Source organism: Coregonus clupeaformis, chromosome 8 (assembly GCF_020615455.1).
Source record: "Coregonus clupeaformis isolate EN_2021a chromosome 8, ASM2061545v1, whole genome shotgun sequence".
NCBI lineage: Eukaryota > Metazoa > Chordata > Actinopteri > Salmoniformes > Salmonidae > Coregonus > Coregonus clupeaformis.
In genome coordinates, this window is record NC_059199.1 from 12921506 (window position 1) to 13035924 (window position 114419).

At 43.9% G+C, this 114419-nt stretch overlaps 3 protein-coding genes across 6 annotated transcripts; 2 read left to right on the forward strand and 1 right to left on the reverse strand.

Annotated features, from left to right (window-relative positions):
* Positions 1-869: 869 nt before the first annotated feature.
* LOC121571161 (tetraspanin-5-like) lies at positions 870-28554 on the forward strand. The gene is made up of 10 exons (XM_041882492.1): positions 870-1228; positions 11139-11189; positions 16061-16207; positions 17049-17219; positions 22939-23064; positions 23638-23685; positions 23928-24044; positions 25167-25228; positions 27490-27535; positions 27696-28554. Exons 1-9 carry the CDS (start codon positions 1148-1150, stop codon positions 27500-27502), a joined length of 816 nt encoding a protein of 271 aa, XP_041738426.1. The 5' UTR covers positions 870-1147; the 3' UTR covers positions 27503-27535; positions 27696-28554.
* A 3156-nt stretch (positions 28555-31710) lies between these two features.
* LOC121571162 (rap1 GTPase-GDP dissociation stimulator 1) lies at positions 31711-90840 on the reverse strand. 3 transcript variants are annotated; one of them, XM_041882494.2, is made up of 16 exons: positions 90582-90840; positions 90405-90483; positions 84447-84557; positions 80710-80832; positions 77180-77305; positions 73058-73204; positions 68285-68413; positions 66160-66285; positions 42141-42284; positions 39347-39478; positions 37178-37312; positions 35181-35306; positions 33526-33665; positions 32773-32899; positions 32180-32308; positions 31711-32014 (listed from the first exon to the last, which is right to left on the reverse strand). In XM_041882494.2, the coding sequence occupies exons 2-16, from the start codon at positions 90406-90408 to the stop codon at positions 31887-31889; spliced, it is 1827 nt and encodes a 608-aa protein (XP_041738428.1). In that variant the 5' UTR covers positions 90409-90483; positions 90582-90840; the 3' UTR covers positions 31711-31886. The 3 variants fall into 3 exon arrangements, with proteins under 3 accessions (XP_041738428.1, XP_041738429.1, XP_041738430.1); XM_041882495.2 differs by having other exon boundaries at positions 84447-84554; positions 90405-90840; XM_041882496.2 differs by lacking the exon at positions 73058-73204 and having other exon boundaries at positions 90405-90840.
* Positions 46632-50352, forward strand: LOC121571163 (CD276 antigen). Of its 2 annotated transcripts, none has more exons than XM_041882497.1 (4): positions 46632-47045; positions 47716-48063; positions 48353-48634; positions 50151-50352. In XM_041882497.1, exons 1-4 carry the CDS (start codon positions 46976-46978, stop codon positions 50246-50248), a joined length of 798 nt encoding a protein of 265 aa, XP_041738431.1. In that variant the 5' UTR covers positions 46632-46975; the 3' UTR covers positions 50249-50352. The 2 variants fall into 2 exon arrangements, with proteins under 2 accessions (XP_041738431.1, XP_041738432.1); XM_041882498.1 differs by having other exon boundaries at positions 47719-48063.
* Positions 90841-114419: the final 23579 nt, after the last annotated feature.

Below are 114419 nucleotides of genomic sequence, written 5' to 3' on the forward strand. Positions count from 1 at the left end.
TGGCGGCCAAAGGAGGTGTTGGCTTTGGGGATAACCAGTGAGATATACCTGCTGGAGCGCATACTACGGGTGTGGACCAATGAGCTAAGATAAGGCGGGGATTTTCCTAGCAGTGATTTATAGATGACCTGGAGCCAGTGGGTTTGGCGACAAATATGTAGTTAGCGTACAGGTCACAATGGTGGGTAGTATATGGGGCTTTGGTGACAAAACGGATGGCACTGTGATAGACTACATCCAATTTGCTGAGTAGAGTATTGGAGGCTATTTTGTAAGTGACATCGCCGAAGTCAAGGATCGGTAGGATAGTCAGTTTTACGAGGGTATGTTTGGCAACATGAGTGAAGGAGGCTTTGTTGCGAAATAGGAAGCCGATCCTAGATTTAACTTTGGATTGGATATGCTTAACGTGAGTCTGGAAGGAGAGTTTACGGTCTAACCAGCCACCTAGGTATTTGTAGTTGTATATCAGACCGTATACCACGGGTATGACAAAACACTTATTTTTACTGCTCTAATTATGTTGGTAACCAGTTTATAATAGCAATAAGGCAGCTCGGGGGTTTGTGATATATGGCCAATATACCATGGCTAAGAGCTGTGTCCAGGCACTCCGCGTTGCGTCTCGCTTAAGAACAGCCCTTACCGGTGGTATATTGGCCATATACAACACCCCCTTGGGCGTTATTGCTTCATTATTTTCCATAGAATGCATAGCCCCTCGTTGATTATCCTGTAGCTCTGGATAAGAGCGTCTACTAAAATGTAAATGTAATATCATTTGAATTAGTTATCCACGTTGCAATGTTTCGAAATGTGGACTGTTATTTTGAAGGTTTCCTCATTACCATACGAAATTGACGTAATCCTTTGTGCTGCTGGCAGAATACTGGTCAGTTAGATCTAAATACAAAGCCTAGTGAATAGGTTGACGTTTGTTGCTCTTTCCTGTGTTAGATTGTGCATTATTCTACTTTTATCAGTGTGACAACCATATCGAGGGATAGGCTACGTTATGTTTCTTTTATTTGGATGAATCAAGCAGGCAGCAAGTTGCAAGAATTGGATCGACGAAGCGCTGAACCTGCCTATGATCGAGTTGATTTATCTGCCTATGAAGCCTACTGTATGTTGATGAAATTCAAGTATGTCAGGAAAACATTTTAAAGGTCATGAAGTCAGTTGCTGCATCAAATATTTTATTTTTGGATTTAACATAATATTTTGGGTAAGTGTGTTTTTCTTTTAGCTATATTTGTCTCGCTCATTGTCTTTAATTGGGCAATCTTGAATCCATGTTGTTAAATTAAACAGTAGGCCCATCTAGAGGAAATGGCTTCATAAATGATAATATAATAGCCTAATGATAATTTGTCAATTTTCCCATTTATGATTTTACGACGAATGCCTCACAAGCTAGCTAGGTCTATAACATTAGGCTATAATAGCCGATAATAAACATTCAAATGTGATCGTTCGATTTGTGAATAGCAGCAAACCACTTTGTTTGTGTTGATATGCATTACAAGCGCTTTTTATCTCGCTTATTCTGATTTGTTGACATTCCCAATAGCCTTCACATAGGCTGCTACTCGGAACACTTTTTAATTTAAAGGTCCCCTGTAGCTCAGTTGGTAGAGCATGGCCCTTGCAACGCCAGGGTTGTGGGTTCGTTTCCCACGGGGGGCCAGTGTGAAAAATGTATGCACTCACTAACTGTAAGTCGCTCTGGATAAGAGCGTCTGTTAAATGACTAAAATGTAAAGTCACCTACACTCTCCAATGTCCCCGGTAATGCGCTTTCTGTCCTTGTTTGTCGTGACCAACTCACGTACGTGACGCGTGAAAAGCTTATTGTCCTCACATGCAAATGTTGCATGAATATGCAATATATCATCATCAGACAACTGTCTCATTCAATTCCCACTCACTTCTTCCTTGCCTGTTAGTAAATGCGTAAGAAAGTAGGCTAGGCCTAATTGAATGTCCATTCCAAGACAGTTTATTGTTCACCTAACACTAACACACCTAATCTAATTGTGACTAGGCCAATTAGTGAATTGTCTCACATCTACTGCGAAACTATTTTTATTTTATTTTATTTTATTTTATTTTTACCTTTATTTAACCAGGGGTAAACCAGTTGAGAACAAGTTCTCATTTACAACTGCGACCTGGCCAAGATAAAGCAAAGCAGTGCGATAAAAACAACAACACAGAGTTACATATGGGGTAAAACAAAACAAAGTCAAAAATACAACAGAAATACATATATATACAGTGTGTGCAAATGTAGCAAGTTATGGAGGTAAGGCAATAAATAGGCTATAGTGCAAAATAATTACAATTAGTATTAACACTGGAGTGATAGATGTGCAAGAGATGATGTGCAAATAGAGATACTGGGGTACAAATGAGCAAAATAAATAACAATATAGGGATGAGGTAGTTGGGCGGGCTAATTTCAGATGGGCTGTGTACAGGTGCAGTGATCGGTAAGGTGCTCTGACAACTGATGCTTAAAGTTAGTGAGGGAGATAAGTGTCTCCAGCTTCAGAGATTTTTGCAATTTGTTCCAGTCATTGGCAGCAGAGAACTGGAAGGAATGGCGGCCAAAGGAGGTGTTGGCTTTGGGGATGACCAGTGAGATATACCTGCTGGAGCGCAGACTACGGGTGGGTGTTGCTATGGTGACCAATGAGCTAAGATAAGGCGGGATTTGCCTAGCAGTGATTTATAGATGGCCTGGAGCCAGTGGGTTTGGCAACGAATATGTAGTGAGGACCAGCCAACAAGAGCGTACAGGTCACAGTGGTGGGTAATATATGGGGCTTTGGAGACAAAACGGATGGCACTGTGATAGACTACATCCAATTTGCTGAGTAGAGTGTTGGAGGCTATTTTGTAAATGACATCGCCGAAGTCAAGGATCGGTAGGATAGTCAGTTTTACGAGGGCATGTTTGGCAGCATGAGTGAAGGAGGCTTTGTTGCGAAATAGGAAACCGATTCTAGATTTAACTTTGGATTGGAGATTCTTAATGTGAGTCTGGAAGGGTGGTCAGATGGAGGGGTGGAGGGAAACAAAGCCGATGGAGGGCGTTGAATAGGATTACATTAGCACTGAATTATAGCCTACCATTGAGTGTAGGACTAACAGTACACACTGAAAAAGGAGGATAGCTTCTAAAGCTCCAACCATTATTTGAGGGACTTCATCTCAGACAGGAAGAGCTCATTATAGAATACTCAGTAGCTGGAAAAATGTACTGACTAAACCTCTCAGATTCTATTGTTGGGAGAACATGTTTTGGACTCATGTCTGTGTTTCTTATTCCCCTTTAGTTTCAACTGCCCTCTTGGAGAAATGCACAAGCCTGAGCTTAATAGTAACTTCTCATATCCAGAGGGACAAATAATAACATTGTCATATAATAACCGTATGTCTCGGATAATCTAATTTCGCTCTTCAATGTCTTTCCTTGAAGGATGAAAAATGGCAAACTTTTCCTATTATGTGTTTTTCTTCTGTTGGCTCTGTCTGGTTTTGGACTGGGAATAGGAGACTAGAGCTTTTCTCCCCTTGTCCCATTCAAATGACGTCACGTCGAGGTCATGTGACTCTCTCGGGTCTCATTCTGGCTCACAGGAGTTTGGCCGAATGGATACCGACAGGCCGGTTTCCTGGTCAATTCAGTGCTAATGTAATCCTATTCAACGCCCTCCATCGGCTTTGTTTCCCTCCACCCCTCCCTCTGACCACCCTCCTAAAGTCCGTACCATTCACCATTGTCTGCTTTCAGTACCGTTGACCATGTCCATGACCGTGAGAGCCAGTGCTCTACTAATAGTTGGACCATTAGTGAGGTCTTCAGTGATGGGTCTGCAAGTGCCTGTTTAACCTTTCATGTTAGTAAACCTGCACCTGGAATGTAGCCATGTCGCTGGCATGCTTAGGCCTATAAAATATGTGCAATGTGCTTTTAATATTTTTTGTAAAGCTGATGTTGAGATTAATGCGGATGCTGGTGAAGAGTTAAGGTCTTTACGGGTAATGCATATCTGCTGCTGAGATACAGAAGGCTAGAACCATAGAGTGGGAGATCACCTCTACTGTTGCCCGTTGTCTTCCAGATGTAACGGTATAGCCTGTGTGTGTGAGAGAGCTTTGATAAACTACAGGACTACAATTTAAATGTCTTTGGAGGGTACAGTGCATTGTGTAATACATAGGTGGGTATGATGTCAGATTTATCAATGGAGCTAGTGAGCAGAGCCACTGAAGAGAGGTTGTGTCAATAATTGATTGCTACATTTTCAATGGCATTATGAGTGCAGTGTCAGCCTGAAACTTTCTGTCATCGCATATTCTATCTGATCCAACACCTTCTCAAAAACGTTCACCTTGTAGACACACATTCATATGCTGCCCAATGTAATTCATACATTCAGTATTTCCATATATTGTGTGACCACATAGTTGATCACGATTTTTGGCGGCTGGTAGCTTAGCGGTTAAGAGCGTTGGGCCAGTAACCGAAAGGTCGCTGGTACGAATCCCTGAGCCGACTAGGTGAAAAATCTGTCTGTGCCCTTGAGCAAGGCCCTTGAGCAAGACTCCTGTAAGTCGCTATGGATAAGAGCGTTTGCTAAATGACTAAAATGTAAATGTTGTAACTCACTGAATGCACTCAACCACTTTTTAACATGATAATTTATAACCCAAATAATGTTGTGTTTTCTGGCATTGGAAGTCAATATTTGCATTGTATAAAAGTTGTATCTACACTACATTCTATCAACATTACAGAAAGTTCTAATGGAACTGTAATGAACTGAAGGCCAGTGGATAAATGAAGGCTTTGGACACCGCTGTAGTAACAGAACCGCAGCCAGGAGAAACATTGTTTGGGGTGTTTTTGTAATAGTTTTCTCACTGTGGGACCAAACTCTGGAGGACCTCACAGTGTCTGGTGAAGTTCGGGGTAACATGTTACACAATTGGAGTCTTTACAAAACAAGAACCATGGAAACCAAAGGGTTAGTGTGTAATTTGTCACTTTCACATCAGTATATCTAGTTAAATGTGTTAAATATTTATGGACACAAAGAGGAGTGTGGGTGAAATGTGGCTAAAGCTTTATACAGTATGATAATCCTCCTCGTCTCTTAAATCTATCCATGTGAGTTTAGACCTAGACCCCCAAGAGTGTTGGAAAAATTCTGAAATTGATGTTTTGAATCAGTACCAGCTTTTATCCTCTGGCCCTTGGAGATATTCACATTTTCATATGTTCTGATATAGTGTCTGACTGTTTTAGTATATGGATTTGTCTCGTTGTGAATAATCTCTGAAGCAATACTCTCAGTCCAACCAAGGAGTGTGAATCTGTGTAGCCTACTGTATGTCTGCCCCCCTAATGGCACCCTATTCCCTAGATAGTGCACTACTTTTGACCAGAGCGCTATGGGCCCTGGTCAAAAGTAATGCACTATGTAGGGAATAGGGTGCCTTATACAGTGCCTTTTGGGATGTCTCTCTCTATGTATTGATTTGACACACATGCGTATTGGCGGACCTGTTTTCCCAATGTCTCTCCCCTAGCTCAACACTTAGTGCTCAGCTCTGTGCCCCCCAGCGGCCCAGTTAACTTCACCGGCACCCCCTCCACCAATCTAGACACTAGAGGCGTCGCCATAGAAACAGCATGAGCTTGCACTCCGACATATGGCGCCACTGCAATATTTATGTGAGCTGTGAAAAAGACCCTCCAGAAAATGTTGGGGACATCGTCAGGTCAAGTTACCTACATTTGAATGTTTCTAGGTTTTTGGAAAAGCTATCAGGTCTTGCCAACCATTTTAATAAGCAATGTAATCTCAGGGAATTAAAGAAGTGACCGTATGCGTTTTCCTGCGCCAATGCTGCACCCGTCTTGTTTTCAATGGCTGAAAGGAGAATTCATTACAGAGATGGTTATAATTCACACACTTTTCATAAACAAATAGCTGATATTTATGTGTACTAGTCTAAGTAACGACTAATCTATCGTTCAATCATACAGATAGAAAAGATACCCTAACCTAATGTATCTATTACATGGGTTACATTATTTAGGGTGACTTCATTTATCATGCTCTCTCTTCCCTCGACCAGGTTACATTCAAAATGGGACCCAGAGGACCAGTCCCACTTTCTCTTTTCCCTAGATCCGCAGATGGTGCTTCAAAACGCACAGGAAACCAACCATATCTAGACTACATGATCCCACAGTGTGTGTCGGCCATGAGGTGGCTCTGATACAGCATTGAACAACCTGAGATTTAACACCATTATTCTCTTCCCACAGTGAGTCAACATGTGTAGGGCGGCAGGTAGCCTCATGGTTAAGAGCATTGGGCTAGTAACCGGAAGTTCGCTGGTTCGAATCCATAAGCCAACCAGGTGGAAAATTGACCGATGTGCCCTTAAGCAAGGCACTTAACCCTAATTGCTCCTGTAAGTCGCTCTGAATAATAACATCTGTTAAATGACTCAAATGTAAATATATGAAAATACAGCTTACTTTCTATTCTCACTTTTAACCCCATTGTCTCTGTCATGAAGTCAAAACAATGACTATACAGTTGAAGTTGGAAGTTTACATACACTTAGGTTGGAGTCATTAAAACTAGTTTTTCAACCACTCCACAAATTTATTGTTAACAAACTATAGTTTTGGCAAGTCGGTTAGGACATCTACTTTGTGCATGACACAAGTAATCTTTCCAACAATTGTTTACAGACAGATTATTTCACTTATAATTCACTGTATCACAATTCCAGTGGGTCAGAAGGTTACATACACTAAGTTGACTGTGCCTTTAAACAGCTTGGAAAATTCCAGAAAATGATGCCATGGCTTTAGAAGCTTCTGATAGGCTAATTGACATAATTTGAGTCAATTGGAGGTGTACCTGGGGATGTATTTCAAGGCCTACCTTCAAACTCAGTGCCTCTTTGCTTGACATCATGGGAAAATCAAAAGAAATCAGCCAAGACCTCAGAAAAAAAATTGTAGACCTCCACAAGTCTGGTTCATCCTTGGGAGCAATTACCAAACGCCTGAAGGTACCACGTTCATCTGTACAAACAATAGTACGCAAGTATAAACACCATGGGACCACGCAGCCGTCATACCGCTCAGGAAGGAGACGCGTTCTGTCTCCTAGAGATGAACATACTTTGGTGTGAAAAGTGCAAATCAATCCCAGAACAACAGCAAATGACCTTGTGAAGATGCTGGAGGAAACAGGTACAAAAGTATCTATATCCACAGGAAAACTAGTCCTATATCGACATAACCTGAAAGGCCGCTCAGCAAGGAAGAAGCCACTGCTCCAAAACCACCATAGAAAAGCCAGATTAAGGTTTGAAACTGCACATGGGGACAAAGATTGTACATTTTGGAGAAATGTCCTCCGGTCTGATGAAACAAAAATAGAACTGTTTGGCCATAATGACCATCGTTATGTTGGAGGAAAAAGGGGGTACTTACAAGCCGAAGAACACCATACCAACCGTGAAGCACGGGGGTGGCAGCATCATGCTGTGGGGGTGCTTTGCTGCAGGAGGGACTGGTGCACTTCACAAAATAGATGGCATCATGAGGAAGGAAAATTATGTGGATATATTGAAGCAACATCTCAAGACATCATTCAGGAAGTTAAAGCTTGGTCGCAAATGGGTCTTCCAAATGGACAATGACCCGAAGCATACTTCCAAAGTTGTGGCAAAATGGCTTAAGGACAACAAAGTCAAGGTATTGGAGTGTCCATCACAAAGCCCTGACCACAATCCTATAGAAAATGTGTGGTCAGAACTGAAAAAGCGTGTGTGAGCAAGGAGGCCTACAAACCTGACTCAGTTACACCAGCTCTGTCAGGAGGAATGGGCCAAAATTCACCCAATTTATTGTGGGAAGCTTGTGGAAGGCTACCGGAAACGTTTGACCCAAGTTAAACAATTTAAAGACAATGCTACTAAATACGAATTGAGTGTATGTAAACTTCTGACCCACTGGGAATGTGATGAAAGAAATAAAAGCTGAAATAAATCATTCTCTCTACTATTATTCTGACATTTCACATTCTTAAAATAAAGAGGTGATCCTAACTGACCTAAGACAGGGAATTTTTACTAGGATTAAATGTCAGGAATTGTGAAAAACTGAGTTTAAATGTATTTGGCTAAGGTGTATGTAAACTTCTGACTTCAACTGTAATTATACAGTAATGATAATACTGATTGGGGGGGTGTGACAGCTTATTCTGCCTCCCACTCTGTTACAGTGACATTGTCAGGGTCAGCTATTACAGTGGTATGTTTGGTGTGATGTCATGCAGGGCTATATGTGACCGTGAGCCATGCTGAGATGAGTGACAGGTCAATGTCCTCTCTGACGTCACGATAACTGATGCCTTTAGGAGAAGGCTCGTAGTCGAGGAGAAGGAACTTAGTAACTAGGTTGTTCTTAGGAATCACCTAGCATTTTTTTCTGGACATTGATGTAATTGTCCCCCAAAACCTAGTCTGTTTGTGCTATCATTTTTGGCAGGACAATGACTGAAATGGAGTTGGCAAGAGTACAAACAGATCTGGGACCAGGTTACCCAAAACCACCCTTATAGTCTTTAGTTATATTTGCAAAACCCCTCAGTTTACATACACAAATATTAGGGCCTACTTGTAGTCGGTAACAGAGCTGGGAAAGGGTTGCTTTAACTGGGACGTATGTTTGAGTTACAGCTGGGGTTTCTGTGTTTGTATGAGAACATCAAGCTACCACATTTCTGTGTGTAGGCATGCATGTATATCACTCCATTTGTGACTTGCATGAATGTTTGCATGTCTGAATGTGTGTGTGTGTGTGACGTGTATGTGTTTATTGACAGTGTGAAGCCCCCAGCTGGCGAGGCATAGCTGTTTCTTGTGATAGTACAGCCTATTGATCCAAGCCCTTGGGGTGTTCAGGCCATCAGGATAAATAGGACTGCTCATTCTGCCCCAATGGATACAGACGTCAGTTCAACGTCTAGTTTTGATTTACATTTAGTTGAGTTGTCAACTTGTGTGAATTCAACATGAAATCAACAAAATAATTCAATGTCATTGGATTTAGGTTAAAAGTTGGGTGAAAAAAAGACTAAATTCCCTTACGTTGATGAATCAAATTCATTTTCCACGTTGATTCAATGTCATCACATTGAATGTTTTTGTTGAAATGACGTGGAAACAACGTTGATTCAACAAGTTTTTGCCCAGTGGGGTCCCTGCCATCATCGAACGAAGGTGTCCTGCTCCTCTTTACAGCTCAGCTCATGTAGCCACACATCTCTGTTGGTTGTGGCACCCTCTTTGTACTCTCCCCTAGCCTCTGATCTCAGACCAACTCTTAACCAACAGCTCTGTATTACAACCACATGAAGTGGCTCTTGGTGCACTGACAGGAGATCAGTACTGTTCAGGATGGAGTAAATAGCTTGCAAACGTTGCCAGACTGCAGCCAGATGGGGTGCAATGGCCACTCTCCCAGTGTCCTTTGTTGCTGGCCGGTAGATGCAGTAGTTTGTTTGTATAATTCAGTGGCATTATAGGACAAGCAGAGATAAACAGAGCTGGCTGACATTGCCTGATCAAGACAAGCTGGAAGGGTGGAGAGCTTGGGCCTGTCCCGTTCACTTCCTGTTGTTGTCGTTTGAATTGGCCCCGGCTTTCAGTCCACTTCCAGACGCCCGGCCCCCACCCCACAGCATCCTCTCAGACAGACAGACAGGCAGAAGGATGGACAGGCAGAAAAAGAGAATAGACAGACGGTCAGGCAGGCAGACAGGCATTTAGACAGGAAGGCAGGCAGATAGACAGGCAATTCTTTCTCCCCCTCAACTTACCCTGAGACAGTGGTTTTAGATGTTACCACCAAGCCTACCTTTAGTTCTGTCAAACCGAGACAAACCTACAATTTAAAGGGCTTCAAAATTAAAATCCTATTTTGTCTTTGCACCTTTGCACTATGACTGGGACTTGACAAGTCACTCGTCCCAGTCATATCCTCACATGGTCTCTCCTATAATTGCTATGCGGATGACACTCAACTACCCATCTAACACCCAGATGTCGGCCCACCACTTCATGGCCAACCTTGACAAAACAGAGCTGCTCTTCCTCCCAGGGAAGGCCTGCTCGCTCCAAGACCTCTCCATCACGGTTGATCACCGCTCCTCCACCCATCCATTGGCATCCAGTCGAACCTCACATCATCTTCAAGACCCTGGCGCTTGCCTATGGAGCATCAAGAGGAACCGCCCCTCCTTACCTTCAGGCTATGCTCAAACCCTACATCCCAACCCGAGCATTCCGTTCCGCCACTGCTGGTCTCTTGGCCGTCCCACCCCTACGGGAGGGCAGCTCCCACTCAGCCCAGTCAAAGCTCTTCTCTGTTCTGACACCCCAATGGAGGAACAAGCTTCCCCCTAAAGTCAGGACAGCGGAATCCCTGCCCATCTTTCGAAAACGCCTGAAACCCTACCTCTCTGAAGAGTTTCTTAAATAACTATCACGGCTCCCCCTACATCCCCCAATCGTATCAGATGTACTTGATATGATTGTGATGTGTTGTTGTCTCAACTAGCTATCTTAAAATGAATGCACTAATTGTAAGTCGCTCTTGAGAAGAGCGTCTGCTAAATGACTAAAATGTCAAATGTAAAAATCGGCCAACAAATTTAACCAATGATTTCTTTATTTGCAGACATTGCAGGCCACTTATTAAGGGTGAAGAAACTCCTCAGGAGGATTGTACATTCCTGCTTGTTGATCCTTGACTCCTGTTTAGATTACGCAATTGAAGATGTACATGCAATTTAGTACTCGAAAGTGAAGTAATGTGAGTTGTGTGTTTATGTAACTGAAGAACATTGAGGCCCCAGCAGGGAACCTTTGTAAGAGTCAAAGGTGAAATTGAAAGATAATACATCCTCCAGGAATTTCAACAAAGCTGAACTTGAGTGTAGGAGGGAGAGGTTTCACCCTTTGGGTATCTCCCTGAGGTTTGTTAAGTGATTATTAATGTTACTTATTGTCTGTCTGTTCTCTTTCAGTTGCTCGGTGTGGCCTTCCTGGGGATTGGACTATGGGCCTGGAATGAGAAGGTGAGTGAAACTGGGTAACATAAGAACCCTGTAAGAACATACAATGATGTCTATGTACAGTGAGGAATGTTTTTTTTTTATCCCCTGCTGATTTTATACGTTTGCCCACTGACAAAGAAATGATCAGTCTATAATTTTAATGGTAGGTTTATTTGAACAGTGAGAGACAGAATAACAACAAAAAACCCAGAAAAACGCATGTCAAAAATGTAATAAATTGATTTGCATTTTAATGAGGGAAATAAGTATTTGACCCCCTCTCAAACAGAAAGATTTCTGGCTCCCAGGTGTCTTTTATACAGGTAACGAGCTGAGATTCGGAGCACACTCTTAAAAGGATTGCTCCTAATCTCAGCTTGTTACCAGTATAAAAGACACCTGTCCACAGAAGCAATCAATCAATCAGATTCCAAACTCTCCACCATGGCCAAGACCAAAGAGCTCTCCAAGGATGTCAAGGACAAGATTGTAGACCTACACAAGGCTGGAATGGGCTACAAGACCATCGCCAAGCAGCTTGGTGAGAAGGTGACAACAGTTGGTGCGATTATTCGCAAATGGAAGAAACACAAAAGTACTGTCAATCTCCCTCGGCCTGGGGCTCCATGCAAGATCTCACCTCGTGGAGTTGCAATGATCATGAGAACTGCGAGGAATCAGCCCAGAACTACACGGGAGGATCTTTTCAATGATCTCAAGGCAGCTGGGACCATAGTCACCAAGAAAACAATTGGTAACACACTACGCCGTGAAGGACTGAAATCCTGCAGCGCCCGCAAGGTCCCCTTGCTCAAGAAAGCACATACACATGCCCGTCTGAAGTTTGCCAATGAACATCTGAATGATTCAGAGGAGAACTGGGTGGAAGTGTTCAGATGTGGTCAGATGAGACCAAAATCGAGCTCTTTGGCATCAACTCAATTCGCCGTGTTTGGAGAAGGAGGAATGCTGCCTATGACCCCAAGAACACCATCCCCACCGTCAAACATGGAGGTGGAAACATTATGCTTTGGGGGTGTTTTTCTGCTAAGGGGACAGGACAACTTCACCGCATCAAAGGGACGATGGACGGGGCCATGTACCGTCAAATCTTGGGTGAGAACCTCCTTCCCTCAGTCAGGGCATTGAAAATGGGTCGTGGATGGGTATTCCAGCATGACAATGACCCAAAACACACGGCCAAGGCAACAAAGGAGTGGCTCAAGAAGAAGCACATTAAGGTCCTGGAGTGGCCTAGCCAGTCTCCAGCCCTTAATCCCATAGAAAATCTGTGGAGGGAGCTGAAGGTTCGAGTTGCCAAACGTCAGCCTCGAAACCTTAATGACTTGGAGAAGATCTGCAAAGAGGAGTGGGACAAAATCCCTCCTGAGATGTGTGCAAACCTGGTGGCCAACTACAAGAAACGTCTGACCTCTGTGATTGCCAACAAGGGTTTTGCCACCAAGTACTAAGTCATGTTTTGCTGAGGGGTCAAATACTTATTTCCCTCATTAAAATGCTAATCAATTTATAACATTTTTGACATGCGTTTTTCTGGATTTTTTTGTTGTTATTCTGTCTCTCACTGTTCAAATAAACCTACCATTAAAATGATAGACTGATCATTTCTTTGTCAGTGGGCAAACGTACAAAATCAGCAGGGGATCAAATACTTTTTTACCTCACTGTATATTACACAAAGAAATGATTCCATAAGAAGTACAATATACAGTAAGAACAGAACATAACCAGCTAGCACATAACATTCTGAGAACCATATGTTTCTTAGAGCTCGGTGAGAGAGTGGTTGTGATATGGTTATTTTCCATACAACCTTCCCACAACATTCTGGGAATGGTGCAGGGTAGTTTCTTGGCTTTGGAACATTCTCAGCACATTTAAGGAACTTTAAAGTTATTTTCTTGGTATTTCATTACTTTAACAATTCCATTTAAACATTAAGAAACATTTCCATAAAAGCCACAAGAAAACATTAGTAACGTTCAAAGAACGTTCTAAGAATGCTATTTAAAAAACATATACAGTGCCTTCAGAAGGTATTCACAGCCCTTGACTTTTTCCACCGTGTTTCCACATTTTAGGTATGCTTGTCATTGGCAAGGACTTTTTAGGATAAAATGAAACGGAATGAAGCTAAGCACAGGCAAAATCCTAGAGGAAAACATGGTTCAGTCTGCTTTCCAAATTCACCTTTCAGCAGGACAACAACCTAAAACACAAGGCCAAATATACACAGTAGTTGCTTACCAAAACTATGTTGAATGTTCCTGAGTGGCCGAGTTACAGTTTTGACTTAAATCGGCTTGAAAACCTATGGCAAGACTTGAAAATGGCTGTCTAGCAATAATCAACAACCAACTTGACAGAGCTTGAAGAATTTTCAAAAATAATAATGTGCAAATCTTGTACAATCCAGGTGTGCAAAGCTCTTAAAGACTTACTCAGAAAGACTCACAGCTGTAATCGCTCCCAAAGGTGATTTAAACATGTATTGACTCAGGGGTGTGAACACTTATGTAAATTGTACAATTTGTAAATTTTTATTTTTTACATCAAACATTTCTATAAACATGTTTTCACTTTGTCATAATGGGGTATTGTGTGTAGATAGGTGAGACAAATATATATTTAATCAATTTTGAATTGAGGCTGTAACACAACAAAATGTGGAGGTCCAGGGGTATTAATATTTTCTGAAGGCACTGTACATTCCGTTCTCAGCGTCAATACAACTCTCTCTATCCTCCATCTTGTTAAGTGTGTTCAGTTGTGTTTGCTGCAGCCACTAATTGGCCACACCTGATCTTAATGAGTGCTTGTTTCCTTTGAAATGGGGTCGAAAAACTAAAATTAACAGCTTTGTATAAGTAAAAAAAAAACTGCCATGCTAGCTCGATCCTGGTGGCACAGTGGACTAACTCCATGGATAGAAAACAGAAGATTAGAGGTTTGAATCTCACGGTTTCCGTGCCACAATAAAAAAGAAACGTCTTAGCATGATTAATGCCTAATTTAATGAATTTCCATGTCTCCTATCTGTGCTTGGAGTTCAAAACTATTAACTTAAGCAAGAAGTCTTATTGTAACATTCAGTTTAAGTTTTAAGGAAGTTATTCAAAAACCTCCAAATAACCTTTACATTTTGTTCAAGACATTCATAACATTTAGAGAATGTTCTCAGAACATTACTTAATTACCTTCAAATAACCTAGCATTTCTGTTCTCAGAACGTTAATAAAACCTCCCACGAAAACTTGCAGTGAACCATAGTAAAACGTTTTTAGAACCTCCCTGCAACCTAAAAACATATTTTCTCAGAACAAGCGAAAGTTTTACATCTGTTCTCAGAATGTAAAAAAAAAACGTTCTGTTTTACCGCTCAGGAAACATATGGCTTCGTTCCCGGAACCAATGGGAAACCAAAAACTTAGTTCCCACAACTTCCAGAGAGCCAAATGTGCTAGTTGGGTAAGGTCTCATATACACTACATGGCCAAAAGCATGTGGACACCCCTTCAAATGAATGGATTTGGCTATTTCAGCCACACCCGTTGCTGACAGGTGTATAAAATCGAGCACACAGCCTTGCAATCTCCATAGACAAACACTGGCAGTAGAATGGCCCGTACTGAAGAGCTCAGTGACTTTCAAAGTGGCACCATCATAGGATGCCACCTTTCCAACAAGTCAGTTCGTCAATTTTCTGCCCTGCTAGAGCTGCCCCAGTCAACTGTAAGTGCTGTTATTGTGAAGTGGAAACGTCTAGGAGCAACAACGGCTCAGCCACAAAGTGGTAGGCCACACAAGCTCACAGAACGGGACCGCTGAAGTGCGTAGCGTGTAAAGATCGTCTGTCCTCGGTTGCAACACTCACTACAGAGTTCCAAACTGCCAATGGAAGCAACGTCAGCACAATAACTGTTCGTTGGGAGCTTCATGAAATTGGTTTCCATGGCCGAGCAGCCGCACACAAGCCTAAGATCACCATGAGCAATGCCAAGCATCGGCTGGAGTGGTGTAAAGCTCGCTGCCATTGGCGCAGTGGAAACGCGTTCTCTGGAGTGATGAATCACGCTTCACCATCTGGCAGTCCGACGGACAAATCTGGGTTTGGCGGATGCCAGGAGGAGGCTACCTGCCTGAATGCATAGTGCCAACTGTAAAGTTTGGTGGAGGAGGAATTAATAATGGTCTGGGGCTGTTTTTCATGGTTCGGGCTATGCCCGTTTGTTCCAGTGATGGGAAATCTTAACGCTGCAGCATACAATGATATTCTAGACGATTCTGTGCTTCCAACTTTGTGGCAACAGTTTGGGGAAGGCCCTTTCCTGTTTCAGCATGACAATGCCCCCGTGCACAAAGCGAGGTCTGTACAGAAATGGTTTGTCGAGATCGGTGTGGAAGAACTTGACTGTCCTGCACAGAGCCGTGACCTCAACCCCATCAAACACCTTTTGGATGAATTGGAACACAGACTGCGAGCCAGGCCTAATCGGCCGACATCAGTGCCCGACCTCACTAATGCTCTTGTGGCTGAATGGAAGCAAGTCCCACGCAGCAATGTTCCAACATCTAGTGGAAAGCCTTCCCAGAAGAGGGAGGCTGTTTATAGCAGCAAAGAGGGGGGAAAAACTCCATATTAATGCCCATGATTTTGGAATGAGATGTTCGACGAGCAGGTGTCTACATACTTTTGGCCATGTAGTGTATATATTACACAAAGAAATGATCCGATAAGTACAATAGACAATCAGTATTTTTCTTGGACCGCCCTCGTGTCTGGAAGAGTAGCAAAGCATACCATTCTTACCGTGCTCACTGTTAACACATTGGAGCTCTCTCTCTCTCTCGCTCTCTCTCTCTCTCTCTAGGGTGTTCTCTCCAACATCTCGTCCATCACAGACCTGGGGGGCTTTGACCCCGTCTGGCTTTTCCTGGTGACGGGAGGGGTCATGTTCATCCTGGGCTTTGCCGGCTGCATCGGAGCGCTGAGGGAAAACACCTTCCTGCTCAAGTTTGTATGTCCACAATCCCCTTACTCCCAATCGGCTCCCCCCTTAGACATTGACATAAACACATATATGAATATACACTCCCCTCCATATTTATTTAATTTGTCTCTATACTCCAGCAGTTGGGATTTGAGATCAAATCTTTCATATGAGGTGACAGTCATACATGTAGTCCCTCCTTTTGAAGGTTTAATAAGTATTTGGACTAATTCACTTATATTGTATTAAAGTAGTCAAAAGTTTAGTATTTGGTCCCATACATCAAGCTTGTGACTGCAAACTTGTTGGATGCATTTGCAGTTTGTTTTGGTTGTGTTTCGGATTATGTTGTGCCCAATAGGAACTGAATGGTGAATAATGTATTGTGTCATTTTGGAGTCACAAACTAAAGGTTTTCGCTTCACTGTCTAAATAAATACAGAGGGGAGTGTATATGTCTTTGTCCATGAAAAGCGCTATATAAAACCTATGCATTATTAGTATTATCATTATATGTCTTTATATACATCATTGACTCCACCTTGAACTCCCACTCTCTCCCCAGACCCATGGGGACAGTTTCCTGGACTCAAATTAAGCCTATTCCGGGACTGTCCCACACTATAGTCCATGATGAGTAGGCTTAATCTGAGTCTAGGAGACCCGCCCTCTATGTCCCTTCTATGACAGAATTACAGAGCATCCTCTGCTTAGCCGATTAATCAGGTGTGTTAGTGCTGGGCTAGAACAAAAATATACACCCCTTGGATCCATCTAGATCCCCCAGGAATGGAAACACTTAATCCCAGCTTTGTCGTATGTTTGTTTGCTCACATGACCCCTCTTTACTCCCCCTGTTCTGTTCCAGTTCTCTGTGTTCCTGGGGATCATCTTCTTCCTGGAGCTGACAGCTGGAGTGTTGGCCTTCACCTTCAAGGACTGGATCAAGGACCAGCTCAACTTCTTCATCAATAATAACATCCGGGCGTACCGTGACGACATCGACCTCCAGAACCTCATAGACTTCACTCAGGAATATGTACGCGTTTGAAAATCAGTGTGCATGTGTGTCAGAGGAGGCTGGTGGGAGGAGCTATAGGAGGATGGGCTCATTGTAATGGCTGCAATGGAATACATGGAACTGAGTCAAACGTGGTTTCCAAATGTTTAATGTGTTTGATACTGTTCCATTTATTCCATGGAGCTCTGGTTTGAGTGAGGTGAAGAGTTGGTCTTGTAAGGTGCGGGGGTAGGAGCAGGTGTGTGTGTGAGTGTGTGAGTGAGTGAGTGAGTGAGTGTGAGGGAGCCTGCTAGCCCCACTCACATTTCCTGATGCCTTGGCAACGTATACCATGTTTCCATAGCAAAAAGGGGATGTGGGGTGGCCTACAATAGATGACGATTCTCCTCTGATGTGTAGCCCTCTTAACAGTTTTCGTAAAAATAATATTTTTATCCATGACATGAGAATCTACCGTAGTATCTTCAATATCCCTCGCAATCAAGGAATGGATTAAATCTGCAATCTGCCACAGAGCTCAATGGGTTGAATCTACAATCTGCAATTTGCCACAGAGCTCATACCACCAAGCACAAGATTCTTAAAATATACTGAACAAAAATATAAACGCAACATGCAACAATTTCAAAAACTTTACTGAGTTACAGTTCACATGACTGGGCGGGATAGGTGGGCTTGGTAGGGCATAGGCCCACCCACTGGGGAGCCAGGTCCAGCCAATCAGAATACGTTTTTCCCCACAACAGGGCTTTATTACAGACAGAAATACTACTCAGTTTCATCAGCTGTCCGGGTGGCTGGTCTTAGACGACCCTGCAGGTGAAGAAGCCGGATGTGGAGGTCCTGGGCTGGCGTGGTTAGACGTGGCCTGCGGTTGTGAGGCCAGTTGGACGTACTGCCAAATTCTCTAAAATGACGTTGGAGGTGGTTTATGGTAGAGAAATTAACATTAAATTATCTGGCAACAGCTCTAGTGGACATTCCTGCAGTCAGCATGTCAATTGCACGCTCCTTCAAAACTTCAATCATCTGTGAAATTGTGTTGTGTGACAAAACTAAATGACTAAAATGTCAATTGGAAAACTGCACATTTTAAAGTGGCCTTTTATTGTCCCCAGCACAAGGTGCACCTGTGTAATGATCATGCTGTTGTCGTGGAAATTCTACACATGGGACACTTGAAGTCAATCTTAAATGAATAATTGTTTATTAACAGTTAACTGGAGAGGTTCCAAGATGGCGTAGCAGTGCGGTCGTGTATTCTGTTGTGTCCTCGTTTAAATAGCCAGTTTCTTTGTCTTTATCATATATATTTCTCTACCTCACTTTTCCATCCTTTAACTAAATATACTTTCCTGCAACCCATCTCACCCAATGTGGAACGGATTCTATTATTTCTTTACACCTTTTATCAAGAACCTCTGGCTGAAACTAACCAGCTAACTAGCTACTTGCTATTAGCCACCGTCAGCGGTCTTCACCACTGTCCGTGGCCTGCACACAGCGTGCTATCGACCCAGAGCATATCGGATTTTCTGCCGGAATCACTGAATCACTGGACCTTAACACCGGATCATCGCAACTAGCTAGCTGCAACCAAATGGCTGTTGTTGTTGGCTAATCACCACTGTCCGAAGCACGCACCAGTTAGCCTTGAGCTAGCCTCGAGCCAGGCCCATCTCCCAGGTATCTACCTCTCTGTCAACCGGACGGTACCTCCTAGTGTTGACACGGAGCCCCGCCGATCCATCACGACTGGTCTGCCGACGTAATTGTCTGATGTGGTTTCAACAGGCTTCCCGTTGCGACGACCACGAAGACCCATCTGCTAGCCCCGGCCCGCTAGCACACGCAATCAACAGCCGTGCCTCCTGCTCGCCTGTGCTGTAGCAGCCTACGAACTGCTCCCGGACTCACCTATTGCTGTTCACTGGACCTCATGATCACTCAGCTACACAGCTGATGCCTGCTGGACTGTTCCTTTACACGGTACCCCATCCTGTTTATCTGTTTAGCCTCAGCGCAAACTTTCATCGCCATTACCAGTTGTTGTCTTAGCTCTCTCGAATAACACCTGTGATTGTGTTATGCCTCTCTCCCATGTCAATATGCCTTGCCTATTGCTGTTTGGGTTAGTTCTTATTGTACTATTTCACTGTAGAGCCCCCAGTCCCGCTCAACCTGCCGCAGATAGCTCCTTTGTCCCACCCCCCCATATACGCGGAGACCGGCTCAATCGGTGCCTCCAGTGATGCTATGTCTTTCATTGTTACCCAATGCTTAGGTTTACCTCCACTGTACTCATATCCTTGTCTGTACATAATGCCCTGAATCTATTCTACAACACCCGGAAATCTGCCCCTTTTATTCTCTGTACCCAACGCACTAGAAGACCAGTTCTTAAAGCCTTTAGCCGTATCCTTATTCTATTCCTCCTCTGTTCCTCTGGTGATGTAGAGGTTAACCCAGGCCCTGTAGCCCCCATTATCACTCCTACTCCCCAGGCGCTATCGTTTGTTGACTTCTGTAACCGTAAAAGCCTTGGTTTCTTGCATGTTAACATCAGAAGCCTCCTCCCTACGTTTGAGTTATTCACTGCGTTAGCACACTCTGCCAACCCTGATGTTCTAGCTGTGTCTGAATCCTGGCTTAGGAAGGCCACCAAAAATTCAGAAATGTCCATCCCGAACTACAACATTTTCCGTCTAGATAGCACTGCCAAAGGGGGTGGAGTTGCAATCTACTGTAGAGAGAGCCTGCAGAGCTCTATCATACTATCCAGGTCTGTGCCCAAACAATTTGAGCTTCTACTTCTAAAAATCCACCTTTCCAGAAATAAGTATCTCACTGTTGTCGCTTGCTACAGACCCCCCAGTTGTGCCCTGGACACCATAAGTGAATTGCTTGCCCCCCATCTATCCTCAGAGTTCGTACTGCTTGGTGACCTAAACTGGGATATGCTTAACTCCCCGGCTGTCCTACAATCTAAACTAGATGCCCTCAATCTCACACAAATTATCAAGGAACCTACCAGGTACAACCCTAAATCCGTAAACATGGGCACCCTCATAGATATCATCCTGACTAACTTACCCTCTAAATACACCTCAGCTGTCTACAACCAGGATCTCAGTGATCACTGCCTTATTGCCTGCGTCCGTAACGGGTCCGCGGTCAAACAACCACCCCTCATCACTGTCAAACGCTCCCTAAAACACTTCAGTGAGCAGGCCTTTCTAACTGACCTGGCCCGGGTATCCTGGATGGATATTGACCTCATTCCGTCAGTAGAGGATTGTCACGATCGTCGGGAACAGAGGACCAATGCGCAGCGTTGAATGCAAACATATTTATTTAATCTGAAAGATAACACGAACAAAACGATAACGTGACGTCCTTAGCTCAAACACAACCTACTAGGAACACGGAACAAGATCCCACAACTACTGTGGGAAAACAGCCTGTTTAAATGTGGTTCCCAATCAGAGACAACCAGCAACAGCTGACACTCGTTGCCTCTGATTGAGAACCACACTGGCCAACATAGAAATGAAACAACTAGAACTACAACACAGAACACAAACACATAGAATCTACACACCCTGGCTCAACATAACAGTGTCCCCAGAGCCAGGGCGTGACAGCCATGGTGTTTTCTTGTTCTAAGACGAGGCTTGCCAGAGAAGACCGTAACTGTAACAATATTTGATGCAGATGGTCAGGCAAATCTTATCTCTGAAAATCTTTTGGCCGAAGGTCTCACCATAGAGTGCTGCGGGTTGCTAAATCACTGGTTATGCAACTGGTCAGATAGTCAGAGACTGTCTTCCATTTTAAGCGGGATGCAATTTCTCACTGAATTCAAACTATGCATCAGAAGCCTTAATGACGAGCCACATTCCTCCTCAAGATATTAAAGTTGTACTGCACTTGGCTGACACAGGAGGCGATCAGAGTACTTTGTGGATCCCAAGGGCGTAAAGACATCAAGTTAACAGTTTCTGGGTTGAGATGTGACAAACCAGAGAATCAGTGCTCTAACCTGAGACAGGTAAAAGAGGACTGCAACTCTCTCATCACACTTGAGATACATGGGGGAACATTCACAGAGCAGCTAAATGAGTGCAGGTGTTCAGTGGTGGTGTTCATATTTGATTGCCTTTGGCAATGAGGTAGAGGAGTATGGATTCTGTAATTGTTGCGGAAGCTAGGAAGGCTCATAGTTAAGACTGGAATGGAATAAATGGAACAGTATCAACCACATGGAAACAGGATGTGACAGAATCATGTGTTTGATACCTTTCCATTTATTCCATTCCAGCCATTACAAGGAGCCCGTCCTCCAATTTGGTGGCACCAGCCACCACTGGCACTAAAGGGAAATCTCCACCCACCCGGGACACTGGAACCAAAACAAACTGTGGCCTCCATAGGCTAAGTTACTGAAATCGAGATTGCTTGTTTTAAACACTTCAAAGACTTACAGTAGATATTGCAGGAGAGGGCAAGTCCTTGAGGGCCTCAGTGTCTACTGGTATTTGTCTCTCTTGAACCTAATCAATGAACTCATTAGATTGCTGTGAAACTGCAGTTACTACCTGCTGTACTTAGGTTGTGTGTCAAATTAATAATGTTGTACATGTGTATCATAATTGATCCCTATATTTGTTCCAGCTTGTTTCAAATGTGTTTGGAAAATGTTGTATTGCTCTGTGTGTAAAGGGTATGTACTTCTCAAGACAAATCATAGTCTTAAGCACCTATGACCTAAATGTGACCTATAAATGCCTTTATACAGACAAAATGAAAAGGAAGGGAGCTAAACAGTGGATGGCTAATGAGAATTTACCCCAGCACTAGCTAAACCCTGTTTCCTTATTGGGCTGCTAATCACATCGTCAAATTATTATTACGTGCTAAAGCTATTAAGCCTACCCTGCTTGTGAGATTACCATTTTAGAGTTATGCTGAATTACTTACAGTGCAACAGCTTGCTGTGTAATAAAACATTAAATATGATCTACTGTAATACATTATTCATAAAGTCTTCATTAAAGTTGTTTTGCTTCACTTAAGAATGTGTCTTAAAATCGTCACTCAGGTTTCTTATATTGTTACAGTAAATGATTTGATATGCTTTAGCCCACATTTTTATTGAATTCACAAGGGCTTTCTTGAGTAGAATCTCCTCTCTGGAGCTGGATTGGTCTTAGTCAGTTTCTCTATTCAGTGGCAGGCCTTTGTTAGTGTAGCCAACTGGTTGGCAGAGACGCTTGTGGCGACACTGACCATATGACTCCCAGATCGTATTCCATCTGGGCCTCTATTCACAAAGCAACTCGGAGTTGGAATGCTGATCTGGGATCAGTTCACCCCCCTTTGTTATTCATTAGGGTCTGAAAGGCAAAACTGATCCTAGATCAGCACTCCTTCTCAGAGACACTTTGTGAATACGGGCATTGTTGTCAAGCCTTCCCCAATCTCTGTCAGTCACACTCTCTCGTCTCACACTGATACTGTGTGAGACGAGAGAGGAATTCAATACAAGGTTATCCCCTCTAAACATTGGACCTCTTTGTTTTCACAATGTATGATACCGCTGCAGAAGAGCAGTGTGTGTGCATGTGTTGTGGGGTAAAATAGGTATCCTGATCTCAATGGGACCTGGATAATTAAAGGTTAAAAAAACATGGATGTGTTATTGATGTTCTCTTCTTCTCTGCTTTCTTCTCCTTAGTGGGATTGTTGCGGCGCATTCGGAGCAGACGACTGGAACCTCAACATCTATTTTAACTGCACGGACACCAACCCCAGCCGAGAGAAATGTGGGGTCCCCTTCTCCTGCTGCACCAAGGACCCTGCGGTAAGGAACTCTCACAGGGGCTAGGGAGGGTTGGTCAGAGACATGGGTCATGGGGTTCGACAAGTCAAGTCTGACATTTTAAAGTGGAAATTACAAACTTTAGAAGCCTTTTTTAACCTCAACTACACTACAAGTTTGCATTTCCTACTGTGCAGGAAAATTCTCTGCAACAAAAGAGTGGTCAAATGAAGATCCTACATCTGTATACATTGAAATGAATGAGTACTGTAGTCACTGAAAATACAGATTTACATGGTTTTCCAGTATTTGGTTAGTGCCGATGACAGTATCTATGAGACGGCAAAACCCATTTCTCAGACTGGCACCAAAGTTAAGGGCGCCAACACACTGGGATTTTGTGTCCGAGATTTTCAGATAGAGCCAATACTTTTTAATTGGGAGTCATCCGTTGCCGGCTGAATGACAACGGATGATGATTGTCCGACCAAAAAACGGTCCATCTTTTGAACAGGAAATGGTCATGTGTGTCAGTGGTATTATCAGTGGTTGTCAGGGTTATGATGACAGTTGACATCTGCTTTTTCTGATAACACTTCTATTTCTCTTCATTAGGAGGATGTGATAAACACACAGTGCGGCTATGACGTACGAGCCAAAACGGTGAGTGCTGTTCCATTTCTCTCCTCTTTCCCTCTCTACCGCCTTCCTTTTTCCTTCTACATATTTCCTTGATATAGTTAGTGGCCTTTATTATGATGGCGTCTAAGAGATATTTCTGAGAATATAGAAAGTCAAATTATATTATAAAAGGGTTATATAATGAATGATCACATATGGTTGTATATGCCATTTGCAGGCTAACGAGCTCCCTCTAATAAACATGTTACTGTCCCTTGTTGTAGGACGCAGAACAGAAGACCTACATCCATGTGAAAGGCTGCGTGCCACAGTTTGAGAAGTGGTTACAGGACAACCTGACAGTAGTGGCTGGGATCTTCATAGGAGTTGCGTTGTTACAGGTGAGAGAAACATTTATTTCACTACTTTCAGCCTATTGTAGAAAGGGCCAGCTACTCTCCGATTCAGAACATTAACTTGTCTCAGCAGGGTGACAAGGTGTTGAAAGCGTTCCACAGGGATGCTGGCCAATGTTGACTCCAATGCTTCCCACAGTTGTCAAGTTGGCTGGATGTCCTTTTGGTGGTGGACCATTCTTGATACACACAGGAAACTGTTGAGTGTGAAAAACACAGTAGCATTGCAGTTCTTGGCATAAACCGGTGCGCCTGTTCAAAGGCACTTAAATATTTTGTCTTGCCCATTCACCCTCTGAATGGCACACATACACAATCCATGTCTCAAGGCTTAAAAATATTTATTTAACCTGTCTCCTCCCCAGATTGAAGTGGATTTAACAATTTACATCAATAAGGGATCATAGCTTTCGCCTTGTCAGTCTGTCATGGAAAGAGCAGGTGTTCATAATGTTTTGTACACTGTGTATATGCTATAAGTATTGTAGAAGAGCAGAGAAGCTTGCATGTGACTCAGTCACTGGTTACTATGGCTGACCCTGTAAAACAACACATTTCACTGCAACTATCCAGTGTATGTGACAATATAAACATTTATACACTGAACAAAAATATAATTGCAAAGTAAAGTGTTGGTCCCATGTTTCATGCATGAGCTGAAATAAAAGATCCCAGAAATGTTCCATATGCACAAAAAGCATATTTCTCTCAAATGTTGTGCACAAATTTGTTTACATCCCTGTTAGTGAGAATTTATCCTTAGCCAATATAATCCATCCACCTGACAGATGTGGCATATGAGGAAGCTAATTAAACAGCATGACCATTACACAGCTGCAATAAAAGGCAGTGTGCAAAGCTGTCATCAAGGCAAAGGGTGGCTACTTTGAATAACACTTTTTTGGTTACTACATGATTCCATATGTGTTATTTCATAGTTTTGATGTCTTCACTATTATTCTACAATGTAGAAAATAGTAAAAATAAAGAAAAACTCTTGAATAAGTAGGTGTCCAAACCTTTGACTGGTACTGTATATTTCTATGCTAATGAAAACATCATTTAATTACAACAGACATCACATTCATAATTATCTTTCTTTTACAGATATTTGGAATATGCTTGGCACAAAACTTAGTCAGTGACATCGAAGCTGTGAGAGCAAGCTGGTGAGAAAAATATCAAATACTTCAAATTAACGTCTCTCAAGTTCATTCTATCACATCTTATGTATTTCCTCATTCCCTACAACTTTTTATTAACTGGATTCATTATTGATTTTGACACTCCATAGACATAGCAGCATTGAAAATCTAAGTGTGCCACCATGTAGACTAAACTTGCACTACTACGTCATGGAAATCCTTTGACGAGGGAATTTGGAATCACATTTTCAAAACCAGACAGTATTTTAGAAAAAGTGCTTCATTATATTTGGCATAGAATGAAGTAAGAAGATATTGCGCCATATGTATCAAGCTTCTGTAAATGTAACAATGGTGAAAGACATTTTAGAAAATGGTGGAATTGAACTCCTACTCTTAAAATGAAGAAAGAAGTTCAACAGTATTGATGATTGTAACCACTAAATCTGCATTTTACAAGGTTCTTACTAGTTTTTCAAATACATAATCGGCCTAGATCCAGAGTATAACTTTTATGTGTAGTTTCTTTGACTTTGCTCTGGTACCTAACTTAACCTCCTAGTTTGAATGAGTCATTTCGCAAAGGTTCTGCGCTCTGCCACTCCTAGCTGGCCACTCAGCTAGGAGACAGAAGCACAGCACCCCCCCCCCACTCACTCATGCCAACCCCCACGTCCACATCCCTGGCAGGGTAGCTGTGTCACAATGCCACTTTGTCACACCATCGCCATGCCAACTCACGCTTCATTTTTCCTCCCCCATGCTTCGTCAGAGTGCCCCCGCCCTCTCTCTCTCCATGCACCGACCCCCCGCCTCACTCTGGAAAGAAAGGGTCTGCATACTACGCGTGAGGAACGTGCTCGCGAGCGTGTATGAACTGTAGCCGATGGGTGTTGTCCTCAGTGAATCAGTAGTAGTCACTGTGTAGTGAATGATTTACCACAGCCCAGACCCTGCAAGAGCCCCTTTTCATTGATAACAGTCTGTTAACATTAATACAAAGTAGCCCCAGATCAGTATCAGGGATTACAACTCTGGCAGGGACATTAGGATTATAGATCGATTGTGTTTTATTTGGCCCCCCAAGTTTTCTGAGCAAAAAAAAAAAGAACATTTTTCATTGTTGGGCATAAGACTGTAAAAACACCAGGAAATCAGCTCTTAAGTGATTTTAATTTAGGAAATCTGTTCCCAAGTATTCCCACGCATAATAGAGGGACATATGTGATCGTATACAAATAATAATAATAAATAATAATTGATTGGATTTATTTAGCGCTTTTCTACCAACTGATGTACTCAAAGCGCTTTACATAGTAGGGGGAAACTCACCTCATCCACCATCAATGAGCTGCACCCACCACAGTGATGCATGGCGACCATTTTTGTGCCCGAACTCTCACCACACATCAGCTATCAGGTGGACAGGTGAGGAGTGATATATGCCAATCAGGAATGAGGGGAATTTAGCCATGACACCGGGGTGAACACCCCTACTCTTACAATAAGCGCCATTGGGATTTTTAATGACCACAGACGTAAAATCCCCCATTTTTAACGTCCCATCCGAAAGATGGAACCCTACGCAGGACAATGTTCCCAAATGTAGTCAAGGTTTGAAATGATTGTTTTAGTCAAATATTATATCCGTTTAGGCTTCTTGCTGTCAATTGGTAGTCTAAAAATATATTTTTGTATTATGTTCTGGCCCCCGACCATCCGCTCAAGAAAAAAATTGGCCCGCGGCTGAATCTAGTTGATGATCCCTGACGTATACCATTCATATGGGTATGTGAACCAAAATGTCAGGCTAAGATGGAGGCTTAACTAGCTCACTGTTGGTGGCAGTCTGCCAATAGATTTAAGGACATGACCCATTTCCTTCACCCATCAGTTCAACCCAGATCCTGTGATAATGAAGAATGGAAACAGTTTCAGAATAAATCCCCAACTTCCCTCAGATCCCTCCACCAATCCTTTGGCCACTGATGCCCTGAGCCAAGCCATCACTCTTTGCCTCCCTGCCCAATTCCCACCAAATGTATCCACCAGGGGTGTATTCAGGATGCATTACATGTTCACCGAAAATTCAAATGTAAATTAAATTGAATTTAACATGTGGTTCCAGAGTATTGTGAACACTATTGAATATGCAGCAGAGTGGGACTGAAAAACACTTGATAACATTTGACAACTTCAGGCATTCTGAATGCACCACCTCCCTGGCTTTGCTCTTATGTAATAAAAGGAACATGTTTTAAACCTTCCTTTTTCTTTCTGTGTAGTTTATTTACCTGATGTCGCGGCCCGTCTTCACCCAGGAACGCACAGGTAAGGATCACTACCAAGTCACCTAGCTGAGCGTAATGGTTATAGTGCACTTTTGTCGCAAATACAACCATGTTTTCTTAAGGTTGGCCCCAGTAGTACTGGGACTATGATTAGTTTGTTTTAAGAGCTGTGTCTGACCTTGATGTCTGTTTGTCCTAAGGTCTCTTCAGCATGGCTACGCCAGTCTCGGAGCATCAAAAGATGCTAGAAGCCTGCTAGAACTGGGAATGATTCCTGATACCACCTGCACCATATTCCTTCATGATGACTGGCACATTCTGATCCTTTTTAAAGATGTGTTTGGGGTTGAAAAATTCCAGTAACTTTCTCCAAATTCCCAGGTTTTCCAGAAAACCCGGTTGGAAGATTCCTCCAATCAGGATTTCTGGAAAACCTGGGAATTTTGGGAAAGTTGCATCCCTTTTGTTCCATGGGGTTCCATCCATGTGGTAAACACTGTGTAGAAATGTACAGAAAATAATGAAAACAAAAAAAAACTTTGGCGATGGGGGGTGTTTGTAAATGCACTGCATGCCTATCACAATGGCAAGGATTCTCATTTCATGATGATGTACAGAAGTTTTTATTGACAGGTATTTTTAACAGTAAAATGGTAGCTGTATTTGTGGCGACACTGAGCTTAGGGAAGAGAGGAATGGTGCTAGAATGCAAATCTACAGTAGTCGCAGCCTTCAAATCACGTTTGCTTTGAACTGCTGTAGCCTTGTCGGCTCAAGCGTTTTTGTGGCACAAATGGGCATTCGTTATATTTCATGGCATTTCTACCAGACCTGGGTGAAATACATACAGGTACTTCAAATACTTGAGGTGGGCTTGATTTAGCAAGAGTTTGCACTTTTGGGACTAGTTGATTGGTTCCATTGTAACAGACAAGCTAAATCAAGCACACTTCAAGTATCAATGTATTTGACCCAGGTCTTTATTTTTGTTGACCTGTTGACATTGTTAGTGCTAATTATTAATAATTGCTAATAAAGAAGGGACAAGACAGAAAGTGATTTGGCATCCTCTTTCTATGTCAGACTCCATTACGCATTCATGTTTTGGTCAATGGTGCTTTTGCCAGTCCCTCAGATGGAACTATTTCTAATCAGAAACGGTGACAAAGGTGTTCATCTGATCAATGGACATTATCACCACTGTCAAAACTACTTACAGTTTGTTTGCCAGGCCTATCGGAGCGCCTCAAAGCCTGATGGGGCTTCTGCTTACCCCTAACATAATTGTCTCAGATCCATGATGGGGAGTGAACAAAGATAGATGGGAGGGGACAACCATATGGAATGGAATGCGGCCTAGGTGACACCATAGCCCTTGCCAATGCACTCAGGAAACCCTGTTTGACACAATGAATGAAACATGATTAGAGCTGCTTATCAATAATATGAAAGACACCCTCTTCTTACTAAACTCAGTAAAAAAAGAAACGCCCCTTTTTCAGGACCCTGTCTTTCAAAGATAATTAGTAAAAATCCAAATAACTTCACAGATTCATTGTAAAGGGTTTAAACACTGTTTCAAATGCTTGTTCAATGAACCACAAACAATTAATGAACATGAACCTGTGGAACGGTCGTTAAGACACTAACAGCTTACAGACGGTAGGCAATTAAGGTCACAGTTATGAAAACTTAGGACACTAAAGAGGCCTTTCTACGGACTCTGAAAAACACCAAAAGAAAGATGCCCAGGGTCCCTGCTCATCTGCGTGAACGTGCCTTAGGCATGCTGCAGACCCTCCCAGCTGCAGTCAGAGCAGGAGATGTTCACCCCTCCGCATCCAGACTGCAAATGAATCGCGCATGCGGGAAGCATGCAAAAAAATCAATAAATAAGTAACTCCGCCAGTGTCTCTTTTGGGTCACTTTTGCCGGTCCCAAGCCCGGATAAAGGAGTAGGGTTGGCATTGTGACATAAAAACAAGAATCGACAGAAGAAAGTTCATTTGTATTTCTAAACATATTTAGGGTGTTTTTTACTCACTTTTTGTCTCTCCCACGACGTTATTCCTCTCTCCTACAGGGTCCATCACAATTAAATGCACATGGCCAATTATGCTAATAAGGTGATGACGTCATTTAGCGACTTTTAGGACAGCCAATAGCTACTTTCCTTACTGAGGAGTTGGCACACCAGCCAGATTAAGTTAACGATAGCTAGCTACCCCAGAAATTGCTGATAATTTATGTATCAAAGATATTTGCAAACATTTTTGATCCTGCTCGTTTCGGATCTTATTTCAAATGCTCACAAACACGTTCGCATTCGGTCGTTACCAACGCGCTATTGTAAACACATCGTTGGTGGCCGGTGTGCTTGTTTGCAGACTTTTAATTTGACACGTCAAATAATACAATTTTATTATAGATGTTGTGTGTGCTGATTTTGCATGTGCAAGCCAAGCGCCACCACTAGGATCAGTAGCACTGTCAAAGCTGTACAAAAAAAAGTCTGCAAACAAGCACACACCGGCCACCAACGATGTGTTTACAATAGCGTCAAATAGTGTTATTTGACGTGTATCTTTTTTGACACGCAAAGACAAAAACGGCGTTCCATAATATGCAGTACAAACTCTAGGAAAAACAGAGAATACATTATAGCCAGCAATCATCTTTAATGATCTGTTTGAGTTAATCTTCCAAATGTACAATTCAATGACATTTACAACAAACATGTATGTTTATAATATCGTAATGCAGTTAGTTTGTAGTTACATCTTGATTGGATTGTGTCTTTGTAAGGTTACAAATCTGAAATTACCATTCATACCCTGACAAAAAAAAAAAAATAATCGAACAAGACGATAGTAAACAAATAATTTATATTTAAAAAAACGCCTATGTCACCAGACGGTGCCTAACGCAGTATCCAACATGCTGGAATGGGCATGTTTTCGATACTTTGAGTGGGAGAGAAACAATCACACATGCAAACAAAGCGCTGGCTGGGAGAAACCATAGAGCAGTACCACACGTAGACGGGGATCTTCTCTGGCTGTCCGGACTGGCCCATTCTAACAGGATTATGGGGAGGTTCCGTGTAGCTGTCAGGGAGACCATAGTGACTATGTGAAACGACGTTCCAGGTCATCTCTTTTGCAGTCGCATTACATAGATTATCAGATCTCAACACCTAGAGAAGTGTTAAATAATTTAGGAACCAGATTAATATGATACAGAAATCTTCTGAAATGTGCAGCTCTACTGCAAAAAAAGATGACCTGGAACACCCCCCATTGGTCTTCCCTGGCACACCCAGCTCATCATAAAGGCAAAAATCCACACATACATATACTACACACCTGGTATGGCTGACTGCTTCACTGTACACTCTCAGAGACCAGGAAGGGCGTGACCATGTTCATCTGGGGGTTCTAACTTCTAACCTACGCAGGATTCCTCAATGTCAGGTGAGAACTTGTATGTGCTAGTGGAGCCCTAGCCTGGGGTATGTTCAGTTGGGGTTAAACGTTTACAACATTGCAGATAGAAATGTAACACATTTAGTTAACACGATCCCCTATTCTACTCGACAGAAGGTCACATCTGTTCTACATAATATATTTACATCTGAACATTCTGTAACATTTCACCATTCTGAACATACCCCTGATATAACACTAAGGTTGTTGGGGACAGTAAGGTAGGTTGTTTGAGACAGTGAGTTGAGTTTAGTCAGGTTTGTATGAAAGTTAAGGGAAGAGAGGGGGATTGGTTGGGATTATCAAGCAAACTCCTTTCAAATGCCAGTTTAAGTACAAACATGACTGAACTCTACTCAGCTCTGGAAGATCTGCCCAGGGCTGTGGTTTTGGGTACGTGAGAGGGTCAAAATGAACATGGATACACCAACTGGACTAAAACATGCATGTCGTCTTCAACTCGGCTGGCACTCAAGCTAACATGGGACACAGGATGGATGCATGGCTGCTTAGTTCAGACCACCCTAACGCCCGTTGTTTGTTATTTTGTATTGTTTTTGTAACTTTTATGGTGAGTTATTGAATTGAACGGGTATCACAGCGATGGTCATCATAAAAAGTGTTCTCTCTTTGTATGTTTATCTATTGCAGAAAGAAAAGGCTGTCTTGTCTTTATTATGGAGTATGCATGCGTGAGCGGCGGCAGGCTAAAGGCAGGCTGTAAGGCAGGGGGGGTACGTTTTAGCTGGAGCAGCTGGCTGTTGACAGGGGAAAGGGACAGGATACCTTGGCACGTGACGATGGGACACACATAGGGAGGTTCTGGAGAGAGAGAGAGAAGGGGGGCAGGGATTGGCTATGAGGCAGGCATTGGGGGGAGTGGGGGATTGTGGGAGTTAGAGTCCTTTAGCTTTGTGCCGTTAGCCTCTGCTCTGTGAGCGACGCCTGGTGGGACACCGTTTTGTTCTCGTGCGACCGTAGCTTGGAAACCACGTCGATGAAGGCCAGGCCCTGTACTTCTTTATGGAGTGGCTCTGGAGGAGGGAAAGAGAACAGCAGGTCTCATTCAGAAATCTTTCAACCAGAACATTCAGCTACATCCCAATGTCCATACTAGTATCCCACTCTGTGCTATGCCTTAGTTTGGATATTGGAGCAGAAGCTGTGTCTTATGTCTTCAAAGTGTCCGCCCCTTTTACCTGAGCCCATGACCGCACAGATGATGATCATGGAGTTGTATTTGATCTCCGGGGCGGTCCTCTCGTCTGAGAGCAGCTTGTGGAGCACCTGCACCAGGCCAGCCCCGACAAAGTCCTTCTCAGCCCCCACTGAAACCATGAAAAACACACTTACTGTAAGTGACAGACTCATTTGTCCAATTGTTTTAATGCATTTCAATGCCCCACCAGAGTCAATGCTTTGCTTCTGAGAAAGGGTGTATTGAGCACCCCGTTACAAATGCTTCAACAGTGAATTCCATTTATACAGTGCGTCTCACTAGGTCCAAATTGCTTTCCATTGTATGGTTCTAACTCGCCCTGTGCATGAAACTACTTTCAGTTGATTATAGCCATGCAATACGTCGGGTCATGTTCAGTAAGCATGGAAATAGAAACAGTTTTTTTTTCAATTTCTAAACATTTTACTACAGTATGCCCTACTGAACACGACCCAGGCTCTGTCAAAGGAAGTGCTACCAATCTGGCCCTTACAAAACCATGTGGCTAACACAGTAGTTAGAATTAGGCTGCACTGTGACATCATGAACCTGACGGTGACCCCTGACCCTTACCCAGGTCCAACACGGCGATGAGGCCCAGAGCCACCAGCGCCTCGTTCTGCATGATCATGTGTTCGCTCGTCGCCATGACTACTAAGTGCTTCACGCCTGCCCCCTGGATGACTGTTTTTACGACGTCCTAAAACCACAAAACAAACAAACAAATGAACAAACAAGACATTTCAATGGGGCACAATTCTAAATCGCTGCTCATCAGGACTGATTAGCTGAAATCAGGTGTGTTAGTTCGAGCAGGGTGGGAGCAAAAACCTGCACACCCAGTGACTTTCCAGGAGAGGCCACTAGGCCAGTCCACCCCTGCTCTAAATGATACATGACTATTGTACCGTGCGTAGGAAGGACATCTCTAGTGCTGCCACAGGGGTTCTATTCAATCTAGTGGTCTGCAAATAGGACGGACACTTTTAGAGCCTGGAGGTCACAAATATACAGATTAGAAGGAGAAAACCAGTCCAAGTTGCACCGGAGTCATTCTTCCCTGAGATGAGACCAGATGGGAAATGTAGCAGAACTCCCAACACTAGCTCTAGGAATGAACCAACAAGGAAGATCGTTAGACCATGATTCACATTCCGTTGTACCCCTTGATGAATAATGAAACCTAAAGACAACATATCAATTCAGTGTGTGTGTGAGAGAGAGAGAACAGTTCAGGTATGAGTCAGGATGTATTCTGTGGTCGCAGTCAGACATCCTGCCAGCCAGCCAGTCACAGTGTGTGTTTCCATTGTAGCTGGCCCTAACCTTTGATTTGCTGTGGCGGATGAGAGCTGAGAGCAGTCTGTTGGACTCTCCCACGACTCCTGCATGGTCCTTGGCCTCACACCACTCTACCAGACACGCCACCAGCTTGGCATTGGTCCCCAGCTGGACTGCCGCATCCGCTGGGGAAAAAACAACAGGTAACGCTTAATTTTACAGCCCTATTTACAATTGGTAGCTCTCTGGTATATACACTGAAATGACTGGGTTCTTGAAATGATTCCCCCCAAAATTGAATTTTTATTTAAAATGGATAAATTCTTGGTAACAATGAGTACTTTCTCGTATTTGTCATAATGTCCTATCATGTTGAGTTGCCTGCTATTTTAACACTCTGTCAACATCTCACTGTGACACTCCGGTCCATAGCGACTCAATCAAAGATGGATGCCATCGATCTCCATGTCACTTTGGATCCAACTGGACTGCACTTGGCCTTGTCCGGTCCTCCCCAACCAAACCACTATTTGATGAAGATTCAACAACGTTTGGCAGAAAACATATTGCATTCATAGCCTTTTTTGTGGACTGTACATTCCTATCTAACTTTCCTATCTATGGCCTCCCGAGTGGCGCAGCGGTCTAAGGCACAGCATCGCAGTGCTTGAGGCGTCACTACAGATCCGGGTTCGATCCCAGTCTGTGTCGTAGCCGGCCGCGACCGGGAGACTTATGAGGCGACGCACAATTAGCCCAACGTCGTCCGGGTTAGGGGAGGGTTTGGCCGGCCGGGATGTCCTTGTCCCATCACGCTCTAGCGACTGTTGTGGCGGGCTGATACGTCGCCAGTTGTACGGTGTTTCCGCCGACACATTGGTGCGGCTGGCTTCCTGGTTAAGCGAGCAGTGTTTCAAGAAGCAGTGCGGCTTGGCAGGGTTGTGTTTCGGAGGACGCATGGCTCTCGACCGTCGCCTCTCCCGAGTTCGTAGTTGCAGCGATGGAACAAGACTGTAAAAAAATATTTAAAAATCCTATCTAACTATGCTGAATAATTAAAAAAAAATATTTGCACCTGCAGTTGATACTGATCAATTTCAGGACAAAGAGTCAGGTACGGAACAATTCAAGTTTAGAGCATCATTAGGAAAGCCTTCTAGCCTCTATTTCGGAAAATGTTCCTTTATATCTTTCTGCAGAATTTATGGGTTGAAACATTCACACCTGTGACTGATTCTGGTCCATTTAAATAGAGCATGCGGCACAGACCGATGGTTAGGGCATCATTAGGAAGTTATTTTACAGTGTATTAAATGTGCTATATACAGTTGAAGTCGGAAGTTTACACTGAAAAATTCATCCAACTTATTGTGGGAAGCTTGTGGAAGGCTACCCGAAACGTTTGACCCAAGATAAACAATTTAAAGGCAATGCTATCAGATACTAATTGAGTGTATGTAAACTTCTGACCCAGTGGGAATGTGATGAAAGAAATAAAAACTGAAATAAAAAATTCTCTCTACTATTATTCTGACATTTCACATTCTTAAAATAAAGTGGTGATCCTAACTGACCTAAGACAGGGAATTTGTACTAGGATTAAAATGTCAGGAATTGTGAAAAACTGAGTTGAAATGTATTTGGCTAAGGTGTATGTAAACTTCCCGACTTCAACTGTAGGTGTTATAAAGATGTTCTACCTTGCGTGTCGATGAGCATGCGTAATGTCCCCAGCAGTTTGAACTGGACAGGAGGCATCTCTGACGGGAGGAACTTCAACACTGTATCTGACACACCAGCTGACAGCATTTTAGCCTTGTTCACCACTAAGGGAAAGATGATAAATAAAAGATTAAACATGTCAAATAAAGAAATCCATTCAAACTGTTCTCCCTCCTCAGAGATGTATAATCTGCTTTGTTTCTACACTTCAATTAAGCTCTTAGCTGACACCATAAATAAACAATATACTAACTTAGTAACTATTGTATTCAACCAATATTAACCTAAGGCTCAAAGAAGGAACTTAACTTCTAGTCAAAAGTGCTTTCCTGTACTTGTTTGTAGTTGCATTTGCCAAGACCTGCCCCCACCCACAGATTACAAAAACGTGCAGGGGATGCACTTCTGACAGGAAATGAATGTTAAAGACTTGCCTTGAACCTACGAGTCATATACAGTGAGGGAAAAAAGTATTTGATCCCCTGCTGATTTTGTACGTTTGCCCACTGACAAAGAAATGATCAGTCTATAATTTTAAAATCCAGAAAAACGCATGTCAAAAATGTTATAAATTGATTTGCATTTTAATGAGGGAAATAAGTATTTGACCCCCTCTCAATCAGAAAGATTTCTGGCTCCCAGGTGTCTTTTATACAGGTAACGAGCTGAGATTAGGAGCACACTCTTAAAGGGAGTGCTCCTAATCTCAGCTTGTTACCTGTATAAAAGACACCTGTCCACAGAAGCAATCAATCAATCAGATTCCAAACTCTCCACCATGGCCAAGACCAAAGAGCTCTCCAAGGATGTCAGGGACAAGATTGTAGACCTACACAAGGCTGGAATGGGCTACAAGACCATCGCCAAGCAGCTTGGTGAGAAGGTGACAACAGTTGGTGCGATTATTCGCAAATGGAAGAAACAAAAAAGAACTGTCAATCTCCCTCGGCCTGGGGCTCCATGCAAGATCTCACCTTGTGGAGTTGCAATTATCATGAGAACGGTGAGGAATCAGCCTAGAACTACACGGGGGGATCTTGTCAATGATCTCAAGGCAGCTGGGACCATAGTCACCAAGAAAACAATTGGTAACACACTACGCCGTGAAGGACTGAAATCCTGCAGCGCCCGCAAGGTCCCCCTGCTCAAGAAAGCACATATACATGCCCGTCTGAAGTTTGCCAATGAACATCTGAATGATTCAGAGGAGAACTGGGTGAAAGTGTTGTGGTCAGATGAGACCAAAATCGAGCTCTTTGGCATCAACTCAACTCGCCGTGTTTGGAGGAGGAGGAATGCTGCCTATGACCCCAAGAACACCATCCCCACCGTCAAACATGGAGGTGGAAACATTAGAACCTCCTTCCCTCAGCCAGGGCATTGAACAAGGGTCGTGGATGGGTATTCCAGCATGACAATGACCCAAAACACACGGACAAGGCAACAAAGGAGTGGCTCAAGAAGAAGCACATTAAGGTCCTGGAGTGGCCTAGCCAGTCTCCAGACATTAATCCCATAGAAAATCTGTGGAGGGAGCTGAAGGTTCAAGTTGCCAAACGTCAGCCTCGAAACCTTAATGACTTGGAGAAGATCTGCAAAGAGGAGTGGGACAAAATCCCTCCTGAGATGTGTGCAAACCTAGTGGCCAACTACAAGAAACGTCTGACCTCTGTGATTGCCAACAAGGGTGTTGCCACCAAGTACTAAGTCATGTTTTGCAGATGGGTCAAATACTTATTTCCCTCATTAAAATGCAAATCAATTAATAACATTTTTGACATGCGTTTTTCTGGATTTTTTTGTTGTTATTCTGTCTCCCACTGTTCAAATAAACCTACCATTAAAATTATAGACTGATCATTTCTTTGTCAGTGGGCAAACGTACAAAATCAGCAGGGGATCAAATACTTTTTCCCCTCACTGTAGAACATTGACAGTATACTCAATCATGCATGGAGTGCCTTGGGAGTCTCACCAGGGATGGCCAGGTTGCGCAGGGCGCTGAGCGCGGCGTGCTGCACGGTGACATTACCCTCCTCCACATGGCGATCCAGCAACTCCTGCAGCTTCTGAACGATGCCGGATTCCACCATCTGGATGCAGTTACCATCTGGGGGGTGAATAGCCATAACCCAGACCACAATTGACTTTCGATTTCACAATCAGTAAACAGAAATTAGGAAAACATGTTTTCTGAAACTCTGTGGTGTAGCGGAGTAATGGAATACCATGACTAAATGGCCTGTGACCAGTATTCAACACACTGAGGAAGTGGGTTTTCATTAGGGGGAAAACATCTGGAAGAAAATGGAGGGACGTGCAAAAGCCAATTCCCTGTTCTACATTATATACAGTGTTTTCGGAAAGTATTCCGAATCCTTCACTTTTCCCACATTGTTACATTACAGCCTTATTCTAAAATTGATTAAATAAATAAAAATCCTCAACCTACACACAATACCCCATAATGACAAAGCGAAAACAGGTTTAGATTTTTCTTCAAATGTATTAAAAATAAAAACATTAATACCTTATTTACATAAGTATTTCAGACCCTTTGTTATGAGACTCAAAATTGAGCTTGGGTGGATCTTGTTTTCATTGATCATCCTTGAGATGTTTCTACAACTTCATTTGAGTCCACCGGTGTTAAATTCAATTGATTGGACATTATTTGGAAAGGCACACAAATGTCTATATAAGGGCCCACAGTTGACAGTGCATGTCAGAGCAAAAACCAGGCCACGAGGTCGAAGGAATTGTCCGTAGAGCTCCGAGACAGGATTGTGTCGAGGCACAGATATGGAAGAAGTTTGGAACCACCAAGACTCTTCCTAGAGCTGGCCGTCCAGCCAAACTGATCAATCGGGGGAGAAGGGCCTTGGTCAGGGAGGTGACCAAGAACCCGATGGTCACTCTGACAGAGCTCCAGAGTTCCTCTGTAGAGATGGGAGAACCTTCCAGAAGGACAATCATCTCTGCAGCACTCCACCAATCAGGCCTTTATAGTAGAGTGGCCAGAGGGAAGCCTCAGTAAAAGGCACAACAGCCCGATTGGATTTTGCCAAAAGGCACCTAAAGGACTCTCAGACCATAAGAAACAAGATTCTCTGGTATGATGAAACCAAGATTGAACTGTTTGGCCTGAATGCCAAGCGTCACGTCTGGAGGAAACATGGCACCATCCCTACGGTGAAGCATGGTAGTGGCTGCATCATGATGCTGTGGGGATGTTTTTCAGCGGAAGGGACTGGGAGACTAGTCAGGATCGAGGGAAAGATTAACAGAACAAAGTACAGAGAGATCCTTGATGAAAACCTGCTCCAGAGCGCTCAGGACCTCAGACTGGGGCGAAGGTTCACCTTCCAACAGGACAACGACCCTAAGCACACAGCCAAGACAACGCAGGAGTGGCTTCGGGACAAGTCTCTGAATGTCCTTGAGTGGCCCAGCCAGAGCCCGGACTTGAACCCGATCGAACATCTCTGGAGAGACCTGAAAATAGCTGTGCAGCGACGCTCACCATCCAACCTGACAGAGCTTGAGAGGATCTGCAGAGAAGAATGGGAGAAACTCCCCAAATACAGGTGTGCCAAGCTTGTAGCGTTATACCCAAGAAGACTCAAGGCTGTAATCGCTGTCAAAGGTGCTTCAACAAATTACTGAGTAAAGGGTCTGAATACTTATGTAATAAGATATTTCAGTTTTTGCCTTTTCATTATGGGGTATTGTGTGTAGATTGATGAAAAAAAACAAAAAACAATGTAATACATTTTTGAATAAGGCTGTAACATACCAAAATGTGGAAAATGTCAAAGGGTCTGAATACTTTCCGAATGCACTATACTTCTAGAATCTGAGTGTTATATTTTAGTCATTTAGCAGACGCTCTTATCCAGAGCGATTTACAGTTAGTGAGTGCAGACATTTTCATACTGCCCCCCCGTGGGAATCGAACCCACAACCCTGGCGTTGCAAACGCCATGCTCAACCAACTGAGCTACATCCCTGCCGGCCATTCCCTCCCCTACCCTGGATGACACTGGGCCAATTGTGCGCCGCCCCATGGGTCTCCAGGTCGCGGCCGGCTACGACAGAGCCTGGATACTGTTACTTTGGGCAATATGTGCAGTAATCTCCTCACCGTTGCGGGCAAAGTTGGCGATGGCCAGTGCCCCTGCCAACTGCAGCTGGTGGTTGTGGGATGGTACCCAGGACAGGACCCTCTGAAACACGCTGCCCTTGCCCGCTTCAAACAGCTTCTGCATGGACTCATCTGAGGAGAGAGAGATGTGTCAACACAAACACCTGCCTACTGCATCAGAGGGGAGAGAGGCCATAAATAAAATGTCACAGCAGTTATTTACTAAACAAAAAAACACAGACCACACACACACAAATGTCACTCACACAAATAAGCATGCATGTTTCTGGCAGAAAATGTTACAGGATAAATGTCCTACTTCTTGGCTTCAGTATAACTGGAAGTGGTAAGAGAAGATTGGAAGGCTATTAGAATGCTATGTTTTGAGGAACAGAAACGGGAACGAAAATGATCTATACTGTTCTGGAACAGAAACATTATTTTAAAAGTATGAGCATTTTAAAAAATCAGTCCCAGCATGCCAGCAACCCAGGATACGGCAACCTGTCATCAGAATCTGGCTCTGAGGATCATCCCTCAGAGACGAGACCTAGCCAAGCATTGTCCTCTACCATCTCCCCCACCCACACATCTTCAGTCGCATCTCGCGCCCTACACTTGTCTGTCCATCACGCATATAACAACTAGCTTGCCCATAGCAAGCTGCTCTATCCGCACTGAGTGGTGAAGTCATTTAATGAGCCAAATTTTAAAAATAAAAAGGTTATGAAAGGAACAGAAAGGCACAAAATAAACCAGTAATTTGTTGGTCGGAACAGTGGAACGAAACCAAAAAAAAAAAGTAGTTCTGTTCAGAACAAATGAAACATTCTCAGTTACATTCGGTTGTCATAAAATATTCTCAAATGGATGAAAAATGTATTCTCCATCATTCCGCTCAAAGTGAGGCTGAATCCATCTGAAGACTTCAAGTTTCATTAATTTTTTTTTTAATGTTTTTTACACTTTTCTTAGTCACTCTCTCACTCTATTTCTCCCTCTCTGTCATTTGGCCTGATGAAGTACATGCTTGAAAAACGGAAAAATCGTTGTTAGAAACTTAGAGGGGGAATCTAAAGATGCAACAACTAGGATGGGGTTGCAAATATGACTAGAATTGTGCCTTTGGCTTCTGGACCACGAAAGAAAGTTGATATGAAAACCAATAGAACCAGGAGAGAAATGACATAGCTGTGGGTCCAATAGGGCAGTAAATAGAAATACATCTGCCAAAATTATATAATTACTCCTGTCTATACAGAAATAAATAAAATCATTCAAAATTCTTCACCAGAAAGCACGACTTAGCCACAGAGGAATCGAGGATCATTAGCTTCTTTAACAAAAATAGCTGCGGATTGTTTCAAATCACAAGTTCGTAGGTCTATTCCCAGCGCGTGTGGCAATAGGCCTAGCTGATTTTTGAGTTGCGGCTGTCAGTGAAAAGCATATAAAATATGTGAAGATAATGTGTCGAGTATAATTTCAAATGTTGAGACAAGGGGAAGGGGTGTGTGGCGAAGATATAGGAGAGTCACCCCAGAAGCTGGCAATCATGCATTAGTTGACTTAACTTTTTAGTTAACGATTTTTATCAATTTTAAATTCTGATTTTTATGATTAACCACGCAATGATTTTGAGATACCATAACGTTATTATTGAAATGAAACTGTTCCACGAAAATGTGCATATTAAAATCATAACTGGTAGAAATGGTAGGATCAATTGTAAGCTTCCCCAAACTTGAAACTCACGCGCTGCCTATGAAGTCTTTGAAGCATTTTTAAAACATACTTAACTGTTTGAAACCTTAATGTTTTATTTCAGATTATGAGGCATGTCTTACCTTGCTTCAAAGGAGCCTATAGGCAAAATCCTACCATGGAGACATGCCTCATAGTATGTTTTCAAAATGCATACTGCCTCCAGCTCACATTGTAAAGTGGTTGGTGACGCGACGATATCCTGTTGCCTGCACTTGAATGGTGTTGGATTCTATCCTGAAATATACTTAATGTTACCATACTATAACTTATAGATGACTTTACATGTATAAGGAATGTATATGTTGGGGTCAATGAAGGATGAATAGGAACTTGGTGTATGCTTACAAAAGCATGTTTTACTCCAGCAGAAACCAGCTGAGGAGCTGCAGGAGAAATCCCGCTCAAAATAGGCTCTGTATGCTGTGAGCGTTTGATAGGTGTGTTGTATAACTAAGATACACGATGACTAACGAAAACACACACAGGCCAATTTAATTCCACTAAATTATGCAAATGACCCTATTGATGGGTTCTGACTTCTACACTTGAAATATCCTTATGTTACTGAGGGAGAGAGGGGAATGCAGAACGTTTACATTGTGTCAGAACATGTTATTGTTAGACATCAGGTATCCTATGGATACCACAGTCTGGTTCCAGTCAACAGGACAGCCGTGAGGAATTTGGGACGAGGTCATGTCAGATTAAGTGAGAAAGAACAGGCATCACTAAAGTCATGTCTAGCAACATAGATGTATTATTGGCTGTCCAGATGTGTAAAGAGGAGACTCAGCATAGGAGGAAGGTTTAAATACCAGAGCTGGTGTAAATATGTCTTTGTCTTTTCAGCTGTTTGATCCAGTGGGTGAATAAACTTGGTTTGAGCTTTTCCTAGTTGTCCGTTTGTTTTAGAACCTCCCGGTTTTTCTTCTCCCGGTAATTTGTATTTACCGTCTTCTCATATAATTTTTGGGCCAAAAGACTGCAATTGCCGGCTAACGAAAACCGTGATGTGTGTGTGTAGTACCTCCCAGCAGCAGCAGCACCATCAGATCGGAAGCAGTCTTGAGCTGGGCCACATCCTCCTCCCTCTCCCCGTCCACGGTGTGAGCCACCACGTCGAACAGACACTCCACAAGGCCCGCCTCCACCAACTGCAGCTTGATCACATCTGAGTGAGTGAGTGAGTGAGAGACAGTTATACAAAATTAGAAATGACATAGTTAATCCTATGGCGAGAAAGACCACCGCCTGGTAATGCTATCAACAACTTGTGATACACACACAAATGCTATCTCTCCCACAGACACACCCCACTCATTTGTTCCTTTAGACTAGACACACCCCACTCGTATATGACGTACATCATTGTCCGTTTCTGTCCGTCAACAGTACTCAAGTCAACTATTTTCTGACCATTTGTGGGGGTTTTTGGGGTCGGACAATCATTAAGCGTTTTCATTCATCCGGCAATGAATGACTGGCATTGAAAAAGCATTGGCTGCATCTAAAATTCTCGGACACAAAATCCCAGTGTGCCGACAGCCTCATCTTTTTTAGGATGTACAGTTGAAGTCGGAAGTTTACATACACCTTAGCCAAATACATTTAAACTCAGTTTCACAATTCCTGACATTTAATCCTTGTAAAAAATTCCCTGTCTTAGGTCAGTTAGGATCACCACTTTATTTTAAGAATGTGAAATGTCAGAATAATAGTAGAGAGAATGATTTATTTAAGCTTTTATTGATTTCATCACATTCCCAGTGGGGGTCAGAAGTTTACATACACTCAATTAGTATTTGGTAGCATTGCCTTTCAATTGTTTAACTTGGGCCAAACGTTTCGGGTAGCCTTCCACAAGCTTCCCACAATAAGTTGGGTGAATTTTGGCCCATTCGTCCTGACAGAGCTGGTGTAACTGAGTCAGGTTTGTAGGCCTCCTTGCTCGCACACGCCTTTTCAGTTCTGCCCACAAATGTTCTATAGGATTGAGGTCAGGGCTTTGTGATGGCCACTCCAATACCTTGACTTTGTTGTCCTTAAGCCATTTTGCCACAACTTTGGAAGTATGCTTGGGGTCATTGTCCATTTGGAAGACCCATTTGCGACCAAGCTTTAACTTCCTGACTGATGTCTTGAGATGTTGCTTCAATATATCCACTAATTTTCCTTCCTCATGATGCCATCTATTTTGTGAAGTGCAGCAGTCCCTCCTGCAGCAAAGCACCCCCACAGCATGATGCTGCCACCCCCGTGCTTCCCGGTTGGGATGGTGTTCTTCGGCTTGCAAGCATCCCCCTTTTTCCTCCAAACATAACAATGGTCATTATGGCCAAACAGTTCTATTTTTGTTTCATCAGACCAGAGGACATTTCTCCAAAAAGTACGATCTTTGTCCCCATGTGCAGTTGCAAACCGTAGTCTGGCTTTTTTATGGCGGTTTTGGAGCAGTGGCTTCTTCCTTGCTGAGCGGCCTTTCAGGTTATGTCGATATAGGACTTGTTTTACTGTGAATATAGATACTTTTGTACCCGTTTCCTCCAGCATCTTCACAAGGTCCTTTGCTGTTGTTCTGGGATTGATTTGCACTTTTCATACCAAAGTACGTTCATCTCTAGGAGACAGAACGCGTCTCCTTCCTGAGCGGTATGACGACTGTGTGGTCTCACGGTGTTTATACTTGCGTACTATTGTTTGTACAGATGAACGTGGTACCTTCAGGCGTTTGGAAATTGCTCCCAAGGATGAACCAGACTTGTGGAGGTCTACAATTTTTTTTCTGAGGTCTTGGCTGATTTCTTTTGATTTTCCCATGATGTCAAGCAAAGAGGCACTGAGTTTGAAGGTAGGCCTTCAAATACATCCACAGGTACACCTCCAAATTTACATTTACATTTTAGTAATTTAGCAGACGCTCTTATCGAGAGCTACTTACAGTTAGTGAGTGCATACATATCCCCCCCGTGGGAAACAAACCCACAACCCTGGCGTTGCAAGCGCCATGCTCTACCAACTAAGCTACACGGAGCAATTGACTAAATTATGTCAATTAGCCTATCAGAAGCATGACATCATTTTCTGGAATATTCCAAGCTGTTTAAAGGCACAGTCAACTTAGTGTATTGTAAACTTCTGACCCACTTCTGACCCAACACCATTATCCCAGAAACCCTAGACCCACTCCAATTTGCATACCGCCCCAACAGATCAACAGATGATGCAATCTCTATTGCACTCCACACTGCCCTTTCCCAACTGGACAAGAGGAACACCTACGTGAGAATGCTATTCATTGACTACAGCTCAGCATTCAACACCATAGTGCCCTCAAAGCTCATCACTAAGCTAAGGATCCTGGGACTAAACACCTCCCTCTGCAACTGGATCCTGGACTTCCTGACGGGCCGCCCCCAGGTGGTAAGGGTAGGTAACCACACATCTGCCACACTGATCCTCAACACAGGGGCCCCTCAGGGGTGCGTGCTCAGTCCCCTCCTGTACTCTCTGTTCACCCATGACTGCATGGCCAGGCATGACTCCAACACCATCATTAAGTTTGCCGACGACACAACAGTGGTAGGCCTGATCACTGACAACAATGAGACAGCCTATAGGGAGGAGGTCAGAGACCTGGCCGTGTGGTGCCAGGATAACAACCTCTCCCTCAACGTGACCAAGACAAAGGAGATGATTGTGGACTAAAGGGGGAAAAAAAGAGGACTGAGCACGCCCCCATTCTCATCGACGGGGCTGTAGTGGAACAGGTTGAGAGCTTCAAGTTCCTTGGTGTCCACATCACCAACTAACTATCATGGTCCAAGCACACCAAGACAGTCGTGAAGAGGGCATGACAAAGCTTATTCCCCCTCAGGAGACTGAAAAGATTTGGCATGGGTCCTCAGATCCTCAAAAAATTCTACAGCTGCACCATCGAGAGCATCCTGACTGGTTGCATCACTGCCTGGTATGGCAACTGCTTGGCCTCCGACCGCAAGGCACTACAGAGGGTAGTGCATACGGCCCAGTACATCACTGGGGCCAAGCTTCCTGCCATCCAGGACCTCTATACCAGGCGGTGTCAGAGGAAGGCCCTCAAAATTGTCAAAGACTCCAGCCACCCTAGTCATAGACTGTTCTCTCTGCTACCACATGGCAAGCGGTACCAGAGTGCCAAGTCTAGGTCCAAAAGACTTCTCAACAGCTTCTACCTCCAAGCCATAAGACTCCTGAACAGCTAAATCTATTTGCACTGCACCTCCACCCCATCTTTTTACGCTGCTGCTGCTACTCTGTTAATTATTTATGCATAGTCACTTTAACTCTACCCACATGTACATATTACTTCAACTACCTCAACTAGCCGGTGCCCCCGCACATTGACTCTGCACCGGTACCCCCTGTATATATAGCCTCCCTACTGTTATTTTATTTTACTTCTGCTCTTTTTTTCTCAACACTTTTTTGTTGTTTTATTCTACTTTTTTATTAAAAATAAATGCACTGTTGGTTAAGGGCTGTAAGTAAGCATTTCACTGTAATGTCTGCACCTGTTGTATTCGGTGCAAGTGGCCAATAAAATTTGATTTGGGAATTGTGATACAGTGAATTATAAGTGAAATAATCTGTCTGTAAACAATTGTTGGAAAAATTACTTGTGTCATGCACAAAGTAGATGTCCTAACCGACTTGCCAAAACTATAGTTTGTTAACAAGACATTTGTGGAGTGGTTGAAAAACGAGTTAATGACTCCAACCTACGTTTATGTAAACTTCCGACTTCAACTATATATCTTCATGTTTTCTTTGTGTACCTTATTCCTACTTCGCCTACTTGAGTGTCAGAGTTTAACAAATGTGTCCACTGTCCATACATGGATAATAATAATATAATAATAATATGCCATTTAGCAGACGCTTTTATCCAAAGCGACTTACAAGTCATGCGTGCATACATTTTTGTGTATGGGTGGTCCCGGGGATTGAACCCACTACCCTGGCGTTACAAGCGCCGTGCTCTACCAGCTGAGCTACAGAGGACCACCTGGATAATGACGGTTCAGTATACACCCAGTTTACAAAACATTAAGAACACCTGCTCTTTCCATGACAGACTGACCAGGTGAATTCAGGTGAAAGCTATGATCCCTTATTGATGTCACTTGTTAAATCCACTTCAAATCAGTGTAGATGAAGGGGAGGAGACAGGTTAAATAAGGATTTTTAAGCCTAGAGACACGGATTGTGTGTGTGCGTAATTCATAGGGTGAATGGGCAAGACAAAATATTTAAGTGCCTTTGAACGGGGTACGATAGTAGGTGCCAGGTGCACTGTTTTGTGTCAAGAACTGCAACGCTGCTGTTTTTTAAAACTCAACAGTTTCCTGTGTGTATCAAGAATGTTCCACCACCCAGCCAACTATGGGAAGCATTGGAGTCAACATGGGCCAGCATCCCTGTGGAACGCTTTCGACACCTTGTAGAGTCCATGCCCCGACGAATTGAGGCTGTTCTGAGGACAAAAATGTAAACTGCACTGGTGGAATCTTTGCGAAACACCATGTTTGTTTTTGTTGTCTAAAGACAGACATTCAGCAATAAATTCAAACGCCTAAGTACATGTATTTGAGTCATGCGAGTGGCTGTAGAACAACTGCTATGTCCTTGTGTAATCAAAATGAGTCACTCTGGCAGGGAATTCATTACAGGAACTCAAGAAATTGAGCGGAGATAAAGAGTGGGCGGAGTCAGACTGAGAAACAAATATAAAAGGGGGAGGTGTAAATATAGTTGTAAGACATGAGATCAGTCTGCAGCTGGACTTCAATGTGATTTGCTGAATGAAACGGTCCACTCAAGAACATGGCTATGAACTGGAAATCATGTCTCACTTTTGTTGTTTCATTTCTGCTCTTTAAGGTATCCCACTTTGGTAAGTCTAACAATTCAGTTATCATCTTCAATTAATATTATCTTACTAGTATATAGACAGTGATTATAAAAAATGTTTACTAAATGTGCAGATTAGTACATCAAGTTTTATGTGGTCAATTATTTGCAAGAATAAAGTCAAAGGTTTGTTTGAACATAACAAAAGCTGTTTAGACACATTCAACACAGACATGAATTGGCCATTTTGGATAAGAATGTTTGGACATAGGACAGAGTTTGGACATAGGCCTATTTATCCATTTTCAAAGGTGCTGGATGCAAGTTTGTTTGTGCCGTTGTTTGCTAATCTAACCATCTAAAATGTCAAAGTATAGCACACAGTATGGCCAAAACTCAACCAACATTTTCTAAAACTCGACTGACTCCTGAAGTAAGAAATGGCACTGCACACTTCCTTTACCATTTCCTAAATCTGGGGCGGCAGGTAGTCAGCCTACTGGTTAAGAGCGTTGGGCCAGTAACCGAAAAGTCGCTGGTTCGAATCCCCGAGCCGACTAGCAGAAACATCTGCTGATGTGCCCTTGAGCAAGGCACTTAACCCTAATCGCTCTTGTAAGTCGCTCTGCATAAGAGCGTCTGCTAAATGACTAAAATGTAAATCTGTCACAGAACAGCTTTGGCTCAGTGGATAATGCCTTTTGTCTTTGTAGCAGAGTTTGCGACCACTGTTCCCAGTGAGACCCAGCTTGCCATCCAGGGGCAAAATACAGTCCTAGACTGCAGTTTCCCTGTGGACAAACAATGGGATCGAACGTGCTGCCAGATTGAATGGAAGTTAGACAAAGAGGTGGTCCACAGTTTCTACTATGGTCAGGACCACCTGAACGACCAGAGCAGTCGCTATGTCAACAGAACCAGCCTGTACCACTCTGATATAGAGAAGGGGAACGCTTCTCTCAGGCTGGAACATACCACCGTGGGAGATGAGGGAAACTATATCTGTACTGTGCACACAGAAATGGGCCCAAAGAGGAAATCTGTATACCTTAAATTAGCAGGTAACACCCATATCTTTTTTTCTGCTAACTTGGAACTTGCTGAGAAACAATCAAGCACCTTGCATAACAGTTATATACATGTATGCATGACTCATGATTTTGCACTCTTTACAAACATGTTATTCAGTGGGACATTTAGTTGATTTAATTTAATCTCCAATGAAGTCAATTGGGGTTGTTATACAGTCATGCTTCACTTCATATTCTTAACACCTCCACTTCTGTAGAAAGCATACAGTTTTGGTCATGATACCTTTTCAATATCCAATTCTATCATTGTTGTGTATAGCGTTCTACTCTGAGCCTCGCCTGAAGTTCTCAACATCTGCCTGTGGTGTGGAGCTACTCTTGACCACCAAGGGGTACCCTCGGCCCTCAGTGCAGTGGCTGACTGTCAGTGGAGAGGACGTCACCAACGACACAGTCACACACCTCTCCCAGGACGCACAGGGCCTATACACTGTTTCCAGCACAGTAACCCTGCAGGGAGCGGTCAATAAGACCCTGACGTTTGTCTTAAAGAACAAAGACCTGGGACAGGAGATCAGGAGAAACATCACACTTCTCTCAGGTAACTTAAAATGACAAGGAAATATAATGGATCTATGCGGCAGTGTGTTTGTTGTATAATGAAAATGAATAGAAGGTAGTTTATATACAGTACCAGTCAAAAGTTTGGACACACCTACTCATTCAAGGGTTTTTCTTTATTTTTACTATTTTCTACACTGTAGGATAATAGTGAAGACATCAAAACTATGAAATAACACATATGGGATAATGTAGTAACCAAACAAAAAAAGTGTTAAACAAATCAAAATATATTTTATATTTGAGATTCTTCAAATAGCCACCCTTTGCCTTGATGACAGCTTTGCACACTCTTGGCATTCTCTCATCCAGCTTCACCTGAATTCTTTTCCAACATTCTTGAAGGAGTTCCCACATATGCTGAGCACTTGTTGGCTGCTTTTCCTTCACTCTGCCGTCCGACTCGTCCCAAACCATCTCAACTGGGTTGAGGTCGGGGGATTGTGGATGCCAGGTCATCTGATGCAACACTCCCCTTCTTGGTAAAATAGCCCTTACACAGCCTGGAGGTGTGTTGGGTCATTGTCCTGTTGAAAAACAAATGATAGTCCCACTAAGCGCAAACCAGATGGGACAGCGTATCGCTGCAGAATGCTGTGGTAGCCATGCTGGTTAAGTGTGCCTTGAATTCTAAATAACCCACAGACAGTGTCACCAGCAAAGCACCCCCACACTATAACACTTCCTCCTCCATGCTTTACGGTGGGAAATACACATGCGGAGATCATCCGTTCACCCACACTGTGTCTCACAAAGACACAGCGGTTGGAACCAAAAATCTCAAATTTGGACTCCAGACACAAGCACAGTCCTCATGAGAGCCAGTTTCATCATAGCGCTTGATGGTTTTTGCGACTGCACTTGAAGAAACTTTCAAAGTTCTTGAAATGTTCCGTATTGACTGACCTTCATGTCTTAAAGTAATGATGGACTGTCGTTTCTCTTTGCTTATTTGAGCTGTTCTTGCCATAATATGGACTTGGTCTTTTACTAAATAGGGCTATCTTCTGTATACCCCCGTACCTTGTCACAACACAACTGATTGGCTCAAATGCATTAAGGAGGAAAGAAATTCCACAAATTAACTTTTAAGAAGGCACACCTTTTAATTGAAATGCATTCCAGGTGACTATCTCATGAAGCTGGTTGAGAGAATGCCAAGCGTGTGCAACGCTGTCATCAAGGGAAAGGGTGGCTATTTGAAGAATCTCAAATATAACATGTATTTTGATTTGTTTAACACTTTTTAGGTTACTACATGATTCCATGTGTGTTATTTCATAGTTTTGATGTCTTCACTATTATTCTACAATGTACTTTTTTTATTTTATTTTTTACAAATAAAGAAAAACCCTTGAATGAGTAGGTTTCCAAACCTTTGACTGGTAGTGTATATCAAGTGAAACAGTAAGTAAGATAGGTAGGCCTACATAGATAGTGTAGATAATGTGTTGCAATGTTAATCTGACATTGCACCTTTTTTTTTTTTATAACAGGAAACTGTGTTGAAGTGTCACCTGGGGTTTGCCAAGAGATATGGTGGCTTGTTATTACTATCCTGGCTGTGATGCTGAAATACTGTTCATGTATCTAAGGGGGTTGGGTCTTGGTAACCATTTGTTGTTTTGTTTTACAAATTAGTCCAAGAAGTAATGCCCGAAGATGCAACTAAGAAAATGTAATAAACGGTACAGAATGCATCTGTAAATGAGTAGTTTGTTATGCTGCATGTCTAATGTATATGTAGGCCTATGTACTGTATAGTGTGTATATTACAGGCATATGTCCTAACGTCGGTTAATATTTATATAAATGAATTAGTGTTGCCGCAATATAGTCTCTGGCTCCACCCTACATGACACAGAAATGAAGTGCTTACTTTACTTTACACAGATGACTTGGTTCTGTTGTCACCCACAAAACATGGGTTCAATTATAACTGAGCCCTCAACAGAGCCAGTTATCCATATTGTATAGAAAACAAAAAAACATAGAGCACCGTGTATACCAAACATTAGGAACACCTTCCTAATATTGAGTTGCACTCAGAACATCCTCAATTCATCGGGGGCAGGGACTCTACAAGGTGGCGAAAGCGTTCCACAGGGACATGTTGACTCCAATGCTTCCCACAGTTGTGTCAAGTTGGCTGGATGTCCTTTGGGTGGTGGACCATTCTTGATACACACAGGAAACGTTAAAAAAAAAACAGCAGCGTTGCAGTTCTTGACACAAACTGGTGCGCCTGGGACCTACTACCATACCCTGTTCAAAGGCACTTACATATTTTGTCTTGCCAATTCACCCTCTGAATGGCACACATACACAATCCATGTCTCAAGGCTTAACAATCCTTCTTTAACCTGTCTCCTCCCCTTCATCTACACTGATTGAAGTTGATTTAACAAGTGACATCAATAAGGGATCATAGCTTTCACCTGGATTCACCTGGTCAGTCTGTCATGGAAAGAGCAGGTGTTCTTAATGTTTTGTATACTTAGTGTGTGTACACACACACTGAACAAAAATATAAAAACGCAACATGCAACAATTTCAAAGACGTCACTGAGTTAAAGTTCATATAAGGAAATCAGTCAATTGAAATGAATTCATTAGGTCCTAATCTATGGATTTCACATGACTGGGAATCCAGATATAGGCTGTTTTTCATGTTTCCGGCTAGTCCCCTTAACGCTACAGCATACAATGACATTCTAGATCAGGGGTGTCAAACTCATTTTAGCTCAGGGGCCACATGGAGGAAAATCTATTCCCAAGTGGGCCGGACCGGTAAAATCATGGTATACAGTGGGGCAAAAAAGTATTTAGTCAGCCACCAATTGTGCAAGTTCTCCCACTTAAAAAGATGAGAGAGGCCTGTAATTTTCATCATAGGTACACGTCAACTATGACAGACAAATTGAGAAAAGAAAATCCAGAAAATCACATTGTAGGATTTTTAATGAATTTATTTGCAAATTATGGTGGAAAATAAGTATTTGGTCACCTACAAACAAGCAAGATTTCTGGCTCTCACAGACCTGTAACTTCTTCTTTAAGAGGCTCCTCTGTCCTCCACTCGTTACCTGTATTAGTGGCACCTGTTTGAACTTGTTATCAGTATAAAAGACACCTGTCCACAACCTCAAACAGTCACACTCCAAACTCCACTATGGCCAATACCAAAGAGCTGTCAAAGGACACCAGAAACAAAAGTGTAGACCTGCACCAGGCTGGGAAGACTGAATCTGCAATAGGTAAGCAGCTTGGTTTGAAGAAATCAACTGTGGGAGCAATTATTAGGAAATGGAAGACATACAAGACCACTGATAATCTCCCTCGATCTGGGGCTCCACGCAAGATCTCACCCCGTGGGGTCAAAATGATCACAAGAACGGTGAGCAAAAAATCCCAGAACCACACGGGGGACCTAGTGAATGACCTGCAGAGAGCTGGGACCAAAGTACAAAGCCTACCATCAGTAACACACTACGCCGCCAGGGACTCAAATCCTGCAGTGCTAGACGTGTCCCCCTGCTTAAGCCAGTACATGTCCAGGCCCGTCTGAAGTTTGCTAGAGTGCATCCAGAAGAGGATTGGGAGAATGTCATATGGTCAGATGAAACCAAAATATAACTTTTTTGGTAAAAACTCAACTCGTTGTGTTTGGAGGACAAAGAATGCTGAGTTGCATCCAAAGAACACCATACCTACTGTGAAGCATGGGAGTGAAAACATCATACTTTGGGGCTGTTTTTTCTGCAAAGGGACCAGGACGACTGATCCGTGTAAAGGAAAGAATGAATGGGGCCATGTATCGTGAGATTTTGAGTGAAAACCTCCTTCCATCAGCAAGGGCATTGAAGATGAAATGTGGCTGGGTCTTTCAGCATGACAATGATCCCAAACACACCGCCCGGGCAACGAAGGAGTGGCTTCGTAAGAAGCATTTCAAGGTCCTGGAGTCTCCAGATCTCAACCCCATAGAAAATCTTTGGAGGGAGTTGAAAGTCCGTGTTGCCCAGCGACAGCCCCAAAACATCACTGCTCTAGAGGAGATCTGCATGGAGGAATGGGCCAAAATACCAGCAACAGTGTGTGAAAACCTTGTGAAGACTTACAGAAAACGTTTGACCTGTGTCATTGCCAACAAAGGGTATATAACAAAGTATTGAGAAACTTTTGTTATTGACCAAATACTTATTTTCCACCATAATTTGCAAATAAATTCATAAAAAATCCTACAATGTGATTTTCTGGATTTTTTTCCCTCATTTTGTCTGTCATAGTTGACGTGTACCTATGATGAAAATTACAGGCCTCTCTCATCTTTTTAAGTGGGAGAACTTGCACAATTGGTGGCTGACTAAATACTTTTTCCCCCCACTGTATATAACTTAAAAACAACAACTTCAGATTGTTTTCTTTGTTTTAATACTATCAACATAAAACATAAAGCTGGAGCCTGAGGACAGTGTGTCCAAAATAGTACAAGCACAACATCACTATTAATCATAAAACACGTCAAGTTTATTTGAAAATTCTAAAGAAAAAGAACACACAAACACACAATGCCTCAGTGATTCACAGAACTGTTTCACAGATCACAGAACTATATCAGGGTGTCATTTCTCAGGCAGAAATGTAGATACAAATAATGAAATCCTGTTCCCCAAACAAGTGCAAGAACCACAGAGTCAAGAATAGGTTAAATATACAAATAAAATAAAATCAATAGCACATCAACATAAAAACATAAACATAAAGCTGGAGCCTGAGGACAGTGTGTCCAAAAGCACAACATCACTATTAATCATAAAACACCTCAAGCCATTTGAAATTCTGAGGACAAACAACACACAAACACACAATGCCTCAGTGATTCACAGAAGTATATCACAGATCACAGAACTATATCAGGGTGTCTCATGCAGCACTTTAAGTGGGGTTGCATAGTTTATTTGACTCCTGATACCTGGCATCTTTTAGCTTTCACCAGCGCATCAATATCAGGCGTCACATCCTGAGTGGCAGCCAACTTCAGGATGTGATTCAAGTGCTTGTGCGTGAGCCTTGAGCGCAGCTTTGTTTTATTATGCTCATTACAGAGAACTTGCTCACAAAGATATGTGGTTCCAAACATGCACAACAGTTTTGCAGCGAGGGCTGTCAAGTTGGGGTAACCTGGCAAGAGATTCTGATAAAATGTGTCCAAGCCAGCTGCGGCAAATTTGCCCTTCAAATCCGAGTCACACTGCAAGTATATTATTTCAAGTTGGATGCTGACGGGCAGATCAGAGGGATTCACGGTTAATGGCGAACAAAAAACGTTGAAGTCTTTCTCCAGTTCACCAAAAATCTGAAAGCGTTGCTCAAACTCCCGTAACAGTCCCGTTATTTTATCTTTTAACCGCTTCATGTCTGCCACATGTTGGGTCGCGCACACATTTTTCAGACAGGGGAAGTGAGCTGCATCACCACCGACGAGTTGCGTCTCCCACAATGACAGCTTCAACTTGAAAGAACGTATGCTGTCATAATACTGCGTGGCAACTTTGTTGCACCCTTGCAGCTGTTTGTTCAAGTTATTCAGGTGCTCTGTAACATCCACCATAAATGCAAGGTCCTGCATCCATTCTGCGGAATGAAATTCTAACACTGGTTTGCCCTTTTCTTCCATGAACTGTTCAATTTCTTCTCGTAAATCAAAGAAACGCCTCAGCACAGCACCTCGGCTTAACCATCTTACCTCAGTGTGGTATGGCAGGCCATAGATGTGGTCTTTCTCTCTGAGAAGGCTGTCAAACTGACGTTGATTCAGGCTTCTGGATCGGATGAAATTAACAGTTTGGATAATATTATAATAATAATAATATTATAATAATATAATATAATAATATAATAAAAATAATAACCACCTTCATGACGTTATCCATCTTTAATGACTTGCAACACAAAGCCTCCTGGTGCAAAATACAGTGAAAAGTCCAAAAATCACGTCCTCCATTTGCAGATTGCACTTTCTCTCTGAACTTTGTCACAACGCCTGCTTTTTTCCCGATCATTGAGGGCGCACCATCTGTAGCCAGGCTGACAGCGCGGGACCAGTCCACTCCGACCCTGTCCAGCGCGCTGACGAGTGCAGTGAAAATATCAGCTGCTGTCGTTGTATCTGTCATCGGCACCAACTCCACGGTGACGGTCAATGTGTCATCAACTCTGCGGATGAAAATGGCCAGTTGTGCAACATCTGTAATGTCCGTGCTTTCATCAATTGCAACCGAAAACGCAATAAGTTACTTTACTTTTTGCTTCAACTGGCTGTCCAAATCCACTGAAAGATCGGAAATCCTGTCTGCAACGGTGTTTCTTGTCAGGCTGATATTTGCAAAAGCCTGGTGCTTTTCAGGGCACACAATCTCCGCTGCCTTCATCATGCATGTTTTTACAAATTCACCCTCACTAAATGGTTTTGAAGCCACTGCGATTTCATTAGCAATGAGGTAGCTAGCTTTCACTGCAGCGTCACTGATGTCTCGGCTGTGAGTAAACACAGACTGCTGTTTCTTCAGACCCGCCAACAGTTCATTCACCTTCTCTCTTCTCCGCTGTCCTTGAAAGTTGTCATATTTGTCGGCATGAAGACTCACATAGTGGCGACGAAGGTTATATTCTTTCAGCACTGCAACATGCTGTGAACACACCAAACATACAGCTTTCCCATTCAATTCCGTGAATAAATAGAAGGCTGACAATTTTTCTTGGAACACTCTGCGTCCACTTTTCTCTTTTTTGACAGAGACATATTGGGGCAATGAGGGTGCCAAAGCACATAATGTTAAAAGTATCGCGGGCAAAACAAAGTAGCTCATCCGGACTGGCTGCACTTGCTTGACCTATTTGCTCTGCCCCAGTATAAACAGTTTGCTTGCTTAACACAATTGCTATTGCGCCATCCAGTGGACACAATTGGAACAGCAGTTTCTTTTATTGAAAAATTGCAGCTCATTTTTATACTTTACAAAATCATCTCGCGGGCCGGATTAAACCTGTTTGCGGGCCTGATCCGGCCCGCGGGCCGGACGTTTGACACCCCTGTTCTAGATGATTCTGTGTTTCCAACTTTGTGGCAACAGTTTGGGGAAGGCCCTTTCCTGTTTCAGCATGAGATTGACCACATGCACAAACGAGGTCCATACAGAAATGGTTTGTCGAGATCGGTGTTTTCAGAACTTGACTGGCCTGCACAGAGCGCTGACCTCAAACCCATTGAACACCTTTGGGATGAATTGGAACGCCGACTGCGATATACGAGATGTAATATGGTGTACTTATGAGTTATACATACCTAGCCTAGCGGTTAAGATCACTGGGACACTAACCGAAAGGTCGCTGGTTCGAATCCCCGAGCCGGCAAGGTGGAAAAATCTGTCGTTCTGCCCTTGAGCAAGGCAGTTAACCCCCAACAACAACTGCTCCCCGGGCGCCGATGACGTGGACATTGATTAAGAAAGCCCCCCCGCATCTCTGATTCAGAGGGGTTGGGTTAAATGCAGAAGCCACATTTCGTTTGAATGCATTCAGTTGTACAATTGTCTAGGTATCCCCCTTACCAGATCGATATATTCATTTTGTTATTAGTTTACCTTAGTATATGGCTCCCCCTCTTGCCCATTCATTGTACTGTAGCAAGTGTGTAGTCTTGAATAAATGGAGGAAGTTGGGCCTTCGGTAGGAGGAGTCTTAACTAGACTCGTCTTGACCATATGTTGCAGACCATACCATAGTATGTCTTTACAGTTCCAGTAATCGCAGCGGTCTAAGGCACTGCATCTCAGTGCATCTCAGTGCTAGATGCGTCACTACAGACCCTGGTTCGATTCCAGGCTGTATCACAATCTGGCCGTGATTGGGTGTCCCATTGGGCGGTGCACAATTGGCCCAGCGTCGTCCTGGTTTGGCCGGGGTAGGCCGTCATTGTAAATAAGAATTTGTTCTTAACTGACTAGTTAAATAAAGGTGAATTGTTGTTTTTTTATTCGTTTTGGTTAGATATAAAGGAAAACAAATAATTTATTGCACCATATCCCAAAATCTCCGTGAGTGCTTTTTGCCGTTTGGCTTTTGGGAATCTTGAATGTGGACTGTATGTGTTGGAAACAACCCTGCTTCAGGCTTGGGCAGTGGTTTTGGTCAAATGGTAAAGAAGTAACTAGAGTAGTACTGTCAAAGACGGGAGGGAGGGATACAGGGTTCGTGTGAGAGCGAGATTAGATGTTTGAGTCTGGGATTGGATTGTGTCTGTGTGTGCATGCATGCGCGCGTGTGTGTGTGTGTGTGTGTGTCAGAGAGGAAAGAGAGCCTGTTCTCTGGAGTAGAGTTAAGTAGGACGTTGTCTAGGAGACTGGTAGAAGGGGAGAACCCAGTGTGCTGCCAAGAATGATAACAGTCAGTGAGTCTCTCCCTCGCTCACACATGCGCACACACGCCATCTTTTTCACAAATGCTCGCACACACACGTCTCTAACAAACAGAGTGCACAAAACATTAGGAAAACCTTCCAAAGAGTTGCACCCCCTTTTGCCCTCAGAACAGCCTCAATTCGTCGGGGCATGGACTCCACAAGGTGTTGAAAGCTTTCCACAGGGATGCTGGCCCATGTTGACTCCAATGCTTCCCACAGTTGTGTCAAGTTGGCAGGATGTCCTTTGGGTGGAAGACCATTCTTGATACACACAACCGTTGCGTGTGAAAAACCCAGCAGCGCTGCAGTTCTTAACACACTCAAACCGGTGCGCCTGGCACCTAATACCATACACCGTTCAAAGGCATTTAAATATTTTGTCTTGCCCATTCACCCTCTGAATGAACACATACACAATCCATGTCTCAATTGTCTCAAGGCTTAAAAATCCTTCTTTAACCTGTCTCCTCTCCTTTATCTACACTGATTGAAATGGATTTAACAAGTGACATCGATAAGGGACCATAGCTCTCACCTGGATTCACCTGGTCAGTCTATGTCGTGGAAAGAGCAGGTGTTCTTAATGTTTTGTATACTCAGTGTATATGCTAATATGCATCTACTGGTATAGTGTGGCCATCTTTGAATGGATCAATGTTATTTCATCAATCTCTTAAGGGACAATTGTGATGAGTCCAAAGACCAAATTGAGTGAAACTGACTTTTAGTCCATGATAATATATAAAACACACACACACAGTACACACACACACACACACACACACACACACACAGTACCAGTCAAAAGTTTGGACATTGTAGAATAATAGTGAAGACATGAAAACTATGAAATAACATATGGAATCATGTAGTAACAAGAAAAGTGTTTAACAAATACAAAATTTTATATTTGAGATTCTTCAAATAGCCACCCTATGCCTTGATGACATATTTGCACACTTGGCATTCTCTCAACCAGCTTCATGAGGTAGTCACCTGGAATGCATTACAATTAACAGGTGTGCCTTCTTAAAAGTTAATTTGTGGAATTTATTTCCTTCTTAATGCATTTGAGCCAATCAGTTGTGTTGTGACAAGGTACGAGGGGTATACAGAAGATAGCCCTATTTGGTAAAAGACCAAGTCCATATTATGGCAAGAACAGCTCAAATTAGCAAGGTCAGTCAATACAGAACATTTCTTCAAGTGCAGTTGCAAAAACCATCAAGTGCTATGATGAAACTGGCTCTCATGAGGACCACCACAGGAATGGAAGACCCAGAGTTACCTCTGCTGCAGAGGATACGTTCATTAGAGTTACCAGCCTTAGAAATTGCAGCCCAAATAAATGCTTCACAGAGTTCAAGTAAAAGACACATCAACTGTTCAGAGGGGACTGTGTGAATCAGGCCTTCATGGTCGAATTGCTGCAAAGAAACCACTACTAAAGGCCACCAATAAGAAGAAGAGACCTGCTTGGGCCAAGAAACATGAGCAATGGACATTAGACCGGTGGAAATTTGTCCTTTGGTCTGGAGTCCAAATTTGAGATTTTTGGTTCCAACCGCCGTGTCTTTGTGAGACGCGGTGTGGGTAAACAGATGATCTCCGCATGTGTATTTCCCACCGCAAAGCATGGAGGAGGTGGTGTTATGGTGTGGGGGTGCTTTGCTGGTGACACGGTCTGTGATTTATTTAGAATTCAAGGCACACTTAACCAGCATGGCTACCACAGCATTCTGCAGAGATACGCCATCCCATCTGGTTTGGGCTTAGTGGGACTATCATTTGTTTTTCAACAGGACAATGACCCAACACACCTCCGGGCTGTGTAAGGGCTATTTTACCAAGAAGGAAAGTGATGGAGTGCTGCATCAGATGACCTGGCCTCCACAATCCCCTGACCTCAACCCAATTGAGATGGTTTGGGATGAGTCGGACCGCAGAGTGAAGGAAAAACAGCCAACAAGTGCTCCTTCAAGACTGTTGCAAAAGCATTCCAGGTGAAGCTGGTTGAGAGAATGCCAAGAGTGTTCAAAGCTGTCATCAAGGCAAAGGATGGCTTTTTGAAGAATCTCAAATATATTTTTTGGTTACTACATGATTCCATATGTGTTATTTCATAGTTTTGATGTCTTCACTATTATTCTATAATGTAATTTTTTTTTTTATGAATTAAAACAATTGAATTTTTTTTTATTTAAATTTTTGTCATTTAGCAGACGCTCATATCCAGAGCGACTTACAGTTAGTGAGTGCATACATTTTCATACTGGCCCCCCGTGGGAAACGAACCCACAACCCTGGCGTTGCAAGCGCCATGCTCTACCAACTGAGCTACAGGGGACGGTGTGAGTAGGTGTGTCCAAACTTCTGATTGGTACTGTGTGTGTGTATATATATATATATATATATATATATATATATATATATAATATATATTATATATATACACACACACACACACACAGTGGGGGGAAAAAAAGTATTTAGTCAGCCACCAATTGTGCAAGTTCTCCCACTTAAAAAGATGAGAGAGGCCTGTAATTTTCATCATAGGTACACGTCAACTATGACAGACAAATTGTAGGATTTTTTATTAATTAATTTGCTAATTATGGTGGAAAATAAGTATTTGGTCACCTACAAACAAGCAAGATTTCTGGCTCTCACAGACCTGTAACAACTTCTTTAAGAGGCTCCTCTGTCCTCCACTCGTTACCAGTATTAATGGCACCTGTTTGAACTTGTTATCAGTATAAAAGACACCTGTCCACAACCTCAAAACAGTCACACTCCAAACTCCACTATGGCCAAGACCAAAGAGCTGTCAAAGGACACCAGAAACAAAATTGTAGACCTGCACCAGGCTGGGAAGACTGAATATGCAATAGGTAAGCAGCTTGGTTTGAAGAAATCAACTGTGGGAGCAATTATTAGGAAATGGCAGACATACAAGACCACTGATAATCTCCCTCGATCTGGGGCTCCACGCAAGATCTCACCCCGTGGGGTCAAAATGATCACAAGAACGGTGAGCAAAAATCCCAGAACCACACGGGGGGACCTAGTGAATGACCTGCAAAGTAACAAAGCCTACCATCAGTAACACACTACGCCGCCAGGGACTCAAATCCTGCAGTGCCAGACGTGTCCCCCTGCTTAAGCCAGTACATGTCCAGGCCCGTCTGAAGTTTGCTAGAGTGCATTTGGATGATCCAGAAGAGGATTGGGAGAATGTCATATGGTCAGATGAAACCAAAATATAACTTTTTGGTAAAAACTCAACTTGTCGTGTTTGGAGGACAAAGAATGCTGAGTTACATCCAAATAACACCATACCTACTGTGAAGCATGGGGGTAGAAACATCATGCTTTGGGGCTGTTTTTCTGCAAAGGGACCAGGACGACTGATCCGTGTAAAGGAAAGAATGAATGGGGCCACGTATCATGAGATTTTGAGTGAAAACCTCCTTCCATCAGCAAGGGCATTGAAGATGAAATGTGGCTGGGTCTTTCAGCATGACAATGATCCCAAACACACCGCCCGGGCAATGAAGGAGTGGCTTCGTAAGAAGCATTTCAAGGTCCTGGAGTGGCCTAGCCAGTCTCCAGATCTCAACCCCATAGAAAATCTTTGGAGGGAGTTGAAAGTCCGTGTTGCCCAGCGACAGCCCCAAAACATCACTGCTCTAGAGGAGATCTGCATGGAGGAATGGGCCAAAATACCAGCAACAGTGTGTGAAAACCTTGTGAAGACTTACAGAAAACGTTTGACCTGTGTCATTGCCAACAAAGGGTATATAACAAAGTATTGAGAAACTTTTGTTATTGACCAAATACTTATTTTCCACCATAATTTGCAAATAAATTCATTAAAAATCCTACAATGTGATTTTCTGGATTGTTTCCCCTCATTTTGTCTGTCATAGTTGACGTGTACCTATGATGAAAATTACAGGCCTCTCATCTTTTTAAGTGAGAGAACTTGCACAATTGGTGGCTGACTAAATACTTTTTTTCCCCACTGTATGTATTGCGATTCGATGTTCCAAACAGATTGCTCACCATATGTCTGCTGCAGACTGACAAGGGAGAGCCATGAGAAAACAAGTTTTGATCAGTCATGGAAATAAAAGTGCTGAAAACAAATTGGCTCCCTATTTAAAAAGATGATGGAGAATAAGCTATGAAGGAAAAATACTGGAGTTTTGGTGCAGGTACAGACAACTAGCGCAATAATAATTTTGCAATATTGTCATAACGATACAAAATATCGTCAGAAATAATATCCCGATATGTAACTGTATCGATCCCCCCCATCACTAATAACCATCTGCATGATCTGGCTCGGCCTAGCCAGTATCTTGTTGGGGCATTTTAATGCTTTTAAGTTAATTGAGTTGCTGGCTTTCTGCATCCTCTGCTGCCTTTTAGCTTTGTGTGCTCTGGTGTAGCTAGGTTTAATGTTCTACTGTACTTGGCAGCACAACCCCCCCCACCCTGTCTCTCTTTTGGCACTGACAAGTGATGAACCTGCAGTGGTCTGTTTGGTTGAGGAGATGACCAAGAAAACCGAAGGGCCCACACTTTTGCCGATGCCACCTTTAGCCTAACAGTAAAAATCATAGTGATGGTAATAATTATTTAATTGGTTATCCCTGTAGGTCTAAGCGCTTAGATCGCAATATCTACAAAGCTAAGATATGGAATTGTTTTAAGATGGTCATAAAATGTATTATTTAAGCTAGCTATTTGATTTAGAATTTTAGGATTATGTATATATATTTTTTGGACCAGGACGACTGATCCGTGTAAAGGAAAGAATGAATGGGGCCATGTATCGTGAGATTTTGAGTGAAAACCTCCTTCCATCAGCAAGGGCATTGAAGATGAAACGTGGCTGGGTCTTTCAGCATGACAATGATCCGGGCAACGAAGGAGTGGCTTCGTAAGAAGCATTTCAAGGTCCTGGAGTGGCCTAGCCAGTCTCCAGATCTCAACCCCATAGAAAATCTTTGGAGGGAGTTGAAAGTCCGTGTTGCCCAGCGACAGCCCCAAAACATCATTGCTCTAGAGGAGATCTGCATGGAGGAATGGGCCAAAATACCAGCAACAGTGTGTGAAAACCTTGTGAAGACTTACAGAAAACATTTGACCTGTGTCATTGCCAACAAAGGGTATATAACAAAGTATTGAGAAACTTTTGTTATTGACCAAATACTTATTTTCCACCATAATTTGCAAATAAATTCATTAAAAATCCTACAATGTGATTTTGGATTTTTTTTTCTCATTTTGTCTGTCATAGTTGACGTGTACCTATGATGAAAATTACAGGCCTCTCATCTTTTTAAGTGGGAGAACTTGCACAATTGGTGGCTGACTAAATACTTTTTTCCCCCACTGTATGTATGTATGTATGTATGTATCACACACAGAGTGATGGGATGTATGGACAATATGGACAGTATATGGATAGAATATATAGTATATCTGAAGAATAGTATATGTACAGCAATAGTTAAATAGGATAGTCTTTGACTAGAATACAGCATATACATATGAAGTGGGTAAAACCGTATGTAAACATTATTAAAATGACCAGTGTTCCATGACTATGTTCATAGGGCAGCAGCCTCTAAGGTGCATGGTAGAGTAACTGGGTGGTAGCCGTCTAGTGACAGTGACTAAAGTTCAGGGCAGGGTACTGGGCGGGGGCTAGCTAGTGGTGGCTATTAAACAGTCTGATGGCCTTGAAATAGAAGCTGTTTTTCAGTCTCTCGATCCCAGCTTTGATGCACCTGTACTGACCTTACCTTCTGGATGGTGAACAGGCCCTGGCTCGGGTGGCTGAGGTCCTTGATGATCTTCTTGGCCTTCCTGTGACACCAGGTGCTGTAGATGTCCTGGAGGGCAGGCAGTATGCCTACGGTGATGAGTTGGGCAGAGCGCACCACCCTCTGGAGATCCCTGCGGTTGCGGACGGTGCAGTTGCCGTACCATTAGGTGATACAGCCCGACAGGATGCTCTCAATGGTGCATCTGTAAAAGTTTGTGAGGGTCTTATGGGCCAAGCCGAATTTCTTCAGCCTCCTGAGGTTGAAGAGGCGCTGTTGAGCCTTCTTCAACACACCGTCTGTGTGAATGGACCATTTCAGATTCTCAGTGATGTGTACACCGAGGAACTTGACATTTTCACCTTCTCCCCTGCGGCCCTGTCGATGTGGATAGGGGCGTGCTCCCTCTGCTGTTTGCTGAAGTCCACGATCAGCTCCTATGTTTTGTTGAGGGAGACGTTATTTTCCTGGCACCACTCCGCCAGGGCCCTCACCTCCTCCCTGTAGGCTGTCTCATCGTTGTTTATAATCAGGCCTACTACTGTTGTGTCGTCTGCTAACTTGATGATTGAGTTGGAGACGTGCGTGGCCATCTCATGAACCATAGGATCAGATGACATCAAATTGGAATGGTGCATGTCTTAACTTAGTTTGAGAGAATTTAAGGGATTGGTCAAAAGTTCTTTAAGAAAAATCTGATTTTATGTGTCCATTTAAACCACTGTAAATCCACTCCACAGTGGCCTATCAACTAGAAACTTGTCATCGGTATAATGGACGTCCCTAAGATGAACCACACTGAATTTGGTATTGATATTAACTCATTCTTTACATATGTAACGCTAATGCTCAAAATCATCATGAACCATATGTCACTCCAGAGTTTGTAATTAGACTTTTAAATCAGTCTAATGTTATAGAGATTTTTTTTTTACCTAAAGATGCACATTAACACATATGCTAATGTCAAAAAATACATAATTTTCTTCTCATGAACCATCAGTCAGAGGACTCCAGATTTGGCATATAGACTCAATGAATTAGCCTCTAATGAATTTGAGAATGATTCGCTGCTGTATTTAAAGTTGACCATGCTACACCACTAGATGGCAACATATCACACCAGGACTATAAGAACTGAACGATGGACATGGGGCCATGGAATTTGGTATGTAAACTTCATCTAAATTCTATGTCCTTAGACAGTCACTGCAACATTAGATGGCTGCACCAGACCAGTTGGTGGAACTATAGATGTCATTATAGATGTCACCAGTAGCACAAATTGGCTTGAGAAATTCTGGAGAATTGCCTTTTACTAATGGTGTACACACTCACCTGTAGTGTAATCACATTTGCATATTACAATCAACACAATTCCTAAACCTTACCAAATGTACCCCTAAAACACAAGTAACTACACGATGGACACGCTCAAAAGGAATGCAAAACGAGTCAAGAACAAAACAGTTACGAGAACAATTCTAAAACCACAAATCAAATTCAAACCATATTTGTTACGTAGACTTAACAATTTAATCTCTAATGAGTTTAACAAAATAAAGTCCCAGCATTCAAAGATGACTGCAATATACCAATACACTAAAGCTGAAAATAATTCACAAATCTTAACAAAACCATTAGTAAAATTGAACCCAGAATTGGTATATAAACTGAAGACATTAAGTAATGACTAAGAATGATTACCTGCTGCAGTCAAAGATAACCAACCTACAGCACTAGACTAAAATTCACTTGTGTCATCGTTGTGGTATTGAGAGATAAACATGTTAATGCTTTCTCTGATTGCACATAAAGGAAGATAGTTCCTACATGATAGAGTACTTGCTTTGTTATCCAACTGATCTTGTTTCCTTTCGGTCATCCTGTGAACCACATTCATTGCTGCTCGCAGCTACACTACATGACCAAAAGTATGTGGACACCTGCTTGTTGAACATCTCATTCCAAAATCATGAGCATTAATATGGAGTTGGTCCCCCCTTTGCTGCTATAACAACCTCCACTCTTCTGGGAAGGCTTTCTACTAGATGTTGGAACATTGCTGCGGGGACTTGCTTCCATTCAGCCACAAGAGCATTAGTGAGGTTGGGCACTGATGTTGGGCGCACCAATTCATCCCACAGGTGTTCGATGGGATTGAGGTCAGGGTTCTGTGCAGGCCAGTCAAGTTATTCCACACCAATCTCGACAAACCATTTCTGTATGAACCTCGCTTTGTGCACGGGGGCATTGTCATGCTGAAACAGGAAAGGGCCTTCCCCAAACTGTTGACACCAAGTTCGAAGCACAGAATCGTCTAGAATGTCATTGTATGCTGTAGCGTTAAGATTTCCCTTCACTGGAACTAAGGGGCCTGAACCATGAAAAACAGCTCCAGACCATTATTCCTCCTCCACCAAACTTTACAGTTGGCACTATGCATTGGAGCAGGTAGCGTTCTCCTGGCATCCACTCCAGCCGAAGCTTGGCATTGTGCATGGTGATCTTAGGTTTGTGTGCGGCTGCTCGGCCATGGAAACCCATTTCATGAAGCTCCTGACAAACAGTTATTGTGTTGACGTTGCTTCCAGAGGTAGTTTGGAACTCGGTAGTGAGTGTTGCAACCGAGGACAGAAGATTTTTACTCGCTACGCACTTCAGCACTCGGCGGTCCCGTTCTGTGAGCTTGTGTGGCCTACCACTTCGCGGCTGAGCCGTTGTTGCTCCTAGACGTTTCCACTTCACAATAACAGCACTTATAGTTGACTGGGGCAGCTCTAGCAGGGCAGACATTTTACGAACTGACATGTTGGAAAGGTGGCATTACATTTACATTTACGTCATTTAGCAGACGCTCTTATCCAGAGTTACAAATTGGTTCATTCACCTTATAGCCAGTGGGAAAACCACTTTACAATGTTTTTTTTTTTTTTTTTCATCCTATGACGGTGCCACGTTGAAAGTCACTGAGCTCTTCAGTAAGGCCATTCTACTGCCAATGTTTGTTTATGGAGATTGCATGGCTGTGTGCTCGATTTTATACACCTGTCAGCAACGGGTGTGGCTGAAATAGCAGAATACACTAATTTGAAGGGGTGTCCACATACCTTTGTATATTTAGTGTATATTTGATATTTGTAACCTGACTTGCCGGTCTTAATTGCCCCTGTGGGGATAAATAAAGTTGTATTGAATTACCGTTCTCAGCGAGTGGAGCCAGGACCTCAAAGATCAGTTCCTTCTTCTCGTGCTCCGCCTGCCTCTGGAACAGACGCACCAGCTCCTCAGCGATGTTCGTGGAGGCAAACTGTTCCTTACTGGACTCTGCAGAGAGGGAAGTTACATCAAGATGAAATGACTGGTCCAGTCTGTTTGTGCGCCAGCCAACTCTTCTCTGTGTTCATTCATTTTCATGCCGAGCATATGGCATGACAACGATCGAAGATTTGGCACCATGCTAAAGACATACACACCGGAATCAGTTTTCTGTCCCCGGTTTTACAAAACATTTGAATGACAGGAGAGCCCACGGTTCAACATTTATCTGGGGTTGACCTTTTCTTTATGCTCAAAGCCCAGGCCCCAGACAGCATGGTATAAAAGCTGAACCAGGTCCAGAATGGCGGGGTGGCAGCAGTATTCTGCTCAACCGTATAATTAATTTATAATACTTTTCCTTTGGTACAGTGAGGGAAAAAAGTATTTGATCCCCTGCTGATTTTGTACGTTTGCCCACTGACAAAGAAATGATCAGTCTATAATTTTAATGGTAGGTTTATTTGAACAGTGAGAGACAGAATAACAACAAAAAAGTCCAGAAAAACGCATGTCAAAAAATGTTATAAATTGATTTGCAATTTAATGAGGGAAATAAGTATTTGACCCCTCTCAATCAGAAAGATTTCTGGCTCCCAGGTGTCTTTTATACAGGTAACGAGCTGAGATTAGGAGCACACTCTTAAAGGGAGTGCTCCTAATCTCAGTATAAAAGACACCTGTCCACAGAAGCAATCAATCAGATTCCAAACTCTCCACCATGGCCAAGACCAAAGAGCTCTCCAAGGATGTCAGGGACAAGATTGTAGACCTACACAAGGCTGGAATGGGCTACAAGACCATCGCCAAGCAGCTTGGTGAGAAGGTGACAACAGTTGGTGTGATTATTCACAAATGGAAGAAACACAAAATAACTGTCAATCTCCCTTGGCCTGGGGCTCCATGCAAAATCTCACCTTGTGGAGTTGCAATGATCATGAGAACGGTGAGGAATCAGCCCAGAACTACACGGGAGGATCTTGTCAATGATCTCAAGGCAGCTGGGAACATAGTCACCAAGAAAACAATTGGTAACACACTACGCCGTGAAGGACTAAAATCCTGCAGCCCCCCTTCTCAAGAAAGCACATACAGGGCCGTCTGAAATTTGCCAATGAACATCTGAATGATTCAGAGGAGAACTGGGTGAAAGTGTTGTGGTCAGATGAAACCAAAATCGAGCTCTTTGGCATCAACTCAACTCGCCGTGTTTGGAGGAGGAGGAATGCTGCCTATGACCCCAAGAACACCATCCCCACCGTCAAACATGGAGGTGGAAACATTATGCTTTGGGGGTGTTTTTCTGCTAAGGGGACAGGACAACTTCACCGCATCAAAGGGACGATGGACGGGGCCATGTACCGTCAAATCTTGGGTGAGAACCTCCTTCCCTCAGCTAGGGCATTGAAAATGGGTCGTGGATGGGTATTCCAGCATGACAATGACCCAAAACACACGGCCAAGGCAACAAAGGAGTGGCTCAAGAAGAAGCACATTAAGGTCCTGGAGTGGCCTAGCCAGTCTCCAGACCTTAATCCCATAGAAAATCTGTGGAGGGAGCGGAAGGTTCGAGTTGCCAAACATCAGCCTCGAAACCTTAATGACTTGGAGAAGATCTGCAAAGAAGAGTGGAACAAAATCCCTCCTGAGATGTGTGCAATCCTGGTGGCCAACTACAAGAAACGTCTGACCTCTGTGATTGCCAACAAGGGTTTTGCCACCAAGTACTAAGTCATGTTTTGCAGATGGGTCAAATACTTATTTCCCTCATTAAAAATGCAAATCAATTTATAACATTTTTGACATGCGTTTTTCTGGATTATTTTGTTGTTATTCTGTCTCTCACTGTTCAAATAAACCTACCATTAAAATTATAGACTGATCATTTCTTTGTCAGTGGGCAAACTTACAAAATCAGCAGGGGATCAAATACTTTTTTCCCCTCACTGTATATACCCACAATACATAGTGACCTCTCTGCTCAGCTCTAAGACGTCCCACTACCCACCGAGCTCAGCCAGGTTTCCGAACGCGATGAGGCACATCTCTGTGAGGGCCGTGTTGTCTGAGTGGAGCCCAAGCAGCTTCACCAGGTTGGGGATCACCCCCATGTTGATCAGCTGGGCCTGCAAGGAGTCTGGAGAGGACACAGAGATATCAGAGGATAGGTAAGAGCACTGCCATCTAGCGTTTGGGAGGTTGAATTACAATAAGGACAGGAAGATCGGGGTGGGCAGTGTTTCTGCGAATTAGGCAAATTAACTAAACAAGCAGAAACACCCTGATTGTGTGTGTGTGTGTGTGTGTGTGTGTGTGTGTGTGTGTGTGTGTGTGTGTGTAATTTATGAAGGCACTATTGTCTCAGACCTAAAACTAAAAGTAGAGAGAGACATTATTGGGCTATGAAAATGTATGTCTGCCAGCTTTGCTCTGCCACAACACACACACACACACTAGTCAATAATATAATTAAAAGTGTAAAAAGCTAATGAAGGTATAAAGCCATATGTCTTAGAATTAAGTCTCAAGAGGATTTTAAAAAAGGGAAATTAGTTCATGCAAACAAGGAAACAAATTTGCACAGTTGAACCATTTGCTAAATGTAGACTAGCTATACAGTATATTTTTTAGCATGATCTATGTCATATACAGTATATCAGAGTGCAGATGTATTTCCCTGGTTGTAGTGAGCTCTGGAAAACCAGCTAGAAGAGCCTAGAGAGGAAAGATAGGAGAAAGAGTTGATTAAGTTGGCTTTAAGAGACTATCAATACTGACAAAATGGGTGGAGAGGGGAAGGCGAGGTGGAGAGAGAGGAAGGAGGGGTGGAGAGAGAGGAAGGAGGGTACAGGAAGAAAAAGGAAAGGAAAAATGACTAAAATGAACAAGCACGTTTAAAACAAAAGAAGAGTGGGAAGGAAGGAAGGAAGGATAAAAGGCTAGAAGGAAGGAAGGAAGGAAGGAAGGAAGGAAAGTGAGTGAGAAAAGGAAGTAACCAATTGAGAAATAGTTATATTAGTGAATTAATAAGGGTTCTCTCTGAAATACAAGCGGACATTTTTTGCTGGTAATTATTAAAACAACCACCATCAATTGTCATCCGCCAGAATTGTTATTCGTTCAAAATATTAGATCCTAACCATAATCCACATTAGGCCTCGACACAAGCAAAGGCCTACCGGAGGCGAGTGAATTCCAGAAACATAAACCAACTTGGGTCACAAAGTTATCATATCCCAAATGTACATTTACACAAAAATCTTGATTTCCATTTGTTAGGGAATCTTTTAGAACTAATTACTTCAATTTGCACAGACGCTGTAAAAACCAGTGGACGTGCAGAGCTTCAATCAATGTTAATGAAGGTTATATTAGCTGCGTTGACAGTTTACAAACAGCCAGCTGAAGGGAGTGGGCCGATGGCGGCCACACAAACTAATTTGCATTGTGTAATTGCAAAATGCTCCGGCCCTCACTGTAGTGCACAGAGTACACCAACTCCATTACTCTGACGCGTTAGATTCCGTATCCTAGTGTATAGAGGACAAGACTGTCTCTCTCCTCTCTTTACAGTTCCAAGGACGTGTAGAGCATGCTGTAATTGTATGCATTATTTTCAACCATCTCTTCAACTTTTTCAGCCTTTTGAGTGGAGACATTTGTGACAGCCTTTGTTTTATTGTAGCCGATGACAGGGCCTGGAAACATCAACTCTAGGCTACATTTCACACCTAACATCGTGCTAAATAATTCAATCGTAAATTGGGTAGGAGTGTTACATTTATAAACAGTGTTGAGCTGTATGTAATTGCACTAGGCAGTTATGTTACACGCTACTTGTTATTAAGTTACCGGTAACTTTATAGAGGCTACATGAAGTGAAGTTTGTCCTGTTTTCTCAAACATCCTTTTCATGGACTGGCAATAAAATGGCCTTATTCAAAGCTAAACAGATTGGAGGCCACAACCAAACGTAATTGATTAAAATGAGTCAAACCATGTCTGTGTGAGATATTTGAATGTGATTTGACTTGAGTCGATGCAGGCTTTGCTGAGCTCTGTGAAATGGTTTGATTTAGTGCCGTGATAGCGGTGCTTGGCAACGGAGGCTAAATGTTGGTGTCACCGGAAGTAGCACCGCTTCAAGCAGAGGACAGCGTAATTAGCATGGAAACAGAATTCCACACATCGTGGAACATTGACTCGAATGGGGATGTCCGTTCTAGTAATTATATTTCTGTGTAATCACAGCACTGTTTAATGTCTGATGATCTGATCGCAGATCATTGGGTTACAGAGAAAATCCACTTAGCTCCATGTTTGATTGGGGGAAAATAACAAGGCAAAGGAGGGAGGGAGGGAGGGAGGGAGAAAAAAGTGACATTGAGAGCCTGAGTTGTCGCTGACTTGCATGTGCCTCCCCTGAACACCACGTTTTTGATCACATTTATTTTTCCTCAGTCTATTTTCGACGGGGTGGACAAGAGTTGGGGAGTGACCTCGGAATGGTCAGGGATCGTACGGGAGAAGCGATAGACCGAAAAGTAATTATTGTTCTGCATCTTGCCCACGGAGGAGAAAAAAAGTTATAGAACTTGGCCCATTCATTAATAATTGACATTATTCAGAGAGGAGCAGTACATGGTGGAATCTCAGGGTGGGAACATAGACGAAAGGGGCATAAACGAGCGAGCATCACCCTCTCTAAACCACTAACCAGCCTGGGGTGTTTTCATTCATGCAAACCGTAGCAAAATTGTTTTGCAACAGAACAATTAACAAATGAATCAAGAGTTTCTTATGGGACAAATTCAGCTAGAACTCTCACTGTTTCGGCCCATTTACTTCCGTTTGGTTCCTAGTAATCTCGGTTAACCCAGAACTAAAGTCATGCGTAATTTGATCAGCTGTGTGACTTAATTCTGGGTCCAAACACCGGAACAACTGCTGCTCATTATCCTACGCATTCTATACCGCCGCGACAGATTCTTCGGTTTACGTTCAGAATCTTATTCTTCGGTTTAAGAGCAGAATCTGTCCACGAGAGATGAGGTTCCTAGTGAATACACTCCTGGGGAACAAACAGTCCAACCAAGACTAAAACTCAACTTTCTATAGTCCAATTTGGAAGAGGGAGAGGGTTCCACAGCAGCTACTGTAAATGTTTTACATGTAGACTCAGCAATATGACATCATCATACCCAGCGGGGCGACTTCCTGCTTACAGACCTCAACCAATTTCAAATCTGGCAAGACTGACACTATTGTCTCTTCCCAATGTGGGCATGCTTCAAGGGAGGACGCACATTGGGAAGAGTCAATAGTGGCTGTGTTGGTAGATTTGATTTGTTGTTTATGTCTGTAGGCAGGAAGTCACCCCTCTGTGTATGATCATGTCATATTGCTGAGAGTACCTTTAAAAAGGCAGTGTTAAGAGTTGTGCAGTAAAGTGACTTGCAAAGAGAAAATGAGTCGCTGCTAATCCCGAGTGGCAAAATTATTGCATCATTATGACAAGACTAGTTAGCTAGCACAGTTAAATGGTTCTAAACAACGTGTTCATTTGAATGAAAGATGCATATTTTACTGTGAGTCTACACCTGGCTCCCAAATGGCACCGTATTCTCTGGTCTAAAGTAGTGCACTATGTAGGGAATAGGGCTTCATTTGAAACGCAGCCTATTGAAACTGGAAAAGGGTGCTGGAAAGTTGACAGCAGAAGTGATCAATATTGATTACTCCGGATCTCGCACCTGGATAGACCATAGAGGCTTTGCAAGGAGGGTTGTGGGAGAATAGACAATCTAACTACAAACAAGAGAGTGCTGTGTAAAGGGGTAGAGAGAAATGGCTGCAATATAAGCTGTAGGGATACCACCACCACCTACCTACCACCACCAATTACAAGGACAAGACAAGCAGTCACTGCTTTAAGAGGAAAATTACCAAGGCCTCAAGCAAGATACAATAGAAAGCAATGGAAGTGGACTTCAATCAGACAGACCACTCTCCAAGGGACAGATATTGTACAATCCTCTTTAACCACCACCTCCTGTTACCATGGAGAGTAAAGGCTGAGTAATATAAACTTGAACATTGGCTGAAAATTCTAAATCTAAATTCGTCAAGACATTTTTAAACCTCAAAAGCGGTCTAACGAGTCCATGCCCCCACACCATCTATTAAGAAGACCCAGTTATGTGTAAATTCAGCTATATGGACATAATAGGCACCGTCTAATAGTTTTAAATTAGACGGTGCCTATCTTTCCAATTCATTTGGATTTGATGCATATAGCAGCTACAAAAGCTAATGGCGATCCAAATAAACAAGCACAATAGATGGCCTGGGACGTGGACTCGTCTCGCCATTAGATTACATTTGAGGTCTGAAAATATCAGACAAAACAAACTATCACTTTAAGACTGGATAAAAGGTGTCAACATTACGTTTAGTACTGCCACAGACACACTGCCAAAGTAGGGTGGCAGGTAGCCTAGCGGTTAGAGCGTTGGGCCAGTAACCGAAAGGTCGCTGGTTCGAATACCCGAACCGAAAAGGTGAAAATCTGCCGGCGTGCCCTTGAGCAAGGCACTTAACCCTGATTTGCTCCAGGGGTGCCGTACTACTATGGCAGACCCTGTAAAACAACACATTTCACTGCACCTATCCGGTGTATGTGACAATAAAACATCTCATTTTATCGTTAGATTAATTATTTAAAAAGTTTACTCTGTTTAGATTGGTTAATGTAGCTTATCCGGGGGGAGTTGGCCATTACCATTATCATTGCTATAGTTCATCAGCATGCCACAAAAGACAGTCAAGAGCTTTCCATTGTCCGGGTCAGTATTTTGGGAAAGTGACTTTATGTGTCCAGCTACTATCTGAGCCCCTCCCGCCAGGTCAACTGCACTCCTGCCCTCATCTGCAAAACAAAGAGGTCAGGGGGACATCAACAAAGAAGAAAAATCACAACAACCAACCTGGAAAACAAATCAATAAAGGGAGAGAAAGTTAAGCAAGCAGTAAAAAAAACACAAAATCACATAAATCAATAATAAATGCTATTTAAATATAACCATAAAGAATAATAATGATTAATCATAACATGAAAAAGGAGAGGCAAAACAAAAAAAAGACTAACTAGCATTAAATCATTACCGAAGCTCATACCCTTCATACAGAACTGGGAGTCATTCCATAGTGTGTTTCGTCATGCCCATCCCAGTAGGTCTGTCAGAGTTAATCGTGTAACTCCAGTTTGTAATTTTAGTGCACTCTTTTCTTTTGCGATTAATCGTAGTCTGAAATCATTCAAAACACACTGAAAAAAATGTAATACATGATCTATACAGCTAAAAACAACAATGCGACGTCAAAACAAGTTGATATTGAGGTTAAAGAAAGTGTGCTTTATAAATTTGCCTGATTTTGCTTACCATTACTTTGGACAAAACTGACACATCAATATTCTTATAATGATTTTTGTATAAAAAAAATCTTAAATTACAGCTTAATTTGATTAAATTCTGAATTTGCAATGAGTCACGATTAATCACAGCAAATCTTCCGATTAACTCAATAATAAATACAGCCCTAATTGGTGGACAATCGTTTGTCACTTGTCAGAATCACAGTCAAGCTCACACACAGTATGGTTATTAGTGGTAGCGACAACCATACTAGAGTCCTGCTAAACAGAATGTGGTTGAGTCATGTTATGCAAATGAGCATGAGTGAACAGCAAACGTATGGAGGTGGAGAGGCTGAAACCCAGCTGGATTGAGGAGAGAAAACGGCTGTTCTCTTTGTGAAAATAAAAGACCTGAAAACCAGACAGCCTAGGGACCATGGGAGTTGAAGTTATGTCATACCGAGTGACTAGTCTGTTTTTATGAAATCGTTTTTAGCAGACGCCTCATTGAGTAGCCTTAATTTGCACCATATTACTACAGATCACAGTACGTTTGTAGGATACTGCTCTGCGCGACATACCAAATCGACTACAGCCATGCAAATACAATCTTTAAAAAATGCATAGAATTAGCCGGTCATATTTATAGAACATTAAATGAAATAGGACTCAACCTCACCAGTGTTAGAAATGTGGTCAACAATGTCAATTGTGGTCAACTAAAATGGAGATTAGTTGGTGCTCCTGAGGTTTAAACTTTAAGGACATCACCTTTGCCTGCAGACATCACGTAGACAAGGAGTGCTTGATGTGCCAAGAGATAATGTAGCACGATAGAACATAGCCGTAGGGAGGCCATGTGCTCTCATGATAGATACACTGAGTATACAAAACATTAAGAACATCTGCTCTTTCCATTACAGACTGACCAGGTGAATCCAGGTGAAAGCTATGATCCCTTATTGATGTCACTTGTTAAATCCACTTCAAATCAGTGTAGATGAAGGGGAGGAGACAGGTTAAAGAAGGATTTTTAAGCCTTGAGACAATTGAGAGATGGATTGTGTATGTGTGCCATTCAGAGGGTGAATAGGCAAGACAAAAGATTTAAGTGCCTTTGAGCGGGGTATGGTAGTAGGTGCCAGACGCACCAGTTTGTGTCAAGAACTGCAACGCTGCTGGGTTTTTCATGCTCAACAGTTTCCTGTGTGTATCAACAATGGTCCACCACCCAAAGGACATCAGGCCAACTTGACACAACTGTGGGAAGCATTGGAGTCAACATGGGCCAGCATCCCCGTGAAACGCTTTCGACACCTTGTAGAGTCCATGCCCCGACGAATTGAGGCTGTTCTGAGGGAAAAAGGGGGTTCCTAATGTTTGCTATACTCAGTGTACACTAATGTGTATATTATGGTTGAATCTCCCCAGACTACAGACCAGGAATGAATTACTTTTCTTAGCCATCATCACCTAGAACTCGGAGGTGGGGATGACGTCCTTGTCAAAGTGGGTACAGACACTAATTCTCCAATTAACAAAGAATGGAAGAGTATTTTCCGTTTGTGAAAGTTACAAGCCACTTCATGTGACAGTACGCCAATGCTGGACAACAAAACGTCTGTATATGCGTTGTGGGAACATATCGATACATACAGTGTGCTTGACGATGGCAGACTAAATGGGGATGTCTGGAGCGTAGCTAGCAGAGGAAGCGTTATGGGCCTTGTCAGTATATCATTGTCTGTACTAGCTGTTTTAACACAGAAACATAACACATTATACAGTGTTATGTGTGCATGGCGGTGGCAGACAGAATGGGGTGTCTGGAGCGTAGCTGCCTTGCTGGCAGAGGAAGTGTTAAATGATCAGTCATCCTGTTCCTGGACATGCACAGACTGGTTCTCCACTAGTCTCCTGATACCAGCCAGCCATGACCCCCACATCCAACCTCAGCCTGGCTGGCACACCTGCCCCCTTCCTTAACAACACAACCATGGACAGCAAGAGAAAGGAGGGGAGCGACAGAGGAAGACACAGAGAAAGGAAGAAGGAGCGCAAGTGTGTGAGAGCGAGAGTGCAGGAGAGGGATAGAGAAAGAGAGCGAGAGTGAGAGAAAGAGCGAGAGAGAGAGAGAAAGCAAGGGAGAGGGACTAAACAAATTGGCTGGAATCTGGATGGCGTTGATGTACAATGGACAAAATGCTGGCACTGTTTTTCTGCTGCTAGGTCTGGAAGTTGTATGAATGCAATTGACAGTTGAAGTGGTAGGCTTGTTGTTGGGTTGATTACATTTTGAAAGGGCCAGAACCGGAGTAACCGGACAGCTAGAGTCCTTCTAAACTGATTTCTTCAGTGGTGCCCCTATTAAGTGTTGAAAACAGCTGCAGCTCCAACTGAGACAGACAGACACACACACATATACATTTCTGCCACTATGCCAAAAAGGCTTCACCAGCTCCCCCCACACTCATACAATGCACCAGAAACAACAGCTGCCATTATGGCCTCAACGCAACACACAGACAGACCACTAACCACTCAGCAAAACCCAACAATAGAATTCTCCTCAAATGTATTCACGACAACTCTTGATTACATCCCCTAAAATCTTTATTCTAGAGGCATTGGGGGAAGTGATTGTAAGCAGTTTTATCTTTGTGTGACAGACGTAGAAGGTCTGTGAGGGTGTCTGTCTGGGGAAAGAAATGCGGCTCTCAGGAGCTCAGGGCTAGACTGACTTTCGTACTTGTCGCTGCACTGGTCCCCTGTGGGAATCGTACCCACAACCCTGGCGTTGCAAGCGCCGTGCTCTACCAACTGAGCCACACGGGACAATAGTGTCATCTGAGAGCTGCTTAGCGAAGCCTCTTGCTAGTCCACAGATGAAAAAAATATGGATTTCATATTGATAAATCGGGTAGAAGCACAGACAATATAATGTCATGCTGGTAGGCACCTCACTCAGTATTCCAATTTACGGCCAGAGTATTCCTATTTACGGCCAGAGTATTCCCCACCTCCAATATATTCAGATGAGAAACAGGCTATATCCCATTATATTATGATGAACTAAGACTTTTCAGCAGATCAATGTCATCAAAAAGAGCAGATAATGCTAACAGCCAGTTTAGAATCCGCCGACACCTGGTTCCCCGTCATGATGCAATTCAGCACCTCTGGGAGGGGAGGGGAGGGGAGAGGAGGGAGGAGAGGGCCAGTTGAAAGGAAAAGGCACTTCAGTACTTCCCCTATAATTACACCTAGGCAAGATGCCGCCCCCTTCCTTATAAAGTTGACCTCCCCTTCCCATCAAAAATAAAGAATAATTATGGGCGAACCCATAGACATACCGATTCCGGGTCCTTTTCCAACTGGCCTATGACAAATGTTTAAGGGAAACTTATACGAAATGTGTAAGAGAAGCCTATGAGAAACATGCAAGGGAAACCTATGACAGGGAGACCTATGGCAGGATGTACTTACGGCTGTCGTAGCAGATGTTGCCCAGGGCGCGGCCTGTCTGCAGCAGCACCTCCTGGTCCTTGGAGTGGAGCAGCTGCACCAGGGGAGGGATGAGGCCCGCCTCCACACAGGGGCTCCGCATGAACTCTGGAGGGGAGAGAAAGCACAGTCAGGATTAACAATTAGGCTCCAGGGTGAAGTTTCCCAACCGTACAGACCTGGATAAGCTTCCCCTCCCCCAATCCTAATCTTAACCATTAGTGGGGGAAATTCAAAAATGACCCATGATCATTGTCTAGGGGAAACTTCACCCTACTCCTACCGCTCAGCACGGCACCACCTATCTTCATGGTCCATTCTGTCTCGATTGTGGAGAAGAAATGTAAAATCAAGTTGAAACTGACTGAAAAGTGGACCAGTTATTTTCTATGAGGATTTTGTCATTCAGAGAATGTGTTTCAGTTTATTTGCTGGTTTGACTGGAATTGAAATGGATTTCACTACAACCTCCAATCTGCTCGGAAATATACTGTGTGTGCCAAAATTCCAATTGATTAGTCAATGGAAGACTCAATTATTTTTAAGTGCATCCACATTTTTTACAATTTTTATATGAATGTATATAAAACCCAACTCTGGATCTTTGTTGGAAATACATTTAAAGCAGCCCTCAAGTTCTGCCAAATACAGAAAACCTTCATATAATACTGACTAGGTTTCAAATGAAAGTGCTTAAACACTCAACTTCCAAATTCATTTTACTCAGGTATGCAAGAAAAAGGTTATTTTAGTCCAGGAGCTTTGACACAGTAAGTCTTCCACTGTGGACTGGGCAAAGACATTTCCAGGCCTCTGACAGATAAAATGCCAGTGGGTTGGTGCCAAGGCTCAGGCTGGTATGTCAGCAGGCAGTGATCATTAGCCGTTGCTAAAATACCATTAATTATCTTAGACTTTTCTTCCCCCTACTCTGTCACTTCCCTTCAACTCTGCGCCTGCCTCCCCTGAAACCCATATAATTACTCTAAAAGCACTAAGTATGGCACAGTTTTTACTGTAACTGCAGTATGCAGGTTGAGAGGCCACGCATAAAGTAATTTGCCACGTTGCCAATGGAAGACTGCTTGAGTCCAAAATGTGGCCAAGAAAATGTGTGACTTCTCTACTATTGGAGAGAAGTCAAGAAGCCATCAACTTATTTGAATGCCCAATCTCATCCTTGGTATAAAGTTTTAATAGGGCACTATATAGCTGTTATTTCATGTCTATTAATGAAGTGCTTCTGGGAGCGTTATGAATGCCTTATGTTGATAGAACGAATCAATCTAAACTCTAATCTCACCTTGATCTGATGAGTTCCTGAATCTCAATCGAGCCACTCACTGCTGTGCATTTTCCTTTGGTCAAGCTACAGTATGGCATGGAGTAAATACATCTTGATTCACTGTGCTGACGTTGTGTGAAAATGACTACGGTCTAGGAAAGCATGATGGATGGCAACACCAACAGACAGGTCTCCTATGGTGCCTTCTGTTAGAGAGACTGAAGCCATCTGTTGCCGTCGGAATGGGTTAAGGCAGAATTGCTTATGGGGAGTGGGGTGGACAAACAAATGAGTACAGGGACTAGGCCACAATCTGGGCTACACAGCACAAATCTATAGACTATCACCCATAATCTTGACCATCAGCCCACAAATAGATAAATCACAATCCCATTAAATTCATTAAATTAAGATAATGCTAACTATAGTGGCTTTCGAAAGTATTCACCCCCCTTGACATTTTTCCAATTTTGTTGCCTTACAACCTGGAATTAAAATTGATTTTTTTTTTTTTTTAATCATTTGATTTACACAACATGCCTACCACTTTGAAGATGCAAAATATATTTTCTTGTGAAACAAAAAAAACTGAAAACTTGAGCGTGCATAACTATCCCCCCCAAAGTCAATACTTTGTAGAGCGACCTTTTGCAGCAATTACAGCTGCAAGTCTCTTGGGGTATGTCTCTATAAGCTTGGCACATCTAGCCACTGGGATTTATGCCAATTCTTCAAGGCAAAACTGCTCCAGCTCCTTCAAGTTGGATGGGTTCCGCTGGTGTACAGCAATCTGTAAATCACACCACAGATTCTCAATTGGATTGAGGTCTGGGCTTTGACTAGGCCATTCCAATACATTTTAATGTTTCCCCTTAAACCACGAGTGTTGCTTTAGCAGTATGCTTAGGGTCATTGTCCTGCTGGAAGGTGAACCTCTGTCCCATCCTCAAATCTCTGGAAGACTGAAACAGGTTTCCCTCAAGAATTTCCCTGTATTTAGCGCCATCCATCATTCCTTCAATTCTGACCAGTTTCCCAGTCCCTGCCGATGAAAAACATCCCCACAGCATGATGCTGCCACCACCATGCTTCACTGTGGGAATGGTGTTCTCGGGGTGATGAGAGGTGTTGGGTTTGCGCCAGACATAGCGTTTTCCTTGATGGCCAAAAAGCTCAATTTTAGTCTCATCTGACCAGAGTACCTTATTCCATATGTTTGGGGAGTCTCCCACATGCCTTTTGGCGAACACCAAACGTGTTTGCTTATTTTTTTCTTTAAGCAATGGCTTTTTACTGGCCACTCTTCCGTAAAGCCCAGCTCTGTGGCATGTACGGCTTAAAGTGGTCCTATGGACAGATACTCCAATCTCCGCTGTGGAGCTTTGCAGCTCCTTCAGGGTTATCTTTGGTCTCTTTGATTAATTACCTCCTTGCCTGGTCCGTGAGTTTTGGTGGGCGGCCCTCTCTTGGCAGGTTTGTTGTGGTGCCATATTCTTTCCATTTTTTAATAATGGATTTAAAAAATGGTGCTCCGTGGGATGTTCAAAGTTTAGGATATTTTTTTATAACCCAACCCTGATCTGTACTTCTCCACAACTTTGTCCCTGTCCTGTTTGGAGAGCTCCTTGGTCTTTATGGTGCCGCTTGCTTGGTGGTGCCCCTTGCTTAGAGGTGTTGCAGATTCTGGGGCCTTTCAGAACAGGTGTATATATACTGAGATCATGTGACAGATCATGTGACACTTAGACTGCACACAGGTGGACTTTATTTAACTAATTATGTGACTTTGGAAGGTAATTGGTTGCATCAGATCTTATTTAGGGGCTTCATAGCAAAGGGGGTGAATACATATGCATGCACAACTTTTCCGTTATTTATTTTTTAGCATTTTCTGAAACAAGTTATTTTTTTCATTTCACTTCACCAATTTGGACTATTTTGTGTATGTCCATTACATGAAATCCAAATAAAAATCAATTTAAATTACAGGTTGTAATGCAACAAAATAGGAAAAACGCCAAGGGGGATGAATACTTTTGCAAGGCACTGTAAATGAGAAATACAAATGTATGCTAAACCGCCACTGTATGACAGACACACAAAACTGAGAATATAATAACACGTTTTTTTAAATGGTATACTGACAAGTTGGCAGAACCAAAAGTGAGGAGAATGATGTTTCCTGGGGAATATGAGATGAGGTGAAACCAAGCGGGGGGAGCCTCACCATTTTTGGCCACCTCAGCTATGATGTTGGCTACTTTGGGGGTGCAGGAGGACTGTGGGGCCAGCAGGGTGGGAAGCAGGGGGAGAACACCCATCTCCTGGATCTTCTCACTGGCATCAGCATCTAAGAGGAAGAGAGGAGAAAGGAGAGAGAGGAGGTGAACAGTTGAAAATAGACATGGGCTCTATCTCAATTAGTCTTTCCATGATTCCTTGCATCCTATCCCCTTGCCTCCTTCTCAACCATATTGGAGGAGAAGATCCAAGGTATCTCCCATCTGACCTTCTTCTCGAATGCTTTTTGAGAAGGAGGAAAGTAGAAAGAATGTAGGGAATCGAGGAAGGATTAATTGAGAAAGAGCCATGGGGGGGCAAGGAGAGGCGGATAATCCGTTCCCATCCAGGCCATTCAATTTGTGGGGTTATTTATGATCATCCCAAGCCAAGCTCCAGACAGCGGCCCATATAAATCAAATTACTAGCAGGATGACAGTCCAGCCGTGAAATTATAATTATTAACCCCTTAGAGTCAATTGACACACCTGTGCGTCACACGGTGACATCATTTTGAATATTGAATAGCTCCCTGTGTGTTTATGCTAGAGACTTACCGTTTCTTGTAGTGGCTGCAGCTCAATCCCCTCTTTCCGCCGTTATAAATTGTGCGCCTATTCCATAACATGGTGCTTCTAAAAGCTGTGTTTTTCTACACAAGAGGCTCCAGACAAGGAAATCGTCTTTAAAACCAAGACCGTTTGAGCTACAAAAGGGGAGACTCACACAAACACGAAGGTGTCAGTTGTTTTGCTCTACGACGCACACAAGCTTAAGGGGAGTCGTCTGAAGGTAACCTGGTACCAGGCTGTAAAAATAGCACAATGTGCATAGGGGGTAAAAAGTGCCACAAATAAAGTGACCAAACATGGGTCTAAAAATGTCTGAGTTTTCTTATATCTCTCAGATATAGGATAGGCACTTAAAAACCATATTCATTATGATATATTTTTTGACTCTTTTGCGATGTACAAATGTGTTATTCAATCCGTTTCTATGGGCTATAGCAGTAAAGGCCAAATTCAATGTTTCATTAAAAAAATATATACATAATCCTAAAATTCTAAATCAAATAGCTAGCTTAAATAATACATTTTATGACCATCTTAAAACAATTCCATATCTTAGCTTTGTAGATATTGCGATCTAAGCGCTTAGACCTACAGGGATAACCAATTAAATAATTATTACCATCACTATGATTTTTACTGTTAGGCTAAAGGTGGCATCGGCAAAAGTGTGGGCCCTTCGGTTTTCTTGGTCATCTCCTCAACCAAACAGACCACTGCAGGTTCATCACTTGTCAGTGCCAAAAGAGAGACAGGGTGGGGGTGGGGGGGGTTGTGCTGCCAAGTACAGTAGAACATTAAACCTAGCTACACCAGAGCACACAAAGCTAAAAGACAGCAGAGGATGCAGAAAGCCAGCAACTCAATTAACTTAAAAGCATTAAAATGCCCCAACAAGATACTGGCTAGGCCGAGCCAGATCATGCAGATGGTTATTAGTGATGGGGGGGATCGATACAGTTACATATCGGGATATTATTTCTGACGATGTATTGTATCGTTATGACAATATTGCAAAATTATTATTGCGCTAGTTGTCTGTACCTGCACCAAAACTCCAGTATTTTTCCTTCATAGCTTATTCTCCATCATCTTTTTAAATAGGGAGCCAATTTGTTTTCAGCACTTTTATTTCCATGACTGATCAAAACTTGTTTTCTCATGGCTCTCCCTTGTCAGTCTGCAGCAGACATATGGTGAGCAATCTGTTTGGAACATCGAATCGCAATACATACAGTGGGGAAAAAAAGTATTTAGTCAGCCACCAATTGTGCAAGTTCTCCCACTTAAAAAGATGAGAGGCCTGTAATTTTCATCATAGGTACACGTCAACTATGACAGAAAAAATGAGGGAAAAAAATCCAGAAAATCACATTGTAGGATTTTTAATGAATTTATTTGCAAATTATGGTGGAAAATAAGTATTTGGTCAATAACAAAAGTTTCTCAATACTTTGTTATATACCCTTTGTTGGCAATGACACAGGTCAAACGTTTTCTGTAAGTCTTCACAAGGTTTTCACACACTGTTGCTGGTATTTTGGCCCATTCCTCCATGCAGATCTCCTCTAGAGCAGTGATGTTTTGGGGCTGTCGCTGGGCAACACGGACTTTCAACTCCCTCCAAAGATTTTCTATGGGGTTGAGATCTGGAGACTGGCTAGGCCACTCCAGGACCTTGAAATGCTTCTTACGAAGCCACTCCTTCATTGCCCGGGCGGTGTGTTTGGGATCATTGTCATGCTGAAAGACCCAGCCACGTTTCATCTTCAATGCCCTTGCTGATGGAAGGAGGTTTTCACTCAAAATCTCACGATACATGGCCCCATTCATTCTTTCCTTTACACGGATCAGTCGTCCTGGTCCCTTTGCAGAAAAAACAGCCCCAAAGCATGATGTTTCCACCCCCATGCTTCACAGTAGGTATGGTGTTATTTGGATGCAACTCAGCATTCTTTGTCCTCCAAACACGACGAGTTGAGTTTTTACCAAAAAGTTATATTTTGGTTTCATCTGACCATATGACATTCTCCCAATCCTCTTCTGGATCATCCAAATGCACTCTAGCAAACTTCAGACGGGCCTGGACATGTACTGGCTTAAGCAGGGGGACACGTCTGGCACTGCAGGATTTGAGTCCCTGGCGGCGTAGTGTGTTACTGATGGTAGGCTTTGTTACTTTGGTCCCAGCTCTCTGCAGGTCATTCACTAGGTCCCCCCGTGTGGTTCTGGGATTTTTGCTTGTGATCATTTTGACCCCAGGGGGTGAGATCTTGCGTGGAGCCCCAGATCGAGGGAGATTATCAGTGGTCTTGTATGTCTTCCATTTCCTAATAATTGCTCCCACAGTTGATTTCTTCAAACCAAGCTGCTTACCTATTGCAGATTCAGTCTTCCCAGCCTGGTGCAGGTCTACAATTTTGTTTCTGGTGTCCTTTGACAGCTCTTTGGTCTTGGCCATAGTGGAGTTTGGAGTGTGACTGTTTTGAGGTTGTGGACAGGTGTCTTTTATACTGATAACAAGTTCAAACAGGTGCCATTAATACAGGTAACGAGTGGAGGACAGAGGAGCCTCTTAAAGAAGAAGTTACAGGTCTGTGAGAGCCAGAAATCTTGCCCAAATACTTATTTTCCACCATAATTTGCAAATAAATTCATAAAAAATCCTACAATGTGATTTTCTGGATTTTTTTCTCCTCAATTTGTCTGTCATAGTTGACGTGTACCTATGATGAAAATTACAGGCCTCTCATCTTTTTAAGTGGGAGAACTTGCACAATTGGTGGCTGACTAAATACTTTTTTCCCCACTGTATAGAATCGTGAGAATCGCAATACATATAGAATCGACAACAAAGTATTGTGATAATATTGTATCGTGAGGTCACTGGCAATTCCCAGCCGTATTGGTTGTTTCCCAAACTAAGGAGGACAGACAGGTTTGTGAATAACTGGCTGAGATAGGATTTATTCTCTCTTACTTAGGCCTTGTACGTAAACAAATGTGAGCCTGGTGACTAGAATGTTTTTTGTTCTCCAATTAGTCTTTAACTATGCTCTCCATTTCCTCCATACCGTGTATTTCACTTACTCTGAGGAGTGTGGGTCAAACTTACTGTTGTGGGCCAGTGCTTTGAGCAAGCAGTCCAGGCAGCCCTCCACATTGTCTGTGGCGCTGTCCGCTGAGGCTAGCTTCAGCTTCTTCAACGCTTCGCTCAGGTTATCTGCTGGGAGAGGAGGAAAAGGGCAAAGTTGAATGAGCACTCATCCTGACCTGTCAGTTTACTCCTAGGTCTAAGGTAGCCTATGCTATTCTAAGTTTTTAATCACACACTAGGGCTGGATGTTAGATTTGACCACAGCTACCTTGGGCCATACAGTATAGAGCAACCCACAAGTCATATCACACAGTAAAACGGTATACGAGAAGACATGTAGGCTACATTAAATCCACAATCCATCATTTTGTGAATTTCTGACTAAAAATGTGTCTCAAAACAAGTAGCCTAAAATCACTGTGTTTTAGTAATGTTATTAAAACAGCAAGAAAGGTAGACAGACAGCAGGGTTGTTTCTGGATCAAAATGGGGCTTAGGTAGGAGGCGTGGCGGGGGTGTGGTATCGTGCACGATCGCCGACTGACAAGCTTTTGAAAAAATATATATATATACAGTGGGGAGAACAAGTATTTGATACACTGCCGATTTTGCAGGTTTTCCTACTTACAAAGCATGTAGAGGTCTGTAATTTTTATCATAGGTACACTTCAACTGTGAGAGACGGAATCTAAAACAAAAATCCAGAAAATCACATTGTATGATTTTTAAGTAATTAAAAAAATCAATGGGAGACCCATGACATGACAAAAATGCATGAATGCATGCATCTTTTTCGTAATTTTAGATTTTCCCTGACTGTCTAGCTTATATTTTGATGATTGTTAGTTCTCAAAAATGATCTTATTTAAAAACATATCTGTTTTTAGCTGTTTTAAGTTTCTACTGAAAACGTTTTTCCACCTTATTTTTTACTTAAAAAACATTTAGGTGGCTTTTCAAGACTTTTCTATGCAGAAAAAAAACCTTGACGGACAGACATGAAGGCAGATAGACAAGCTGACTTAAACCAAAGCCTTTTGGCTCCTCACACTAATAGGGATGCACACAGCTCTGTGCAGCATCATCACCTCCGCCGTTCCGCCTCCCTCCCTCTCAAATGGTGGCTCTAGACAGTCCAGTGGTCATACAGCGGTGAGCCCCAGTATAAATCAAGACATGAGCGGATGTAGAACTCATCCCTGAGGAGCTCCACAACCGTGGGCACAGCTGACACGTGGCAGAGGTACAGCTGGGCGATATGGAAAAAAATCTATTTCACTAAAATATTTATTGATTTCTCTCGATAACGCTAAATTGAATGTTAAGTTCATAACAATCACCCATATTAGCAAACGTATTTAATTTCAAACTTCACATTTCTCTAGTACGGCCCTATAGGTTATTTATCATAATGAACGATAACAGCAAAATGTCCACGATAAGTGGTTGGCGTCAAAACATTTCGGTTTATTATCCCAGCTCTAGACAGCGGCTATCAGACCATTACGACTGCATCAACATACTCACTGGGTAAACACCAACATGTCAATACAATATGGATATGAGTTCACAGACGGTACTTTGTGATGGGTCCTTATTGTAATGGACATTCTCTGTGTCTAGACAGTACACCTGGTATGCTGGGCCAACTCTAATAATTATTTAGAGATTTTGGCGTCTGGAGCTGTTACAGTGCTCAGATAATGGGATTCTGGGCTGCCCGGGGCCAAGAGGGGGTGCGGTGACACACAGAGAGAGGGAGAGAGAGAGAAAGCAAAGACCCTGACGTTCCCCCTCCCGCAGATGTTCTCCTGTGTGCAGTGAGGATTAGGATTAAATCGTATGACATTTTAAAACCAGTCAAACGAGACGTGTTTTATTTTTTCAGGCTGGCCTCCATTCAATAAAGGATTTTTCTTGCCATTCAGATGGTATATGTCAGTGTCCCTCCCTTTGGTCAATGAGGCCTGAGTGAGGTGTTCTCATAAAACAAAACATGTCATAAACGCATAACAGGCAATGTTTGCATAAAGACATGACAGGGCCAGTCAATCCTCCATAAGCAATAGGCCTAGCTTTCTGTTCCAAGGAGTCAAGATAGCCTATTGACGATTCTACTCATCTTCTTAAATCAAAGGATTGATGGGTCATTCCACCAAATGAGTACCTTTTGGGTAGTGTAATTTCATCAACATTCTGTTATAAAGAGCATGTTCAACTTAATAAAAAACATGCTGTTGTTTTCCCATCTCAGGAGGTTAAATAAAGAAAATGACTATAGTAAGTATCTATTACGTGCCAAACAAAGAAACAGGGTTGACCGTAACAGGGTCGGCGATTTCATCACCAAAGAAATGCCACCCCACACCATGACTGACCCACCGCCAAACCGGTCATGCTGGAGGATGTTGCAGGCAGCAGAACGTTCTCCACGGCGTCTCCAGACTATGTCACGTCTGTCATGTGCTCAGTGTGAACCTGCTTTCATCTGTGAAGAGCACAGGGCGCCAGTGGCGAATTTGCCAATCTTGGTGTTCTCTGGCAAATGCCAAACGTCCTGCACGGTGTTGGGCTGTAAGCACAACCCCCACCTGTGGACGTCGGGCCTTCATACCACCCTCATGGAGTCTGTTTCTGACCGTTTGAGCAGACACATGCACATTTGTGGCCTGCTGGAGGTCATTTTGCAGGGCTCTGGCAGTGCTCCTCCTGCTCCTCCTTGCACAAAGGCGGAGGTAGCAGTCCTGCTGCTGGGTTGTTGCCCTCCTACGGCCTCCTCCACGTCTCCTGATGTACTGGCCTGTCTCCTGGTAGCGCCTCCATGCTCTGGACACTACGCTGACAGACACAGCAAACCTTCTTGCCACAGCTCACATTGATGTGCCATCCTGGATGAGCTGCACTACCTGAGCCACTTGTGTGGGTTGTAGACTCCGTCTCACGATACCACTAGAGTGAAAGCACCGCCAGCATTCAAAAGTGACCAAAACATCAGCCAGGAAGCATAGGAACTGAGAAGTGGTCTGTGGTCTCCACCTGCAAAACCAGTCCTTTATTGGGGGTGTCTTGCTAATTGCCTATAATTTCCACCTGTTGTCTATTCCATTTGCACAACAGCATGTGAAATGTATTGTCAATCAGTGTTGCTTCCTAAGTGGACAGTTTGATTTCACAGAAGTGTGATTGACTTGGAGTTACATTGTGTTGTTTAAGTGTTCCCTTTATTTTTTTGAGCAGTGTACATTTCCACACTATGTGGTTGAATAATACTGTGAAATTGTGACAATGATGCCCTTCTAGTGTAAGAGCTGCTTGAAAAGACTGCCTGAAATGTAAACCTGTTTTGGTGGGATGGAGTTTTAGCATTCCTGGTGACATCACCAGGCGATTAATTAGTTAATAGTTCCAAACATCTCTGCCAATAACAGCTAGTTTTCAGTTTTCCCCTCCCCACTTAGACCACTCCCAGACAGTCCTAGAAAGATTATTGCTTGAGAAATTGCGCTTTGCTAAGAAGATATGCATGTTTCTTTTTGACCATTTTAATCGAAAACAATCAGTTAGGTACTTAATTGTTACCCAGAAATTATTTGATATTGAGATAAAAACGGCTGCATTGGGCCTCTAAATTAGCCTTAAACCCTATTTTGACAGGGGGAATGGAGGCTTGCTGTGTGCAACAGGAAGGGGCAATTGAATGCAAACTTCACCAAAAAAAATATGTTAAAGGGATACTGCGAGACTCTGGCAATTAAGCTGTTTTTCTACTTACCCAGAGTCGGATGAACTCGTGGAAACCATGGATGTTTATATTTCTGTGCGCGGTATGAAGGAAGTTAGCGCATGCTACTGTACCTGTAGACTTCCATTTGCGAAACTACCTCTAACTTCCTTCAAACTGCAAGCAGAGACAAATGGTATCCACAAGTTCATCTAACTGTGGGTAAGTAGAAAAACTGCTTAGATACCAGAATCTTGCAGCATCCCTTTAAAACATTTTTAGCCCGTCTATCTATGGGTTACAGCAGGGTTCTTCAATCCTGGTCCTGGAGGGCCGAAACACTTCTGTTTTTTATTTCTACCTGGTAGTTAATTGCACTCACCTGGTTTTCCCAGGTCTGAATTAGCCCCTGATTAGAAGGAGAGGATGAAAAACAGAGGTGTTTCGGCCCTCCAGGACCAGGATTGAAGAACCCTGGGTTACAGGGTTGATATGTCATGATCGACCTGCTCAGTTTTCCACCACAAAACACCAGAAAATGTCCAAAAAGTGTAGAACCAGCTCATCTGTTTTTACACTATGATTAGCCTATTACATGTTCAATGTTTCTTTTGAAAAAAATAGTTAAGGAATAGTTTCACCATATTAAAATGAGAGTTCAGTTCACATAACAGGAAAATGAGGAACATTTCGTATGATTAGATGAATCACAAAAAACATAATCTTCAGAAATGACTGTCAAAGCAACAAAATAACAAGAGTTTTACAATGATGGTTAAATCTTCCTAGAAGTCAGAGGGTGCACAGAGGGACATGCCAAAATGCAGAATTTTGGCAAGTCAGATTTATTTTATGTTCCATGTGGTCTATAGTAAAGGGCACTTTTTAATATAACAGGCTTTAATATTAGTGCACAATTTTACTTAAAATATCAAAGGGATACTAAAGGTACTCATTTGGTGGAACGACCCTGATAAATGCAATGAATTTACTGCTTGGATGGAGCACCCTGTCCTATAGAGATACAGTGGATGGATGTCTTCATCTGACCTCCTTTCTGCTGAATCACGTAACATGATCTGGAGGCTAGTACCGTATGCTTGCATTTTGTACAGCAATGGAGGTTCAATATATACCCTAGAATTCTGGAATACTCAAAAATCCTGATGTGAAAAGAGCACAGTGCATCCTCCTCAACGTTCCAATACAAGTCTCTAGAAATAATTGATTCTGGTTAAAATGGGAGTAACTACATTACTCCAAGGGAGAGCATCCTCAGTCAATGCATTTCTTACTAAATGTCAGGCACACAATTACTAAAAGTGGCCATGAACAGCTTGATTAGTGTCTGTCTGTGTTTGTGGGTGTGTGTTTTTCTTTAACTATCCTTGTGGGTACCAGAAGTCCTCACAAGGATAGTAAAACAAGGAAAATTCAGACAAGTGGGGACATTATGCCAGTCCACATGAGGAAAAATTATATTTTAGGCTTTGTGATTAGGTTTAGGGTTAGGGTTACAATTAGAATTGAGGTTACGGTTAGGAGTTAGGTATAGTATTAGAGTTAAGGTTAGGAAAATTTTGATTTAGAATGGGAATCAATTATTTGGTCCCCACAAGGACAGCAATACAAAACTGTGTGTGTGTGTGTGTGTGTAAGCCTATTGCGTAACAGTGTGAGATGGATGACATACATCTCTGCGCTGAAGACAGTTAAGTACACTGATGTTAGTAAACAAGTAGTATGGCTGTCATAACATGTATGCAGTGCATGTGGTAGTAGAAGTTGTGGTTAGCTAAATAATCCATAGTTGAGGAATCAATGCAAAAAATGCCATACATTACAACGAGGCTCGAGCTGAAACAAACGCAGCTCGTCCCCAAAAATTACAGCAGCAGCTTATGGCTGTCAAAAATGCAGGTTAGCTGTCTAGCAATGCCCGTGTTACATAACGCGATTCTCGGTCTGACAAGTATAGGCTACGATGGGCATGTGAACCGCTAACTGCCTGCTTCCTCTATGTTCATCCCACCTACTCCTATGAATCAAACGCTCGAGCCACAGAGTGCGGTCTTCTAGTTTGCTGCTCCCAAAGGAAGCGTTTCTGCTAGTTAACGTTAGCTTGGCTAATTACGATACCCTACCCTGGCATGGCATTTGTGGGCTACTATGTCGACGTCTGTCTATTTTATCTTTACGTTAAATGACAACTGAATTACGTTATGAATCAGATAACGTTAGTGTTGATTACTCACCCATTTAGCTACTGTAGCTAGTGCGCGTGATACTCCAAGCAGTTTCGAATCAGGATGCGCCCAGGAGGCTGTCAAATTGCTATTCACAGCGAAAAATGCAAGTTGTTAGCTAGTGTTGGTTAATAACACTTGCTTTTATATTATTTGAAGTCGCTAGGTAGCTGGTCAATCATATACCCAGGCAAGGCCCACTTTAGCTAACCCACGCCGTGTCGTTCCCGGCAATACCAGCAAGCCACAGCACTAGAACTCCCTCCCAGATGCAGCCTATCGTACAACCCCCACCTCACAACTATGGTATGGTTGTGTAATTTATCCACTAGTAATATTGATCCACATCGACGCCAATGTTCGCTACTTCAACCACAGAGTTCTGCTTCAACTCTACTAGACACGCACTTCCTACTACTCGCTCGCACATGCAGTAGCTACAGATTCCATGCACAGTGAATCGCAGCCTATTGCTGGCGGTTGATTGGCTCTTGGCTTGCACATAAGATCTCGTTTTCAACGATCATTGGCCAAAGTCTGTGTCGTTTGCTCGTGCCACGCCCTAAAGTGTTATTAAAAATGTCAAAATTTTAAGTGACATCCACTATTCATAACAATTAAGTCATACAAACAGAATTGTTATAGGTAAACAAACAAAATTGTACAAACAAAATTGTAGCTACATGGTTTGGTCTGCTTTACTGGAAGACTAAGGCACTATTTTCATTGGACTAGTATCTGTGTTGGGAGGGATGGATGGGACCATAGAAATATAATTGATAGAAATTAGAATGTGCCGCTGTCCTTTGAATTACCAATGGCAGGGGCAGCCAACTAGATTTTTGTCGGAGGGTATAGTCGGGGGCGGAACATAATTATAATAATTTGTACACTGCAAATTGACGACTAAGCCCAATAATAGATCGTATTTGAAAATAACAATAATTTCATACCTTGATTACATTGAGACAAGATCACATATGTCTCTTTTTTTATTTGTTGGAATACTTGGGAACAGAATTCCTAAATTAAACAAATTTTTTGTTACATTCCTGGTGATTTTACAGTATGTTTTGACAAAAAAATAAATATTAAAATAATTAAAATCACTCACTGGCTGGTTTTGGCCCACGGGCCATTGGTAGATTGGTAAACTATATTTTCTGAGTAGCTTCCCCAACACTGAAAATAGCCAACCTGACCCGTCCCTGACTACTGTATTCATACAGTAAATTATTAACTATTTCATTTCTGTTTTAATAATTTTAAAAAATGTAAGCTTACGGAAATACTACCTTAAACCTGTAATTCACCTCTACACAGATGTTCCAGTTCCCACCCACACGTGAGAGCTGGGTTGCGTTCAGTACAACAGAACGGTGTACAATGGATACGGTACTGAATGACCAGTGAAAAACAATTATGGTGGCCCAGAGGGCGATAAAAATATGTCAGCGGTCGGCAATCGGCGGCCCGTGGGCCAAAACCAGCCAGTGAGTGATTTTAATTATTTTAATATTTAATTTTTTGGTCAAAAAATACTGTAAAATCACCAGGAATTTAACTAAAAATTAGTTTCATTTAGGAATTATGTTCCCAAGTATTCCCACAAATAAAAAAAGAGACATATGTGATCTTGTCACAGCATGATGCTGCCACCCCGTGCTTCACGGTTAGGATGGTGTTCTTCGGCTTGCAAGCCATCCCCTTTTTCCTCCAAATATAACGATGGTCATCATGGCCAAACAGTTCTATTTTTGTTTCATCAGACCAGAGGACATTTCTCCAAAAAGTATGATCTTTGTCCCATGTGCTGTTGCAAACCGTAGTCTGGCTTTTTTATGGCAGTTTTGGAGCAGTGGCTTCTTCCTTGCTGAGCGGCCTTTCAGGTTATGTCGATATAGGACTCGTTTTACTGTGGATATAGATACTTTTGTACCTGTTTCTGGAATTTTCCAAGCTGTTTAAAGGCACAGTCAACTTAGTGTATGTAAACTTCTGACCCACTGGAATTGTGATACAGTGAATTATAAGTGAAATAATCTGTCTGTAAACAGTTGTTGGAAAAATTACTTGTGTCATGCACAAAGTAGATGTCCTAACCGACTTGCCAAAACTATAGTTTGTTAACAAGAAATTTGTGGAGTGGTTGAAAAACAAGTTTTAATGACTCCAACCTAAGTGTATGTAAACTTCCGACTTCAACTGTACATATAAATACATATACATATATATATACATATCCTTTAAATAAATATATTTCCCTTCATTACTTTCCAACCCCACCAACCCTTCCCTAATTGGAGTAAACTTGTGAACAACAACGCTTAGGCCTCTACTTCCAGCTTATACATACTACAGTCGTGGTCAAAAGTATTGACAATGACACAAATACTAATTTTCACAAAGTCTGCTGCCTCAGTTTTGATGATGGCAATTTGTATATATTCGAGAATGTCATGAAGAGTGATCAGATGAATTGCAATTAATTGCAAAGTCCCTCTTTGCCATGAAAATGAACTGAATCCCCAAAAAAACATTTCCACTGCATTTCAGCCCTGCCACAAAAGGACCAGCTGCCGTCATGTCAGTGATTCTCTCGTTAACACAGGTGAGAGTGTTGACGAGGACAAGGCTGGAGATCACTCTGTCATGCTGATTGAGTTAGAATAACAGACTGGAAGCTGTAAAAGGAGGTGGTGCTTGAAATCATTGTTCTTCCTCTGTTAACCATGGTTACCTACAAGGAAACACGTGCCGTCATCATTGCTTTGCACAAAAAGGGCTTCACAGGCAAGGATATTGCTGCTAGTAAGATTGCACCTAAATCAACCATTTATCGGATCATCAAGAACTTCGAGAGAGGTTCAATTGTTGTGAAGAAGGCATCAGGGCGCCCAAGAAAGTCCAGCAAGCGCCAGGACCGTCTCCTAAAATGGATTCAGCTGCAGGATCGGGGCACCACCAGTGCAGAGCTTGCTCAGGAATGGCAGCAGGCAGGTGTGAGTGCATCTGCACGCACAGTGAGGCGAAGACTTTTGGAGGATGGCCTGGTGTCAAGAAGGGCAGAGAGGAAGCAACTTCTCTCCAGGAAAAACATCAGGGACAGACTGATATTCTGCAAAAGGTACAGGGATTGGACTGCTGAGGACTGGGGTAAAGTGATTTTCTCTGATGAATCCCCTTTCCGATTGTTTGGGGCATCAGGAAAACACAAGGTGAGCGCTACCATCAGTCCTGTGTCATGCCAACTGTAAAGCATCCTGAGACCATTCATGTGTGGGGTTGCTTCTCAGCCATGGGAGTGGGCTCACTCACAATTATGCCTAAGAACACAGCCATGAATAAAGAATTGTACCAACACATTCTCAGAGAGCAACTTCTCCCAACCATCCAAGAACAGTTTGGTGACGACCAATGCCTTTTCCAGCATGATGGAGCACCTTGCCATAAGGCAAAAGTGATGACTAAGTGGCTCGGGGAACAAAACATCGACATTTTGGGTCCATGGCCAGGAAACTCCCCAGACCTTAATCCCATTGAGAACTTGTGGTCAATCCTCAAGAGGCGGGTGGACAAACAAAAACCCACAAATTCTGACAAACTCCAAGCATTGATTATGCAAGAATGGGCTGCCATCAGTCAGGATGTGGCCCAGAAGTTAATTGACAGCATGCCAGGGCGGATTGCAGAGGTCTTGAAAAAGAAGGGTCAACACTGCAAATATTGACTCTTTGCATAAACTTAATGTAATTGTCAATAAAAGCCTTTGACACTCATGGAATGCTTGTAATTATACTTCTGTATATCATAGTAACATCTGACAAAAATATGTCATAACACTGAAGCAGCAAACTCTGTGAAGACCAATACTTTTGACCACGACTGTATATACATTTTATGGACACAGTCAATTTTACAATAATTCTATTTTGTTTGTTTTTACTCCTCAACCTCTCCGATCATTTTCATGATGTCCACCGGTTTGCTTCTATGTGCCATATCTTTCTAACTGTGCTCTTTCACAAAAGCTCTCAACCTTTAACCTATATACTTATTATGGACACAGTATGCTTTACATTAGTTATCTTGTTGTTATTAGTTGTTGTTAGTTGTTATTAGTCCCATCCTTCAACTCCATTCAACACCTCCCATCTATCTCTTAACACCATCCATATTGGATTTCTATTTGCCATACTGTATATTTTTCAACTGTACTGTGATGTTTCACAAAAGTTCTGAAACCTTCTATTCTCATTGTTTCTACAGATTGTAAATTGAAAATAAACGTTTTTGCTAAAAGTATTATTATATTATTGATCGATTGACTATGACTTTTCAGATCACCCAGTAGTGCTATCTGCAGGGTTAGCTCCAGGTAAATATTGCAATCCTTCAGCCATTCCTGGACATGTGTCCAAAAACAAGCTACATTTAGCAGAAGCTCTTATCCAGAGCTACTTACAGTTAAGTGAGTGCATACATTTTTTATTTTTTTTTTATGGCCCCCCGTGGGAATCGAACCCACAACCCCTCTACCAACTAAGCTACATCCCGGCCAATTGGGCGCCGCCACATGGGTCTCCCGGTCGCCGGATTCGAACCAGGATCCCTAGTGTAATCTGCATAGCTGGGAAGATTGTATCTCCCATATAAATAACATTCTATTGGTAGCAAGAATTTTGTATAATAATTTAAATTGAAAAATTCTAAGTTTTGAATCCGGCATCGTTTTGCTTATCAGTTCATAAACACTATGCCATGGAATTGGTACGTCAAAAATCTCTTCCCAACTATTTTGCAATCTATATGGGACGGCTGTCAATCCTTCGGTCCTTAAATGAAACTGGTATACTTTTTTATTTATCACAATTTTCTTTAACCAATTATGTTCTTTAATGCAGGGCCGACAGACAAGTTCCTTACTTTTTCCCCCTTCCACTTTCCTCTTCCAATTTTGAGGTAATGCTGCAATTATTTGGTTGTAATTTCGGGTAGAGCAGACATTTCCATATGTTTTTGTTAGCTGCATGTGCTACATAACTCCACCAGTCCTACCTATGATATCATTTACGAAGATTACACCTTTTTAAAACATTTTTTCAAAATATAACGTTTTTTTAATCAATTAGTATATTTGAGTTTAACCACAATATGTGTTGCATTATTTGTTCTGTCGTTTATGGAGGATTAAATTGAAATTGCAACCAACTTTTAATGGCTTGTTTAGAAATAGTGATATTTTGGGAGATTATTTCCTTTTCAAATAACTGAAAGTGAGAGGTTGTAATCTAAATAAAGGGAAAAAGGCCATTCTTGAACATGGGGTGAGACAATCTTACTTATTTGCTAGAGAACTAGTTCGGATTTAAGCATTTATTAGGGCTGCAGTTTCTGAGGCTGGTAACTCTAATGAATTTATCCTCTGCAGCAGAGGTAACTATGGGTCTTCCATTCCTGTGGTGGTCCTCATGAAAGCCAGTTTCATAATAGCGCTTGATGGTTTTTGCAACTGCACTTGAAGAAACTTTCAAAGTTCTTGACATTTTCCATATTGGCTGACCTTCATGTCTTAAAGTAATGATGGACTGTTGTTTCTCTTTGCTTATTTGAGCTGTTCTTGCCATAATATGGACTTGGTATTTTACCAAATAGGGCTATCTTCTGTATACCCCCCTACCTTGTCACAACACAACTGATTGGCTCGAACGCATTAAGAAGGAAAGAAATTCCACAAATTAACTTTTAAGAAGGCACACCTATTAATTGAAATGCATTCCAGGTAACTACCTCATGAAGCTGGTTGAGAGAATGCCAAGAATGTGCAAAGCTGTCATCAAGGCGAAGGGTGGCTATTCTATGTGTTATTTCATAGTTTTGATGTCTTCACTATTATTCTACAAAGTAAAACATAGTACAAATAAAGAAAAACCCTTGAATGAGTAGGTTTGTCCAAACTTTTGACTGGTAGTGTACATATACAGTGGGGAGAACAAGTATTTGATACACTGCCGATTTTGCAGGTTTTCCTACTTACAAAGCATGTAGAGGTCTGTCATTTTTATCATAGGTACACTTCAACTGTGAGAGACGGAATCTAAAACAAAAATCCAGAAAATCACATTGTATGATTTTTAAGTAATTAATTTGCATTTTATTGCACGACATAAGTATTTGATCACCTACCAACCAGTAAGAATTCCGGCTCTCACAGACCTGTTAGTTTTTCTTTAAGAAGCCCTCCTGTTCTCCACTCATTACCTGTATTAACTGCACCTGTTTGAATTCGTTACCTGTATAAAAGACACCTGTCCACACACTCAATCAAACAGACTCCAACCTCTCCACAATGGCCAAGACCAGAGAGCTGTGTAAGGACATCAGGGATAAAATTGTAGACCTGCACAAGGCTGGGATGGGCTACAGGACAATAGGCAAGCAGCTTGGTGAGAAGGCAACAACTGTTGGCGCAATTATTCGAAAATGGAAGAAGTTCAAGATGACGGTCAATCACCCTCGGTCTGGGGCTCCATGCAAGATCTCACCTCGTGGGGCATCAATGATCATGAGGAAGGTGAGGGATCAACCCAGAACTACACGGCAGGACCTGGTCAATGACCTGAAGAGAGCTGGGACCACAGTCTCAAAGAAAACCATTAGTAACACACTACGCCGTCATGGATTAAAATCCTGCAGCGCACGCAAGGTCCCCCCTGCTCAAGCCAGCGCATGTCCAGGCCCGTCTGAAGTTTGCCAATGACCATCTGGATGATCCAGAGGAGGAATGGGAGAAGGTCATGTGGTCTGATGAGACAAAAATAGAGCTTTTTGGTCTAAACTCCACTCGCCGTGTTTGGAGGAAGAAGAAGGATGAGTACAACCCCAAGAACACCATCCCAACCGTGAAGCATGGAGGTGGAAACATAATTCTTTGGGGATTCTTTTCTGCAAAGGGGACAGGACGACTGCACCGTATTGAGGGGAGGATGGATGGGGCCATGTATCGCGAGATCTTGGACAACAACCTCCTTCCCTCAGTAAGAGCATTGAAGATGGGTCGTGGCTTGTTCTTCCAGCATGACAATGACCTGAAACACACAGCCAGGGCAACTAAGGAGTGGCTCCGTAAGAAGCATCTCAAGGTCCTGGAGTGGCCTAGCCAGTCTCCAGACTGGAACCCAATAGAAAATCTTTGGAGGGAGCTGAAAGTCCGTATTGCCCAGCGACAGCCCCGAAACCTGAAGGATCTGGAGAATGTCTGTATGGAGGAGTGGGCCAAAAGCCCTACTGCAGTGTGTGCAAACCTGGTCAAGACCTACAGGAAACGTATGATCTCTGTAATTGCAAACAAAGGTTTCTGTACCAAATATTAAGTTCTGCTTTTCTGATGTATCAAATACTTATGTCAAGCAATAAAATGCAAATGAATTACTTAAAAATCATACAATGGGATTTTCTGGATTTTTGTTTTAGATTCCGTCTCTCACAGTTGAAGTGTACCTATGATAAAAATTACAGACCTCTACATGCTTTGTAAGTAGGAAAACCTGCAAAATCGGTAGTGTATCAAATACTTGTTCTCCCCACTGTATATCAATTATATATATATATATATATATATATATATATATATATATATATTGTGATGTCACGAGAGGCTGTGTCCTGGAGGGACGTTACATCCCCCTGAGGTGGCTGCAAACCCAGACAGCTATGGCTCCATCTGCTGGTATGGTCGGGAACTCCACCCCTCTATGGCCAATCTTCCCACGCAGCTGAAACAAATGAGGAGCTGATGAGCTGAAGGTTGGGGAAGGGAAGAAACACGGTCTCCAACCTGGGCTCTCTGGAGGACAAGAGTGCTGCACGTCCACTTCCATGAGGAATATAAGGATTTGGAGATACTTACCTTTGGGAAATACTCACCTTTGGATATATGCACCTGTGGAAATACGTGTGGGACATTTGGAAGGACGTTTTTGCTGGGTTGGCCACTAGCTGCAACGTGGACTACAGTAAGGCTGGGGAAAAGTTATCTGAGCGAGTGAGAATTATGATTTTGGATGTGGAAGAGACATCCCTGAACTGTTAACCCTTAAAGAGCCACAAGAGAACAGAATTTTGTTATATTTTCGTTAATTTCCCAAGACCTATAATAAAATCCTTGTTTTGGTTGAACCTGGTCTCCTTGCACTACTTGAGCAATCCCGCTGAAAGCTGTGTAGCCTCTCGTGACATCACAGATGGTGGAGAATACGGGCACGCTCAGCGTTAATAGTGCATGTCAGAGGAGGATACCGAAGGTTTGATCACCCAGTTTTCCAAGTTGGCCGTAGGCTCCCCGCCCGACTGAAATGGAGGACATATTGAAAGCCCTTGTTGCTGGCCAGCACGCCCAGATGCAAGCAAACGTGGCTCTCTTGGAGGAGCAAAAGAAAGCCAACCTTCTGAAGGCAGAGGAATTGCAGTTGCAGAGACAGAGGGTTGTCCAAAATACCCCGCCCAATAAAGGCAAGTGACTTTATATCTAAGATGGGAGCTACCGATGACATTGAGGCATACCTGCATGCATTTGAGGCCACGGCCACTAGGGAAGCCTGGCCCAAGCAACAGTGGGTTGGTCTGTTAGCCCCCCTTTCTAACCGGGGAATCGCTGAATGCTGTCCGGGACCTGGGCCCTGACCAGGTTACTGACTATGATGCCCTGAAGTCTGAGATCCTCAGCAGATATGGACTCACAAAGTTTGGTATGGCCCAGCGCTTTCACAGCTGGACCTTCCAACCAGACCAACCTCCTCGGGCGCAGATGCATGAACTTGTCCGAATCGCAAGGAAATGGCTGGATCCGCAGAGGAATACAGCAGCGGCGGTGGTGGAGGCCGTTGTGGTGGATCGTTACCTACGCGCCCCTGCCTTATGAGGCAAAAACGGTTCATCAGTCAACAGGCCTTGACCACGGCTGATCTGACCGTGGAAGCTGTGGAAAAGTACCAGGCCACAGCGGAGATGCTGAATGCTTCCCGAAAAGACCCCAGGAGTGCGGCCCCACCACAAATGGGAAGAACCCGTCCAAAGGACCCCAAGGTCTCGAACCCAGCCACGTCAGGACTTATCCCGGCTCCAGGGGGAGCCAGAAACCAGGCGGGTCCAAGAAGAGTACACCAGGAGGGGGAAACTCGACAGTGTTACCGGTGTGGGGGAGATGGGACATATCTCCTGGCAGTGTGGGAAACCAGCCGATGAACCTATGCCCACTGCGGAGTCCTCCAGCTCAGCACCCACACACCGTGTTGCCTCGCTCTTGGGAGTCGTAGATGGCGGCCCAGATCGACCCCCACCTGCCCGGTAACTGTGAATCACCATGATGTGGAGGCCTTACTGGATTCTGGTAGCTTGGGCCACCCTGGTGCGTAAGGATTTGGTGGGCCCAACGTGTCTGACCCCCGGGGAAAGTCCTCCCAGTTTCCTGTGTCCATGGGGACACCAGAGAATACCCCATTACTGAACTTACAATGACCAGCACACGGGGAACCATACACACGACGGCGGGGGTGGTTGATTCCCTCCCCGTCCCTGTCCTAATTGGACGAGACTGCCCAGCCTTTTACCCACTCTGGAGAGAGTCTCAGGAGAGGATAACCCGAGTACCTCGGAAACGGAGAGGCAAGACTCATCCTGGGAAGGCTCCGGTGCAATCCTCCGAGTTACTCACTCCCGCCCGGGCTCTGATAGGGATGGCAGGTGCCCAGACCGACACAGAGACGGAGCTACAGAATCTGGACAAAGAACTGTCTGGTCTGAAGGGGACCGCTGAGAGGTATCGTTTGTTAAAGCAACAGTTAGACATGAAGACAGAAGAGTTAGATATCCTCCAGGCTAAACTCCAACAGAGCTCCTTCCCTAAGCAACAGGAGGAGCTGGAGAGGCTGCGCAGGACCATCGAGGAGTGTGAGGAGACCCTGCGCAGTAGTAAGGAGGTCCAGAAGAAGGCAGAGGAGAAGTACAAGGTGTTGGAGAACAAGATGAAGAATGCGGAGGCAGAGAGAGAGAAGGAACTGAAAGCTGCTCAACAGAAGCTAAACTCTGCTAAAACCAAGGCTGATGCGTTCAGTAAGAAACTCAAGGAGAGACAACAGGAGGCTGAGTCCCTGGTCCTAGAGTTGGAGGAGTTGAAGAGAGAGCAGTCTGGCAAGCACCACGGCAATGCGGACGCCCTCTCCCGGCGTGATGCCTTCTTCACTGCCTTTACCCGACGAGGACGTCGGTCCCGAGGAGGGGGATGTGTGATGTCACGAGAGGCTGTGTCCTGGAGGGACGTTACATCCCCCTGAGGTGGCTGCAAACCCAGACAGCTATGGCTCCATCTGCTGGTATGGTCGGGAACTCCACCCCTCTATGGCCAATCTTCCCACGCAGCTGAAACAAATGAGGAGCTGATGAGCTGAAGGTTGGGGAAGGGAAGAAACACGGTCTCCAACCTGGGCTCTCTGGAGGACAAGAGTGCTGCACGTCCACTTCCATGAGGAATATAAGGATTTGGAGATACTTACCTTTGGGAAATACTCACCTTTGGATATATGCACCTGTGGAAATACGTGTGGGACATTTGGAAGGACGTTTTGCTGGGTTGGCCACTAGCTGCAACGTGGACTACAGTAAGGCTGGGGAAAAGTTATCTGAGCGAGTGAGAATTATGATTTTGGATGTGGAAGAGACATCCCTGAACTGTTAACCCTTAAAGAGCCACAAGAGAACAGAATTTTGTTATATTTTCGTTAATTTCCCAAGACCTATAATAAAATCCTTGTTTTGGTTGAACCTGGTCTCCTTGCACTACTTGAGCAATCCCGCTGAAAGCTGTGTAGCCTCTCGTGACATCACAATATATATATATATTACATGATTTCATTAAATCCTGGAATTGGTCAGAGCTGGTGTTGCTTATTTCATAAAGCAATGTACAGCTGTGTCTGTCACTGGGACTTGCAGCTGTGCCGCTGGTGGGGGCGGGACCAGGACCAGAGTCTTCAAGATTATTGTATTTATTTATTTATTTTGGTATGTTACTTATAGCCTACTTCATACAGTACCAAAACAACATGAACATTATTCAAAAATTAAGCCAAGCCCATTCAATGTTCATCATTCATTTTTTTTCAATAAAGAAATTACCCGGGCCTGTCATATTTGATTGACGTGTAGCCTACTCTGTTGCACGAGCTCAACGAGGTCAGGTCATGTCTAGCTAGCTAGCACAGGAGGTTGGTGGCACCTTAATTGGGGAGGACGGGCTCGTGGTAATGGCAGGAGCGGAATTAGTGGAACGGTATTAAATACATCAAACACATGTTTTTTTTTTGGTACATTGGAGACGCTGTACTGCTTTTTGACTTCTAGTCTTCCAAGGTTTAAAATAGGCCTACTTGAGGAGGAACAGGAAAACATGCAGCTGGAGAGAGCCGCTCTCACGATGAAGAGCCTATTGGATACAATGTGGGTGTCACGCTCTGGTTCCGGGACGTTGTTATTGAACCAGGGTGTGTTTGTATTGTTGGGTGTTGTGTGGGTTAGGTTGGAGATAGGGTGTGTTCGTTTTGTTGTGTGCTGTTTGGTTGGGGTGTCTAGGTGGTTGTCTTCCTTGTTTGTATTCATGTGACTCCCAATCGGAGGTAACGAGTGACAGCTGTCGGCTCGTTATCTCTGATTGGGAGCCATATTTAAACTGTGTGGTTTCACCTTGTATTTTGTGGGTTTTTGTTCCATGTTTCTGTCAGTGTTACAGAGGACTTCACTATCGTCATTTGTTGTTTTTTGTGGTTGCTTTATTAAATAAAGTCATCATGTTCACTCCACGCGCTGCGTATTGGTCCGCTTCTTCAGACGATCGTGACAGAAAAACCCACCACAAAAAGACCAAGCAGCGTGTCAAGCGGCAACAGGACCTACCTACACAGGATTTATGGACTCCCATAAAGGATTCATGGACATGGGAGGAGATTCTGGATGGTGAGGGGCCTTGGGATCAACCGGGAGAATATCGCCGTCCTCGGGAAGAGCGGGAGGCAGCTAAAGCCGAGAGGCGGCGATATGAGGAGGCAGCACGGAGGCAAGGCTGGAAGCCCGAGAGTATTACCCAAAAATTTCTTTGGGGGGCTAGAAGGGGAGTGTGGCGAAGTCAGGTAGGAGACCTGCGCCTACTCCTGGACTGACCGTGGAGAGCGAGAGTACGGGCAGACACCGTGTTACGCAGTAGAGCGCATGGTGTCTCCTGTACGCAGGCATAGCCCGGTTCGGTACATTCCGGCTCCACGTATCGGCCGGGCTAGACTGAGCATTGAGCCAGATGTCATGAGGCCGGCCCCACGCATCCGGTCACCAGTGCGTCTCCTCGGGCCGGCTTACATGGCACCAGCCTTACGCATGGTGTCCCCGGTTCGCCTACAAGCCCGGTGCGGGTTATTCCACCTCCCTGTACTGGTCAGGCGACGGGAGCATACAACCAGGTAAGGTTGGTCAGGCTCAGTGCTCAAGGGAGCCAGTACGCCTGCACGGTCCGGTATTTCGGCACCACCTCCTGTCTCCAGTCCAGTACCACCAGTGCCTACACCACGCACTAAGCCTCCTGTGTGTTCCCCGAGTCCTGTGCGTCCTGTTCCTGCTTCCCGCACTAGCCCTGAGATGCGTGTCCTCAGCCCGGTACCTCCAGTTCCGGCACCACGCATCAGGCCTACGGTGCGTCCCCAGGGCCAAGCATGCCCTGTTGCTTCTCCCCGCACTAGCCCTGAGATGCGTGTCCTCAGCCCGGTACCTCCAGTTCCGGCACCACGCATCAGGCCTACGGTGCGTCCCCAGGGCCAAGCATGCCCTGTTGCTTCTCCCCGCACTAGCCCTGAGATGCGTGTCCTCAGCCCGGTACCTCCAGTTCCGGCACCACGCACCAGGCCTACGGTGCGCCTCAGACGGCCAGAGTCTGCCGTCTGCCCAACGGGCCTGAACTGTCCGTCTGCCCAACGCCGTCTGAACTGCCCGTCTGCCCAACGGGCGCCTGAACTGTCCGTCTGCCCAACGCGCCGTCTGAACTGCCCGTCTGCCCAACGCCGTCTGAACTGCCCGTCTTCCCAACGGGCGCCTGAACTGCCCGTCTGCCCAACGGCGCCTGAACTGCCCGTCTGCCCTATGGCGCCTGAACTGCCCGTCTGCCAAGCGTTGCATAAGCCGCCCGTCTGTACCGAGCCTGCAAAGCCGCCCGTCTGCCATGAGCCTTCAGAGCCGTCCGCCAGACCGGAGCCGCTAGAGCCTTCCGCCAGACAGGAGCCGCTAGAGCCTTTCGCCAGACAGGAGCAGCCAGAGCCTTCCGCCAGACAGGAGCAGCCAGAGCCTTCCGCCAGACAGGATCAGCCAGAGCCTTCCGCCAGACAGGATCAGCCAGAGCCTTCCGCCAGACAGGATCAGCCAGAGCCTTCCGCCAGACAGGATCAGCCAGAGCCGTCCGCCAGACAGGATCAGCCAGAGCCTTCCGCCAGCCATGAGCAGCCAGATCCGTCAGCCAGCCATGAGCAGCCAGATCCGTCAGCCAGCCATGAGCAGCCAGATCCGTCAGCCAGCCATGAGCAGCCAGATCCGTCAGCCAGCCATGAGCCGTCCAGCCAGGATCCGCCAGAGCCGTCCAGCCAGGATCCGCCAGAGCCGTCCAGCCCGGATCCGCCAGCCAGCCAGGATCCGCCAGAGCCAGCCAGCCAGGATCCGCCATTTAGTCAGGTACTGTCCCTTAGCCCGGTGCTGCCCCTTAGTCCGGTGCTGCCCCTTAGCCCGGTGCTGCCCCTTATCCCGGTGCTGCCCTTATCCCGGTGCTGCCCCTTAGTCCGGTGCTGCCCCTTAGTCCGGTGTTGCCCCTTAGTCCAGGTGGGGTTAGTTGGAGGGTGGTCATTGGGAGGAGGCTACTGAAGCAGGTTGTGACTGTGGTGGGGTGGGGATCACGACCGGGGCCAGAGCCGCCACCGTGGACAGACGCCCACCCAGACCCTCCCCTAGTCCTTATGTTGGTGCGCCGGGGTTCGCACCTTTAGGGGGGTACTGTCACGCTCTGGTTCGGGACGTTGTTATTGAACCAGGGTGTGTTTGTATTGTTGGGTGTTGTGTGGGTTAGGTTGGAGATAGGGTGTGTTCGTTTTGTTGTGTGCTGTTTGGTTGGGGTGTCTAGGTGGTTGTCTTCCTTGTTTGTATTCATGTGACTCCCAATCGGAGGTAACGAGTGACAGCTGTCGGCTCGTTATCTCTGATTGGGAGCCATATTTAAACTGTGTGGTTTCACCTTGTATTTTGTGGGTTTTTGTTCCATGTTTCTGTCAGTGTTACAGAGGACTTCACTATCGTCATTTGTTGTTTTTTGTGGTTGCTTTATTAAATAAAGTCATCATGTTCACTCCACGCGCTGCGTATTGGTCCGCTTCTTCAGACGATCGTGACAGTGGGTCTCCTGGTAACAGGCCACAGAATCGGTAACACATAGCCTGCCCGCGATCCTTGAAGCCCTACGCCGAATAAAGCACCATAACCATACTAGCCTATACCAAAGTCGGCCTCTGAAGTCGATGACCTGTTCTAAAAAATGTGTGCATTTGAGTTTACATTTACGTTTTGGAACAGTTTACTAAAGAAGACCTAACCTTTCTAACTATATTATATGCAAAAGGATTAGATAGATGTAGGCCTAAACACTGCCGTGGATCTAATTGACACCTGCATGGCTGAGATCAGACAGATGCGCAGAGATGAGGCCTATGACAAGATAGAGAACACTGCGAAAGAGATGGCCCGACAAAACGCATGTGTTGCTTACGCTGTGCCAGTTTTATAGTTGTAGACCGCCGTGTCTACTTTATCTTTGAACGTAGGCCTATTTGTCTGCCAAATGAGCGTTTCATGTGCTGCGATTCATGGTTTTGATGAATCTCTGCTTGGTTGCTGCTGTCGAATGTGCTGACTACCTGCGGTGCTCTCCGGACTGTTGCGCTTTGTAGAGCGACGTGTTCTTGGTGTTAAAACATTGTATTGCGATTCGCAGCCTGACTGGCAACCTGTTTTCTTTTTTTGTGTTTATAAACATGCGTCTGGCTATATCTCTCTATGTTTTATGGACATTTTCCCAACAGAGATGTGTTTCCATCATATTGACTTGTTGCGGATAAAAGTCTGTGCATAAAATACATAGTGCATATAAAAATAACTTTTGCGGTTAAATTACCATGTACCGAATAAAAAATACAAGTTAAATGGGTTTCCATCGCATTTTCAATGCTAGGCCTACTGATGGTTTTGTCACAAGAAATGTTGTGCAGGTAGGCTATAGATAATGTGCCCACTCTGGTATTGGCACGTGCACTCTAGCCAACAACTCGCAGATTCGGTGGGGGTACAGCATACTACATGATGAGATTTTTATGGACAAAAGTGCGAGATAATTTGTATTTGTCAAACGGCAGCCAAGCATAGATCATCATGTCATCTGAATAAGACCCTCAATATTTATTGAAAGGAGCATCAAGCTCATAGCCTTGCACTTTCACAACCCTCTGAAGTTCATCATAACTTATTTAACCTGTAGCCTAATAAATTGCATGACATGATATCGTGACATTTTGTATCCAACATTACTCGCAAAGTTATTCGCATAAAAAGGTTGGATGGAAACCTGGTTAATGTCAAGCCATTTTGAGGTCGCTGGAATTATATTTTGGACAAACATGCGCATGTCTACAGGAGACTTTTGAAGTAGCCTAATAAGATCAAAACGTGACTAGTTGTGTTTCTGCCACATATAAAATAGTATACATTTTTAAATGTAAATGATAAATATTGGGGCTATATTGAAGCGTTAGGTTCTAGGTGCGCGGGTTAAACTCTCCTGAATAACTGGGAGCACATGTGGCCACATTTTTATAGGACGGCTTGGGAGAATGATGATCTGCAACGGACAGCGCATCTCAGTATCAGAAGTAAAAATACAGCCAGACTGGCCTGCTACTGTACCTTTCTAGAATTTATAAACTGTCGAGAGTAGACCCACAGTTGATCCAAATGGTATGAAACATTCAAATCACATGGCTTTTGCGCCGTTATTCAAATGACATTTTTACTGCAGCCTATAGTAGAATTTTGTACTAGCTTAAAAACAATAATGCAATTATTAATTGCATTGTGGTGTTATAGGCTACTCTAGGTAGGATAATTGTATTGTCCCTAAACAAGATCAATAGGGGAGCTGCATGTCTCATGTCTAAACTGTTCTTTCATGCGCAATAATGCACCTGGCCTCTCCGCTGCCTATCAGCTATTCATATTTGTTCTTGTGGATTCATATTGAACATTCATGCAGCTTTTGAATGCTTTTATGTGTGGTATGGTTGTTAGTTCTGCAGATCTGGACAAATGATCAACCTACCACTATTGTCACTACGAATTGTGGATAGAGGGCAGGTTAGACTAGTAGACAATATTGACCTGTGGTATAGTAAAAGTTAGAATGCGGAAAAGCCTAGTACATAAGGGAAGTACCAAAACACATTGATAATAGTCACACCAGTCTTCGCTTTGGCTCCCCCTCCTGTCCAGCTCAGGCGTCCGGCATCGCCGGCCTTCTAGCTGCTGCCAAACCTACTGCTGGCAAACGCCCTTCACTCATCAACCCGGACTTATCTCGTCATCATTACACACACCTGTTTCCAATCCCCACTCTATCACTGTATATATACTCCCTCTGCCATTTGTCTTTGTCGGTCATTGTAAATGTTACTTGTTTTTCTGAGAGGAATCTCTCCTACTATTTCCTGAGAACTTTATATTTTGCATTTTGGGTTCGCCCTGTGCGTTTTTGTTTATGAAGATATATTTTGAGCACAACAGTGTTTGGGTTTCGTCCCGCTTTGATCTATGGTGCTTAAATAATTTCAGTAGTTCAAAACCTGCGACTGCCTCCTGCCTACTTATCTCTACACCAGTGACAGAATGACCGACCCAAGAAAACAGGAAGCAGCAGGACATCCCAACCTCTCCGCTGTAGGAGCGAAGCTCTGCCACCACGACTCGTGCCTGGAGTGCCTCGGAACTGCCATGGACAAGGTGGTCCGGGCCATACGCCAACTGCAGGCTACACCACCACCTTCCCAGCTCCCCGCGGTCGTTCCAGCCACCCCTTCTGATCAGCAACGTCCACCTGCCCCTCCCGAAGCGGTTTGACGGCACCCCAGCTCACTGTAGGGGGTTTCTCCTGCAGTGTGACCTCCACCTTGCCCGTCATGCCGGGACGGCCTCCGAGAGGGACAAGGTGGTCTTGGTGATCTCAGTGCTGACAGGCCGGGCTCTGGAGTGGGCGCATGCCATCTGGGAGAGGGACGGTCCAGAAGTGTAGTCAAATAAGCGCTTCACCCAACTCTTCCGTGCCGTCTTCGACCACCCAACAGAGGGCCGAGAGGGAGGTGAGTGTCTCCTCCGTCTACGCCAGGGGTCCAGGACAGCGTCTGCGTATGCTCTGGATTTCCGGACGGTGGCTGCGTCCACTGGCTGGAACGAACAGGTCCTGTTGACGGTTTTCTGCAGCGGCCTACAGGCGGACGTCCAGACCAAGCTGGCCTGTCGTGATGAGGACCTCCTGCTGGACTAGCTCATCGCCATGGCCATCCGCCTGAATAATCTCCTGCATGCCCGTCGTCGCCCATCCTGGGTGTTCGGGTCTCTCCCAGGAACCTCCTGCGAGACTGAGCCTATGGAGGTGGGCACGACGCACCTTCCCCCTGCGTAACATCAATGCTGCCGTCAATAGGGTCTCTGCTCCTACTGCAGGAACACCTGTCCCAGAAGGAGAACCAGGCGAAGAAGTGACAGGCCAAGGAGCACTCCTGCACCTTCCCAGGTAGGCATGGACGTGCCTTGCTCCTCTCTGTCCTCCCAGCCCATCCTCCTCCCTGTCACCTTCCCTGACTATCCTGGTCCCCCACTGAGTCCTGCCCTAGTGGACTCAGGTGCTGCAGGCAATTTCCTAGACTGGTCAGTGGCCTTATCATTACGCATTCCTCTAATCCCTTTACAACCCCCTGTCCCAGTCCATGCCCTAGACATCCGTCCCCTAGGAACAGGACTGGTGCGCCAGATCACGATTCCCATTTCCCTCACAGTTAATCACAACCACCATGAACACATCACTTTCCTCATGTTAGACTCTCCTGCACACCCCATATTTTTAGGTTTCCCCTGGCTACAGTTGCATAACCCCAGTATATCGTGGACAGAGAGGAGGTTGTTGGGTTGGTCGCAGGAGTGTAAGGGGAGGTGTCTCTCTGTGTCAATCTGTGCCACCTCCATGAAAAGTCCGGACCAGGCTGTCCACGTCCCTATCCCGGAGGAATACTGGGACCTACAGGTGGCCTTTTCGAAGACTTGTGCCACGTGCCTGCCTCATCGCCCATGGGACTGCACTATTGACCTACTGCCTGGTTCTACCCTCCCGTGGGGGCACATCTACTCTCTCTCACATGCAGAGACCGAAGCCATGGAGGTCTACATCCAGGAGGCGCTGGCCCAAGGATTCATCCATCCGTCCACCTCTCCGGCCTCCTCCAGCTTATTTGTTGTGAAGAAGAAGGACGGAGGTCTCCGCCCCTGTATTGATTACCGGACACTGAATAAGGCTACTGTTAAATTCAGTTATCCCCTGCCTCTCATACCCACTGTGCTCAAACAGATGCACGGTGCTAAGTACTTTACTAAATTGGATGTACGCAGTGCCTACAACCTGGTGCGCATCAGAGAGGGGGATGAATGGAAGACCGCCTTCAGCACCAGTACCGGGCACTACGAATACAGGGTAATGCCCTACGGCCTGACAAATGCACCCTCTGTGTTTCAATCCTTCATTAACGAGGTGTTTAGAGACATGTTGGGTCGCTGTGTAGTGGTGTACATAGACGACATCTTGGTGTACTCCACTACATGCAAGCAACATGTCTCATGTCAGGTCTGTTTTGGAGAGGCTGATAGGGCATCACCTGTACGCCAAGGTGGAGAAGTGCCTTTTCTTTCAGCAGGCTGTCTCCCACGGATATCCACCGCGGGAGTGGAGATGGAAGAGCAGAGGGTCAGTGCAGTATGGTCGTGGCCTGTTCCATCCAACATAAGGCGGTGCAGCGCTTCCTTGGTTTTTCCAACTATTTCAGGCGCTTCATTAGGGGTTTCAGCACAGTGGGAGGTCCTTGACAGGGGAGGCCAACGAAGCCTTCTGTGCACTCAATGAACGTTTTACTAACGCACCTGTTCTGGCTCACCCTTATCCGTCTCTGCCCTTCATCGTGGAGGTGGACGCCTCCGAGGTTGGAGTAGGGGCTGTTTTCTCTCAACGCACTGGATCACCTCCTAAACTCCAAACTCCATCCATGCGCCTTCTACTTACGGAAACTGTCTCCCGCGGAGCGGAATTACGACGTGGGGATCGTGAGTTGTTGGCTGTCAAGTAGGCGCTGAAAGCATGGCGGCACTGACTGGAGGGTGCTAAACACCCATTCCTTGTCTGGACGTACCATCGGAACTTGGAGTTCATTCGAACAGCAAAGAGGCTGAACCCGCGTCAGGCCAGGTGGGCCCTATTCTTCGCAAGGTTTGACTTTACCCTCTCCTACCGGCCAGGATCAAAGAACGTTAAGGTATCTACGTGCCCTCTGATGTGCGGTACCGTCTCCTCGACTGGGCACACACAGCACCTGGTTCGGGACACCCGGGTATAGCCTGTACTATCGACTGTCTCTCCGCCAAGTACTGGTGGCCCACCTTGGCCCGGGACGTCCAGGTTTACGTCTCTTCCTATTCTACCTGCGCACAGAGCAAGACACCTAGACACCTCCCCTATGGCAAACTCCACCCGGTGCCGGTTCCACAACGGCCCTGGTCCCATCTATCCGTGGACTTTGTCACAGACCTTCCCCCCTCGGAGGGGTACACCACCATCCTGGTCGTTGTGGACCGGTTTTCCAAAGCCTGTCGTTTGATTCCTCTGCCTGGCCTCCCTACGGCCCTGCAGACCGCAGGGGCTCTCTTCTCTCACGTCTTCCGGCACTACGGGATCCCGGAGGACATCGTGTCTGATCGTGGTCCTCAGTTCACCTCCCGTGTCTGGAAGGCCTTCATGGAACGACTGGGGGTCACGGTTAGCCTCACCTCCGGGTACCGTCCCCAATCTAATGGGCAGGTGGAAAGGGTAACTCAGGAACTGGTAGGTACCTACGTAGTTACTGTCAGGACCGGCCGGGGGAGTGGGCTGCGTTTCTGCCTTGGTCAGAATACGCACAAAACTCCCTCCGTCACTCCTCCACTAACTTCACACCCTTTCAGTGTGTTCTAGGCTATCAGCCGGCCCTGGCACCCTGGCACTGGAGTCAGATCGAGGCTCCTGCGGTGGACGATTGGTTCCGGCGTGCCGAGGAGGTATGGAACACAGCACACAACCGTCTCCATTGCGTTGTCCTCCGGCAGAAGGCGCAGGCCGATCGTCACCACAGTGTGGCCCCGGTCTTTCACCCCGGTGACAGGGTCTGGCTTTCTATGAAGGACCTGCCCCTCCGCCTGCCTTGCCGGAAGCTAAGCCCGCGGTTTGTGGGGCCGTTCAAAGTCTTGAGGAGAGTCAATGAGGTGACGTACAGATTTACAGCTCCCCGTCAATTACCGTATCTCACCTTCATTTCATGTATCTCTCCTCAGGCCGGTGGCAGCTGGTCCCTTGGCTAGTGCTGGACCCCACGACGCACCTCCCCCTCCCTTGGAAGTCGAGGGGGCCCCGGCGTACTCCGTCCACAGCCTGTTGGACTCACGGCGTTGTGGAGGGCTTCTCCAGTACATGGTCGACTGGGAGGGGTATGGTCCCGAAAAGCGGTGCTGGGTTCCGGCCCGGGAAAAAACGCACCGAATGCAAACCAGGGGAAAAAACGCACTACCCTCTACAAAGCAAAATACAAAGTTTGACAACCCTCCCATATTTTATGCATTATGGAAAAGTTTTAAATGCTTATGAATTGTAATTCATATTTATACATGGCATGCTTTCATAAATAGTTTATTAATAGGCTAATGGCTATTCATCAAAGTTATGTGTTACCGACAATGATATTGAAAATGATCTGTCCCTCAGCTCTGCCACGTTGCCTGTGACGTTCTGATGTTGTGAGTGGTTCAATATGATGGACAGGAGGACCACTCGCTTCATGCTACCCATGGGCGCCACCATCATCATAGAAGGCACGGCCCTGAATGAAGACGTGGACGCAATTTTCATTGCCCAGCTCAATGACATCCATCTTGACCTGGACCAGTTAGTCACCATCGGATAAGAATTAATGGACTTTTAAATAATTTCATAAAAATTTTATCATATGTATGTGAGAAAACAAGTGTTCTTGCTCCTGAGGCATTAGATCTTAAAATTGTCTGTATTTGTGATGTGTTGAATTGCCCCTCAGGGATATACAGTGAGGGAAAAAAGTATTTGATCCCCTGCTTATTTTGTACGTTTGCCCACTGACAAAGAAATGATCAGTCTATAATTTTAATGGTAGGTTTATTTGAACAGTGAGTGACAGAATAACAACAAAAAAATCCAGAGAAACGCATGTCAAAAATGTTATAAATTGATTTGCATTTTAATGAGGGAAATAAGTATTTGACCCCCTCTCAATCAGAAAGATTTCTGGCTCCCAGGTGTCTTTTATACAGGTAACAAGCTGAGATTTGGAGCACACTCTTAAAGGGAGTGCTCCTAATCTCAGCTTGTTACCTGTATAAAAGACACCTGTCCACAGAAGCAATCAATCAATCAGATTCCAAACTCTCCACCATGGTCAAGACCAAAGAGCTCTCCAAGGATGTCAGGGACAAGATTGTAGAACTACACAAGGCTGGAATGGGCTACAAGACCATCGCCAAGCAACTTGGTGAGAAGGTGACAACAATTGGTGCGATTATTCGCAAATGGAAGAAACACAAAATAACTTTCAATCTCCCTCGGCTTGGGGCTCCATGCAAGATCTCACCTCGTGGAGTTGCAATGATCATGAGAACGGTGAGGAATCAGCCCAGAACGACACGGGAGGATCTTGTCAATGATCTCAAGGCAGCTGGGACCATAGTCACCAAGAAAACAATTGGTAACACACTACACCGTGAAGGACTGAAATCCTGCAGTGCCCGCAAGGTCCCCCTGCTCAAGAAAGCACATATACAGGCCCGTCTGAAGTTTGCCAATGAACATCTGAATGATTCAGAGGAGAACTGGGTGAAAGTGTTGTGGTCAGATGAGACCAAAATCGAGCTCTTTGGCATCAACTCAGGGGACAGGACAACTTCACCGCATCAAAGGGACGATGGACGGGGCCATGTACCGTCAAATCTTGGGTGAGAACCTCCTTCACTCAGCCAGGGCATTGAAAATGGGTTGTGGATGGGTATTCCAGCATGACAATGACCCAAAACACATGGCCAAGGCAACAAAGGAGTGGCTCAAGAAGAAGCACATTAAGGTCCTGGAGTGGCCTAGCCAGTCTCCAGACCTTAATCCCATAGAAAATCTGTAGAGGGAGCTGAAGGTTCGAGTTGCCAAACGTCAGGCTTGAAACCTTAATGACTTGGAGAAGATCTGCAAAGAGGAGTGGGACAAAATTCCTCCTGAGATGTGTCAAATATACTGCTCAAAAAAGGGAACACTTAAACAACACAATGTAACTCCAAGTCAATCACACTTCTGTGAAATCAAACTGTCCACTTAGGAAGCAACACTGATTGACAATACATTTCACATGCTGTTGTGCAAATGGAATAGACAACAGGTGGAAATTATAGGCAATTAGCAAGACACCCCCCAATAAAGGACTGGTTTTGCAGGTGGTGACCACAGACCACTTCTCAGTTCCTATGCTTCCTGGCTGATGTTTTGGTCACTTTTGAATGCTGGCGGTGCTTTCACTCTAGTGGTAGCATGAGACGGAGTCTACAACCCACACAAGTGGCTCAGGTAGTGCAGCTCATCCAGGATGGCACATCAATGCGAGCTGTGGCAAGAAGGTTTGCTGTGTCTGTCAGCGTAGTGTCCAGAGCATGGAGGCGCTACCAGGAGACAGGCCAGTACATCAGGAGACGTGGAGGAGGCCGTAGGAGGGCAACAACCCAGCAGCAGGACTGCTACCTCCGCCTTTGTGCAAGGAGGAACAGGAGGAGCACTGGCAGAGGTTCTGCCTTTGACCGTCTGTGTGTCCACTGTAGCGTCACAACTGCAGCACCCAGTATCGGAGCAGCAGGGATCCCCGCTGCAGGTGCTGTGACTACCCAGCTGGTGCTGGCTGCAGTGGACCCACCACTTCGTTACGCCACCGTCCTGATCGATGTGGAGTGTCTCCTGTGAGTCTCAATCTCTTTCGCACTTGGTTGCATGAATAGGATGGTCTTACATTTGACATTTTTGTCATTTGGCAGACACTGTTATCCAGAGCGACTTAGTCAGTGCATTCATCTAAGGTATATAAAACAACCACATATCAAGTAAAAACTTTCCTCAGTAAAGCAGCTATCAGCGAAATCCGCCATAAATTTAAGGGGTTGGGTTACACTTTGAGATTGTGCCCTTTTATCAAATGGTGCACTTTGACAGTTGTTTCTTTACCAGCTTGTCCCGCTAGTCTGATTTCAAGGGCTTGTGTCGTCATCCACTCTGTTATCCAATATCCATGCTGTTTTCCAATATCCATGCTGTTATCCAATATCCACTCTGTTATCCAATATCCAATCTGTTATCCAATATCCATGCTGTTATCCAAAGCGTCAACTAAATACGGTGTGAATTTGAAGCTCTCCGCCCAGTTCCGCAATCCTATCTATCACAAGCCTTTTTGTTATGGTGTTTTCCCCTTAAAATGTCTCTACGTTAACCCCGTTTTACAATTGTCCTGCTTTCTATTGTATTTTTGCCTCTTGCAGAGATCATTGCGACACGTGCAT

Bases quoted from the DNA above. Each gene is read 5' to 3' on its own strand.
- LOC121571161 (XM_041882492.1), top strand. From the start codon at position 1,148: ATGTCAGGAAAACATTTTAAAGGTCATGAAGTCAGTTGCTGCATCAAA. The intron at 23,065-23,637 runs GTAAGGAACTCT...TCTCTTCATTAG, and splicing joins GCTGCACCAAGGACCCTGCG to GAGGATGTGATAAACACACA. The intron at 24,045-25,166 runs GTGAGAGAAACA...TTTCTTTTACAG, and splicing joins TAGGAGTTGCGTTGTTACAG to ATATTTGGAATATGCTTGGC.
- LOC121571163 (XM_041882497.1), top strand. From the start codon at position 46,976: ATGGCTATGAACTGGAAATCATGTCTCACTTTTGTTGTTTCATTTCTG. The intron at 47,046-47,715 runs GTAAGTCTAACA...TTGTCTTTGTAG, and splicing joins CTTTAAGGTATCCCACTTTG to CAGAGTTTGCGACCACTGTT. The intron at 48,064-48,352 runs GTAACACCCATA...TGTTGTGTATAG, and splicing joins TGTATACCTTAAATTAGCAG to CGTTCTACTCTGAGCCTCGC.
- LOC121571162 (XM_041882494.2), bottom strand. The intron at 42,285-66,159 runs GTAATTCAATAC...TCACTCACTCAG, and splicing joins GGCTCCACTCGCTGAGAACG to ATGTGATCAAGCTGCAGTTG. The intron at 32,309-32,772 runs GTAAGGGTCAGG...TCATGGTTTCAG, and splicing joins CATCGCCGTGTTGGACCTGG to TGGGGGCTGAGAAGGACTTT.